General features: G+C 35.8%; 14 protein-coding genes and 2 pseudogenes across 17 annotated transcripts; 6 read left to right on the top strand and 10 right to left on the bottom strand.

Annotated features, from left to right (window-relative positions):
• The first annotated feature begins 6,752 nt into the window (after positions 1 to 6,752).
• Positions 6,753 to 15,168, top strand: LOC133874765 (autophagy-related protein 18f). The gene is made up of 8 exons (XM_062312635.1): positions 6,753 to 7,822; positions 10,441 to 10,905; positions 10,987 to 11,409; positions 11,803 to 12,042; positions 12,133 to 12,942; positions 13,046 to 13,212; positions 13,618 to 13,983; positions 14,922 to 15,168. Exons 1-7 carry the CDS (start codon positions 7,547 to 7,549, stop codon positions 13,979 to 13,981), a joined length of 2,745 nt encoding a protein of 914 aa, XP_062168619.1. The 5' UTR covers positions 6,753 to 7,546; the 3' UTR covers positions 13,982 to 13,983; positions 14,922 to 15,168.
• Positions 15,169 to 16,876: 1,708 nt separating this feature from the next.
• On the bottom strand, positions 16,877 to 24,549 carry LOC133875173 (disease resistance protein At4g27190-like). The gene is made up of 2 exons (XM_062313204.1): positions 24,432 to 24,549; positions 16,877 to 20,307 (listed from the first exon to the last, which is right to left on the bottom strand). The coding sequence occupies exon 2, from the start codon at positions 20,258 to 20,260 to the stop codon at positions 17,324 to 17,326; it is 2,937 nt and encodes a 978-aa protein (XP_062169188.1). The 5' UTR covers positions 20,261 to 20,307; positions 24,432 to 24,549; the 3' UTR covers positions 16,877 to 17,323.
• Positions 24,550 to 27,321: 2,772 nt separating this feature from the next.
• Positions 27,322 to 47,564, bottom strand: LOC133875172 (disease resistance protein At4g27190-like). 3 transcript variants are annotated; one of them, XM_062313203.1, is made up of 3 exons: positions 47,386 to 47,564; positions 27,827 to 30,490; positions 27,473 to 27,612 (listed from the first exon to the last, which is right to left on the bottom strand). In XM_062313203.1, exons 2-3 carry the CDS (start codon positions 30,431 to 30,433, stop codon positions 27,604 to 27,606), a joined length of 2,616 nt encoding a protein of 871 aa, XP_062169187.1. In that variant the 5' UTR covers positions 30,434 to 30,490; positions 47,386 to 47,564; the 3' UTR covers positions 27,473 to 27,603. The 3 variants fall into 3 exon arrangements, with proteins under 3 accessions (XP_062169185.1, XP_062169187.1, XP_062169186.1); XM_062313201.1 differs by lacking the exon at positions 47,386 to 47,564 and adding an exon at positions 32,539 to 32,650 and having other exon boundaries at positions 27,322 to 30,490; XM_062313202.1 differs by lacking the exons at positions 27,473 to 27,612; positions 27,827 to 30,490 and adding an exon at positions 41,122 to 44,293.
• Positions 34,246 to 40,556, top strand: LOC133875037 (autophagy-related protein 18f-like; annotated as a pseudogene).
• LOC133876300 (autophagy-related protein 18f-like) lies at positions 36,538 to 39,371 on the top strand. Its single transcript, XM_062314575.1, has 6 exons — positions 36,538 to 36,783; positions 37,174 to 37,287; positions 37,384 to 37,455; positions 37,499 to 38,311; positions 38,415 to 38,581; positions 39,008 to 39,371. The coding sequence occupies exons 1-6, from the start codon at positions 36,538 to 36,540 to the stop codon at positions 39,369 to 39,371; spliced, it is 1,776 nt and encodes a 591-aa protein (XP_062170559.1).
• A 333-nt stretch (positions 47,565 to 47,897) lies between the features above and the next one.
• On the bottom strand, positions 47,898 to 50,138 carry LOC133876299 (probable disease resistance protein At4g27220). Its single transcript, XM_062314574.1, has 3 exons — positions 49,662 to 50,138; positions 49,084 to 49,211; positions 47,898 to 48,967 (listed from the first exon to the last, which is right to left on the bottom strand). The coding sequence occupies exons 1-3, from the start codon at positions 50,136 to 50,138 to the stop codon at positions 48,205 to 48,207; spliced, it is 1,368 nt and encodes a 455-aa protein (XP_062170558.1). The 3' UTR covers positions 47,898 to 48,204.
• On the bottom strand, positions 50,060 to 55,700 carry LOC133874870 (disease resistance protein At4g27190-like). Its single transcript, XM_062312757.1, has 2 exons — positions 55,554 to 55,700; positions 50,060 to 52,432 (listed from the first exon to the last, which is right to left on the bottom strand). Exon 2 carries the CDS (start codon positions 52,428 to 52,430, stop codon positions 50,202 to 50,204), a length of 2,229 nt encoding a protein of 742 aa, XP_062168741.1. The 5' UTR covers positions 52,431 to 52,432; positions 55,554 to 55,700; the 3' UTR covers positions 50,060 to 50,201.
• Positions 55,701 to 57,147: 1,447 nt separating this feature from the next.
• On the bottom strand, positions 57,148 to 59,290 carry LOC133876298 (disease resistance protein At4g27190-like; annotated as a pseudogene).
• On the bottom strand, positions 58,010 to 60,802 carry LOC133874872 (disease resistance protein At4g27190-like). The gene has a single exon (XM_062312758.1). It carries the CDS (start codon positions 60,698 to 60,700, stop codon positions 59,471 to 59,473), a length of 1,230 nt encoding a protein of 409 aa, XP_062168742.1. The 5' UTR covers positions 60,701 to 60,802; the 3' UTR covers positions 58,010 to 59,470.
• A 6,688-nt stretch (positions 60,803 to 67,490) lies between these two features.
• On the top strand, positions 67,491 to 71,140 carry LOC133874625 (probable galacturonosyltransferase 12). The gene is made up of 6 exons (XM_062312497.1): positions 67,491 to 67,859; positions 68,724 to 68,779; positions 68,901 to 69,056; positions 69,356 to 69,946; positions 70,031 to 70,333; positions 70,628 to 71,140. Exons 1-6 carry the CDS (start codon positions 67,649 to 67,651, stop codon positions 70,910 to 70,912), a joined length of 1,602 nt encoding a protein of 533 aa, XP_062168481.1. The 5' UTR covers positions 67,491 to 67,648; the 3' UTR covers positions 70,913 to 71,140.
• Positions 71,141 to 71,308: 168 nt separating this feature from the next.
• LOC133874626 (uncharacterized) lies at positions 71,309 to 72,595 on the bottom strand. Its single transcript, XM_062312498.1, has one exon. The coding sequence runs from the start codon at positions 72,536 to 72,538 to the stop codon at positions 71,516 to 71,518; it is 1,023 nt and encodes a 340-aa protein (XP_062168482.1). The 5' UTR covers positions 72,539 to 72,595; the 3' UTR covers positions 71,309 to 71,515.
• A 474-nt stretch (positions 72,596 to 73,069) lies between these two features.
• On the bottom strand, positions 73,070 to 77,264 carry LOC133874627 (transcription factor ILR3). The gene is made up of 5 exons (XM_062312500.1): positions 76,895 to 77,264; positions 75,262 to 75,324; positions 74,530 to 74,607; positions 74,255 to 74,417; positions 73,070 to 73,523 (listed from the first exon to the last, which is right to left on the bottom strand). The coding sequence occupies exons 1-5, from the start codon at positions 77,035 to 77,037 to the stop codon at positions 73,257 to 73,259; spliced, it is 714 nt and encodes a 237-aa protein (XP_062168484.1). The 5' UTR covers positions 77,038 to 77,264; the 3' UTR covers positions 73,070 to 73,256.
• A 2,381-nt stretch (positions 77,265 to 79,645) lies between these two features.
• On the top strand, positions 79,646 to 80,843 carry LOC133875949 (photosynthetic NDH subunit of lumenal location 3, chloroplastic). Its single transcript, XM_062314239.1, has 3 exons — positions 79,646 to 79,996; positions 80,120 to 80,406; positions 80,654 to 80,843. The coding sequence occupies exons 1-3, from the start codon at positions 79,720 to 79,722 to the stop codon at positions 80,750 to 80,752; spliced, it is 663 nt and encodes a 220-aa protein (XP_062170223.1). The 5' UTR covers positions 79,646 to 79,719; the 3' UTR covers positions 80,753 to 80,843.
• Positions 80,844 to 81,030: 187 nt separating this feature from the next.
• On the bottom strand, positions 81,031 to 88,059 carry LOC133876004 (kinesin-like protein KIN-14N). The gene is made up of 17 exons (XM_062314301.1): positions 87,877 to 88,059; positions 87,489 to 87,704; positions 87,201 to 87,345; positions 87,014 to 87,123; positions 86,801 to 86,920; positions 86,470 to 86,652; positions 84,662 to 84,871; positions 84,506 to 84,580; positions 84,210 to 84,356; positions 83,998 to 84,139; positions 83,772 to 83,881; positions 83,118 to 83,279; positions 82,831 to 83,015; positions 82,409 to 82,490; positions 82,187 to 82,291; positions 81,988 to 82,092; positions 81,031 to 81,418 (listed from the first exon to the last, which is right to left on the bottom strand). Exons 1-17 carry the CDS (start codon positions 87,949 to 87,951, stop codon positions 81,239 to 81,241), a joined length of 2,352 nt encoding a protein of 783 aa, XP_062170285.1. The 5' UTR covers positions 87,952 to 88,059; the 3' UTR covers positions 81,031 to 81,238.
• Positions 88,060 to 95,338: 7,279 nt separating this feature from the next.
• On the bottom strand, positions 95,339 to 97,236 carry LOC133875742 (21.7 kDa class VI heat shock protein). Its single transcript, XM_062313962.1, has 2 exons — positions 96,727 to 97,236; positions 95,339 to 95,706 (listed from the first exon to the last, which is right to left on the bottom strand). Exons 1-2 carry the CDS (start codon positions 97,031 to 97,033, stop codon positions 95,420 to 95,422), a joined length of 594 nt encoding a protein of 197 aa, XP_062169946.1. The 5' UTR covers positions 97,034 to 97,236; the 3' UTR covers positions 95,339 to 95,419.
• A 2,890-nt stretch (positions 97,237 to 100,126) lies between these two features.
• On the top strand, positions 100,127 to 108,170 carry LOC133874854 (formin-like protein 5). 2 transcript variants are annotated; one of them, XM_062312739.1, is made up of 7 exons: positions 100,127 to 100,886; positions 102,517 to 103,240; positions 103,322 to 104,078; positions 104,167 to 104,369; positions 105,262 to 105,506; positions 106,718 to 107,596; positions 107,769 to 108,170. In XM_062312739.1, exons 1-6 carry the CDS (start codon positions 100,704 to 100,706, stop codon positions 107,567 to 107,569), a joined length of 2,964 nt encoding a protein of 987 aa, XP_062168723.1. In that variant the 5' UTR covers positions 100,127 to 100,703; the 3' UTR covers positions 107,570 to 107,596; positions 107,769 to 108,170. The 2 variants fall into 2 exon arrangements, with proteins under 2 accessions (XP_062168723.1, XP_062168724.1); XM_062312740.1 differs by having other exon boundaries at positions 100,128 to 100,886; positions 105,271 to 105,506.
• The last annotated feature ends 8,343 nt before the right edge of the window (positions 108,171 to 116,513 follow it).

The raw sequence follows: 116,513 nt of genomic DNA, 5'->3' as shown, positions 1-116,513 counted from the left end.
ATGTTGTGCACCCCAGTTGGTGATGTTGCTTAATTGTTGATTTGTGCTCTTTGAGAGTGGTATGCAACTGACGGCTCGAGCTTCTTCATGTGGCATGCTGCCTTAAGGAGAGGTTTCCACCTATTACAATTAGCTAAAAGCAGGTGAGCCGCAACTCAGCATATCCAAAAGTCATATAGATTCACAAAAAATATGTGAATATAAACAACAAGAAAAGTCTAACTCTGCTCTACTAAGAAACAAATTTGACTCAACCTGGGACTTTAAGTACTACTCCTTATACAATTATAATTCCTTATTTGACTCGGAGAATCTTACATCAAGCTCCCCCTTCTACTATTTAAAAGCTAGTTTTGATACTGTAGTGATGATTTCTTTCTTTATCAAATCTGTTGTCATTACCAATGATTAAGGTGAGACATTGTCTGTATGCACTGCTAATTAAGTTAACCTCCATGAATGTGAATCTGGGAGAAGCAAAAGCAGCTCGATCTCTCTCGCGAGCAGTGTTGCACTCATCAGAAATGAGTGTTTGCTGTGCAAAGCCAAGCCAAAAATCACATGCTTTCTGCCACCTCCTGATCTTTCTTTAGCTCGGACCGTTGTATTGTCCCTTTCCTCTTGATCTCTCCCACTTTTTCTTTATATCTCATCGTTCATCTGAAGCTCGCCACTAAAGCCCTATTCATCCCAACACCCGGACAGTCGTGCTCTCTCTCTCTCTCTCCCACTCTTTCTTTATATTGTTCGCTTTTAACTCATCCGAACTGGACTTCTCAAGAGGTCACCCATCTTGGTACTACTCTCACAGAAGCACTCTTAATTGCAAAGTTCTGATAAGTTCATGACTATCACAGCTTTAAAACGCGTTGTGTCAAGAAGGGTGTGTTTATACATATAAGCACATTCCCATTCCCAAGCGATGTGGGACGTCACAATCACCTCCTCTTGGGACCCAGTGTCCCCGCTGGCGACCCTCATTGGATCACCCAATTCTTGGCATCATAGCAAGTGCATGCTGGCGACCCTCATGGGCTTGTGCATGCTCCTCCCATTTTAAGTTGGGTAATGACTCTGATACCATTTGTAACGACTCACCCCCAATGACACAATATTGTCCGCTTTTGGCTCCCCCAAACCAGACTTCCTATGATGTCACCCATCTTGGTACTACTATCGCAGAAACACGCTTAACTGCGGAGATCTAATAGATTCATGGTTATCACGGCTTTAAAACGTGTTGTGTCAAGAAAGGTGCGCTTGTACATATAAGCACATTTACATTCCCATGCGATGTGAGACGTCACACATACACACACACACTCTCTCTCTAGAATAAAGATGCATAAATCGATGTGGGTAAATTTAGGGAGTTGTATCTACATTTTAGATTGAATGGAAGGATAGCTAATCAGACATGAACATTCTAACACTAAGACCACGTTTGGCATGCGGAATAGCCCACTCGAATGGAATGGTCATTCGGCCCATTCCTTTGTTTGTTTGCATACTAAGCCTTGAAATAGCCATTTTTATAATAATAACTATTCCTGAAATTGAGAAATAGTTATTAATATAAAAATTGCGAGGAATGGCTATTCACTGAAAACGGATTTTCCAGGAAATTTATGATTTTCTTTTTCTTTTTCCTGTAAATATAAAATTAAAAAATAAAAATACAAAATACTATATCCATCTAAAGCCACCCAGGCAGAATACCGAAGGTGGTTGTATCACCCTCGATACCAATAAAGGTGACAAAGGCCACCCCCAAGCCACCTTTGGCAACACATGACTACCCCTAGGAGTGAGCAAAAACCCGCGGACCCGCCCCAACCCGCACCCCCCCCCCCCAAAAAAAAAACACGGGTTTTAGTGTTTTTTTTTACGTGCACGGGTTGAAATATGGTATACCCGTAAGGGCGGGGTAGGTTGCGGGTTGGGGTTTTAAAAAATCCCGGGGACCCGCCCCTCCCCGCCCCTACCTGCAGGAAGAAAAAAAAAAACGAAAAAAATTAAAAAACCTTAACCATGCACTACCTCTAGAGTCTTTTTCATTTTTCTCTTCGCTCTTCGTTGAGTTCGTTCAGCATCTCTTATTCATTATTTTCTTATCTTCACCCAAAGAATTGAAAAGAGAAAGCAAAGCAAAGGAAAGGAATGGCTTGCAGTGAGAAGGCTCTAGAACTAGAAGGGCACGTGGCACTGTGGCAGTCACTTGTGAAGTTGGAGTACAGCTGAAAGCCTGGAAAGTGGAAACATGCATTGGTTCAATTTCAAAATAATTAAAACGCACGAGTATTTGGGTATTTAAAAAAGGTGAAAATTGTGCGATTTGAACCAACACAATGGCTTACAACTGTAAGCCATTATTTGTCTCAAGATACCCACGGACCCATCATCTTCTGGCACGTGGACTTCTGGATCCTTCCTCAGCAAGTCAGCATAATCTTCATTCTTCACGGTTTTCATCTCCTTTTCCTTTGTTTTTTCATTATTCTCAACATACTAGTCCTTCTTTCGGCGCCCCAAGGAGATCGAAACCGCTCCGTATCCTTCTTCTCCTTTGCTTCTAATCTCCCAGATCGACTCAGATCTCCTCCGTTTCTCTGACTCATATTGATCTAATTCCAAAACCTGCAAAGCCCGCAAAACCTGCAAAAGCAGAAACCGCCCCGCCCTCCCCCGTGACCCTGTGGCTTTAGTGAACAAAGTTGCAGTCACAGGTGGATTTTCTAAACCCGCAGGGTCGCGGGGCGGGGGCAAAAATGGCGGAAATCCGCCCCCTCCCCTAATGCGTCATTGGGAGTGTTTTGAGGGTGGCCGACCACCCATATAATTTTGATTTGTTTTATTTTGTTTTTAATTATTATTATTTTGATTATTAAATTTGGGTATTTTAAAATTTTTGATCAATTCTAATGAGTGAAAGTTGTCACCAAATTGAAGAAAATGGTCATTACATTCCAACTCTTTATATTCTTAGTAATAATTATTCATATTCTTAAAGGAATGACATTCCAACTCTTTATATTCTTAGTAATAATTATTCATATTCTTAGAGGAATGACGATTGCGTGTACCAAATGTGACCTTAATAATTATTCATCCGAATTTATTTAGTTAACCGATAATTTTTTTTATAAAAATTGATCATACACAAATATTTAATGTTACAGGTATGTGATTTAAAAAAAAAAAATTAATGAGTAAAATGAACGAGATCAATAAAATTGCATTAAAACCACAAAAAGAGTTATTGAAACATATTTGAATTAAATTGCAAGAGAATTAAATGACCTTTTCATCCAAATATAATTTTCTCCATTTCAAGTAAAACAACATTATTTTACGTATTTAACAATAAATATGCTATCACATAATAAATATTTTGACATATTATTTAAAAATTTAAATAATGTGGTAGCATAGACAATTAAATATCATCGAATAAAACGCAATGACAATGAAGCGGCCTACCGACTTGCGAAAAATGCACTATTTCTTAACGAGAAACATGCTATTGTGAAGAAAATTCCCTCGTGTAATTTAAATATTGTATATGTTGAATAATGTAATTAATTGATATATATTACATTATTAAATGGAGAGAAAATCATTGTCCCTCTTTCTTTATCCAATTAAGAGTAAAAAAATACTAAATTCTCGGGATATAAAACGTACATATATCGTCTGCTTGATAATCTTGATGAACAAGAAAACCTGGCTTGAACAGCAAGCCTCGCAAACTCCATCGGAAAGTCAGAAGCCTATTCCTCCACCGAACTCCAAAGAAAACATTACTCAATTTGAACATAAATGTCAAAGGCTGCAAGGAACCCGTTCACCTAACACTTTTTCGTTAAACGAAGTGAGAAAAATCTTCCTCCATCCACCTACAACTGGTGGCTGCTATCAAAAGCTACACATATTTACGACCATGTGGCTCGATAAAAGATCGATTAAATGGTTAAATTTATTCCGTTCTAAAGTTTAGTTTTTAGAGAGAGTAGTTATTTTATATGGTATCAGATGGGAATGAATATATGCTTATATGTATACTCGCACCATTCTTGACACAATGCGTTTTAAAATCATGATAATCATGAACCTATTAGAATTCTGCAGTTAAGCGTGCTTCTGTGAGAGTAGCAGGATAGGTGACCTCTTGAAAAGTCTGATTCAAATGAGCCAAAAAACAGACAATATTGTGTTGTTGGGGTGAGTCGTTATATGTTGTGTCTTATCTATTAAAAGAAAATTTAAGCTCACACGTAAGAAGGAGTGTTAATATAATAAATGATTAAATTTACCCGTTTTATAAACCTAAACTTTAGAAAAAATGCGATTTAGGCCCGTTTGGCAATTCTCTCCCTTCCCCCTTCCCTTATTTTCACTTCTTCCAAACAAATATCAACTTCAAAATATTTTTAATTTTTTTTATTTCTATTTAAATAAAAGACTCACTACAATACAACTTTATTTTTTTTACTTTTTTATATAATTTTTTTCAACTTTATATCACACTAATCACATTTTATTATAAAAAAAAATAGAAAGTCAAATGAGGCCGGCCTTAAAATAATGCTAGAATACCTTTTCGTTAATTCCAATAATAAAGTGGGTTTTAAATGTTTATCTAAATTGGTCTACATCAGCATAATGCTTTGATTCAACAGTACTCTGCCATTTGCTCAGAAGAAGTAAAGCATCGACCAGACTGCCATGAAGATTGAAGGGCAGGACTTTGACGATGTCATTGAACAACAACCTCTTTTAACCATTCACATGGCTCGGCGGGATGTTAATAAATTAGAGGAATAGGTGTTCAAGTTTGATCTTTTCTATTAGATAGAGGGAAGAATAAATAATTCATGAGCTTGGAATTTACTCTTGGTCAAAAACAAAAACATACAAATATAACAAAAATGCCTAGTCAAGACACATGGGTATGCTGCATATATATATATATATATATATGTTAATACGTAATATGAAAAAAAGAAGAAAGGAATATTGATCATGATTTGTTTTGTTTTTTAACGTGTTTTGTAAAGTTATTTTTTCACTTTTTGTGGAGATTTTTGTTTGAGAAATGTTTTACTTCTTTCTCTTATATATATATTGTTTATTTTAGTTTAGGAGATTTGCAAATTTACCATTAAATTTTTAGAACCACAATTAGGTTTTATAAATTTAATAAAAAATTTGCAAAAGAGAGGTGCAAGAAAATGACGCCAAATTCATCTCTTTTAATTTTTGGTTTAAAAAAATATTTTGATGTGACATAAATATAATAAATGTTTTCATACTTTTATGGGTGTTTTGTTTTTAAGTTGTTTTGAGAATATAAAACAAAAATCTTAAGCTTCGATCTTTCTTACGTTCATTATATTTGAGTAAGAGAAATGTTTTTGTTTTGTTTTTTTGTTTTTTTTTTTTGTTTTTTTTTTTTCTATACGGTGTATGTCTACGTCTCACATATTTGATGGTTAATTTGCAAAAAAGATGAACAACAAATATACAAGGGGATGAACTTGTATCATGTCTTTTTAAGTAATGCTATATACCATATCACTATCTCATTAATATGCTACTATGCTGATGTGGCATTATTAATGTAATGACCAAGGGAAAATCATCAGCCACTTCTCCGTTATCACTATAAAAGAACTAATTAATTTAGTTTTTTTTTATTCTTTTTATAATTCCTTATAAAGTCCAGTTTCACTTAATAATTAGGCAATGTGAGATTTAACACTCATGACTATCTTTATAAACTACCCACTCTATTTGGACCACTCATTTTTTCAATATGGAATCGGGGTGTTACGAACTCTCCCTCTTAAACTCTTGACGTATTTGTTATGGCTACTTCATGCAGCTTTTCAGTATCACATGATCCGGCATTACTAGATGACTTTGATACCATTTGTAACTACCCAAGAAAAAACGTTAGACACACCAGCGCTATCACTCTAAAAAGAATCGATAATGCAGATGTGGCTAGCGTTTTTTCTTGAGTTGTTACAATCAATCTATCCTAGATCAGCCATTGTTAATTTTTTTTTCTTAAAAAAACTTAATGGTAGATTGGTAATGCTAGATCACTATCATGAAATAGTTGTGGAGTAAAGATGTAGTATATACATTACTCTAACAATATTTTTGACAAAAAAATCCTAAACCTACAACTTGTCTAAAAACTCTTTAATAATCTCTGACATGTTTATGTCAGTAAATTACAAAAGAATTGTAGACCAATTGTACACGTAACTTTACTCATTTTTTTACACTTAATATTGATTTTGCTTGGTAAGAAAAGTTTTTTTTTTTCCCATCAAATTGTGGTCTTTGAGTATATAAATCCCTTTTTTTATTTTTTTATTTTATTTTATTTTTTATAAGTAGTATATAAATCCTAGTCCTCCACGATAATAACTAACAAACCTTGTAGTTGTAAGCCAGACAGTTTAAAGTATAGTCCTTCAATATCTTCTTTTAAGCACAAGAATACGACGTTACGCATTAATTAACACCCGAGAACTACGGAATCATGTAAATTTATATTTTGGATTAATTGTAAATTTATGTTGGTTTTCTGGGTTTTGGATGGAGTGAGTAGAGAGAGAGAGAGAGAGAGGTGAAAACTGAAAACTGTTTGACAGCGTTGAGACGGGACAAGACGTGCGTAGGGAGGTTTTTTGAGGTTGTTGTTTTTTGTTGTAGGTTCAAGTTCACCTACGAGAGAGAACGAACGAACGAACCTAATTCCTTAAGCAAAAACTTTGACAAAAAGAAAAAGAAAGGAGAAAACTTGAATTAGAGAGAGACAGAGACGTAGACGGATGGTCTTTTTATCTCCCGAAACAAAATACACTCTTATTTCTCTCTTCCATTATCCAAATCCTCCCCCCCTCCCTTTCTCTCTCTATACTGGTTTTCTCTCTCCTCCGATCTCGCACGGTTCTCTGGCGTTTTCTACGCGGTTTTCGGCTCCAAGACCCTAAACATCTTTTCTCCAATCCTGTACCATAATTTGATTTCGCAATCTTTTTTTTTCTTTTCCTTTCCCAATTCAAAAAAAATTCTTTCTTTCTGTTTTTTTTTTTTTTTTTTTGAAGTTTTTTTGATTATTATTTTATTGTGATTAGACACGAAGATTGCTGTTATTGTTTAGGGAACCAAAAAACCATAAAGCTGTAATTTTTTTTTTTGTTATTCTGCTTTGGTTTTGGATTTGTGGGTATTGAAGACAAATCCTTGGAACTTTGTTTTCTCAAAGCGCTTTCAATGTTTTCATTGTTTTTTTTTTAAAATATAGAATTGGAAGTGCAAACGCCACTAGAAATCAAAGCGTTTTTTGTTTTCATTTGTTGGTGTTAGTTGTGTGCTTTTTGGGTGTTTCTGAATTTGGATTGAATGCTTTTGTTTGAGGTGAGAGGAGGAGGAGATGGAGACACTTGTAACCTGAGCTAATGAATTGGGGCTGTTTTTATGTTTCTTGGTTTTGGCTTAGAAGAGAAAAAAGAAACAGCCTGGGGTTATGATTAAGGGCGATATCGAAGAATCAGCGATTTTGGTGTTCTGGGTATTTGCTATTTTGCTCTCTTTGGTTCTTGGAATGAGGAATGATGGCCAGAAACAACAGCAGGGAGGTGTGCCGAGGCCGGGCCGGCCCAACGGCTTTATTCCGAGCTCGTTTCGTGCCATTTCCAGCTACCTGAGGATCGTGTCGTCTGGGGCATCAACGGTGGCGCGGTCAGCGGCATCGGTGGCGTCGTCAATTGTGGATAGGGACGATGATGCCAGCCATGATCAGGTATGAGGTGTGATGGGTTTGTTTGTTTTAATTCAATTACTGTCTATTTAAGAAATATGCGAAACTTTTAGCTTTTCCCAATAGGAATGTTATGTAAAATGGAATCTTTAAGGGAGTTTAAATGTATAAATGTAGCAGATTTTTTTTAGTGTATGTGCAATGAGTGTTTCTATGTTTGTTTGGGATGATTTCATTGCATGCTGCGCCCTTTATGGAGAGAAAACTACTAAATCTTTTAATTGGGGAAGCCATTAAATGAATGCAGGTTTAGTTTCATATTCTGATAGAATATATAAGAGTGGTGGAGAAACAGAGTTGTCCACTGTTTTTGTTTATGGGTATTCCCAACTTGATGCATTACTTTAACCATGGGAATACAAGGCGTTTCTGTCATTGAAAATGAGTTGTGATATGAGTAAGTCTTATCTGTTCTAAGGGTATTGCCGTATTCAAGTGAACCTGTATAAGTTAGTACACTGGATGGGAAAAGTTACAGCTGCAAATGCTTGGGAGATTGATAATTGTGGGTGAAGTTATTTTGCATGAAACTTTATTTGTAGCATTAAGTATGATCCTTTGTCGACCCACTTATTGTGAAGAACGTTAATCTTTCCAAGTGGGTTGTAGTGGATAATATAGTATGTTGGATTGTGTTGGAGGCTTTTCCACGTGTTTTGATGACATAAAAGTTGGCTTTTTTGGGGTTAACTGAAGTTCAGATTAGTTATTGATGACCTGCTATAGCGGCGCGACACTCTTCTTTAATGGTTGAATAGTATAGGAATTGTTGGCCGTGTGGTTTTATAATTGATACACGTGTTTTGGACTCGATACTTGAGGACCCAATGGGTTATTAGCTGTGTAATTTAGGATTTTGTTTGGTGTGTGTGAGGTCATGCTGTGTGTTCTCATGCTGTGGATTTATATTTTACATCAGCTAAGTACTTGCCGGGTTCTTTTCAAGAATTGGTTTGTTTAGCTACGTAAGAGTTAGACGGATTTAGCTTTTACTGGTTGGTCTGACAACTTTTCCCTATATGAGTAAGGAGTTACACTAGCAATGATTATAGCCACGCTCCCTCTTGGCACGGTTGGAAACCATTTGAGTGGTGTCAACAAGAGGGATTCAGTTGTTTGTTAATTGGTTACAGCTGCCATTTTACATTTAATACTTATTCTAGTCTGCATTATGTTGATGTTAGTGTATGTGCTTGCCTTTGAAGCTTTTGTTGTGTTATTATTGAAGGTTAGTTTAAATAGCAAGAAAATAATTCTTGCTGGGTAAAGGAGCATCTAAGAAATCACTAATGAGTTTATTTGAAGCTAAATGTTTTGTTTCACATTTTTTTGGTTTTCAGTGCTGGGATCTTCTGTGTGCTCGGTTTGGTTAATGGGAATTGGGGAATTGAATCAATAAACATTTTGTGTCACATTTCCTGCTTATTATGCGGTTCTTTAAGGTAACATTAACATAGAACATTACCTAAAATTGGGAAAGATAGTTTCTAATCAGTTTGGACCACCATGACTTAGAACTTAATCAGATTGTTTACTTATTTTGCCATTTGATTGATTTTTTTGCAAGAAATGACTTGCATTGAAACACAATCAGCCTTTTAAATGAGGACAGGTACTCATGACTTGCTGCTTGCCTGGAAGTTGAGTGCTATTAAATATGCAGACTTTAACTTCTACAAAGGAAACTTGGTCATCTGTATACTTTTGGTGTACGAGGGCTTTGCTTCTTTTTTTTTTTCCCCAATAAATTATTCTTCATAAAAAAAAGGAAACTTAATTGGTCATGAAGTGCTGGAGTTGCTGTAAAGTATTTATAGAAGGAGATGATCTATGTTGTTCCTATTTGTTCTGATGGAGTCTTCACAAAATAGCTAATAAAAGATCCCGTGGGGGGCAAACTTATATCGTGTTATCATAAATCTAGGGAAAAACAATTATAGAAGCCCATTAATGGAGACTTGTTTAATACAGGACTGGCAAAAAATAATTTGAAATGCTCATGAAAGTGGAACTTATATTGTGTTATCATAAATCGAGGGAAAAACAATTATAGAAGCCCATTAATGGAGATCAACTTGTTTTATACAGTACTGAGAAAAAATAATTTGAAATGCTCATGAAAGTAGTTGTATAAATTACAAGACATTTGCACCTAACTACATAATTACATGAGGTCAGATGTACTTGAATCTGGACATGCAGAGTGTAAGGTGTTATTATGCTATATAATAGGTGTTTTGGTTTTTTTTTTGTTTAAATTTTTTTTAAATTATACTTATGATAAAAAAATGTTTAAATTATGTATAGCTATTTGGTTGGAAATTTTTGGTCTAATATTTATTTCTTATAATTTCACATTGATGGTGGACAATATTGTTCATGATATGGTTGAATGTTATCTTGCAGTGATGTGGAATAGTCATGTGTCTCTAAATTCTTCTTTATTGTCTTTCTCCATTTGTTTATATATTTCAATGAGGTGTTAGTCATGCAGTTTCAATATGAATGACTCCTCCCATAATTGGTTTTTTGGCTTCTTTACAGTAAGAGCTACAAATGAAGCTAACTGGTTTCATATTTTTCATGTAAACAATTTATAGGTGAACTGGGCCGGGTTTGACAAGTTAGAGGATGAGGGAGATGTCATCCGGCAAGTTCTCCTGCTAGCTTACCGGTCTGGTTTCCAGGTTTGGGATGTTGAGGATGCAGATAATGTCCGTGACCTAGTTTCCAGACATGACGGTCCTGTTTCATTTATGCAAATGCTGCCTAAACCAATAGCATCAAAGAGATCGCAAGGCATGTTTGCGGACAGCCACCCACTGCTGGTAGTTTGTGCTGATGGGTCCCTTCCCATAGGTAGTAACATTCAGGATGGTTCAGCCACTTCTTGCAATGGGAGCATCTCAAACGGCCATGATCCAGTGAATGGCAGTTTTTTGCCTACTGCTGTTCGGTTTTATTCCTTGAGATCCGAGTCTTATGTTCACGTGCTAAAGTTCAGATCTGTTGTTTACTCTGTAAGGTGCAGTTCCCGAGTTGTCGCTATTTCTCAATCAGCTCAGGTATATTTGCTCATGTATTTTCTGAGCACCCTTTTCTTCTGCCTAATCGAAGTGTGAATAATTAAATGTAATAAATTGCAGATACACTGCTTTGATGCCACAACATTAGAGAGGGAATATACCATTCTTACAAATCCAATAGTTACGGGGTATCCTGGTTCTGGAGGCATAGGATATGGACCTCTTGCAGTGGGTCCCCGATGGCTTGCTTATAGTGGTAGTCCAGTTGTAGTCTCAAATTCGGGGCGGGTCAGTCCACAACATTTAATGCCTTCTGCAAGCTTTCCTTCAAATGGGAGCTTTGTGGCTCACTATGCAAAAGAATCAAGCAAGCAACTTGCTGTTGGGATTGTGAACCTAGGAGACATGGGGTATAAGAAGCTCTCCAGGTACTGCTCTGAGCTTCTACCTGATGGTAATACTTCACTGCAATCGGGGAATCCTGGCTGGAAAGGCAATGGGACTGTTATTGTCAGTTCAACGGATGCAGAAAATGTTGGAATGGTACATGCTTTTCTCAAGTTCTGTTTTACTTGTTTCTGAAACCACGCTTATATGCCTGCTCCTTTTTTCTCTAATGCCTTACTTTTGTAAGTTTGATCAGAGTTTATATACTTTTACTTTGCTATTGGTTCTTTCTATAGGTCAATGCTTTATATTGCACAATACAAGCTGTATGAGAAATGTCATTATGTTTGACTATCATATGAAGCATTAAAATTTATTTCGAGTCACGAGTTTCATGCTGCTGAGCATGGTAGAAATGTATTTGATGCAAGATCATGCTGTTGTGGTATTTTTTACTAATGAAGTTATTTATGAAGTCATACTGGCTCTATCTTTTTGATATCTCATGTATTTTTCCCTCTTTACCTATTGTTTTCTTTTGTTTATCAGGTCATTGTCAGAGATATTGTCAGCAAACTTGTTATTGCCCAGTTCAGGGCACACAAGAGTCCTATTTCAGCATTATGCTTTGACCCTAGCGGCACCCTTTTAGTTACCGCTTCGGTCCAGGGACACAACATAAATGTTTTCAAAATAATTCCTGGACCCCCCGGAAGCTCTTCTGCTTGTGATACTACTGGTGCATCTTATGTACATCTTTACAGGCTGCAACGTGGTTTCACAAATGCAGTAAGCGTCGGATAATTGTTTCAAGATTCCTTCTTGAATATGTTATTGTTATTATCGAGCACTTATCTGCTTTTTGGGTAATTGTTTCAGGTCATACAGGATATCAGTTTCAGTGACGACAGCAACTGGATTATGATTAGTTCATCAAGGGGGACAAGCCATCTCTTTGCTATAAATCCTCTTGGAGGATCAGTATACTTTCAGTCTGCTGATGCTAATTTTACCACCAAAAATAGTGGTTTGGGCATTATGACTAAGGCAGTGGTTCGTTGGCCACCTAATCAACATAGCCTTTGTGCAGCTGGTCCTCCAGTTACACTTTCCGTTGTTAGCAGAATAAGGAATGGAAATAATGGATGGAGAGGCACTGTAAGTGGTGCTGCAGCTGCTGCAACAGGCAGGATGAGTTCCCTTTCTGGGGCTATCGCTTCATCTTTCCACAATTGTAGAGGCAATGCTTTATATGCGGATTGCCACTCTTCGAAGGCAAAGTATCACCTTTTGGTCTTTTCTCCTTCTGGTTGTATGATACAATATGTGTTGCGAACATTGAATTTTCTAGATCCAACGGTTCTGTTGTCTGGATTAAGCACTGCTCCTGATTCAGCTTCAGAAAGTGATGCAAGATTAGTTGTTGAGGCTATCCAGAAGTGGAATATCTGTCAGAAACAAAACCGAAGAGAGAGAGAAGATAATATTGACATATATGGTGAGAATGGAAATTCAGACAGCAATAAAATATATCCTAAAGGAGTGAAAAAGGGAAATAGCATCTATCCTGAAGCTGGAGGTACATTCATGAAAGCAAAGATCAGTCCTGAGGAGAAACATCATTTATATATATCAGAAGCTGAACTACAGATGCATCAAGCTCGGACTCCGTTGTGGGCAAAACCTGAGGTATATATATATTCTGTTGGAATGAAATATGTGTTTTATGCTAATTATGATGCATTTTCTTTAATATTTGAAATGTCCCTTGTTCTTGTACATTTGCTTGCAGATTTACTTTCAGTCGATGATGGTGGAAGCCACAAAAATGGATGAATCAAATGCTTCTTGGGGAGAAATCGAAATCGAAAGAATTCCAGCTCGCATGATTGAAGCAAGGTCAAAAGGCTTGGTTCCAGCTTTTGACTATCTTCCGATTCCCAAAATCCAACAAACAAGGTGAACTAAGTTTTTGAGTCCATTTATTTTACTTATTTCTGGCGATGCAACTGTTGCTTAAATTACAGTGTTTTCTACCATTATGTTTTTGGATTATGGATATCTGTTTCTTTATTTTATCTTGCTGAAGAACACTATCGTAGATTATATGTTTTGTTTGATGTGCCACTGAGCTGTAGCTTAAATAGTACCACTTCCTCTTATCAGAATGGATGGAGTTCGAGGTTGTGGGTTTAAGATCTAGTGGATAGTCTGGATGGGTTTTGAAATTATCAATCAAATAAAATTATATGTTTTGCTTAATGTGCATGAGTAATGACTCCTACTTTTTCCCCTTGTATATTGTCTTTTTTGTGTACAACAGTGAGGGTCTTATTGTGTTGTATTATTTCCCTTGTCATTCAGGAACCCTGCTCTAGATAGCAATATCAATGGGCAACTTGAGCATCAGAGGTCTGGGCTGTCTGCTAACAGGAGGCTTTCATGTGGGAGCAGCTCTGGCTCTCTTGACTCTATGACTGATGCTGGTGCTCCAGTGGTAGAATTTCACAATGGCGTTGAAGAAACTGAATCGGATGGTTCTCAGATGCCAGTAGAAACTAAGGGCTTTGTATATAATAATGACTGCCCAAAAACAAAGACTCGGCTTGAGATTGTAAATAATAGAGAGAGCTTAAAAATGGAGCCTCAGCTCAAGTTTGTAAATAGTAACAAAACAGGCCTGAAAATGGAGAATCATTTTGAAGATGAAGGTGGTGAGTTTGATTAGAGGTATGTTTCTTTTCTGGTTTAAATAGGTTACTCACACTGAATGAAACAGTAATGTATTTACTCTATTAGTAAGCACTTTAGAAAGTGATTCTATAGTTGTTTGAAACATAAATATGTGTTTGTATGCTATTGGCTATGTTAGCAGTTAGCACAAGAATGCTATTTGCACGCTTTGGTATACACATGCTTTTCACACCTGACCTTTAGATTTACATCTCAAATTAAATCAGAGATCACCTTTTCTAGAATTTCCAAACAGTGATCTCTTTTTATTGTTTCACTCAAGGTCTGTAATTCAGGCGGATGGGAGCTTGTTCTGTAATGACTTAGTATTTAGTTTCTGTCAAATAAACCTCCCATTGTTATAAGACACTGACACTTATTTACTTGATAGGGGTGGGTACACAAAGTGACCCTCCCTGGAGGAACTCTTTTTCTGACTTGGTATATAGTTTCTGTCAAATGAAGCTCGCATGTTATAAGATTCTCGTGCTTATTTATATTGGGACTCTTTCTCCTCACTCTTCTGTTCTTTGTAAGTACTTGAATTTAATTGAACTTCTTCAGTCAGTGACTTCCTGTGCCCATGTTATCTTGTAGGTCACCACTCTGTGGACATTAGGACACTGTAGATGCAGACCTGTTATTGCCTGTGGCAATGCTTATTTTTGGACATAGTTTGGTCTAAATTTGAGGCATAAGCCAAATATATACGTAGTAGATGGCCTTGTTGGCCTGGTCTGGATAGTCCTGTATCTCTCGATCCTTTCTTTTATTTTTGAGCCATTATTTAGGGCCTTTGAGAGATGGGGAGAGGTTAAGAAATCAATCAGCATTTCATGAGTGTAGTGCATTTGCAAATATTTTGTTTTCATTCTACATCCTTTTTGTAATTTTCTTTGGTCATATTTGGATTGATTTACTTTCTTTTTCCTCAGGTGTGCAGGTATTCTTTCATTCTCCTGTGGGGTTCATTAACAGTTTTAATATAGTGGGTGGAAATTTAGAAAATAGTGTGATGCAGAATTGTCAATACTATGCTGTTGGGGTTTCATCTACTGTTGACTTTGTAAATAACAAACTATATATTTTCAATAATCAGTTATGATATGTAAATAATAGATCATGGAATAACTCTTTCTCTCTGTTTCTTTATTCTATTAATTCAAATTTGTTCTACTACTATTGCCATTTTTTTGAGGCAAAATTCTAGAGTTATTGATTGTTGTGGATTCATATTTCGTTTCTGCAATAATTGTTTTATTCGATTTCTTCCCATTCTGACATGGTGTATCAAGGGAAAAAGGTTTGCTGCTTCTTTGGATTTAGGCAAAGTGCAAAAGTTGTCAACAATTGTGTGTTGTTTGATTAACTGCTGGAATATTTAGCAACCATGTATTTGATTCTGCTTGGTGAAGTGCATCCATTTGGATAAATGGTTCTCTGTAGCTATACTTGTGGTAGCTATGGCAGGGTGAAATCATGGAAGAATTTGGTGGACCTTTTTCAAAAATGCTGCTGGAATTCCGAGGAGAGATAACAAATTCGACTGGGTGAAGTTGTTGAAGAGGTTTAGGGACAGCTTTTTAAAGGGGTAGGGGAACTTCTCTTTTCAACCTAAATCCTTCTCTCAAAGTATACTCCTCAAACCCATTTCGAGTAAGCACGCCAGAGTGACTTGACCTAGACTGCATCGGTGATGGGTACCTCAAATTTCCCAAGAAAGAGTGAGAAAACCCACTGCCATTCTCTGAAGCAATCTAATGTAGTATTTGGTCTATGGACAGAATTTGTTCCAACGTAAACTAGAAAAGATTCATATTCTTATTTAATTCTCCAATTGCATAATTTACAGAGGCTCGTGTCAGAAAGCTTATTCACGAGGTGAAACAGTGAAACAAATAACAAAAACTGTGGAAGCTCTAGCAAAAGAAAAGGGCAAACCTCAAAAGGTGAAAAACCAGCTAAACCAAGTCGTGGAAGAACTGAGAATTGTCTCTATTTTATCTATTTTAATTAATGAGTTTTAAAAGTACTATACATCCGATTATCTATTATTTTATTATATTATTTAATTTTTATTTTATTTTAATTCTAAGATATTTTTTCAACGACAAGTCATATTTTTTTTTTGGGATAATTATTTGCTATAAAGTCAGCAAAATTTTTGTTCTCATTTGAGGTGGTTCGCATGAGTGCGACCTAAAAATGATAAACATAATTTTGTCGTATAGACATACATTGAAATACAATTTTTCAGATTCGGAGATATATTACAATATTACTATGACGTAAATGAGTTTTTGTGAGAGAGAGGGGAGGCGAGGGACAGTGAAAGAAAGAAAAAAAGAAAAGAAAAAAAGAGATGCATGTGTGAATATACATCATAAATGCATTTTGTATTTGATTTGCATAATCGGATGAAGGGACTTTTTAGTGAATTAGTTAGTCATTTTAGCCGATAGGTGAAAATGATTAAGCCATTGAGAATGCTCTTACATCTTCTATTCTTTCCTTTTTGATTTTATTGCCACTTGCCACAGTTTATATAAAGATAATTCAGCTCGTTTGCTATTGCTTTGTAGGATTTGATTTTTTTTTTTTTGGTTTTGACTTGAACTTTCATCACTTTTACAATCTCTAAATAGATAAAACTAGCTAAACCAAGTCATGGAAGTCAGCTTTAGATAAACAATTATCATTTGAGAGCCAGATTGTTGAATCTGACACGATAGTAATTGGTAAAGGGTTTGGAACTGAGGATTGCCTCTGCTATGGAACCGTTGCAAACGTACAAAAAAGAATGGGATGAGTTTTAGGCAGACTGTGATAATAAAGAACAAAAGGAAGCTGAAGAGTTGAGAAGAAAATATAAAATTTCGACAATGATGACGTGACAGCCTCAACAAATCCTCTATCTTTATTCTGCAAAGGTTCTCCATCAAGCTGTTGCTCTCAAGTATATGCTTAATATAATAAGCACTTGTACACAAATAATGCAAATAGACAAGCTTACATATACAACAAGAGGAATGCTAGACATTTAAACATTTTTTTTTTTCTTTCAGATTTTGGTTCCAACCTGATGTGTCACAATTTCATGAGATTTATCATTTTGGAAAATATGCCACAATCTCATAGGATTGTGACACATCAGGTTGTAACCAAATTCTAGAAAAAGTGTTAAGATGCAAAGCATTTCTCATACAACAATTCTCGCAAACAAGCCAAACAATAAATTATTGTACAAACACTCATAAAACTAGGTAAAAGACAATATTGAACACCTTAATCACATAGAACTCTCATTCACTCCCTGTTGCCCAGGTTCTAAAATGCCTCAGATTGGACGAAAACAAGGCTGCAGCCTTGATTTGGTTGTGTCATCACGCCACCGCAATGCATTCCACCATCCTGATTCTCCTCTTATTTCTTTTATGTTTTCTGTATTTTGGTCAGTAAGAGGCAGCTTCCTAAGAAGATCGCACTTGGACACATGAACCTGCTCTATCAGCAGCCATGTCTCTTGATCTCGGCAAAGAGTCCTTAATTTGGGAAGGCACTCCAATTCCAATATTCGTAAGTTTGGAACAACAGGATCTTGAGTGATATTTTGCATGGAATAATAAGTAAAGAGCTCATCTAATCTGCGACAGTACCTTACCTTGATTACTTCTAGGTTTGGGAGGGCGTGAATGAAGCCACCACAGGAAAGAAGATATTTCATTTTAGAACACCACTCCACTTGTATTGATTTTAGTCTAAGAAATCTCGGCCCAAGATGGCCAAGCAGTTCTAAAACGCTTTCTCCATAATTCAGGTCTCGGAGATAAAGTTCCTCTAAGTTTGGTAGTACATCATACTGGGCAGCACAACCTCCTTGCCATACACTGCCGCTATAGCTCTCAATAGTAAGAGATTTTAAACCAGCAAAGCAGCCAACACTGTTAATGATCAAGTCTTCTAGCGCATCACTTAGTCCCAAACAATTACTTAACTTGAGAGAACTTGCATTACTCAACAATGGCCCAATCTGTTCTTCCGAAAGAAGATCAAGACTCCTGATGGACACCGCCCTTTTTTCATGTCTAATTGGTAAGAATTCCCCCGTTTTGTCGACCAAAAAGTAGAACTGTCTTAATCTATCTATCCAGGAAAGATCTTCATCGCTGAAGTATGGGATTCTCTCCAATCTGATGTAGAGGACAAGTAATCGATCAAGGCATTTTAGCTCTTCAAAAGATGCCATTTCCTCTCGTACATCTCTCTTCACACTGAAATAGTAACGACTGTGTGTCAGATCCAGAACCTCTAAACAAGACAACCGAGATATAATTCCAGCTTGAATGGTTTGTAGGGAGTGAGTGGAGGATAGGTTCAGTTGCTTCAAGTTGCTCAAGTTTTTCATCCCTCTTGGCAATTCTTTGATACGAGTGGTAGAGAGGTCAAGCACTTGAAGTCTACTAAGCCCTTCCAGTGAGGGTAATTCTTCAAGATGGTGGCAACCCCCTAAAAGAAGAGCACGAAGTTCACCAAGTTGAAGTAGAGAAAGAGGCATTGAGCGGATGCTAGTTTCACTCAAATTCAGGACCTTGAGTGCTTCAAATCCTTGCAGGAATCTCTCAGGAACACTGCCAATAAGACAATTACCTTGTAGTAGCAAAGTGGAGGCCTCTGAACATTGTACCACGCAATCTGGCAGCCTTCTTATCTTGTTATTCATGAACGAAACTCTTTTGGGAGAGTTATCAGATAATTCGACAACAAACATCTCTCTCAAGCCAATCCCTGAACGAACAAGGGATTTACATCCATCCTCAGACGACGACGCAATCCATATAGCAACATCACGAACAACGTCATGCATCTTTACAGTGTCTTCACGGGCACCATCTTCCAACAAACAAGAATCCTTTAGATTTTCAATCAAATCAATTACTCTATTGAATGAATTTTCATAGTTTTCTTGCTCATCTAGCAAACCTTCTGCCAGCCAGCACTGTGCGAGTTCACTTATTTCAATTGAGAAGTCCTCAGGAAACAAGGAGCAATATAGGAAACAATCTTTTATTTTTTTACCTTCTAATGAGTCGTAACTCCACTTCAATGGCTTATAAATCTTGTCCGCAATGTGTGGTGGACAAGATACTGATCTTTGCAATTCATTTAAGGCATGCTTCCACAGTTCGACCTTCGTCTTTTCTCTCATAGCAGCTCCCATGGTGACGAGGGCCAAAGGCAATCCGCAACATTCTCTAACAATTGCTTCTGCAAATGGTCTAATGTGTTCTAAACTAGCCACCTTCCCTGCATTTCTACTAAACAATTGCCAAGATTCTTCATCATTTAAAACAGCCACCTTAACTTGAACATCGGTCATCATGTGCCTACAAACATCCAAAAATCGAGTTGTTAATATGATCTTAGAACCGTTATGATTTTCAGGTTGTGGGACACCCAAATTGTCTAAATCAATTTTCTCCCAGACATCATCTAGAATGAGCAGAAATTTTTTTTCTGCCTCAAGTCTTTGATAGAGTCGATTAGCCAATCTCTCCAGGCTTTCTCCCATTTTTGTTTCCAAATTCAATCTCTCAGCTATTTGTGTCTGGACCTTTTTCACGTCCAAATTCTTGGAAACAGTAACCCATATGACGATGCCAAAAGGCTGCATTGAAGAAATACTCTTGAGCTTATTGTTCAAGTTTCCTACCAAAGTAGTCTTGCCTACTCCTCCCATTCCCCAAATACCGATCCTCCGGACTCCATCATCAGATAATAAAGTCATAGTTTTGGCTAAAGTCTTTGATGCTGTTGTTTGATCTTGAATTATTGGTCCCGGAACGTGCTCCACTGCTCTGGGCATTGAATGATTCACAGCCACAACACCAGAATGTGAACTCCCAGCTTTTAGGAGGTCCTCTATCTCTTTAAGCTTTTTTGCCACCTCTCTGCTTATTCTATACCGTTTACTGCAATTTAAGGACCGTCGAGAAAGCTTTACCGTTTGAATCTGATTGACTTTAAGCATAAGCTTTTCAACCTCCTCAAGCCACTTTGTAACTGGTGGTCTCACTACTTTTCCTTCTTGCTCAGCTGTTTCTGTTTCATTTTTCACTTTATCTTTGACAGCCAAGAGGCCTTTCATCTCCTTTTCCAAAGTGTCAAGGTTTGATTGGAATTTGACAGTGTCCTTGATCATAGAATAGATAGAGCCACAAAGAACCCGGCCAGTTCCTACTACTACTTCACCAACAACTGAAGCCACCATTTCCATTTTGCTATTTGAGATTACACAAGCTTACAAAAGTCACAGCCAAAGAACTATAGAAGAACACAAAGTGTCAGATAAAAAAAAAAGGAATTAATCTTTGAGAAATATTATATTATGTTAATGTATTAATTAAATGATTAAATTTACTATTTTCTATTAGGTTAAACTTTTAAGTTAAGTGATAATTTAACATGGTATCTGAGCCAGAGGTTATGAGTTCGAATCCCGACTCCAAAATTAACCCATGTTTTATTTAAACTAGCTCATAATCCGCGCAATGCACAGGATTATTAATTATAATTCAATTTTGAAACTTAAAAAAAATCTCTATTGCACATAAAACATTGCATGAATATATAAATTAAATAAAATTTTACTATCAAAATAACCATAATTTTAGTTTTAATCCATATAAATTAAAACATTTAAAATATTCTCAGATGTGTAGTTTAAAATGGAAAGAAGTGTAAAGAAAAAACAAGTAGCAAGAGAAAAACCCAGATTTGATTATCAAAGCATTAATAGGAGGATTAATAGTAAGAATTTCTGATATTATTAGTATGATACGTACTATGTTTTTTAATTTTTTAATTTTTTTATTGTGTACCACGTAGGACTTTGTGTACAAAGTGTGTGTAACAAATATTTCTCTAAATTAAAATATCTTAAATCTTTGTTCCCATTGGTGTAGTTTAGAATGAAAATGAGTATGAAGAAAAATAGAAAGAAGAAAACCATGATTTTGATTACCAAAGCATAAAATAGAAAATTAGCATGAATTTTTTTATATTGTTAGTGTGATAATTCTCACCACTTAATGCTATAGTGACTCTTAATGCTATAATGTGAAAAAATCTTTATTTTGGTTTTATGAAGATTTACACCTATGATCTTTTCATTAAAGCACAATAAATTTATTAAAATCATGACAAAACCGGTTTAACCTTTAAAATTTACCGGTTTTTTACTTAAAAGACCGGTTCAGTGTTTAAAAATAATGGGTTCACGCCACATGTCACAATTCTAGGCCAACTCTAAGTTAGAACTCGACTTATATATATACATAAGGAAAAGTTTTTAATTTTAGATTTTTTTTTTTAATTCTCACAACTTAATGCTATAATGACACTTAATATTATAATGCGAAAAAAAATCTTTATTTTGGTCTCATGAAGATTCACATCCATGATCTTTTCATTACAGCACAATAAATTTATTAAAATTATGACAAAACCGGTTCAACATTTAAAATTCATCGGTTTTTACTTAAAAGACCGGTTCAGTGTTTAGAAATTAGTGAGAATTTAATGATAACAAAATTAGATGTTTCTATTCAATGAAAGAGATTTGATTAGGAATATTAAACGCACCGTTTATTTTACTTGAAATACATGGAGCAGTTCAATTTTAATTTTTTTTTTTTTTTTCCAGTTTTCCTTAAAGAAAGAGAGAGAGGTAGAAATTAGTGAGAATTTAATGAAAAAAAAAATTTGACGTTTCTATTCATTTTTTATTCAATATAAGAGAGTTAATTAGTCATATTAAATGCACCGTTTATTTTACTTAAAATACACAGACTTGTTTAGTTTTACTTAAATTATCAGTTTTTTACTCAAATGACCGGTTCAACGTTTAAAAAATATGAATTCATGCCATGTATCCTAATTTTAGGTTAACTCTAAGTTGGAACTTGGCTTATATATATATATATATATATATATATGATATGTTTCATTAAAAAAAAAAAAACAGCATTTCAAATTTAATGCTTAATTAACTCTTTAGTGTTTTAAAAACATTTATATTCCTTTTGTGCACAATAATCAAATAATCAAATAGAAAGAGGTAAAAATTAGTGAGAATTTAATGATAAAAAAAATTTGACGTTTCTATTCATTTTTTATTCAATATAAGAGAGTTAATTAGTCATATTAAATGCACCGTTTATTTTACTTGAAATACATAGACTGGTTTAGTTTTTACTTAAATTATTAGTTTTTTACTCAATTGACCGGTTCAATGTTTAAAAAGTATGGATTCATGCTACATGTCCTAATTCTAGGCCAACTCTAAGTTGGAACTTGGCTTTTATATATATATATATATATATATATATATGATATATGATATGTTTCAATAAAAATAAAATCCATATAATTTTGAACATTAAAAAAAAAAAAAAAGCATTTCAAATTTAATGCTTAAATAACTCTTTAGTGTTTTAAAAACATTTATATTCCTTTTGTGCACAATAATCAAATAATTTTTTTTCCTTTTTTGGCTTTCAAAAGCATAATAACATTTACAAAAAATAAGTGAAAACTGTAAAAATCACATAAAAGAAAAACAAATATCCCATAAAACATTTAAATGAATTAAAACAATAAGACTCTTATTTTTAGTTTAATTCATATAAATTAAAACATGTTAAAATCTTTGTTCCCATAGGTGTAGTTTAGAATGAAAATAAGTACGAAGAAGAAAAATAGCAAGAAGAAAACCATAATTTTGATTATTAAAATATAAAATAGAAAATTAGCAGGAATTTTTTTTAATGTCGATGTAATACCTATTATATTTCAATCCTATATAATTTTGAACATTCGAAAAAGCAAATGAACAAAAAAAAAAAAAAATTCTCATAAACATTCAAATAAAGAATTGCTTAACCACAAATTTCACAAACAAAATGGAAACATATTTAAATTTCAATCAAAAATATAAAAATACCAAAGAGTCCTACTTAAGTCATTAATTGAGAGAGAGATGGGCTACTTGTATCATTAATAGAGAGAGAGAGAAATTAAATAGACCGGTTCAGTACTTAAATGACCGGTTTAGTCACTAAAAAATATGGGTTCATGCCACGTGTCACTATTCTATGCCATTCTAAGGAAGAACTCAGCTTTTATATATATATATATGATATTTCATGGGTTGAAACTCACTATAATTTAACATATTTACTACATGAGTAAATGCGCTATTTTAATTTAATAAATATTTGATTTCATTTTCTTACACATTTTTGTCTATATCTGTATAAGAGATGTATAAATTCATAATTGAATTTAAAAATATGTTTGGTATTATTCTCTTGCACATTTCTTTTTGCAAATACATCAGTAAATCTGTGAGTCCACAGATTTAATAGTTGATTTGTATATCTTTTGTACAGCGATAGACAAGAGAATAGGCTTGGCAATTCGGGTTACCGTGTCAACCCATTTGGTTGCCGTGTCCATCCATCGGGTTAGCGTGTCAAACCGTTTAGCTAATTTGGTAAAAAATATGTCATTATCGCATCATAAATATGTCATAACGGGTCATAAACGTGTCATAAACAGGTTGACGGGTTATAAACGGGTCATTAACGGGTTATAGCCTAAATCCAAACCCTATATATTTGTGTCGTATTCGTATCGGATTCGCGGGTCGTATCAAAATTGCCAAGCCTATAATGAAACCAATTATTTCTCTTGAATCCATGGGATCACATGTGGGTTTCATAAATTCAATGGTAGATTTGCAAAAGAAATGTGCAAGAGAATACCGACATCAAATACATCTCATTTCAATTTAGTCACTCGTTTCTAAATTTTAAATTTAAATCCTTAATAAGTTTTTTCACTTTCCAATCAACTTCTTCCATTTGCTTTCATCCAATTTAATAACGCTTGATAATCCATGTTAATATTTTTGCCACATCACTTTTTAAAAGTAATTTATTTTTAAAAATATTTGGTTTCATTCTTTTTATTGTCTATCTTAATACAAGAGATGTACAAATCTACCATTGAATCTATATAATCACATGTGGGTTCGATGATGGATTTGTAAATGAGATATTTACGAAAATGACACTAAAAACATTAATATATATATATATATATATTTTTAAATATTAATATCTGAAAATTGAATAAATTTTATTTATTTAAAAAAATTGGCTTTGCTTATACATGATCTTATCATCTTAGCTTTCATCAAACTAAAAACTATAAAATCAAACAAAAGATCCCAAATATTCATTTATCCTCTCTAAGCAACGAAGTACAACATCTGATCCGAGCAAAATATGAACAAAACCGAAATCAAGGGAAACCAGAAAGCTATGAACAAAAAGCTCACGAGAAAATCAAACAAAATATAAATCAAGGTGCCGATCGAGTACCTCTTGATATCAGGGGGGGACTGTGTTGGAGCCGATCAGCAGCGAAAGTGGGTCGGTGGAAGAGATGGAGGCAGAGGAAAAAGTGAGAAACCCTAAAGAAAATGAGGGGTTATGGATTGCACGAGCAGGACAGGAGCACATTATTGACATTGGTTTGGGGCCAAATCTGGGTCCCGCAACCTCAGTCAAGTCTTCTAGTCTTCTTTTCCATTTGGCTAAGACGCTTACAAAGGTATTTCCCCAAACATGATTGAACAAATATATTGAAAATCGGCTATTTTTTTTTTTCCTAATTGAAAATCTCCACTGGAAATGGCTGAGGGAGAAGTGAGTGAGATTAAAAGATCCAAGGAGCTAAAGAATAAAGGAAGGTCGGTAATTGGTGACGGTGATCAGGAGGAAAGATCAAATGGAAGAATTGAATTCAAGTTAACGAGATCCTCGATCAATTCTTTGAGCAAATTCTGCATCAAATCTTTAATCAATTCCTTGAAGCAGTTCTGCGTTTAGAATCTATTATAACTCATCAGAGTCTTCCGGTCGATTGGGAGGCGTTAATGAAAGAAGCTCTGTCAAGGCTAGAATGTGATCTCAAGCAATGTGAGGAGGTTCTGGAATGGATAAGAGAGGATATCACACCATTGAAGGCAATGTTTCCATTCGAATTAGAGCTCGAGGATGCGAAGACGACGACGGAAACTCGGAACTTCATGGCGTCTAAGGTACGTGAATTGTGGAGGGGATTACTGTATTCTAGATAGCAATATCAATGGGCAACTTCAGCATCAGAGGTCTGGGCTGTCTGCTAACAGGAGGCTTTCATGTGGAGCAGCTCTGGCTCTCTCGACTCTATGACTGATGCTGGTGCTCCAGTGGTAGAATTTCACAATGGCGTTGAAGAAACTGAATCTGATGGTTCTCAGATGCCAGTAGAAACCAAGGGCTTTGTATATAATAATGACAGCCCAAAAACAAAGACTCGGCTTGAGATTGTAAATAATATAGAGAGCTTAAAAATGGAGTCTCAACTCAAGTCTGTAAATAGTAACAAAACAGGCCTGAAAATGGAGAATCATTTTGAAGACGAAGGGGGTGAGTTTGATTAGAGGTATGCTTCTTTTCTGGTTTAAATAGGTTACTCACACTGAATGAAACAGTTATGTATTTACTCTATTAGGTAGCACTTTAGAAAGTGATACTGTAGTTGTTTGAAACATAAATATTTGTGTTTGTATGCTATTGGCTATGTTAGCACAAGAATGCTATTTGCACGCTTTGGTTTACACATGCTTTTCACACCTGACCTTTAGATTTTCATCTCAAATTAAAACAGAGGCCACCTTTCCTAGAATTTTCAAACAGTAATCTCTTTTTATTGTTTCACTCGAGGTCTGTAATTCAGGTGGATGGGAGGAACTTCTCATGTCAGCTTGTTCTGTAATGACTTAGTATTTAGTTTCTGTCAAATGAAGCTCCCATTGTTATAAGATTCTGATACTTATTTAATTGACAGGGGTGGGTACACAAAGTGGCCCTGCCTTGGAGGAACTCTTTTCCTGACTCAGTATATAGTTTCTGTCAAATTGCAGAATCTGACATTGATGGTAAAGGGTTTTGAACTGAGGATTGCCTCTGCTATGGAACTGTTGCAAACGTACAAAAAAGAACAGGATGAGTGTAAGGCAGGGTGTGATAATAATGCACAAAAAGAAGCTGAAGAGCAGAGAATAAAAGAAGGAATTCCGACGATGATGAGGTGTCAGCCTCAACCGGCCCTTTTATCTTTATTCTACAAAGGTTCTCCATCAAGCTGTTTTCCATCCATCTGTTGCTCAAGTATGTGCTTTAGATAATAAGCACTTGTACACGAATTATTGCAAATAGAAAAAGCTTACATATACAACAATTCTCACAAACAAACCAAACAATAAATTATTGTACACTCGAAAGGCCAAAAAACAATATCGAACACCTTAATCACATAGAACTTTCATTCACTCCCTCTTGCCCAATATTCAACACATATGCTTCTTAACTTTCCAACAAACTTTATGTAAAAAGTTTTTCCTCTGGGAGCAAAAAATTTCCAAAGTTAATGTCATTCCTAAGCATCCAGATATTATAAACCACAGACCCCAAGCTAATTTGCAAATCATTGCTTGAAAAGATTTCCCTCTCAAATCCCTTAAAGCTCTATCCAAAATTATAACGACCAATGAACTACAAAATTAAAAATATGAAGAACCTATAATTTTTTTTTGTCGGCTTAAGAAAAAGAAGAAAAAAGAAAAAAAGAAAAGAAAAGAGAGATTTGAACTGGAGAGGATCCTTTGGCAAGGGGTGATGAAGTAACACAAGAATAATAATAATGACATATTTAAGCAAAGCGTTTAACAAACATAAGCAACAGATCTACATCACATCCAATAAACCCCTGCTTTTTTAACCAACCATGTTCCTTTTCCGGGCAAACAAGACATTTTAACCACCCCCGAAATAGCCAAAAAAAACAAAAGCAGACCTCAAAAATATTAAAATTTACCTTAATCCACACTCCCCCTATTGGTCATATCCCCGTACCTTCGATCCCAAAGCAGCCTCTGTATCTCATCAGCTTGGACTTGATTTGTCCCTTCTTAGAGCATTCACATTGGGTTAGCTGAAACTTACTTTTAGCTAAAATAGATAACATAAATGCTAAAAACACACTCCATTGAATTATCTATCCTAAACCTAAAGTAGAGTTTTGATAGATTTGTGAATAGTGCAACTCTACATGTGGAGTTGCACTATTCACCAATCTATCCATTATTTTATTGTTTCCTACATACAAAAAAGTGAAAAAAGTAAAATGACCAAAAGTAGAAAAGAGATAAAAAGAATAAAAAAAGAGTAAAAAAAGAATATAGAGTTAAGAATAGATAATCAGATGTATGATGCATTTTAAAACCCATTATCTAAACTAGCAAATACGGGTTTTCGTTAGCTATTCTAGATAAAATTTTACACGATCCGTTGTGAATGCTCTTAGGAGGTAAAGCCTTGGCCTCTGGCTCATCGTCAACCTCTGTGACACCTTGAATTGGATGAAAATAAGGCCACAGACTTGATTCGGTTGTGTCAGTATGCCACTTCAATGTGTTCCACCATCGTGATTCTCCTTCTATTTCTTTTATGTTGCCTGCATTTTGGTCAGTAAGAGGCAGCTTTTTAACAAGATTGCACTTGGACACAAGAACCTGCTCTAGAAGGGGACATGTCTCGTCGTCTCGGCAAAGAGTCTTTAATTGAGGAAGGTTCACCAATTTCAATGTTAGTAGTCTTGGAACAACAGCGATATATTGCATGGAATGACGATAACTAAAGAGCTCACCTAACATGGCACAGTGCCGTACCTCGATTACTTCTAGGTTTGGCAGGTCATGAATGAAGTCACCACAGGAAAGAAGATATTTCATTTCAGAACACAGCTGCACTTGTATTAATTTTAGTCTACGAAATCTCAAACCCAGATGGCCAAGCAATTGTGAAATGCTTTCTCCGTATTCCATGTGTACGAGATGAAGTTCCTCTAGGTTTGGTAGTAGATCATACTGGGCAGCACATCCTCCTCCCCATGCACTGCCGCTACAGCTCTGAATAGTAAGAGATTTTAAACTGGCAAAGCAGCCAACTCTGTTAATGACCCAGTCTTCTAGCATATCACTCAGCCCCAAACAACTATCTAAGTTGAAACTTGCATGACTCAACAATGGCCCAATCCGTTCTTCTAAACGAAGATCAACATTGTTGATGGACACAGTCCTTTTTTCATGTCTAGTGGGTAAGAATTTATCCGTTGGGCCAACAGAAAAGTGGAATTGTCTTAATCTATCTATCCAGGAAAGATCTTCGTTGCTGAAATATGGGATTCTCTCAAATTTGATGTAGAGGACACGTAATTGCTCAAGGCATTTTAGCTCTTCAAAACATGCCATTTCCTGTTGTACGTCGCTCTTCACACTGAAATAGTAACGACTGTGCGTCAGATCCAGAACCTCTAAACAAGACAACCGAGATATAATTCCAGCTTGAATGGTTTGTAGGGAGTGAGTGGAGGATAGGTTCAGTTGCTTCAAGGTGCTCAAGTTTTCCATCCCTCTTGGCAATTCTCTGATACGAGTGACAGAGAGGTCAAGCATTTGAAGCCTACTAAGCCCTTCTAGTGAAGGTAATTCTTCAAGATGGGAGCAACCCCCTAAAAGAAGAGCACGAAGTTCACCAAGTTGAAGTAGAGAAAGAGGCATTGAGCGGATGCTGGTTCCACTCATATTCAGGACCCTGAGTGCTTTAAATCCTTGCAAAAATCTCTCTGGAACTCTATCAAGGGGAACATTACCTTGTAGTAGCAATGTGGATGCCTTTGAACATTGTACCACAAAATCTGGCAGTGTTATTATCTTGTTATACATGAATGAAACTCTTTTGAGAGAATTTGATAACTCACCAACTGGCATCATGCTCAAGCCCATCCTTGAACGAACAAGGGAGTTACATCCATCCTCAGACGAAGATGCAATCCATATAGCAACATCACGAACAACGTCATGCATCTTTACAGTGTCCTCACGGGCGCCATTTTCCAACAAACAAGAATCCTTTAGATTTTCAATCAAATCAATTACTCTATTGAATGAATTTTCATAGTTTTCTTGCTCATCTAGCAAACCTTCTGCCAGCCAGCACTGTGCGAGTTCACTTATTGCAATTGAGAAGTCCTCGGGAAACAAAGAGCAATACAGGAAACAATATTTTCTTTTTTCACCTTCTAATGAGTCGTAACTCAACTTCAATGGCTTATAGATCATTTCTGTGATGTGTGATGGACAAGACACTGATCTTTGCAATTCATTTAAGGCATGCTTCCACAGTTCGACCTTCGTCTTTTCTCTCATAGCAGCTCCCATGGTGACGAGGGCCAAAGGCAATCCGCAACATTCTCTAACAATTGCTTCTGCAAATGGTCTAATGTGTTCTGAACTAGCCACCTCCCTTGCATTTCTACTAAACAATTGCCACGATTCTTCATCATTTAAAACATCAACTTTAACTTGAACATCAGTGCTCATGTGCCTACAAACATCGAACGATCGAGTTGTCAATATGATCTTTGAACCCTTATGGTCTTCAGGCTGTGGGATACCCAAACTGTGCAAATCAATTTTCTGCCAGACATCATCTAGAATGAGCAGAAATTTTTCCTCCTTCTTAAGTCTTTCATTAATTCGATTAGCCAATATCTGCATATCTTCTTCCTTTTTTGTTTCCAATTTCAATCTTTGAGCTATTTGTGTCCGGAGTTTTTTCATGTCCAAATTCCGGGAAATAGTAACCCATAAGACGATGCCGAAAGGCTGCATTGAAGTACTCTTGAGTCTATTGTTCAAGGTTCTTACCAATGTAGTCTTGCCCACTCCTCCCATCCCCCAAATACCAATCCTCTGGATTTTATTGTCAAACAATTGCTGCATAGTATCGTCTAAATTTTTTTTTGCTGTTGTTTGATCTTGAATTGAAGGTCCAGCAATAAGCTCCACTGATATGGGTGCTGAATAACCGACAGTCACATCACCAATATAGGAATTTCCAGCTTTTGCAAACCTTTCTATCTCTTTGAGCTTTTTTGCCACTTTCCTCCTTATTCCATACTGCTTGCAGCAATTTGCGGAACGTCTAGAAAGCCTTACTTCTTGAGGAATCTGTTCGACTTTAAGCAGAAGCCCTTCAACCTCCTTAAGCCACTTTGTAACTAGAGGTTTCACTCCTTTTCCTTCTTTCTCAGCTAATTCTGTTTGCCTTTTCAATTCATCTTTGACAGCCAAGAGGCCTTCCTTCTCCTTGTCCAAAATGTCAAGGTTTGATTGGAATTTGACAGTGTAGTTGATCATAGAATAGATAGAGCCACAGAGAAGCCGGCCAGTTGCTACCACTGCTCCACCAACAACCGAAGCCACCACTTCCATGCCTACTGTTTTGCTATGTGAGATGCCACAAGCTCAAAAAAATTCACAGCCAAAGAACTGCATATATAAGAACACAAAGTTTTAGTTAAAAAAAAAAAAAAAAAAAATTCTGGGAATATTATATTTACTCTTTGAGTAAATGCGCCATTTCAATCAAGTCCCTCGTTTCTAAACTTTAAGTTTAAATCCTTAATTTTTTTTTCTCAGAGTTTCAATTAACTCATTTCCTGTACATGTTTTCGTCCAATTTAATAATGCTAGTTAATTCATGTCAACACTTTCGCCATATCATGATACGAACAGATAATCTAGGTTCTTATAAAAAACCTGAATCTCTCGAGTCTCAACATTGTTGATTTTGATTAATTCTTCTATACCCATCATTGATTTCAATCTTTCTTAAATAAAGATTACAATATACTTACATAGACTAGGACTATGCACGGCAAGAAAGACTCTTACATAAAAAGTCGAGTAATTCCACATGTATATTAAGTGTCAATAAAAAAAATGAGGTAACTTTTAAAATCACCAATGGGCGTGTGCTTGGTCAAATAATGATTTTGATCAAATTGTAATTTTAAAAGCCATTTCATTTTTTGATAGAACACTTGATAGACACTTAATATACATGTAGAATTACTCTAAAAAGTCACCCACAACATAGGTTATATTTTCCCTACACTTAAGAACACTACAATGCAAACTGTAGCTTTTCGATGCTTTATTTTAATCAATCAGAGGAATGCTAGAGCTCTTTTTAGTGTTCTTCTGGTGTCCATCTAGAAGGATATAAACGTAATAAAAAAAATTTAAAAATTGCATCCATGTCATTTAGAAGAACATAAATATAATTTTTTTTTTATTATATTTATGTCCTTCCAGATAAACATCATAAGAATACTAGAAAGAACTAATATAACAAAAAAAAATTAAAAAATTACATTCATGACATCCAGAAAGACATAGATGTAATTTATTTTTATTAAATTTATGTAATTTCAGATAGATACCAGAAGAACACTAAAAAAAACTCTGACATCATAAAACTACGAGGTTTTATGATATGATATGGCCATTTTTTGAGCGATGCAATGGCGGCTGTAGGGAGTGGGACGAGAGCTCAGCAGTATCTGGGTTTGGATGAAGAGAAGGGGAAGGGCTTGGTTGGTTTTTGATTTATGCTCAGATTCTGAAATGTATTTCACTCTGTTTGGTTGCTAGGAAAGTGTGGGAAAAGAAAAGAAATGGGAATTTATACATTTTCTTTTCTTCCACTGCTTCAGAAACCCAACCAAATGTTCAAGATTTTTTTGTTTATAAGCTATGAGGCAATCCAATACGCCATAATAATTTCTTTGTTACCCATTGAAGAGATTAGCGATCTTGGAAAGGCAGGGGGTTCCATTCAGGCTGTCGAAGGAGTCTCGTGCTGGTTGAGTATTGGTTATAGAGAGGGCTACAATATTGCAACTCCTATATGGCTATATGGAACTAACCACTACCACACATTAACTCGACAAACCCAATTACCCAAATGAAGACAAACATTACTTTTTTTTTTTTTTTTTTTGAAAAAAAGACAAACAATTACTACTCACAAAGGCAGAGATTTTATTTTTAAATAAGACAAAAATGTCTTTATAAATTTGAAAAAAAAAACTAAAAACAAATTTTAAAAAAAAAATTAAAGAAAAGACGATTTTTTTAAAAAAGAATGAAAATTTAAAAAAGAAAAAGAAAAAGAAACTGTTTTAAAAACAAAATTAAAAAAAAAAACGAAAAAAAAAAATGGAAAGCCAGTTTTTATTTTATTTTTTTTGTTTATTTTTTGATTTTTTGTACAAATTTTTGTTATTTTATATTTTTTAATTTTTTTTTTTTTTAAAAAAAAACATGGTGGCTTTGGTGCTTGCGCCAAGCCAGCATGTAGCTTCGCCCAAATATATATAGGCTTTGCTTATGCGTGATCTTAGCTTTCATCAAACTAAAAACTATAAAGTCAAACATATATGAAGAGAAATCAAGGAAAACCAGAAAGCTATGAACAAAAAGCTCAGGAGGAAATCAAACAAAAAATATATATCAAGGTGCCGATCGAGTACCTCTCGATATCAGGGGGGTGGGGGGGGACTGTGTTGGAGCCGATCAGCAAGCGAGAGTGGGTCGGGTGGAAGAGATGGAGGCAGAGGAAAAAGTGAGAAACCCGGCCTACAGAAAATGAAAAATGTAGACATATGAGATTATGACCAAAGAATGTAATTATGTATAGCCGTATGTGCATGTTCGTTAAGAGATTTACCCACCCCCTTTTTTTTTTTTTGGGTTAAGCCAACTCTTACTTCAGACAATATAAATTAAAGCATGTAGTTACTATTGCTATCCAAAGCACATCTGCCAGTGAAGAATGGTCCAGGAGGATGGACCTTAAAATTCCACTGAGAACAAATATTACGCTTCGTTACTATTATTTTATTATAAAAAAAAAAAAAAGGAGTTTTTTCTTTCCCCTCTCTATCCCCTAGCATAAATAATATTTTTATCTGATTCCTCTATAATTTATTTGAAAGAATATTTAAATAGTATAGAAAATGATAAAGATTACTAGAAACCCATACTTATCTTCCATCTTATTATCATTCGGTTCTAATCCTATTATTGTTATTTATTTATTTATTTTTCTGACCGTGAATAGATAACCCCAAATGTCTCCTTCAATCATTATTGTTGGCCGTGTGGTTTTATAATTGATACACGTGTTTTGGACTCGATACTTGAGGACCCATTGGGTTATTAGCCGTGTAATTTAGGATTTTGTTCGGTGTGTGTGAGGTCATGCTGTGTGTTCTCATCCTGTGGATTTATATTTTACATCAGCTAAGTACTTGCCGGGTCCTTCTCAAGGATTGGTTTGTTTAGCTACGTAAGGCTATCTCCAGCCTTTAATTTAGTCAAAAAGTCCAATTTAATTATTTTTGACTTTTTTTCTTCTTCAACAGATTAGCTACTATAATCATTTTTTTTTCTTAACAATGAACAGTAAATAGTCAACAATGGCTATTCACTGTTCAACACTATAATCTTTTTTTATTAATATTTTCTCAATCTCCCACTCTCCCTCTTCGTCCCTCCCAGTCCTAATGCCCAACGAAATCCTCCGCCCCTCTCGGTCAACACCACTAACCCCTTCCCTCTCCTTCACAGCCGCTGCCATTCTTTCCTCCATTCCCACCAATGTCGTCATTCTCACCCAAGACCTCGCCGATGAGCTTGTCCTCATCGACGCAAAGACCGACAAGCTTCGGGGCGAGACGCTCGACCTCCAGCACGCTATTGCCTTCCTCCCCCACACCAAAATCCATGCCTCCGTCGACTACGCTGTCACTGTCGGATCCGATCTCTGCATCGTCACTGCCGGGGCCCGCCAGATCCTCGACTCGTCCAGGTTTTGGTTCCTCGTCGCAGATCATCTAGACACTCGCCGATCCTCATCGCCGATCCTCATCAGCTCAAGAAATGAGACGGGTTGGGGTTGGGGTTGGGGGAGACCGGAGAGTGAGAGGGAGAAGTGAAAAATAAAAAAATAAAGAAAGAAAAAGATTAAAAAACAATAATTTTAAGAAAATGAAGAGTGGAATAGAGATTATTGTCAGAGTGTTTTTAAGATAGCCAGTGGTTAAAGTAGAAATTTATACTTTTTGAGTAGCTATTTTAACTCCAACTGCTAAAGATGGCCTAAGAGTTAGACGGATTTAGCTTTTGCTGGTTCGTCTGACAACTTTTCCCTATATGAGTAAGGAGTTACACTAGCAATGATTATAGCCACGCTCCCTCTTGGCACCGTTGGAAACCATTTGAGTGGTGTCAACAAGAGGGATTCAGTTGTTTGTTAATTGGTTACAGCTGCCATTTTACATTTAATACTTATTCTAGTCTGCATTATGTTGATGTTAGTGTATGTGCTTGCTTTTGAAGCTTTTGTTGTATTATTATTGAAGGTTAGTTTAAATAGCAAGAAAATAATTCTTGCTGGGTAAAGGAGCATCTAAGAAATCACTAATGAGTTTATTTGAAGCTAAATGTTTTGTTTCACATTTTTTGGTTTTCAGTGCTGGGATAGTCTGTGTGCTCGGTTTGGTTAATGGGAACTGGGGAATTGAATCAATAACAACATTTTGTGTCACATTTCCTGCTTATTATGCCGTTATTTAAGGTATCATTAACATAGAACATTACCTAAAATTGGGAAAGATAGTTTCTAATCAGTTTGGACCACCATTACTTAGAACTTAATCAGATTGTTTACTTATTTTGCCATTTGATTGATTTTTTTGCAAGAAATGACTTGCATTGAAACACAATCAGCCTTTTAAATGAGGACAGGTACTCATGACTTGCTGCTTGCCTGGAAGTTGAGTGCAATTAAATATGCAGACTTCAACTTCTACAAAGGAAACTTGGTCATCTGTATACTTTTGGTGTACGAGGGCTTTGCTTCTTTTTTTTTTTCCCCAATAAATTATTATTCATAAAAAAAAAAAGGAAACTTAATTGGTCATGAAGTGCTGGAGTTGCTGTAAAGTATTTATAGAAGGAGATGATCTATGTTGTTCCTATTTGTTCTGACGGAGAGTCTTCACAAAATAGCTAATAAAAGATCCCGTGGGGGGCAAACTTTTATCGTGTTATCATAAATCGAGGGAAAAACAATTATAGAAGCCCATTAATGGAGACTTGTTTAAAACAGGACTGGCAAAAAATAATTTGAAATGCTCATGAAAGTGGAACTTATATTGTGTTATCATAAATCGAGGGAAAAACAATTATAGATGCCCATTAATGGAGATCAACTTGTTTTATACAGTACTGAGAAAAAATAATTTGAAATGCTCATGAAAGTAGTTCTATAAATTACAAGACATTTGCACCTAACTACATAATTACATGAGGTCAGATGTACTTGAATCTGGACATGCAGAGTGTGAGTAAGGTGTTATTATGCTATATAATAGGTGTTTTGGTTTTTTTTTTTTTTGTTTGTTTAAAAAAATTTTAAATTATACTCATGATAAAAAAATGTTTAAATTATGTATAGCTATTTGGTTGGAAATTTTTGGTCTAATATTTATTTCTTATAATTTCACATTGATGGTGGACAATATTGTTCATGATATGGTTGAATGTTATCTTGCAGTGATGTGGAATAGTCATGCTTCTCTAATTTCTTCTTTATTGTCTTTCTCCATATGTTTATATATTTCGGTGAGGTGTTAGTCATGCGGTTTCAATACGTATGACTCCTCCCATAATTGGTTTTTTGGCTTCTTTACAGTAAGAGCTACAAATGAAGCTAACTGGTTTCATATTTTTCATGTAAACAATTTATAGGTGAACTGGGCCCGGTTTGAAAAGTTAGAGGATGAGGGAGATGTCATCCGGCAAGTTCTCCTGCTAGCTTACCGGTCTGGTTTCCAGGTTTGGGATGTTGAGGATGCAGATAATGTCCGCGACCTAGTTTCCAGACATGACGGTCCTGTTTCATTTATGCAAATGCTGCCTAAACCAATAGCATCAAAGAGATCGCAAGGCATGTTTGCGGACAGCCACCCACTGCTGGTAGTTTGTGCTGATGGGTCCTTTCCCATAGGTAGTAACATTCAGGATGGTTCAGCCACTTCTTGCAATGGGAGCATCTCAAACGGCCATGATCCAGTGAATGGCAGTTTTTTGCCTACTTCTATTCGGTTTTATTCCTTGAGATCTGAGTCTTATGTTCACGTGCTAAAGTTCAGATCAGTTGTTTACTCTGTAAGGTGCAGTTCCCGAGTTGTCGCTATTTCTCAATCAGCTCAGGTATATTTGGTCATGTATTTTCCAAGCACCCTTTTCTTCTGCCTAATCGAAGTGTGAATAATTAAATGTAATAAATTGCAGATACACTGCTTTGATGCCACAACATTAGAGAGGGAATATACCATTCTTACAAATCCAATAGTTACGGGGTATCCTGGTTCTGGAGGCATAGGATATGGACCTCTTGCGGTGGGTCCCCGATGGCTTGCTTATAGTGGTAGTCCAGTTGTAGTCTCAAATCACAACATTTAATGCCTTCTGCAAGCTTTCCTGGTTTTCCTTCAAATGGGAGCTTTGTGGCTCACTATGCGAAAGAATCAAGCAAGCAACTTGCTGTTGGGATTGTGAACCTAGGAGACATGGGGTATAAGAAGCTCTCCAGGTACTGCTCTGAGCTTCTACCTGATGGTAATACTTCACTGCAATCGGGGAATCCTGGCTGGAAACGCAATGGGACTTTTATTGTCAATTCAAAGGATGCAGAAAATGTTGGAATGGTACATGCTTTTCTCAAGTTCTCTTTTACTTGTTGCTGAAACCACACTTATATGCCTGCTCCTTTTTTCTCTTATGCCTTACTTTTGTAAGTTTGGTCAGAGTTTATATACTTTTACTTTGCTATTGCTTCTTGCTATAGGTCAATGCATTATCTTGCACAATACAAGCTGTACGAGAAATGTCATTATGTTTGACTATCATATGAAGCATTAAAATTTATTTTGAGTCACGAGTTTCATGCTACTGAGCATGGTAGAAATGTATTCGATGCAAGATCATGCTGTTGTGGTATTTACTAATGAAGTTATTTATGAAGTCATACTGGCTCTATCTTTTTGATATCTCATGTATTTTTCCCTCTTTACCTATTGTTTTCTTTTGTTTATCAGGTCATTGTCAGAGATATTGTCAGCAAACTTGTGATTTTCCAGTTCCGGCCACACAAGAGTCCTATTTCAGCATTATGCTTTGACCCTAGCGGCACCCTTTTAGTTACCGCTTCGGTCCAGACACAACATAAATGTTTTCAAAATAATGCCTGGACCCCCCGGAAGCTCTTCTGCTTGTGACACTGGTGCATCTTATGTACATCTTTACAGGCTGCAACGTGGTTTCACAAATGCAGTAAGTGTCGGATAATTGTTTCAAGATTCCTTCTTGAATATGTTATTGTTATTATTGAGCACTTATCTGCTTTTTGGGTAATTGTTTCAGGTCATACAGGATAGCAGTTTCAGTGACGACAGCAACTGGATTATGATTAGTTCATCAAGGCGGACAAGCCATCTCTTTGGTATAAATCCTCTTGGAGGATCAGTAAACTTTCAGTCTGCTGATGCTAATTTTACCACAAAAAATAGTGGTTTGGGCATTATGACTAAGGCAGTGGTTCGTTGGCCACCTAATCAACAGAGCCTTTGTGCAGCTGGTCATCCAGTTACACTTTCCGTTGTTAGCAGAATAAGGAATGGAAATAATGGATGGAGAGGCACTGTAAGTGGTGCTGCAGCTGCTGCAACAGGCAGGAGGATGAGTTCCCTTTCTGGGGCTATCGCTTCATCTTTCCCCAATTGTAGAGGCAATGCTTTATATGCGGATTGCCACTCTTCGAAGGCAAAGTATCACCTTTTGGTCTTTTCTCCTTCTGGTTGTATGATACAATATGTGTTGCGAACATCGACTTTTCTAGATCCAACGGTTCTGGTGTCTGGATTAAGCACCGCTCCTGATTCAGCTTCAGAAAGTGATGCAAGATTAGTTGTTGAGGCTATCGAGAAGTGGAATATCTGTCAGAAACAAAACCGAAGAGAGAGAGAAGATAATATTGACATATATGGTGAGAATGGAAATTCAGACAGCAATAAAATATATCCTAGAGGAGTGAAAAAGGGAAATAGCATCTATCCTGAAGCTGGAGGTACATTCATGAAAGCAAAGATCAGTCCTGAGGAGAAACATCATTTATATATATCAGAAGCTGAACTACAGATGCATCAAGCTCGGACTCCGTTGTGGGCAAAACCTGAGGTATATATATGTTCTGTTGGAATGAAATATGTGTTTTATGCTAATTATGATGCATTTTCTTTGATACTTGAAATGTCCCTTGTTCTTGTTCATTTGCTTGCAGATTTACTTTCAGTCGATGATGGTGGAAGCCACAAAAATGGATGAAACAAATGCTTCTTGGGGAGAAATCGAAATCGAAAGAATTCCAGCTCGCATGATTGAAGCAAGGTCAAAAGGCTTGGTTCCAGTTTTTGACAATCTTTCGATTCCCAAAATCCAACAAACAAGGTGAACTAAGTTTTTGAGTCCATTTATTTTACTTATTTCTGGCGATGCAACTGTTGCTTAAATAACAGTATTTTCTGCCATTATGTTTTTGGATTATGGATATCTGTTTCTTTATTTTATCTTACTGAAGAACACTATCGTAGATAAAGCTTGAGATCTGTTGATTATATGCTTTGTTTGATGTGCCACTGAGCTGTAGCTGAAATAGTACCACTTCCTCTTATCAGAATGGATGGAGTTCGAGGTTTGTGGGTTTAAGATCTAGTGGATAGTCTGGATGGGTTTGCAACTCATCAATCAAATAAAATTATATGTTTTGCTTAATGTGCGTCAGTAATGACTCCTACTTTTTCCACTTGTATATTGTCTTCTTTGTGTATAACAGTGAGGGTCTTATTGTGTAGTACTATTTCACTCGTCATTCAGGAACCCTGCTCTAGATAGCAATATCAATGGGAAACTTCAGCATCAGAGGTCTGGGCTGTCTGCTAACAGGAGGCTCTCTTTTGGGAGCAGCTCTGGCTCTCTTGACTCTATGACTGATGCTGGTGCTCCAGTGGTAGAATTTCACAATGGCGTTGAAGAAACTGAATCGGATGGTTCTCAGATGCCAGTAGAAACCAAGGGCTTTGTATATAATAATGACAGCCCAAAAACAAAGACTCGGCTTGAGATTGTAAATAATAGAGAGAGCTTAAAAATGGAGCCTCAACTCAAGTTTGTAAATTGTAACAAAACAGGCCCGAAAATGGAGAATCATTTTGAAGACGAAGGTGGTGAGTTTGATTAGAGGTATGTTTCTTTACTGGTTTAAATCGGTTACTCACACTGAATGAAACAGTTATGTATTTACTCTATTAGTAAGCACTTTAGAAAGTGATACTTTAGCTGTTTGAAACATAAATATTTGTGTTTGTATGCTATTGGCTATGTTAGTACAAGAATGCTATTTGCACACTTTGGTATACACATGCTTTTCACACTTGACCTTTAGATTTTCATCTCAAATTAAAACAGAGATCACCTTTCCTAGAATTTCCAAACAGTGATCTCTTTTTATTGTGTCACTCAAGGTCTGTAATTCAGGCGGATGGGAGGATTTCTCATGTCAGCTTGTTCTGTAATGACTTAGTATTTAGTTTCTGCCAAATGAAGCTCTCATTGTTAAGACACTGACACTTATTTACCTGACAGGGGTGGGTATACATAGTAGCCTTACCTTGGAGGAACTCTTTTTTCTGACTCAGTATATAGTTACTGTCAAATGAAGCTCGCATGTTATAAGATTCTCGTGCTTATTTATATTGGGACTCTTTTTCTCCTCACTGTTCTGTTCTTTGTAAGTACTTGAATTTAATTGAACTTCTTCATGCAGTGACTTCCTGTGCCATGTTATCTTGTTGGTCACCACTCTGTGGACATTAGGACACTGTAGATGCAGACTTGTTATTGCCTGTGGCAATGCTTATTTTTGGACATAGTTTGGTCTGAATTTGAGGCATAAGCCAAATATATACGTAGTAGATGGCCTTGTCGGCCTGGATTGTCCTGTATCTCTTGATCCTTTTATTTTTGAGCCATTATTTAGGGCCTTTGAGAGATGGGGAGAGGTTAAGAAACCAATCAGCATTTCATGAGTGTAGTGCATTTGCAAATATTTTGTTTTCATTCTAGATCCTTTTTGTAATTTTCTTTGGTCATATTTGGATTAATGTCCTTTCTTTTTCCTCAGGTGTGTAGGTATTCTTTCATTCTCCTGTGGGGTTCATTAACAGTTTTAATATAGTGGGTGGAAATTTAGAAAATAGTGTGATGCAGAATTGTCAATACTATGCTGTTGGGGTTTCATCTACTGTTGACTTTGTAAATAACAAACTATATATTTTCAATAATCAGTTATGATATGTAAATAATAGATCATGTAATAACTCTTTCTCACTGTTTCTTTATTCTATTAATTCAAATTTGTTCTACTACAACTCTTGCCATTTTGTTGAGACAAAATGCCAGAGTAATTGATTGTTGTGGATTCATATTTCGTTTCTGCAATAATTGTTTTTGTCGATTTCTTCCCGTTCTGACATGGTGTATCAAGGGAAAAAGGTTTGCTGCTACTTGGATTTAGGCAAAGTGCAAAAGTAGTCATCAATTGTGCAAAAGTATCAATTGTTTGATTAACTGCTGGAATATTTAGCAAGCATTTATTTGATTCTACTTGGTGAACTGCATCCATTTGGATGAATGGTTCTTTGTAGCTGTACTTGTGATAGCTATGGCAGGGTGAAATCCTTCTCTTTGAACCGTTTGCTTAAGATTAGTTTTTGACGCCGTTTAAGGGGTAGGGGAACATCTCTTTTCAACCTAAATCCATCTCTGAAAGTGTACTCCTTAAACCCATTTCGACCAACGCAGCTTCTCCTTCCTGGGTACCTCAAATTTTGCAAGAGTGAATGAGAAAACCCACCGCCATTCTCTGAAGCAATCTAATGTAGTATTTGGTCTATGGACAGAATTTGTTCCAACCTAAACTCGAAAAGATTGATATTCTTATTTAATTCTCCAAATTCATAATTTACAGAGGCTTGTGTGTTAGAAAGCTTATTCACGAGGTGAAACTAATAACAGAAACTGTGGATGCTCTAGCAAAAGAAAAGGACGAACTTCAAAAGGTGAAAAACCAGCTAAACCAAGTCATGGAAGAACTCCAGATTGCTTTAGATTGGCTTTTGCTTATACATGATATTAGCTATGCCTCAAATTGGATGAAAATAAAATAAGGCTGCAGACTTGATTTGGTTGTGTCATCACGCCACTGCAATGCGTTCCACCATCCTGATTCTCCTCTTATTTCTTTCATGTTTTCTGCATTTTGGTCAGTAAGAGGCAGCTTCCTAAGAAGATTGCACTCGGACACATAAACTTGCTCTATAAGCAGCCATGTCTCTTGATCTCGGCAAAGAGTCCTTAATTTGGGAAGGCGCTCCAATTCCAATATCCGTAGGTTTGGAACAACAGGATCTGGATGGATATTTTGCATGGAATAATAAGTAAAGAGCTCACCTAATCTAGGACAGTACCGTACCTTGATTACTTCTAGGTTTGGCAGGGCGTGAATGAAGCCACCGCAGGAAAGAAGATATTTCATTTTATAACACTGCTGCACTTGTATTAATTTTAGTCTACGAAATCTCAGACCCAGATGGCCAAGCAGTTGTGAAATGCTTTCTCCGTAATTCAGGTCTAGGAGATAAAGTTCCTCTAGGTTTGGTAGTAGATCATACTGGGCAGCACATCCTCCTTGCCATACACTGCCGCTATGGCTCTCAATAGTAAGAGATTTTAAACCAGCAAAGCAGCCAACACTGTTAATGATCATGTCTTCTAGCGCATCACTTAGTCCTAAACAATTACTTAAGTTGAGAGAACTTGCATGACTGAACAATGGCCCAATTCGTTCTTCTAAACAAAGATCAAGACACCGGAGAGACACCGCCCTTTTTTCATGTCTAGTTGCTAGGAAGTTCCCCATTGGGCCAATCGAAAAGTGCAATTGTCTTAATCTATCTATCCAGGAATGTTCTTCGTCGCTGAGATATGGGATTCTCTCCAATCTGATATAGACAGCAAGTAATCGCTCATGGCATTTTAGCTCTTCAAAACATGCCATTTCTTTTTGTGCATCTCTCTTCACACTAAAACAGTAACCACTCTGCGTCAGATCTAGAACCTCTAAACAAGACAACCGAGATATAATTCCAGCTTGAATGGTTTTTAGGCAGTAAGTGCGAGATAGGTTCAGTTGCTTCAAGTTGCTCAAGTTTTCCATCCCTCTTGGCAATTCTCTAATACGAGTGGCAGAGAGGTCAAGCACTTGAAGTCTACTAAGCCCTTCCAATGGGGGTAACTCTTCTAGAAAGAAGCAACCCCCTAAAAGAAGAGCACGTAGTTCACCAAGTTGAAGTAGAGAAGGAGGCAATGAGTGGATGGGGGTTCCACTCATATTGAGGATCCTGAGTGCTTCAAATCCTTGCAAGAATCTCTCAGGAACTCTATCAAGGAGAAGATTACCTTGTAGTAGCAAAGTGGAGGCCTCTGAACATTGTACCACGCAATCTGGCAGCCTTCTTATCTTGTTATTCATGAACGAAACTCTTTTGGGAGAATATGATAACTTGTCAACTGACATCTCGCTCAAGCCAATCCCTGAATGAACAAGGGATTTACATCCATCTTCAGACGACGCAATCCATATAGCAACATCACGAACAACGTCATGCATCTTTACAGTGTCCTCACGAGCACCTTCTTCCAACAAACAAGAATCCTTCAGATTTTCAATCAAAACAATTACTCTATTGAATGAATCCTCATAGTTTTCTTCCTCAACTAGCAAACCTTCTGCGAGCCAGCACTGTGCGAGTTCACTTATTGCAATCGAGAAATCCTCGGGAAACAAAGAGCAATATAGGTAACAGTATTTTATTTTTTCATCTTCTAATGAGTCATAACTCCACTTCAATGGATTATAGATCTTATACTCGATGTGTGGTGGACAAGACACTGGTCTTTGCAATTCATTTAAGGCATGCTTCCACTGTTCGACCTTTGTCTTTTTTCTCATAGCAGCTCCCATGGTGACGAGGGCCAAAGGCAATCCGCCACATTCTCTAACAATTTCTTTTGCAATTGGTCCAATGTGTTCCAAACTAACCACATTCCCTGCATTTTCACTAAACAATCGCCAAGCTTCGTCATCATTTAAAACTTCCACTCTAACTTCAACATCGGTCATCATGTCCCTACAAACATCCAAAGATCGAGATGTCAATATGATCTTAGAACCATTATGATTTTCAGGTTGTGGGACACCCAACTTGTCTAAATCAATTTTCTCCCAGACATCATCTAGAATGAGCAGAAATTTTTCTTCCTTCTCAAGTCTTTGATAAAGTCGAATAGCCAATCTCTCCAGGCTTTCTCCCATTTTTGTTTCCAAATTCATTCTCTCAGCTATTTGTGTCTGGACCTTTTTCATGTCCAAATTCTTGGAAACAGTAACCCATATGACGATGCCAAAAGGCTGCATTGAAGAAATACTCTTGAGCTTATTGTTCAAGTTTCTTACCAAAGTAGTCTTGCCTACTCCTCCCATTCCCCAAATACCGATCCTCTGGACTCCATCATCAGATAACAAAGTCATAATTTTGTCTAAAGTCTTTGATGCTGTTGTTTGATCTTGAATTGTTGGTCCAGGAATGTGCTCCACTGCTCTGGGTATTGAATGATTCACAGCCACAACACCAGAATGTGAACTCCCAGCTCTTAGGAGGTCTTCTATCTCTTTGAGTTTTTTTGCCACTTCTCTGCTTATTCTATACCGTTTACTGCAATTTAAGGACCGTCGAGAAAGCTTTACCGTTTGAATCTGATTGACTTTAAGCATAAGCTTTTCAACCTCCTCAAGCCACTTTGTAACTGGTGGTCTCAATACTTTTCCTTCTTGCTCAGCTATTTCTGTTTCATTTTTCACTTTATCTTTCACAGCCAAGAGGCCTTTCATCTCCTTTTTCAAAGTGTCAAGGTTTGATTGGAATTTGACTGTGTCCTTGATCATAGAATAAATAGAGCCACAAAGAACCCGGCCAGTTGCTACTACTACTCCACCAACAACCGAAGTCACCACTTCCATTTTGCTATGTGAGATTACACAAGCTTACAAAAGTCACAGCCAAAGAACCGGTGAAGAACACAAAGTGTTAGATAAAAAGAAAAAAAGAAATAATCTTTGAAAAATATTATATTTTGTTAAAGTATTAATTAAATGATTAAATTTATTATTTTCTATCATGTTAAACTTTTAAGTTAATTGATAATTTAACATGGTATCTGAGTCAGAGGTTATGAGTTCGAATCCTGACTCCACAATTAATTCCCGTTTAATTTAAATATTTTACATGTTGGAACTCATTATAATTTAACATATTTTACGTGCTTGATAAATATTTGGTTTCATTTTCTTACACATTTATTGTCCATCTCAGTACAAGGGATGTATAAATCCCTAATTGAATCTAAAGATGTGTTTGGTGGATTAAATCTGTGGGTCCACAAATTTAATAATAGATTTGTACATCTTTTGTACAGAAATAAACAAGAGAATGAAACCAATTATTTATCTTGAATCCATGGGACCACATGTGGGTTTCATAGATTCAATGATAGATTTGCAAAAGAGATGTACAAGAGAATACTGACATCAAACACTTCTCATTTAACTGTAGTCACTCGTTTCTAAATTTTAAATTTAAATCCCTAATAAGTTTTTTCACGAGTTTTAATCAACTACTTTCATGTGGTTTCGTCCAATTTAATAACGCTTGTTAATCCACGTCAATATTTTTGCCACATCACTTTTTAAAAGTAATTTATTTTTAAAAATATTTGGTTTCGTTCTTTTTAGGGAAAAGTATACATAATCCCCTCAAACTATCACCTCATTATCAATGTCCCCCCCAAACTACCAATTGTGTCAATGTCCCCCCCTAAACTACCAAAAACTGTCAATGTCCCCCTAATGACAAAAATACCCTTCATAAAATTATTAAAATAAAATAAAAACTAAAAAAATATTTTAAAAAATATAAAATAACAAAAATTTATACAAAAAAAAAATTAAAAATTAAAAACTGTTTTTTTTTTTTTGTTAAAACAAATTATTTTTGTAAGTTTCAGTTATTTTTTCGTTTGGTTTTTTTTTTTAAAAAAAAAATCATTCTTTTTCGTTTTTTTAATTTAATAAAAAACTGGTTTTTCCTTTTTCTTTTTCGTTTGTTTTTTTTTTTTTAAAAAAAAACTTTCTTTTTCGTTTTTTATTTAATTTGTTTTTTAAAAAATAATTTTTTAGTTTTAGTTTTTTTTTTTTCGAATTTATAAGGACATTTTTGTCTTATTCAAAAAAGTTTAGGGTTATTTTTGTCTTTTTGTTGGTATTAGGGGGGACATTGACATTTTTTAGTAGTTTGAGAGGGGAAATTGACACAATTGGTAGTTTATGTGGTACATTGATAATTGAGTGGTAGTTTGAGGGGGATATGTGTACTTTTCCAAATTTTTTTTTAACACATATATAATCCGAGTTCTAACTTAAAAACGTAATATAATATGTATCACACTAACAATATCAAAGATTCTTACTATTAATCATACTATTAATGTTTTGATAATCAGAATCTAGGTTTTTTTTCTTGCTACTTTTTCCTCTTTACACTTTTTTCCATTTTAAACTACACATCTAAGAATATTTTAAATGTTTTAATTTATATAGATTAAAACTAAAATTATAGTTCTTTTGATAGTAAAATTATCTCATTTCAATTTAGTCACTTGTTCCTAAATTTTAAATTTAAATCCTTAATAAGTTTTTTCACGAGTTTCAATCAACTTCTTCCCTATGCTTTCTCGTATGATAATAACGCTCGTTAATCCATGTCAATATTTTTGCCATATCACTTTTTAAAAGCAATTTATTTTTAGAAGTATTTGGTTTCATTCTCTTTATTGTCTATCTCCGTATAAGAGATGTGCAAATCAACCATTAAATCTATGGGATTACATGTGAGTTCACAGATTCAATGGTAAATTTGTAAAAGAGATATTTAAAGAATCACACCAAAAACATAATTTTTTTAATTTTTTTAATTTTTTTAATTTTTTTAATTTTTTTAAAATATTAATGACAATTGAATAAAATAAATATTTTATTTAAAAAAAATTGGCTTTGCTTATACGGGTGCTTCTTCTATACGGTCATAGCAGAAAATAATGGGTTTATGCCCACCAATAATCAGTCCATACGTCAGCTAAAACCAAAAAGATTGAAATATTGCTGAAGAACCCCACGACCTGCACCGTCAAGTAAGAAAAACCCGTCCGCACAACCATTGCACTGCCCAGGCCGGACCACTAACAACAGAGAGAGATCCGGCGAGGGAAAGAAAGATCCGGCGCTCTCGACCTCGACCCAACCCCGACCTCCTGTGACAGAGAGATCTGGCCGGCGTGCGTGGGTTTCCAGCCAGATCTCTCTTTCTCTCACCTCGACCCAAACCCGACCACCTACGACAAAGAGATATCCGGCTGATGTGCGTGGGTTTCCGGCCGGATCTCTCTTTCTCTCACCCCAACCACCTACGACAGAGAGAGATCCGGCGACACGTACGTGGGTTTTCGACCGTATCTATTTTTCTCTCACCCTGACCACTTGCGACAGAGAGGCCGGATCTCCCTTTCTCTCACCCGACCCAACCCCGACCACCTGCGACAAAGAGAGATCCGACAGGTGTGCGTGGGTTTCTGGCCAGATCTCTTTTTCTCTCACCCCAACCCAACCCAGACCATCTGCGACAGAGAGAGGTCCGGCTGGTGTGCTCATTTTTCTGGCCGAATCTCATTTTAGCATACGTTGAAGAAATCCAGCAGGTGTTTTGATTCTATTTGATTTTTTTTGTTCCAGGCTTACGTGTCAACTTCTTATTGGAAGGCAAAATGCCTAGTTTGTGCCATGACCGGATTGAAGTTATTCCCTTGCTTATACATGATCTTAGCTTTCATCAAACTAAAAACTATAACATCAAACACAAGATCCAAAATATTCATTAATCCTCTCTAAGCAGTAAGCAACGAAATACAACATCTGATCCGAACAAAATTCGAACAAAATCGAAATCAAGGAAAACTAGAAAGCTATGAACAAAAGCTCACGAGAAAATAAAAAAAAAATAAGTATCAAGGTGCCGATCGAGTACCTCTTGATATCAGGGGGGGACTGTGTTGGAGCCGATCAGCAGGCCGAGTGTGTCGGTGGAAGAGATGGAGCAGAGGAAAAAGTGAGAAACCCTAAAGAAAATGAAGGGTTATGTATTGCACGAGCAGGACAGGAGCACATTTATTGAGTTTGGTTTGGGGCCATATCTGGGTCCCGAAACCTCAGCCAAGTCTTCTAGACTTCTTATCCATTTGGCTAAGACGCTTATAAAGGTATTTCCCCAAACATGATTGAACAAATATATCGAAAACGGGCTTTTTTTTTTCCTAATTGAATAGCCATTAATTGGCTATGTTAACTTGTAGTTTCATTGTCTTTTAAGTTTTAGTTCTGTCACTCATGACATTTACAATGCACAGATTTTGCTTTGGTTGTGGGATTTTTTTTTTACTACAGAGGACCCCCAAATATATTAACTGAGAAGATTGCACAGTTGAATTCTGCCACAGATGAGGTTTCCATGTTTTTATTTGTTCAGATTAACTGAGGCTTCCAAATTACAAGGACAGGAAGATGAATAGGATGGTTCTAATCCAAAACATTTGCACCAAGATATATACCAGAAAAGCTGAGGAAAATGAAAATATAGAGAAAATTATACACAATTTGCTTTCCTGTCTTTTCAAGCTTTTGATAAAAGACTTGAGCAGATATTTAACTTGCACAACAAGATAAATGAGTTGTATGAATCGTCTTCCAGAGGCTCTGAGATGCACTTCTCTTGGCCTCAGAAGGATGAAAATAGAAGGCTCCAGACTTGATTTAGCTCTGTTTGCATGCCACCCCAATGCCTCCACCATTATGATTCTTCTCTGATTTCGTCTATGGTATCTGCAGTTTCGTTAGTACCAAACAGCCTTGTTGTAAGACGATTGCACTTGATGACAGTAAACTGCTCTAGATGTGGTGCCGTCTCGTGCCTGTAAAGAGTCTTTAATTTGGGAAGGTACTTCAATTCCAATATCCGCAGGCTTGGAACAACAGGATCTGGAGCGATAAATTGGATGGAATGATAACTAAAGAGCTCATCTAACTTGTCACAAAAGCTTACCTTGATTACTTGTAGGTTTGGCAAAGTGTGAATGTGGTAACCACAGGAGAGAAGATGTTTCATTTGGGAACATCGAGTCACTTCAATTAATTTTAGTCTAAGAAATCTCAGCCCAAGATGGCCAACTAGTTCTGAAATGCTTTCTAGGTAAGTCAGGTCTTGGAGATAAAGTTCCTCTAAATTTGGTAGTAGGTCAAAGTGGGCTGTACATCCTCCTCCTGGCCGTAAACTGCTGTTAGAGCTTGCAATAGTAAGTGATTTTAGACCAGCAAAGCAGCCAACACTGTTAATTACCAGGTCTTCTAGCAATTCATTCAGTCCATGAAAATGATTTAAGATGAGAGAACTTGCATCACTCAACAATAACCCAATCCATTCTCCCGAAAGATTAAGACCACTGTTAGTCACCCTCCTTTCTTCATGTCTAGTTGGTAATGAGTTTGCTGTTGGGCCAATGAAAAATTGGAATTTTCTTAGTCTATTTATCTTCCCGTGTATGAGGGTTGCGCCCCTCCGCACTTATTTTTTATAAATTGCAATTATTTATAAAAAAATATATATATATATATCCAGTAAAGATCTTCAGAGCTGAGACATGGAATCCTCTCCAATCTGATAGACTCTCACTGTGGCTTCGATACTTGAACTCCATAATATATTCTAACAGGGCATACTACTTTGAGTTGAATTTGGTGGACCTTTTTCCAGAGTACTGCTGGGAAGTCCAAGGAGAGATTAAAATCGATGAGGAAAAGCTGTTCTTAAAGCAAGAATTTCATTTACGAAATAAGTGTAGAGTACGATGAGGATCATCTTTATTATGCAAAGGTTCTCTCCATCAACCTGTTGCTCAGGCATATGCTTTATATAACAAGCACTTGTACACAAATTAGTGGAAATAGAAAAGCTTACATATACAACAATTCTGACAATCAAGCCAAACAATAAATTATTATACGCACACTCAAAGGTAAAGAACAATATTGAACACCTCAATCACACAACTCTCATTTCACTCCATCTTGCCCAGGTTCTAAAATGCCTCAAATTGGATCAAAATAAGGCCGCAGAGTTGATTCGGTTGTGTTAGCATGCCACTTCAATGTGTTCCACCAATGTGACGGTCCTTTTATTTCTTTTATGTTTTCTGCATTTTTGTCATTAAGAGGCAGCTTCCTAACAAGATTGCACATGGAAACATGAACCTGCTCTAGAAGCGGCCATGTCTCTTCATCTCGGCAAAGAGTCCTTAATTGGGGAAGCCATTCCAATTTCAATTGCCGTAGGCTTGGAACAACAGGATCTGAAGCGATATATTGCATGGAATTATAACTAAAGAGCTCAACCAACCTGTCACAAGACCGTACCTTCATTATTTCTAGGTTTGGCAGGGCTGTGTAAATGAAGTAACTGTAACCACAGGGAAGAAGATATTTCATTTCAGAACAATACTCCACTTCTATTAATTTTAGTCTAAGAAATCTCAGCCCAAGTTGGCCAAGCAGTTCTGAAATGCTTTCTACATAATTCAGGTCTCGGAGATAAAGTTCCTCTAGGTTTGGTAGTAGATCATAGTGGGAAGCACATCCACCTTGCCATACACTGCCGCTACAGCTCTCAATAGTAAGAGATTTTAAACCAGCAAAGCTGCCAGCACTGTTAATGACCAAGTCTTCTAGCATATCACTCAGTCCCAAACAATTATCTAAGTTGATAGAACTTGCATGACTCAACAATGGCCCAATTCATTCTTCTAAAGAAAGATCAAGACACCTGATAGACACTACCCTTTTTTCATGTCTAGTTGGTAAGAATTTCCCCATTGGGCCAATCGAAAAGTGCAATTGTCTTAATCTATCTATCCAGGAAAGATCTTCGTCGCTGAAATATGGGATTCTCTCCAATCTGATGTAGAGGACAAGTAATCGATCAAGGCATTTTAGCTCTTCAAAACATGCCATTTCCTCTTGTACATCTCTCTTCACACCGAAACAATAAGCACTCGGTGTCATATCCAGAACCTCTAAACAAGACAACCAAGATATAACTCCAGCTTGAATGGTTTTTAGGTAGTCAGTTTGGGATAGGTTCAGTTGCTTCAAGTTGCACAAGTTTTCCGTCCCTCTCGGCAATTCTCTGATACGAGTGGCAGAGAGGTCAAGCACTTGAAGTCTACTAAGCCCTTCCAGCGGGGGTAATTCTTTGAGATTGTAGCAACCCCCTAAAAGAAGAGCACGAAGTTCACCAAGTTGAAGTAGAGAAAGAGGCATTGAGTGGATGCGGGTTCTACTCATATTCAGGACTCTAAGTGCTTCAAATCCTTGCAGAAATCTCTCAGGAACTCTGTCAAGGGGATGATTACCTTGTAGTAGCAAAGTGGAGGCCTCTGAACATTGTACTACACAATCTGGCAGCCTTATTATCTTGTTATTCATGAACGAAACTCTTTTGAGAGAATATGATAACTTGTCAACTGACATTTCGCTCAAGCCAATCCCTGAATGAACAAGGGATTTACATCCATCTTCAGACGACGCAATCCATATAGCAACATCACGAACAACGTCATGCATCTTTACAGTGTCCTCACGAGCACCTTCTTCCAACAAACAAGAATCCTTCAGATTTTCAATCAAAACAATTACTCTATTGAATGAATCCTCATAGTTTTCTTCTTCAACTAGCAAACCTTCTGCAAGCCAGCACTGTGCGAGTTCACTTATTGCAATTGAGAAGTCCTCGGGAAACAAAGAGCAATACAGGTAACAAAATTTTATATTTTCATCTTCTAATGAGTCGTAACTCCACTTCAATGGATTATAGATCTTATACTCGATGTGTGGTGGACAAGACACTGGTCTTTGCAATTCATTTAAGGCATGCTTCCACTGCTCGACCTTTCTCTTTTTTCTCATAGCAGCTCCCATGGTGACGAGGGCCAAAGGCAATCCACCACATTCTCTAACAATTTCTTTTGCAATTGGTCCAATGTGTTCCAAACTAACCACATTCCCTGCATTTTTACTAAACAATTGCCAAGCTTCGTCATCATTTAAAACTTCCACTCTAACTTCAACATCGGTCATCATGTCCCTACAAACATCCAAAGATCGAGATGTTAATATGATCTTAGAACCCTTATGAACTTCAGGTTGTGGGACACCCAAACTGTCCAAATCAATTTTCTTCCAAACATCATCTAGAATGAGTAGAAATTTTTCTTCTTCCTCCAGTCTTTGATAAAGTCGAATAGCCATTCGGTCTAGGCTCTCTTCCATTTTTGCCCTCAAATTCAATCTTTGAGCTATTTGTGTCTGGACCCTTTTCATGTCCAAGTTCTTGGAAACGGTAACCCATATGACGATGCCAAAAGGCTGAATTGAAGAAATACTCTTGAGTTTATTGTTCAAGTTTCTTACCAACGTAGTCTTGCCTACCCCACCCATACCCCAAATACCGACCCTACGGGCTTCATCATCAGACAATAAAGTCATAGTTTTGGCTAAATTCTTTGATGAAGTTGTTTGATCTTGAATTGTTGGTCCAGGAATGTGCTCCACTGCTCTGGGCATTGAATGATTCCCAACCACAACACCAGAATGTGAACTCCCAGCTTTTAGGAGGTCTTCTATCTCTTTGAGCTTTTTTGCCACTTCTCTGCTTATTCTATACCGTTTACTGCAATTCAAGGACCGTCGAGAAAGCTTTACCGTTTGAATCTGATTGACTTTAAGCATAAGCTTTTCAACCTCCTCAAGCCACTTTGTAACTGGTGCTTTTCCTTCTTGCGCAGCTATTTCTGTTTCATTTTTCACTTTATCTTTGACAGCCAAGAGGCCTTTCATCTCCTTGTCCAAAATGTCAAGGTTTGATTGGAATTTGACAATGTCCTTGATCATAGAATAGATAGAGCCACAGAGAACCCGGCCAGTTGCTACCACTGCTTCACCAACAACCGAAGCCACCACTTCCATGCCTACCATTTTGCCATGTGAGATTACACAAGCTTACAAAATTCACAGCCAAAGAACTACCGAAGTACACAAAGTGTTATTTAAAAAAAAGGAATTAATCTTTGAGAAATATTATCTTTTGTTAAAGCATTAATTAAATAATTAAATTTATCATTTTCTATCTTGTTAAGTGATAATCATATATATATATATATATATATATATATATATATATAAGCCGAGTTCCAATTAGAGTTGGCCTAGAATTAGGACATGTGACATGAACCCATACTTTTTAAACATTAAACCGGTCATTTAAGTAAAAAATCGGAAATTTAAGTAAAACTAAACCGGTCCATGTATTTCAAATAAAATAAACGGTACATTTAATATGACTAATTAATTTTCTTATATTGAATAAAAAATGAATAGAAACATCAAATTTTTTTTGTCATTAAATTCTCACTAATTTCTATCTCTTTCTCTTCCTTTAAGTAAAACTGGAAAAAAAAAAAAAAAAAAAAAAAAAAAAAAAGAAGAAAAAAAAGAAAGAAAAAAAGAAGTAAAACTGAATTACACCATGTATTTCAAGTGAAATAAACGGTGCGTTTAATATTCCTAATTAACTCTCTTCCGTTGAATAGAAAACGAATAGAAACATCTAATTTTGTTGTCATTAAATTCTCACTAATTTCTACATCTCTCTCTTCTTTTAAGTAAAATCTTTTATTCAAACACCGCTTCCCCTCCTACTAAATGTCCATTACAAACTAAACCTCAAACAGTCAAACGTCAGCTTTTTTTCTTTAGGAAATGTCAAAAGTCACTCCAATATCTCTCGCTTTTTCAAATAAATATATAGAGAAGTAATGGTTTGTGGCTATGCAAAACTACAATGTTAGTTGCATTACCGGAGAATGGTGCTCAAAGCAAACAAAGCAAAGTTTTTGCCATTGTTGGAACCTTTTTGTTTGTAATACTGCTTTAGCCTTTGTTTTTTTAGTTTGCCTTTCAAGTTTGCCGGGGCTGTGTTCAATAGAATTATATATAAAATGTTTGTTTATATTTTTTTTATGTGCTTCTGTTTTTCCGATTCGATTTTCTATCATTATTTTTGCATTAATAATTTATATAGTATTTTTTATTTATGTTGAAAAAATAGTTTCTTTTATGCTATATATAAAAAGGATGGTTGGAATAAAAAATATCTATTTGATCGGAGTTTCTTCCTATACCTATAAATTTCATTGGAACTGGAAAAAGTATATAAAAAAAAATAGTTATTTTCTATTATATTAGTGGTTATCATTTTACAATTTTTTTTTTTTTTTTTTTACTTTATTTTCTATGATTTTGTTCTTTCTTTACATTTTTTTTTGTCCCTATTTCCTAATTTATATTATTTTTTTGTTCAAATTGTTTTTTTTTTCCTTTTCTAAATTTTACATTGAACTCAAGGAAACCATGGAGAGTGAGAGTTTACATTAATTGTTATTTTGGGTACGAAATATAACAATTTTTTAGTTTACATTGTTCATTAAATTGTTTTTTATTTTTTATTTTTCTTTTCCTTTATAATGCACATTGTTAATGTGCTTAATTGATAAACAATATTAATTTTCAAGGTTTCATATGAACCGGAAAAGTATACAGAAAAGAAAACTCTATTCTATTCTATTAGTATTTTTCATTTTTCCTTTTTTGTCTATATTTTCTATGTTTCTCTTATTTCGTTTCCTCTTTTTCTTTTTTCCTTATTTTTTGATGTAATTAATATATTATTTTTCATTCAAATTGCTTATTTTATTTTTTGTAAATTTTACATTAAATTCAAGAAAATGATGGTGAGAGAAAGTTTCCGATAATTGTTTTTAGAACGGGGTATAATGATTTTTTAGTTTATACTGTTTATTGAGTAGTTTTTTTATTACTTTGTATAATATAGAAGAAAATAACACTATTATATTATATTAGTATTTTTCATTTTTCATTTTTCATTTTTTGTCTATATTTTCTATGCTTCTCTTCTTCCGTTTCCTCTTTTTATCATTTTTTTTTTAAATTAAATTATAATGAAGAATCCCGCGCATAGTGCGAGTTACGAGCTAGTTTAATATAGTATTTGAGCCAGAGGTTATAAATTCGAATCCTGACTACACGATTAACCTCCGTTTCATTTAAATATTTCACGTGTTGGAACTCACTATAATTTAATATATTTACTCCCTCAGTAAATGCGCTATTTCAATTTGATGAATATTTGATTTCATTTTCTTACACATTTCTTGTCCATCTCCGTACAAGAGATGTATAAATTCATAATTGAATCTAAAGATGTGTTTGATGTCATTATCTTACACATCTTTTATACAGAGATGAACAAAAGAATGAAACCAATCATTTATCTTGAATCCATAGAATCACATGTGGGTTTCACAGATTCAATGATGAATTTGTAAAATAGTTGTGTAATAGAATACTGACATCAAACACATCTCATTTCAATTTAGTCACTCGTTTCTAAATTTTAAATTTCAATCCTTAATAAGTTTTTTCACGAGTTTCAATCAACTCCTTCCCTGTGCTTTCGTCTAATTTAATAACGCTCGTTAATTCATGTCAATATTTTTGCCACATCACTTTTTAAAAGTAATTTATTTTTAAAAATATTTGGTTTCATTCTCTTTATTGTCTATTTCCGTACAAATGATGTGCAAATTTACCATTAAATCTATGGGGCCACATGTGTGTTGAATATGAACACATATTCAACGGTAGATTTGGAAAAGAGATATTTAAGATAATGACACCGAAACATCAATTTTTTTTATTTTATTTTAATTTTATTAAAAAATTAAAATCTGAAAATTGAATAAAATAATTTTTTTTTAAAAAAAAGAAAAAAAGAAAAAAAAGAAAAAAAAAGGGTTCGCTTACACATGATCTTAGCTTTCATCAAACTAAAAACTATAAAATCAAACATAAGATTCAAAATATTCATTTATCTTCTCTAAGCAACCAAATAGAACATCAGATGCGAACAAAATATGAACAAAACCGAAATCAAGAAAAACCAGAAAACTATGAACAAAAGCTCACGAGAAAATCAAACAAAATATATATATCAAGGTGTCGATCGAGTACCTCTTGATATCAGGGGGGATCGTGGTGGTACCGATAGTTGGCTGGTGGAAGAGATGTAGGCAGAGGAGAAAGTGAGAAACCCTAAAGAAAATGAAGGTTATATATATATTATTTCCATTTCTTAACTTGGTTTTGGGCCATATCTGGGTCCCGCCACCTCGATCTAATCTTCTAGTCTTCTTTTCGATTTTTGGCTAAACTAAACATGATTGAACAAATATAACGAAAATGCCCCGGCCTTCGTCATTCTTGCAGGAATTGGGGAATTTAATCAATAGCAACATTTTGTGTCACATTTCCTGCTTATTATGCTGTACTGATTTGGGTGGTAAGAATTCTAACCTGATTTTTTTTCTTTAAGGTAAATTTCAAGTTGAACATAGATAAATTTTAGTTTATCTATGCTGTACTGATTATAATAAATTCCACAACCCAAAATTGGGAATTATAGTTTCTAATCAGTTTGGACTGCCATGATTTAGACCTTAATCATTTTTTATTTATTTTTAATTATTTTGCCATAGAAATTGAAGTTAAGTGGAAATAAATATTCAGACTTCAAACTTTTACAAAGGAAACTTGGTCACCTCTATACTAAATAAAAAAAGGATGCCACCTGATATATTTTGCTTTTCACAGATATGCAAGGCACTAGCTGGAGCTGACAGAAAAGGTCTGATGAGGAAGTTGCCAAAATTCATGTATGATGAGGAAAAGGCTTTGGAGGTGAGAAGTTGTTCCTGCATTTATAATCCTTAAAAGTGCTCATTGTGTTTGTCCTCATGTTTGGTAAAGTGTTTGAATCTAAGTTATAGAAATTAGAAAGGGACTACTCTTTGTTTACGAAGAAAAGAAACATTATGGTTGTCCCTCTTAGAATTCTAGGCTGTTAGGCATCACAAGGGGAAGAGCCATCTAGGCTTGAAATGCCATGATTATCTAGTATAGGTAAGCTCTTATAATTTGTAGCTTAGATGAATCAAAACCTTCAAGAAGATGAAACACTATATAAATTGGGGGAAATGGCATTTATTATAAAGAAAGGCTTTTTTTTTTATCAAAAAGCAATTCTGATGTCACATCAGAATTGCTTTTTTATTAAAAAAAACCTATTTTAATAAAAAGGGGGGCAAGGGGACGGTAACCCGTCCCCTGCCAATCAGCCCTCATAAATTGGTTATGTTAACTCAGTTTGAATTTGTAATGTTAACATTATGGTTTTCCCTAATTGAATAGCCATTAATTGGCTATGTTAACTTGTAATTTCATTGTCTTTTAACTCCAGTCCATATTGTTTTAGTTCTGTCACTCATGACATTTACAATACACAGATAATGCTTTGGTTGTGGGATTTTTTTTACTACAGAGGACCCCCAATATATTAACTGAGAAGATTGCACAGTTGAATTCTGCTACAAATGAGGTTTCCATGTTTGTAATTGTTCAGATTAACTGCAGCATTTTCTTTGTCTGCATTTAGTGTCTTTAGCAGAAGCCAACGAATGCTAGAAGAGGATGATATGATATAGCGAAAATTATACACAATTTGCTTTCTTGTCTTTTCAAGCTTGTGATAAAAGAATTGAGCAGATATTTAACTTGCACAACAAGATAATTGAGTTGTATGAATCGTCTTCCAGAGGCTCTGAGATGCACTTCTCTTGGCCTCAGAAGGATGAAAATAGAAGGCTCCAGACTTGATTTAGTTCTGTCAGCATGCCACCCCAATGCCTCCACCATTATGATTCTTCTCTGATTTCATCTATGGTATCTGCAGTTTCGTTAGTACGAAACAGCATTGTTGTAAGACGATTGCACTTGATGACAGTAAAATGCTCTAGATGCGGTGCCGTCTCGTGCCTGTAAAGAGTCTTTAATTTGGGAAGGTACTTCAATTCCAATATCCGCAGGCTTGGAACAACAGGATCTGGAGCAATAAATTGGATGGAATGATAACTAAAGAGCTCATCTAACTTGTCACAAAAGCTTACCTTGATTACTTGTAGGTTTGGCATAGTGTGAATGTGGTAACCACAGGAGAGGAGATGTTTCATTTGGGAACACCGAGTCACTTCAATTAATTTTAGTCTAAGAAATCTCAGCCCAAGATGGCCAACTAGTTCTGAAATGCTTTCTAGGTAAGTAAGGTCTTGGAGATAAAGTTCCTCTAAATTTGGTAGTAGGTTAAAGTGGGTTGTACATCCTCCTCCTGGCCGTAAACTGCTGTTAGAGCTTGCAATAGTAAGTGATTTTAGACCAGCAAAGCAGCCAACGCTGTTAATTACCAGGTCTTCTAGCATCTCATTCAGTCCATGACAATGATTTAAGATGAGAGAACTTGCATTACTCAACAACCACCCAATCCATTCTCCCGAAAGATTAAGACCACTTGTAACGACCCACCCCCAATGACACAATATTGTCCGCTTTTGGCTCCCCAAACCAGACTTCCCAGGAGATCACCCATCCTAGGATTACTCTCGCAGAAGCACGCTTAACTGCGGAGTTCTGATAGGTTCATAACCATCACAGCTTTAAAACGCGTTGTGTCATAAATGGTGCATTTATACATATAAGCACATCCTCATTCACAGGCGATGTGGGACGTCGCAATCACCCCATCTTTGGACCCAGCGTCCCCGCTGGCGTCCCTCATGGGGCTTGTGCACGCTCCCACCATCTCAGGCTGGGCAATGGCTCTGATACCATTTGTAACGACTCACCCCTAATGACACAATATTGTCCGCTTTAGCTCCCCGAACCAGACTTCCCAGGAGGTCACCCATCCTGGGATTACTCTCGCAGAAGCACGCTTAACTGCGAAGTTTTGATAGGTTCATAACCATCACGGCTTTAAAACGCGTTGTGTCATAAATGATGCATTTATACATATAAGCACATCCTCATTCCCAGGCGATGTGAGACGTCACACCACTGATAGTCACCCTCCTTTCGTCATGTCTAGTTGGTAAGGAGTTTGCTATTGGGCCAATGAAAACTTGGAATTTCCTTAATCTATTTATCCAGGAAAGATCTTCAAAGCTGAGACATGGAATCCTCTCCAATCTGATAGATAAGACAAGTAGCTGCCCAAGGTATCCGAGCTCTTCAAAAGAAGCATGTTCCTCTTCTATCTCTCCCTTCACACTCAAATGATAACCATTGAGTGTCATATCCAAAACCTCTAAACAAGACAACTGAGATATAATTCCAGCTTGAATGGTTTTTAAGTAGTGTGTGCGGGATAGGTTCAGTTGTTTCAAGTTGCTCAAGTTTTCCATCCCTCTTGGCAATTCTCTAATACGAGTGGCTGAGAGGTCAAGCACTTGAAGTCTACTAAGCCCTTCCAATGGGGGTAACTCTTCAAGATCGAAGCAACCCCCTAAAAGAAGAGCACGAAGTTCACCAAGTTGAAGTAGAGGAAGAGGCAATGAGTGGATGCGGGTTCCACTCATATTGAGGATCCTGAGTGCTTCAAATCCTTGCAAGAATCTCTCAGGAACTCTATCAAGGGAAGGATTACCTTGTAGTAGCAAAGTGGAGGCCTCTGAACATTGTACCACACAATCTGGAAGCCTTATTATCTTGTTATTCATGAATGAAACTCTTTTGGGAGAATTTGATAACTCGACAACCGAAATATCGCTCAAGCCAATCCCTGAACGAACAAGGGATTTACATCCATCCACAGACGACAACGCAATCCATATAGCAACATCACGAACAACGTCATGCATTTTTACTGTGTCCTTGCAGGCACCATCTTCCAACAAACAAGAGTCCTTCAGATTTTCAATCAAAGCAATTCCTCTATTGATTGAATCCTCATAGTTTTCTTGTTCATCTATCAAACCTTCTACGACCCAGTATTGTACTAGTTCACTTATTTCAATTGAGAAGTCCTCAGGAAACAAAGATCAGTAGAGGAAACAAGGTTTTATGTTTTTACCTTCTAATGAGTCGTAACTCCACTTCAAAGGCTTATAGAGCTTATCCTCGACACCTCCTGTACAAGGCACTGACCTTTGCAACTCGTTTAAGGCATGCTTCCACAGCTCGACTATTGTCTTTCCTCTCATAGCAGTTCCCATGGTGATGATGGCCAAAGGCAATCCACAACATCTTTTAGCAATTGCTTCTGCAAATGGTCTGATATATTCAGAAGTAACCACATTCCCTGCATTTCTGCTAAACAATTGCCAAGCTTCTTCATCATTTAAAACATCCACTTTAATTTGATCATCCGTCATCATGTCCCTACAAACATCCAAAAATCGAGATGTTAATATGATCTTAGAACCTTTATGAACTTCAGGTTGTGGGACACCCAAACTGTCCAAATCAATTTTCTCCCAAACATCATCTAGAATGAGTAGAAATTTTTCTTCCTCCTCGAGTCTTTGATAAAGTCGAATAGCCATTCGCTCTAGGCTTTCTTCCATTTTCGCCTCCAAATTCAATCTTTGAGCTATTTGTGTCTGGACCTTTTTCATGTCCAAATTCTTGGAAACAGTAACCCATATGACGATGCCAAAAGGCTGCATTGAAGAAATATTCTTGAGCTTATTGTTCAAGTTTCTTACCAAAGTAGTCTTGCCCACTCCCCCCATTCCCCAAATACCGATCCTCCGGACTCCATCATCAGATAATAAAGTCATAGTTTTGGCTAAAGTTTTTGATGATGTTGTTTGATCTTGAATTGTTGGTCCAGGAACGTGCTCCACTACTCTGGGAATTGAATGATTGACAGCCACAGCACCAGAATGTGAACTCCCATCTTTTAAGAGCCTTTCTATTTCTTTGAGCTTTTCTGCCACTTCTCTGCTTATTCTATACCGTTTACTGAAATTTAAGGACCGTCGAGAAAGCTTTACTGCTTGAATCTGGTTGACTTTAAGCTGAAGCTCTTCAACGTCCTTAAGCCATTCTATGACTTGAGTTCTCATTACTTTTCCTTCTTTCCTGGCTAATTCCGTTTCATTTTTTACTCCTTCTCCTAGGGCCAGCAGGGGTTTCATCTCCTTTTCCAAAACATCAAGGTTTGATTGGAATTTCAGAGTGTTCTTTATCTTGGGATAGATAGAGCCACATAGAAGCCGGCCAGTTTCTGTCAGTACTGAGCCAATAATCGAAACCACCACTTCCATGCCAGACAATTTGCTATCTGAGATGCCTGAAACTTTAAAAACATTCACAGCCAAAGAACTGTAGAAGAACAAAATGATCTAAAGAAAAAATCTTAGAAATCCATTATGGGGACTTTTCATTATGTCATTTAATGTGAATCATTCTGACCCGGTCAAATTATTGCATTAGCACATTTTCTAATGGAGAAGATTACCGAACGCCACTCTCACATGCTTAGAAATTTCCAGGCTGTTAAATGTCTAACTTGGTCTGGGGACATATCTGGGTCACGCAACCTTAATTTCTTCTTTTCCACTTGGCTTAGCCGCCCACGAAGTTGTTTGACCAAACACAATTCTACAAGAATAATTATATATAAATACTCAACTTTTTTATACTCATTTCCACACTTTCTAAGAGACTTTTAAATCTACCATTAAATTTGTCACAGATCTTTATTGGATTTAATGGTGATCTTAAAAGCCACTTAAAAAAGTGAAAAAAAAAAAATGAATGTAGAGACGTGAGAGAGTATGTAACTTAAAGTTAAAAGCCACTTAAAGTTACTCGTTGAACAAATATAAAGAAAACGTACTTGACCAATTTTCTCACAACACGCCTTGGCTGGCAATGCTACTTGCGCTATAATTGCAATTAAAAAGGAAGTCATTGTCAGTAGGGATTGAAATCCGGTGCAATATCTCAAGTATTTTAATGCGTGCAAATAGCTCTGATCTAAACCATTCATTTAAAATAAACGGTTGGAATCGCGACAACTTATAGGAGAGAGAGAAAATGTGACTTGTAAGCCAAGCCACAAAAGTCATTGTGAAGATTCAGCCACTACGGTTGAATCCATCGATTAAATCCATGTTTGGGTTACCCATCATAATTAAATCCATCGATTTCTTTCGTAATTATCTAACAATGTACGTGCATAAATGAATTGTCAATTTGTGCAAGATTTATTGCGTGCTTTAGATCGGTAACGTTGAAAATCAATTCATGTTGTCGGTAAACTGTACGTTCTGATCATCACGAGTCACGACTTGACTCTGTGAAAATTAAGTTCAACTTTTATTTGATTGTACAAGAGATCGAAACATGAAATTAAGAACATACTTAACAAAGATAATTAAGGGTACACGGAAATGATTTTTTGGGAATAAGAATTATCAAATTTCTTAACATATCCTTACTTACAAAATAGTATAACTTTCCTCTCAGTCAGCGCAGCCTCAACTACATTTCCGGTTGTGGCCACCGATTGGCAAGCCGGGAGGAGTTGTTGCACCGTCCCCATAGCCCTTTAGAGTTTTGGTTAGAGGTTGTCCGCCGCCCATGAAAATATCAATTAGAATAAAAATGACAAATGATTTTTCAAAAATATTATTTTTAAAGCTATTTATTTCATTTTTGGGTGTCATTGAAGTTGGCCGAATCGCCATTTTAGTCATTGTGATGATTCAGCCACCTTAAACTTACCTTTGGGATAGCCAAACCACTCTCTTTGGGCACCTCAAATTGGCTATTCAAAGTGGCCGAACCACCTTATTTGGCTACATGGGTGATTTGACCACCCTATAAATGCTAGTTTGGGTGTAGCCGAACAACCTAATGACCAAAGCGAGTGGTTCGCTACTTGGTTGTTCGGTCACCTCTAATGGCCACCCTGTTGGCTTGGACACCACTTTCTTTGAACTTGTCAGTCACCTTTTACATACTAGGATTAAGAATATGAGTCATTAAGAATGAATGGAAAAAGAGTGTTAGAAAAAGAAAACTTCTTAAAATACAGGGAAAACTTAATTTATATAATTCATGATTTTTCATCATTTTTTAAAAATGGTACTTAAATTTTGACCAACACATAAATTCTAGCATTTTTTTTTTCTTTTTCCCTAAAAGAAATAATGGTATTTTGGAAATTTCGACAAGATTTAACAGAAAATTCTAACAGAGGGTTGAAATTGAAAAAAATTGAAAGATTGATACTCTAAATTGACTCTTTTTAAAGTTTGTGTATCTTTTTTCAAAAGTGATGTAAGATTAAAGGTTATAAGTGAAATTCTTCCTAAAATATAATTATTAGAGAAAAAAATATTTAAATGGAACATTGAAACTAGATTAGCTAAATGATGAATCTGACATAGGTAGTTTACGTACTTTGAAAAGGAAGTGGATTGGCTAAAATGATGAGTTACATATAGGTACTTTGAAAAAGGGAATAACTAAAAAAACAAAAAAATTGTGAATGCTCAACTAATAAAAAATGAACTGAAGTGTTCAAACCAAGAACAAGGGGCTTGACAAAGGCCATAGATACGTAGGGAGGTCCATATACGTGGATATCCATATCATTATTTGTAATATTCATGCTCACAAAATGTGGATACCACATTTAGATATCCGCATTCGTATTATTTTTTTATCATCTGTATCCAACATAAAATGTGGATACAATCCAACATAAAATATATATATATATATATATATATATATATATATATATATATATATATATATATATATATATATATATATATATATTAGTACAAATTTATAACATAAAAAACATAAATTGTCTAAACATTACACATTCAGAAGGGAAATATATATAAAGATATATATATATATATATATATATATATATATATATATATAAACAAAAAAAATTAGATATTAAAGGTATGCGGATATGGTTATTATCCGAATCTACATGCCTTAAAATTGCTATTCGCATTTACTATCCGCCCACATGTACACTCCAAATAGATAGCGTCGACAAAAAGGGGTAGGATGATTGGCATCATCAAAACAGGGTTGTTGAATGCAAACTTTTTTTTTACATCAAGTTGACGAATAAGCCAATGTCTTGCAATGTGAACAAAAAAAGCAATGGGAATGGTAGTTGGCTTTAACAACCGAATTAAATGTGTAAGCAAAATCATACCTAGTTAACAACTTTGTTGATTGATCAAGCCCTTTGCTACATGGGATTATATTAGCTAGGCCCAATTTTCGGGGTGTTACATATTGGGCTTTGCTTATAGCTTCAATCTCATTCAACAAATTTGCATTACCTGAATCCTCATTAATTTTCTTCCCAGTCGACAACATCTTTTTCCACAAAAACACAAAATTTAAAAAAAAAAAAAAAAAAAAAAAACCTGGCCATAACTCTAAATTCATCAAAACAATAAAAAAAAAAATTCTAAATCATATCAAAATTCAAACGTAGTAGCTAAGTCTCCCTTGGATTCGAATACAAATTTGCAGTCCAAATGACAAAAATATTGTTAATAAAAACTTAAAAAAAAAAGTAATGAAAGAATACATTTTCAATTTTTAATAGTTTAGAGAGACATTGATATAATCTTTAGTTTGGAAATATTACAAATTGAGTGTTAGTTTGAAGGAGTATGTGTATTTTTTTAAAATAATAAAAATAAAATGCATACTTTATAGAGGTTTATATGTATAAAAAAATGGGTAAATGTATAATAAATTTCTGAGTTGGAGCACGATTTGAAATAGGTTCCTCACTTTCTAAAAATCAATATTTACTCCTTTAGTTTTTCACGGATTTGAAATCAGTCATTCCGTGATTTTTCTGTCAATTTTTCGCAACTTCTGTTAGTGCCACATTAGTCATTTCGCCGCATCACCTTAAAATATTATTTTTTTATTATTATATTATAAATTTAAAAACTTCAAATTTATTTTTTTATTTTTTTTATTTTTTATAAAAATGAAAATGGGAATTTGGGGATGGCTGCGGGGTGAAATGGATCTAGGGGTGGCCCGAAAGCCACCCCGTAGGTGGCGTCGGCCACCTCTGCGAGCCACCCCCCTCTCAGTGGCAGTCACCCCAAACCCTCATTTTCATTTTTTTTTTTTTTAAAAAAAAGTTTTTAAATTTATAATATAATAAAAAAATAATATTTCAAGATAATGTGGTAAAAAAGCTGACATGACACTAATAGAAGTTGTGAAAGTGGACGAAAAAATCACGAAATGATTGATTTCAAATCCGCTAAAAACTGAAAGAGTAAATATTAATTTTTAGAAAGTAAATGACCAATTTCAAATTGCGTTCCAACTCAAGAATTTATTATACATTTACAATAAAGAAATAACCATCATCGATCTCTTTAAAAAAAAAAAAAAAAACCAATCATCTAAGCCATTAAAAGAGACGTCGGAGACGAAGTACAAATTTTCACGGTCAAAAGCAAATAGTGGTATTCTCTTCCTACTAAAAGTAGAGGTCTAGGTTCAATTATAATGTCGTTTCTGAGCACAACAAAAAGGCACCATGCATAACGAGCAATTACAAGTAAAAGTAACCATTTGTGTTCGTGTGTTAGATTTTAGATCATGATAATATATGAGTATAAGATTATATAAATTAATTTTAATTTGACCAATTTAATTAAATAGATCAGACTCTTAACTCACTAATTTTATATCGAATGCACTAATCGTATCTAAAACTATCAGCCTAAACCCCAACGAATACAAGAATGCACAGTTAGAGCATTACGTGGACCTGGATTCGTAGGATATATATATATATATAAAATTGATGATGTCTATATATATAATTGATGATGTCATCATTTCCGAGTTTGGAATTAGGTCCCAGCGACATAAAAAATTAAATATTCCAATAATGTAGTTAACTCAGGTTAAGTGGAAGTGACTCGCGTGACAATTGTCACATTCACTGCCTCTTTTGTCTTCTTGCCTTTCCCATACATCCTCCTAACACCACCAATTCAACTAATCAAAGATTATAACCACTAAACACAACTTTGCTAACACTAAAAGCAAAAGCTTAATTGGGTCTAATCCGAATCCAGTTCGGTCGGGTCTTTTGAGGTGACCCATTACTTTTGGTTCAGGTGGGATTGTAATGGTCACAATGAAATCATGGGGAAATTTAAACTGATCAAAACCAAGCCAGATCGATTGTGACAAGCTAGGGCAGAAATTTTAATTTTCTTTTTTTAGGTTGGAAGCAGCTATCCGAAACCCACCCGATTTTAGCATCAAACAGTCACCCAAATCAGCCCTAGCTAGTCAAGTGCAGATATGCTGTGCCTGTCTCAGTTTTGATTTCCATCCATCACACGTGGCTTCAACATACTCTACTCTACCTTGTTTGTTCTAATCCTAACCTTTTTCCTTAATAGTGAATTCCCAATTTCCAATATGCCTACGTGGACCAGTCAGTATTAGACTATAAAGACACCACAGCTTCATCTGCCTTTATCAAAAGGGTGAAAGTTTACTACTAGCCAAAAAAACCCACCAAATTTCTTTTAACTTGGGTTGGAGGGACTTTTTTGTAATTCAATCTATAAAATCATCATGAATTTTTTGAGCCTGTCAGAATAATTAAGCATGTAATTTTTTAATAGCATTAACAGAACAGTAAGAAATTCTATTATAAAGCATGTGATAATACGTGATTCTTGCATGATAAGAAGTAAAGACCGAATTGAAAAAATATATATATATTGATTGACTTGATGGGACATAGTACGGTTTGACAAATGTTTTTACCTTTGATTTCATTTCTCTAAAAAAAAAATAAAAAAAATTTAACATTATTTCAAAACTTTTACCAAACAACTTTTTTTACTTTTCTCTCGCAAAAAATTCAAATCTCATTTCACCTTTAATTATATTACATCAATAACTTCTTATTTCTATTCAAACAAAAAAAATCACAACAAAACTCTTTACCAAACAAACCCGCTTCTAGTCCCAACTAATACACTCTCATGCTGTGAACTTCATGAGGCGATCGAAAATTAACACTAAAATGTGAGCATAAAAACAATATTATTATGTTAAATAAACACGCAATGGAAAATAAAATATTTTAGAGTTACTTCTAACCATCTTTGCTCAAGCGTATCAAAGCTTCTGAAACAAGAACTTGGAAATAACAATACAATAAGAAGTATCTTCTGAGTTATGCCTAGTGAATGCTTTACTGATCGATTGAATACACATTCTTTATATTTATAAGCTAGTTCAGGGACCTTTAAATTAGAATTCGTCATAATTCTTTCTCCCATCAAAGAATAAATAACGAATTAAATTGATATCAAATCAATTCGCAAATTAAAGCTATTCAATTAGATAATTCCATACACCACACTATATATGCAATTTATTAATAAATATAATAAATCATATATACATGTGGCATATATAGGCCCATATATAGAAGATAAAATCGTACATAAAACTCTAAAAAAAAAAAAATTGCCCTTTATTAATTATTAGTGACAAATCTACCCTTAGAAGTAGCCAAAACCTCCTTGAATTAAATTGCCTTCATTTATTTAGAGAAAAATGGAAGTAGAGAGGTTCCTGTATTTTCACTCCAACAACCAAAGCCCCAACCCACGCCAAAGAGAGAGATTCAGTCATTTTCCATGTAGAAGCCCCGTTGTGTCAAAGTTCAAAGTCTCTGTATATATGTTGAAAAAGCTTCATGTGGTGGCAAAGCCAAGCAAACACCAAACAACCCCATCCCATATATATTTATTTTTATTTTTATTTTTTCCCTCCCTCAACTTCCCTCCTTCAAGATCAAGCCAAACTCAAACCCACAAAACAAAGACACATGCAACCTCTTCTCAAGTTCTCAGTCCCATGTCTCTTTCTCTTTAACAACCCTTGCACCTCCAACATAATAAACAAGTACCCAAAGCCTTGACATCTCTCGCCCCAATGCTAAGCAAGGTTAGGTAACAGACAGCAACCTTAAACGTTCATCAAATTCTCCCTTTTACACCATAACCCATCACAAGGGCTTCTCGCAATTCAACTCCCGGCCTCCTTCTCTGGGTGATTTGCCAAATGAAATAAAAAAACTTTTGACTCGATCTTCGATATATCTTCTGGTGTGTGTGTGTGTGTGTGTATTTTTCTTGCTTTTTCACAAAATGCAGCTTTACATATCGCCCAGTTTGAGGCACATAACAGTGTTTCCGGGGAAGGGTTTTAAGGAGTTCATCAAAGTCAAGGTTGGGTCGAGACGGGTTTCGTATCGGATGCTTTTCTATTCGCTTCTGTTCTTCACATTTCTTCTCCGATTCGTCTTCGTGTTGACAGCTGTGGACACCATTGATGGAGAAAGGAAGTGCTCTACCATAGGTACGTACGTACGTTCGTTCGTACGTGCATTATTCTAAGCCTTTCTTTTTCTGATCAAGACTGTGTGTAAAAAATTCGATTTCCAATAAATAATTTTTAAGAACATATTATTATTATGCATATTTATTAGCTAGGATCTCTAATATTAATGTTGGTTTATCTAATTGATATATTATTGAAAACATTATCTACAGGATGGCCAACTTTCGAGGTTTGATGCAGAAGTATGTCTATAATATTCTGCATGCGTAGAAAACATTGTAAAAACTGACATTAAGGATTTAAATAATTTATAGTCATCCGTAAATTAAAGATATAAAATGGGATGAGTATCAAAAACATTTGAAATTGAGTTCAAAATTGTTATCTATATATATATATCCTTTGCAATAAAATATGATCAATAAACGTACATACGTTCTTACCCAAGAAATTAAAATTGATAGGGAACCTTTTTTCCTTCCTATGGATGCTATTACTATATAACAATGTTAGAGCATCTCCAACAATTATAGCCAAAGTAGCTATTGAAAAAATACAACATAACTCTCTATTTTAGTTACTGTTTTTTGATAATAATAAAAAAACTCTTTGTAATAATAAAAAATAATTAGCAAGAGTGAAAGGAAGAGAAAAATAATAATAAAAAAACTCTTTGTAGTGTAAATAGTGAATAGTAAATAGGTAGAAGAGTGCTATCCAGGGAAAAAAAAAAAAAAAAATCTATTTTGCATATTCTGCTAGAGACGAAAAATGGCTCAAAATTTTACTATTATGAACTACTTGCCTAATTATGTTGGAGATGATCTCATATTTAATAATTTTAGTTACTAATGCATGTAATTATACTATGTTTTATGGTAGGTTGCCTGGGAAAAAGATTAGGACCAAGTCTTTTGGGAAGAAGGCTCGACTCAAATGTAATCTCTGAACCCCACCCCCTACTTTTGGTTTATAATTGTTCGATTTTTTCAATAGAATATGATCATGCTAAATTGCTAATTTTGTTTATTAATTGAAAATAATTTTGGTGCGTGGAAGGTCCCAGAAGTGATATACCAGGTACTAGAAGAGCCCATTAGCAAAGATGAATTACAAGGAAGATCTGATGTTCCTCAGACTTTAGAAGATTTTATGGCTGAGATTAAGAAAAGCAAATCAGACGCAAAGACCTTTGCTATCAAGCTTAGAGAGATGGTACCACCTTCTTCTTTTTTTTCTTTTTTTAAATCTCTTTAATTTAAAAATAAGCATTTTTTTACCGCCAGTTAATCTTATTATAACTCTTTAGAAACTAACGTGATAGTTTATATGAGTGTCACGTGACATGATATGAACGATAAAAGTAAGCAAAAAAAAATTGAAAAAATTTAGTCGCTTAAGTTTTCAAGCATATATATATATATATATATTGTGCCTAGTGTTTCATCAATTTATAAGTAATTGTAGTAAGAGATCAAAGTCAAAGGTAGCGACTAAAATTTCAAAATGATCAGGTTACTCTTCTTGAACAAAGAACACGAACAGCCAAAATCCAAGAATATTTATACCGCCATGTAGCATCGAGCAGCATACCGAAGCAGCTCCACTGCCTTGCGCTAAAGCTAGCCAATGAGCACTCCACCAATGCAGCTGCCCGTCTCCAGCTACCTTCTGCTGAACTTGTCCCTGCCCTCGTCGACAGCTCCTACTTCCACTTTGTCCTGGCCTCCGACAACGTGCTTGCTGCCTCCGTCGTTGCATCGTCGCTTGTCCGCAACTCGTTGCGCCCCCAGAAGGTTGTCCTTCATATAATCACGGATAGGAAGACTTACTCTCCAATGCAGGCATGGTTCTCACTGCACCCTTTATCGCCTGCTATAATTGAAGTCAAGGCCTTGCACCATTTCGATTGGTTTGCAAAGGGGAAGGTGCCGGTTTTGGAGGCAATGGAGAAAGATCAACGTGTCCGGGAGCATTTTAGAGGCGGGTCGTCGGCCATAGTGGCAAATAATACTGAGAAGCCTCAAGTCATTGCAGCGAAGTTACAAGCATTGAGTCCTAAATATAATTCTATGATGAATCACATCAGAATTCATCTACCAGAGGTAGAAGAAAAAGAAAAGAAAGAAACTGCTCGAAAAGAAAATTAATTTTTTGGATTAAGCTGAGTTATTTTCCTCTTTTTGCAGTTGTTCCCCAGCCTAAACAAGGTGGTCTTCCTGGATGACGACATTGTGGTTCAAACAGATCTTTCGCCTCTATGGGACATTGATATGAATGGCAATGTCAATGGAGCAGTGGAAACGTGCACGGGAGAAGATAAATTTGTTATGTCAAAGCGGCTTAAGAGCTATTTGAACTTCTCCCATCCTTTGATATCAAAGAATTTCGATCCCAATGAATGTGCATGGGCTTATGGCATGAACATTTTTGATCTAGAGGAATGGAGGAAGACCAACATAAGCCTTGCATACCACTACTGGCTTGCACAGGTACATCTCCATCATATCCTGCCCAAGAAGAATGATATCAATTAGATTTCCACCCATTTTCTATTTGTGAATTTGAAGCTCGTTTGATAATGCTTTTTAAGATTGCCTTTTGCTTTTTAGCAAAAAAGCAAAAGCATTAACAAACGACTAAACATATAAAACTATATATTTTCAACTTATGTTACATCGCAACCAAAAAAACAGAAAGCACCTTCCAAAAAGCATTAACAAACGAGCCTGTCAAACAATTACATTTTAAGCGATCCCTGTTTTATTTTGTTTTCCTCTATGCAGAACTTGAAATCGGACCTGAGTTTGTGGCAGCTAGGGACATTACCTCCAGGACTAATAGCTTTCCATGGTCATGTCCATGTTATTGATCCCTTCTGGCACATGCTGGGGCTGGGTTACCAGGACAATACGAGCTTTGCTGATGCTGAGAATGCTGGTGTCATCCATTTTAATGGCAGAGCCAAGCCTTGGCTGGAGATAGCATTCCCAAAACTTAGGCCATTGTGGGCTAAGTATGTGAACTTTTCCGATAAATTCATCAAGAGCTGTCATATTAGGGCATCTTAAGCTGGGTTTTGAGAAGGTGTTGATCATATTGATAAAAGATAACCATTTGTATATGAAAAATGAAAATGAGAGAGAGAGAGAGAGAGAGAGAGAAAGAGTTCGCAAATTCAAGGCCTTGAAAACTGAATGAGAGACGTAACAGCATCAGCCTGCTCTTTTTCTTGACTCTCATTTGTTGGTTGAAGCTCCCTTATTAATTCATTCTATCTTAATTTTTTCATTTGAGTACTGGAAATTTGTGTTTATACATTGTATCCGAGATGCAAGACCTCCTCTTTTTCTTCTTCTTCTTCTTTTTTTTTAACTTCCACTGAGAGAAAGACGTCCTCAAGAGCAATCAGAACATAAAAGGAAGGAAAATGGGTCGCTAAATAACTCAATCAAAGACACTCTTCAGAGGCAAAAGACACTGATTACTAAAAAATATGATCCCACAACTCTATTCTCAAAAAGCCAATCCAAGTTTTGTCAGATAACAAGGAGAGGATTCGATATAGCACATACTTAAAAACACATCCGGAGTACAACTGCATCCATTCAGGCAATTCAGCAAACAGCTTCTCAAGGGTCTCCATTCATAAATCATAATCAAATCTCAGTAGTTTAACTTACTTTTTTTCCGGTCATATTTGACACGAAATCCCTCAAGAACTTGGCAGACTTCGTAATAGGTGAATTGACTGCCATCAAATTATACAGCACATTCTCAACTTCGGCGATCGATGGCCGCGTCTTGAACCTGGAGATCACTTTCAATCCTCCTCCTTCTTCTTCAACAAGAACAGCCCATCTCTCACCGCTCACAACCCCATCTCTTACACACTTGAAAATCACTCCCTTCCTCCTGCTCAAAACCCCTCTAACCTCCAACCCCATGAACGAATAAATCACTTCAAACGATCCCACGAAGCCACCCAGTTCACCAAAATCGCTCTCCTCCTCAAACGTCCATTTGGGGTTGAAAATCACCACAGGCTTTGGATACAAACTGTCAGTAACGGCTTTTATGACTGTCAACTGTGAAGTCTCTGGCGCCAAAAAGATTGCCACCTCAGCGGAGTTCAAAATTCTGGTGTCACCATTGGTAACCACCGAAGAAATGTCCATATGCTCAATATGGGTAGACGACCAGGCTTCCATAGCAGCTTCTCTTGAGGTAAGGTTAGGCCATAGGAATAGCACCTTGACAGGAGAGCCTTTTCTCTTAATGGGTAAGTCTTGGAAGACATCGGACGCGAGCTGGGACAGCGATGCAGGTGAGTCGTCGATGACCGGAATTTCAACTCGGAACCTGGGCTGCTTTAGTTTCTTGAGTTTTCCGACGAGCTTTGGGTTGTTGAGGGGCTTTTCTAAGGTGGATGAAAGGCAGGTTTTGGCCTGGAGTACGGCTTCTTCTTTGGAGGTGGGTGGGGTGGAAGAGGATATGGAGGACTGGATGGATATGGGTTTGTAGGGCAGAATTGGAGGATAGAATGAGACATGGGAATGGGAGTGGTGTTGGTGGAGGCGGCGTTGGTTTGAATAGAATGGGAGATGTGAGAAGTGGGTTTTGGAGAGTGGAAATGAAATTGATGGCTTTGCAGTTTTAAGGGTTTGGAGATGGATTTTCGGAAGATTGGAAGCCATTTTGAGCTCTGATTTGAGCAGAAAAGCCTGGTGGCTCGACAAGAAAGGAGAACTCCAAAATTCCTATGCAGATAAGATTTCTGATCATTCTATGGCCAATATCCATCTTTGTATGACCAGTAATGGGCTGAATTTTTTTGGAAATTAACAGGGTTAGAATTAGAGATCTGATCGAATTAAGGGTATCATGTATAACTTTACATCCATGCATCAACCCAATTTGAACACTACATGCAACAGGAAAGATAACAATTTTTCACACGCCCATAAATTTGATACAAACTCTACACACGAATGTCGTGAAATAAGATTGAAACAACCCAATTCGAACCCAACATGCGACAGTCGAGGTAACAAATTTTCACACGACCTATAAATTCGATACGAACTCAATACGAAATTAGTGAAGATTAAAAAGTCCGATCCCTTTAATTAAATGCATCAAGTTATAATTAGTGAATTACGATTGCAATGATGCCTAAAGGAAAACTCAAAAGGCACACTATCATGAAGGCTACATCAAAACAGAGCTTGCTAGACAAACTTATTGGCATTTACATGCGAACACCAGCATCAATTCATAGAAGTACTTTGGATAGCAAATGAAGTTACCCATCAAATCCAGTTACAACTTAGAGGACTCCAGCAAAAACTAATAGACAATGACAATGAATACGCGTCTTTGGGTCTTCAAACCCAATCATTGTAGGCTGCCAAGTTAAGCAACGGGCGGGCGGAGGACATGATCCTGTGAGGTATCCACTGCAGCAGGTGGCATAAACTGCCACATTGCAACCCCTGGGTAACCAATGAAAGGCACCAATTTGTTGCCGGGGGCCTGGCCCTGCGCAGCAAATGCAGCAGGGATTGCGGGAGGGGCAGGCAAGAAGCCAGGTTGTGCATTCATGGCTTTCAATTGCTGCTCCAACTTCTCTTTCTCCGCCTTTAACCTCTGCTTCTCGTCACGAAGCTCATTCTTCTCAGCCTACACAAGGTATAAAAGATGTCTAATGTAACCGGCTTTAACATGTCTACAGGTTTCCTTCACAATCTTCTAGTCATCCAAATTTTCATTTAAAAGAAATATGAAAAAGTACACATACCCCCTCAAACTACTACTCCATTGTTAATGTTCCCCAAACTACTAATTGCGTCAATCTCATTCTAAATTACCAAAAAAATGTCAATGTCTCCCTAATAACAAAAATACCTTCCATAAAATTTTAAAAAAAAAATTCCTAAAATTCTAACAGAAAACTATTAAAAAAAATCTAAAAAAAAAAAAAAAAACCAAAAATAAAATAAAAAAACAAGACAATTAATTTTTGTTTTTTATTTTTTAATTTTTGTTCTTTCTAAAAACTGAAAAAATAAAGAGCTTTTTTTTAAAAAAAAAAAAAGAAAAAGAAAAAGGGAAAAAACCAAGGCGATCATTTTATTTCTACTTTAATTGTTTTATTTTGTTTTGTTTTTTAATTTTAAAACAATTAATTTTGTTTTTATTTTTTTTTCCCGAAATTATAAGGATATTTTTGTCTTATTGAAATTTTTTTAAGGTTATTTGTCTTTTTGTTGGCCTTGAAGGGGACATTGACATTGTTTTGGTAGTTTAGAGGGGAGATTGACACAATTGGTAGTTTGGGGGTACATTGACAATGTGGTGATAGTTTGATAAGAATATGTGTACTTTTCCCAAAGAAATAAAAACAAACTCACCTTCAACTCTTTAATCTTCTCCTGGAGACTTGAATTTGAATCCTTCAACTTCTGGGCTTCACCCCGTAACTGAGTCACCATTCGGACAGCGTCAAGCAATACGGCAGCCTTGTCTGTTTTTGGAGGCCTTCCAGGCTCCAGAATAGAGCCCAATTCCACAAACCTAATCATGATAAAACATAAAAAGATGCATGCCAGATTGATTCAGAGTGAGTGAGAGATGAACATGCATGCAAGAGAGAGAGAGGAGAGGAGAATAGAAAGCAGGAGAATACTTGTCATTAAGTCTATCCCTTCGCAACTTCTCCCGAGAAGCTTTGGAACTAGACGCACAGCACAATTCAGGTCTACCCCTGCAAATGGAGATACACGAGTGAAATAACATAAGATCCTATAACATACTCATTGGCTGTATTCGACTTTTTGAAAACTAATTTGGTCCATGTTTGGACCTATTTTATTTTTGAGTATATTGGATGCACAAAGCTTCTTCTTCTTCTTCTTTTTGAGATACTGTGATCAATTTCAAGGACATTGTTTGGTCAAAACTATAATCTGGGCTACCAATTGATAAATCATCTTCATTGAAACACTTGGAATGATGCCTAAAACATATATCAGTCACATTATGACCTCATTTGCAACACTAACTGTATGATATTAGCAGCTTGTGACAATGTGAGTAAGCATGCTTGTGATTAATTGACCTCAAGATGACTTTTCATTTAATTACTCAGATTCTGCTTTTGTAAAGCTAAGCATTCATTTATTCCATGAAAATTACTAGCCAAAAGAATCGAATCCATGAAAATAGTTGCTTAAAATATTCTGATAGTACACAAATATAAGGAAACATAGTCATAAAGCCCTTATGAAGAATTTATTCATCAAAAATAAATAAATAAAGCCCTTATCAAGAACTGGTGAACACAGTTTTTTGAGTAGTAAAGAATCATGTTCCTTTTGTTAAACTGAAGAGAGGAGAGAAGAAGAAATTGTTTGTTTACCTCTTCTTTGAGCCACAGTCCTTGCCACCATCTGAATCCCCCAATGATCCATCAATTTCCACACTAAGAAACAGATCATATCATCACACAAGAACAAAAGGAAGTCAGAAATCACACAGACGCAAACCCAAACCAATACAGCCTCTCATTACAAGTATAAACAAATTGATTCTTACTCATTAATCAAATGCTTTAACATGACTTTTCATACGATATAAAAAACAGCCCCTTTATAACAATCTCTTCCTTGGTTTTTTTTTTTTTTTTTTGATAAGTTTGTTTTTTCGCCACAAAGGGGAGGGGAGAATGCGAGATTCAAACTAGTAACCTTAATGAGGTATGGTCCCCAGCCGATTGAACTATCCCTTGAGCTTCCTCAATATCAATCTTAACAATAACAAAGAGATTTATCATGAAAACATTTCACCTTTATTTCTGTTGAACAAGTTATTGTAGCTTCCAATAAATTCAGGTTAAAACAACATGATCTCAACAAAAGGATTAACCATAGCCTCCAAAACTTTGCTCAATAATTTTTTCCCCCTAACCAGCCACTGATACTTTGTAGCAAAAACTTTTCCTCCTAACATGATAAATGCTCTTGCGATAAGTTGAATGTTAAATGAAGCCCCTGAATATTCTACAAACAATCATGTGTGGGTTTGATCCTAGGTTCAAAGTTCAGATCACATATGAGCGCTCTATGCTGCATTCGCACAGAGAAAGGGCTGGAGTGGCTTATATGGGTAGAATCCTTTAGTCATTATGATGTCAAATAGCATCTAACTATTTAGGAACACCCAAAAAAAAAAAAAAAGCAACATAGTCCCACATTCTGCTATTGGTTGGAATGAACCTGTTAAACTAACCCATAGGTATACTTATAGTTTATGGTATAGAATGAAAATAAAGTACAATAAAGCAAATTTTATCTAAACACATACCAAAAGAATTCCAGAAAATAGTAAATGACTTGCCAATCCACAATTGTTAGAATATTAATTAAATAATTAAATTTACCATTTCTTATCGGCATAAGCTTTTGGAGTAAGTTGTGATTTGACATAATATCAAAGGAGAGGTCTTGATTCCATCCATCCGACTCCAGGGTTCACCCCGTTTCAATTAAAATATTCCACATGTTGTCTGATCATGCACGTGAGCGAGAGTGTTGGAATATTAACTAAATAACTTAGTTTTCCTATCCGTTTAAACTTTTAGAAGGTGGTTATTACCTGCCTCAAATCAATAATGCATCAACATATCCAAAGCCAAAAAGTTCAAGCTGAACTACACATTTATGAGCCCAAAAATACCAACAAAAAAAAAAAACTAATTTTCTCTCATAATTATCAAACTCTCAATCATGTCACGTACACAAACCAAAATTAGATAAAATACGTCACAAACCCATACAGATTACGAATCTTGTTATCACCCATCAACTTTGAATACAAATTCCAACACAAGAACCAAACAAAAATAGCAAATTAAACACAATATGAAGCCAGAGAACAAAACTCAAACGAAGAAAAAAAGTGCATAAAAAAGCCCTAAATTGCTCAGACGGGTGCACTATTCAATCAAACAAAAGTCAAAAAACCTAATTGCTAGATGTCAAAGACCTTAGTACCTAACATTCGAAGACCCATTCACGCCCTGCACGGACCAGCTGAATCCCACCGCGTTGGGAGCAGAGAAATTCCCTTCCGGGACAGGGATATCATCGATCACGCCGTAATCGTAGAGCCAATTGGTGTTTTCGGGTGAGACCATCGTCGGTGATTGTTGGGTTCGCCGGAAAAGTGGAGCTTTCCGGCGGGGATTCAGTTAATCCCGGGAAACAAACACGGGGAAAAGAGGAGGATGCGGATGAGGGCGTTTGTGCACAGAGAAAAGGGAAGAAATAGAAAGGGGATGTTTTTTTTCTCGGGAAAAGGGAATCTGAGTGAGGTCAAGGTGCTTGGGAAATGGGTGGAGGTTGATTGGTGGCTGATGCTGTTGGGACTCGTCATCGTTCACTGAATATCTTCTTGGGTTTGGGCTTCAAAGCCCTGTTAGCCATACACTGGGCCTCTGCTCTGTTTTTGTCCTGAGACAGCATAAGACACTACCAATATGTCTCTGTTTCGGGGGCTGGCAATACCCGTCGCGGGTCGGGTTTGGTTGACTCGCTTGACCGGTTAAGGCTCAACTCAAACATAACTGGTTTAATTAAATGAGTCATACTTTTAATTCTGACATGACCCGTGAGTAACCTGATACAATCTGTTTGACTCGTTTAATAAACAGGATATAAACGAGTCGACTCGTTTGACGTGTTTAGGCTCAAAAGAGATCTATTTAACCTATTTGACATAATTCAACACGACATGTTTCGACCCAAACACGACGCGTTAAACCCGTTGTAAGGTTGTTGAGAAAGATATTATAACTTTTATTATAAGTCTTTTATAAACAAATATAATAGTTTATGTAATACTTATTAAGTCAACCACCAAACAATTAAGAAGCCATGATTCATGATCTAATAAATAATTTGATTAGTCAGTGATGAACGTAATAAATGTTATTTAGCCACATGAATTTGTAAGAGGGATTTGCAGGGTATATTTATCATTTTTTGTGGCATGAGGGGGCATTGTTACCTCAATTGATAGATTGAGGTAAATATTATAAAAATTGAAAGATTAAAGAGGAGATTACAAATAGGGTAATAATTAAAAAGAATAAATTAACGCAGTTTTCCCTTGATGCTCTTCTTGCTATAACATGGTCTACAAATCAATTGAGATTTCTTTCATCGTAATTGCTTGAGACAAACAACCAAAATTGGCCTTTCAAAAAAATTAAAAAATAGGATTGGGATAACGCTAGAATAGGACATGCTATTTTTTTTTTTTTATTATTATTTTTTTTTTTTTTTGAATAAGTAAGCATTTCATATCAAAACAAACAAGCTACAAGCAAATGTCTAACAAGACTAACCAAAGCAACAGAGCCCATAGAAAAACACTTTGCAACAAATAGAGACGGGTCACAAACAAAAAAAAAAAGCACTACAATCAAATTAGGACCGAGCCAGCTATATTCCATATATGGCAAAGAGAAGCATTTTCTCTAGAGTTGGTAAACTTGCCCTTCCCTAAAATTCGAGTAAGGACCTCCCAAAAGATCAAGCGGAGAATCTACTCCTCCGTTTTTGGCCGACCTTGAAACTTAATTTCATTCCTAGCTTGCCAAAGGTGATAAACAAGAGAGCTAAGAATCAATCTTCATAAATCAGCAGCATGTTCTTGGATCTCCACTTACTACAAGCTTCTTCCATCACACTCTACCAGTCAAGCTGAGTAAGAAGAAAGCAGCGTTGCAGACAAGCTTTCCAGATCCGGGAACTCAAACTACATTGGAAAAAAAGGTGATCACAACTCTCAATGTTATGCCTACAAAACAGACACCGTGTCTCTCCCTGAAAACCCCAAGCCGCAAGCCTTGCACCAGTGGAAAATAGGACATGCTATGTAATAGGAAATGCAATGAGAGACATCACTAGTTAAAAGCTGACAATTTTTTATACGGTTTACGAACTCAACACAAAATATATGGTTTAGTAAAATTGAATTTGGGTCAAATTGGGCCGACTCGGTTAGACAAGATTAAAAAAGTTGGTCAATTTTGGATCAACCGTTTAACCCATAGGTGACCCGCATAAATTAAAACCTCAAAGTTTAAGACCAAAGAAAAATAAATAAATTATCCTAAGTCTTATCCCCATTTGTAAAGATATAACTTTGGTAGTGTAATTTATTTTTATTTTCATGTTCTTGCTCAATAATTGAGAATTTTGTTAATTGAACATGTTGTTCGGGTCGGGCCGGGCCGGGCCGGATCAACCAAACACGACCTATTTATTAAATGAGTTATACGGGTAGAGTCGTATCATCCACTCATTTAAATGAGTCGGATCAACCAATCACAACCTATGTACCAAATGAGGCTTTAATTAAATTGGTCAAGTTCGTGTTTACAATATAGTCTTATACACATATTTCGATACGACCCAAACCCAACACTTGAACGCAAATTGCCCCCTAATTAGAATTTTAGGATATTATTTTGATTTCTTTAATTTAATTAGAGGGAAATTATCACCATGTAAAAGGTGTTGATTTCGTCTCCTTTTTTTTTTTGTCTTCCAGATCTAATGTTCTTGTCTGTCAGACTTTTTGGACTGAATTAAGATTGCAATTGGGCCGATTGGTATTGAACCCATCTGAAAATAGCAGAACTTGAAGATAAATATTTGTTTATTGGCAAAATGACCAAACTGTCCTCGATAAGGATATCCTCTTCCGGTGGTCAGTAGTAGCCAGCAGTTTCCAAACGGATATAACCGAAAATGCCAAGTCTCATTGTTTCAGCTACTCAACACTGCCATTCTCACTCAAATCCCCTACAATGGCTCGTTTGGCAGACATAAATGGAGTCTCCAAAACTCTACCAGCCCTTCCAAAACTTCCCAACCTTCAAAGGGTCCCAAAGAGAGTGAAAATAGTTGGGCTTCTGGGCAAGAAAACAGAGGATCTTCAAGAACACCCATTACAAATCACAAGAAGATTAGCAGTAGGCCTTGCCTCCATAGCTCTTACAGCAAATTCTACCAACGGGATATCTCTGGCAAAGGATAATGGGTTCTGGATCGATGGCCCTTTACCTGTGCCTCCTGTCTATAACAGTAAGCTTTCTCATTTCAAATTTTGCAGTGTTGCTTCACTAGAAAATGCTCAGAATATATGTTTCCAACTGCAGCCATGCTTCTTCTCTGCTTGCTAGCTTCCTGACTGCTCTTTTGTTACAGATATTGCGAATGAGAAGACGGGTACTCGTTCTTTTTTGAAGAAAGGAATCTATATGGCAAATATTGGAATCAAAGGTAGTGCATACAGGCTGAGGAAGTATGCATTTGATCTAACAGCAATGACAGATTTGGTAGGGCAAGATACATTAAACTATGTCAGGAGGTATCTACGGCTCAAGTCCACCTTTATTTACTATGATTTCGACAAAGTGATCTCAGCCGCACCAGTAAACGAAAAGCAACCCCTGACTGATCTGGCTAATAGATTGTTCGACAGCTTCGAAAAGGTAAATTAATTCACATAAAAGTTGTGGTAATCAATTGAAAAATGCTATTGAGTAGACTATTATATGACTGCAATATAATTTTAATAGCTGATTTTTGCTACTACATTATTTCAGTTATATGGTAATTGTATAACATTATATAATGACTGGTTTTTACTGTCTACTAAATAACATTACTCTAATCAATTTTAACTTCAATCTCTACAAACTAAAGCTGCTTAAGAATTGTAAAACCATGTGTTGACAGCTTGAAGACGCTGCAAAGAAGAAAAATCTGCCTCAGACAGAATCTTGTTATCGGGACACAACAATTTTACTCCAAGAGGTCATGGAAAGATTTGCTTAATCTGCATCATCTGCTGGTCTGGTTTAAACAAAACCAATGTACTCAATTTCGAAGTATTATAAAACAAATTAGGTTACACATTGCTATACAATTAATTTTCAAATTTCTCTTAAAATGACAAGACAGTAAAGTTAGCATGTTTCTTAGCTTTTATTTTGGCTTCATAGTCAGTTACTTTAAAAGACAATTGAAAAAGCTACATCTCTACAGGTGCGCAAAATTCAATATTGCAGGGAATTATAATATGCTTGGGCTATTGTTTGCCTCAAGAAAAAAGGGAGAAGAAAGAAAAATTTTCATATATTGAATATTATCAAATATCAGAAAGATATTCTTTGATTAATACGAACTCAATACTTTTTTTTTTTGCTATACAACATATTAACCTACGTTAGAATCACTCATTTCAAATTTTGATACGAGTAATAGAGATACAGAAGACTTGGTTGCCTCAAGAAGGAAAGGAATAATTAATCTATCAAAAGATCAGCCATAGCTTAAGCGTGAATCTGAAGGTCGTGTGTTAGTTTGACGCCGCGGAATCCCAATCTCACAAGCGTTTACCCGGGCTGCGAAACGGAGTGAGCAAAGTGACTCACCCACTGAGGAAGGATCAGGAGAGACGTTCACAAACATCAGCGTCTTTGAGTCCCCACCTAAACAAGGCTGGTTAAACAGTGATTTTAAAAGATTAGAAGATCTCAATTGATCATATCCAACAAGATAAGTAACCAGAAAAGAGTACTGAGGAACCATAATCTGTTCCTTTGCTTCTACTTTTTTTGTTTCAACATATTTGCTCAACCAAAATCTATCCACCTATATTGGGTCCAAAAGAGTGTCATTAAAACAAAGGTTGGAGTTCATCTTTCCAAGACAGATTATATTGGTTTCTAAAATCTTTTGCACAACGAAATTGCTAAATCAGGTGAGTAATTAAATTCCAACTTTCATCTCAACCTACAACTTGGACTTGAATCATAAAAACCAACTAGTGATTCCCATTCAGTGACTCTAAATGTGATAATGAAGACAGAAATGTTGCCATATCTTGAAAGAAGTGAAATCAATTTTGTAAATAGAAGCAACACTAAATGGCAGAGGCTTTTTTATTTTTCTATAAAATGAAGCGAGACACAAGAGACACTATAGGTTCATCCATAGTGAAGCTAGGAAATTAAAGACGACCCTAAAATTGAAACTAGATAATCTTTGTAAATCTCTAAATAACTTACCTGAAGAAGATAAGTAAGCTTTGAGTTCCTAAAGGGTATGTGGTCTTCCTTCTTTGCTAATGCAAGTATAACATCACTCAGGGATGATAAACTTTTATTAATGGCCTGTTACAATTGCAAAAGAGAAACGTTTGATTATTGAAACTACTTAATGAAAAACATAAAAGATATAGAGATCAGATTAGTTTGGCTAAACTACTTGGGTTTCTTTCAATCGGTCCCCGGTTGATCCACTCTTAGAAAGACGCTCACTCCCAGCAAGATCAATAAGATTCAAAACTCCTTGTACTTCTTGTTCGGTGCTCTAGTACATAGATAGAAATTAAGAAAAATAAGTTTCAATAATACAACATCCAAGAAAAAGCAGAGAGGAGCTGAAACATACTAGAGGAGGCTACAAGAAGCAAGTAAATGTTTGTACCTCATTAACACCAAATATTCGTAGCGTGAAAACAAAGTGACTTCGTGATGATTGCTCATTCATCTGGGTCTTGCCTACAGACCTAAAAGTATAAAAGTAAAATATTTATAATAATAAATCCTTTAATCAAAGTATAGTGAACTGGGGACAAATAAAGGGAAAGAAAACTGAAACATAATGAAAAATATTGTTGGTGGTGGTTTACATGTATCATATAAACAACTTTTACTTTGTGAAATTGGATCACATCTAAATGCAAAAAACTATAAATGGATCCATATACAAACGTACAAATGGAGCAAAGCATAGAACATTACAAGTAAAATTAAATAATTATCCCATGAGACAAAAAGGAATTTTTTAAACAGAAAAATATTGCATGACTCAAATCAAGCTCAAAATATGCATGTTCTAATCTTTACCTGCTCTGTGCAGCCTGATCTAAGAGAAACGAGACCTCTTTAGCACTGCGGACATCCACAATTGTAAGATCAGAGACGTGTGCATTTCCATTTGCATCGTGTTTAATTGCATATTGCTTTCCAGCAACACCGGGTGTTGATAACAAGTCACGAATTGTTTCATTATATATTTCCAACATAGATACCTACAGGTGTTTGAAGAAGTCAAATTTTCGATAATCATGCATAAAACTACATCCATGTATTCAGAAGATGAAAACTAACAAAAGAAACATATTCTTATTCACCTGCATTTCATATCTCCAACCTTGAGGTTGAAGAGACTGCCTAGTTTGAAATATTTGTTCTAGTGAGCGGGGTATTAAACCCTTTTGCTCAGGATGTCCTGGCCTACCCATCATAGTATAAGTTTTACCAGAACCTGTTTGACCATAGGCGAAAATGCAAACCTGAAAAAGGAAAGCACCATCATTTCTTAAGGCAAATATGATGCTAGTTATGTATAGTGTATAGAATACTAGCAAATACATTGAAATGCAAAGCAATATGCATGTTTGGCAAAATTCTATCAAGGATCAATCATATCAACTAATAACGTTTTTTTTAATAAGCATATCAACTAATAAAGTTCCAATTACAAGACCCACTTATCAATAAGTAAAATTCTGTAAGCATATAGAACTATTATGAGGTTCAAATATTTTTTAGCAACTGTGCTTTCACAAAGTTCTGATCATACACAAATACACACATACAAACACACATGCAAGCACACACATATATGTACATTACTGTTGAGAACCCTGATGCCTATCCCCAGATGATTAACAAACACAATCTTCAAAAGAAAATCAGTTCATAAAATAAAACTAAATCTACTATTTTGGATAAATACAAAATTTACTTTAGCAGAAAATAAGATTTGGAGCTTAATGAATCACCTTATAACCGTCCAGAGCACTTTGTACAAGTTGTGAGATTTCTACAAAAACATCATCCTGTGTTGCTTCAGGCATGAAAACTTGGTCAAATGTGAAAGCATGCTTCTGCCCTGGTTACAATATATACTTATGTAAGTTCTTAGTTTTCAAGACCCACTTCGAATATTAATCGATATCAAACAGAAAATAAACTTATTGTCCAATATTTTTGCTCCAAGAAATTTACCGCTTTGCACTACATCAATTCCCCGTCCAAGAGTCTCTATGGATGTCGGATAAGAGAAAACCTTTCCTTCCATGCTAATACCACCATCATCAGGCAAAAGAGGTCGCACTCTACAGAATACTCGAATATTCCCTTTAAGTTCCTATATCATAAGATAGTTTAGCAAGGTATACATATTTGCTGCTAATAGAAGATTGTGGGATAAGAACTACCAAGATGGTATTATGTAATTTTTTGCGTAGCATCTCTCCTTCCACAAGTTTGAATTCTGCATCTGCCAGGCGATTTTGTAACTCATTTATAAGTTTCTTTTGCCCTTCAAATTCAGTTCGTGTCTCGAGTGCAGATGAATCATAAAGCTGCAAAAAGAGCATATTTTATTATAATTATAAATCTGCTAATATGACCTAATGATTCATGCCTAAAATCTAAGAAACAAATGGTACATACACCTAATATAATAAATATCCCCATGCAATACTAATTTTGCTTGACTTCATATCATTACCTGCAATTTCTCCTCTGCAGTTGCTAGCTGGTTCTGCAGTATCCTTATCTTGTTATTTTGCAAAGAACAGGTTGCCTGTAAAAGAAACCCAACATCTCAAAAGCTTTTCATTTTAATGGTAAAGCGATAACATGTAAAGAAAACAAAGAAATTAACCTCTAGTTCATTTGTTTTTATTATCAGGTGGTCCAACTCAGCAACATATTTTTCAGTAGACTCTTTATGTTTCACCACATCAGTTGTTAGAGTCTGCACTAGTGGCTGCAAACGATCACGATCATCTCTCACTTGATGTAGCTCTGCCCGAAGAAAAGCAGCTTCGTTCACCAAAGCATCCTTTTGCTTTATAGCCTCATCTTGAGAAGCCTAACAACATGAAATTCAATTCATAAGAGATAAAATATGAAATCAATAATAAAAAGAAAGGGTAGAATAAAAAGAAAAGAGATGTTCCACTTTTCAACCTAAAACTATTGAGACAAATTGCTACATTTATTTTACACCCCATTGTCCAAAACAATCTACCAAATTTTATTGGAAAATGTCCCTCTATACATTTGTTGTATTTATAAACAACCTCAATCAGAACACAACAAACATAACATCCAAACGTTTTCATAAATTTTCCTAAAGCAAGCTTGAATAAGACCATGTTAGTGTTTGTTAGGATTAAAGTTGGCAAATTCAATGTTAAAACTAATTTGGTTGTAAGTCTAAGTTGAGTTCTTAAGTTGGAAGTTCAAAACTTGGTGAAAATTGAAGATCAAAAGTTGTCAATCAAAACACAGTTCAAAGGAGTTCAAACGAGGTTTCAATGCATCTCAAGAACTGAGCTCCTGAGAGACTTGGTCGAAATGGCAGTCGAACATGATTTGAATGGAGGAGTTCAAGTGCTTAAAGTTCAAGCTCCTAAGAGGATCAGTCACAAGGGTGGTCTCACCAGGTTCAAACGAGGTTGAATAACTAAGCTTTACAAAATAACTCTTAGAGCCCCGATCACAAGCCTAGTTGAAGATAGTTCAAACGGAAGTGTTTCACAAGGACCCACAAATCCATCCAGTTGCAATCCTGTTCGCGATGGTCATTGAGGTAGATCCGAGACACCAGGTCACAACGACGATCAAACCCCGTTCAAACATCACATCGATAAAATTGTGAAACCCTAGCTACTAGCACGCTTCATATTTCAATAGACCCTAACGCCATTATTTTTTGTTCTTGGAGAGAGCTTCTATATCCCTATGCCTTCATTCCTAAACTTCATTAAACCACACATGACAAACTTTAGGCCACCAGAGTTTTGGATTGCAGAAGAAGCTTGATAGAATAATAGCCAGAGTTTTGGAGCTATTGCGATAGAAGACGAACGAGTCGTTTATTGGGGTACAAATCGGGTTTAACTACAAAGGTTTTGTAAGTATAAAATGTATGTAATTTGATTCTTCAAAAGGTTTCCACTTCGTCATCAAAATTGTTGTGTTTTATTTCTTTATTGCTTTATTAAATTTTGGTAAGAATCTTTGTGGTTGTGATTATTGGGAAAATAACTATTCACACCCTCTAGCTGTTTTTTGGGGCCATTGGGCAAATTTCGGTGTTGGTATATTTATGATTTTGATGTACGTTGTTGGTGTACTTTCTAACAACTTGAACTTTTGGGACAGATGATTGGAGCCTAATTGTCCATGAAGTTTTTAAAAAATTTGAACATGTACACCATATCAGCAATGTTAAGTTACTTCTTTCACTAGAAGAAAACACCATTTCCTTTATTACACAATTGTTAGTCTAAGTTCTTTAACAATCTTATAACATATCAACTATTCCCGATTTTGCAGATGGAGTAAAAGTTGGATAACCAATGCACTTTAACAAGTACAAAAGTTAAAATATAATTCATCAATACGCCATAAGGTAAATATCTGATGCAATGGGAAATGGTCCACAGGAAAATAAAAACTCACTCTGGACATAGTAAGTTGACCCCTTAACATGCTGAGGCTTTCAACTATAGTAGCCTTCTCTTTCTCTACATGCTTAAGCTCGTTTTCAACTGTAGAAAGGTCCGTATGAAGTTTACCATTGTACTGCTGTAAGCTTGTGTTGTAATCCTGTAGTCGCTTGTACATATCATTAAGTGACGATATCTGCAGAATTCAAGAAACCCACACACAAACAGTTTTTAGAGTACTTCTATAATAATTTTTTTTGATAAGTAAACTTCTATAATAATAACTAGAAAGAAGAGCGACATTGGACAAAGTCAGCGAGTTTGAATTTCAGTTTTAGCTTTACCTTCTGATTAGAACTTAAAAGCTCTCGTTGAGCTTTGGCAAGCTCTTCGGACAGAGAAGCTTGAGACCTCTCAAAATTAAGTCTAGCCTCTTTCTCTTTTGCAAGAGAATCCACAGCATCCTGATTGAGATTCAAAACATTGTGAAATTCATAACTAGCAATCATTCAAACAATGGCTTCATGGAAAAACTAAATTTTGACTCTCCTTCTTACCAACTTATCCGTCTCTTCCTTTGTAAACTTCTCTTGTAAAGAAGCGTAGTTCTTTCTTAGCTCCATGATAATTGAATTCAGCTCTTCTTCCTTGTTTTTCATTTGTCCCTCTAAAATCAAGCAAATATATTTACAACACTAATCAAGTTTATTTAGAAATCAGTGAAATAAAAGAAATCAATCATACCCGTTTCATTGCATTTCTGCTCGGCCGACTCCAACATGTTCAGCAACTTCTCTTGCTCAAATAAGTAGCTTCCCTCAAGCTCTTGGAACCATTTGACGCATAACTTAAGCCTCTTGATGTACTCAACCATATTATCACATCTTTCCTAGAAATCCAACAATTTTAAAAACAAAAATTTGATACAACAAGGTTCAAAATCCAATTCCTATTCAATAAAACCAAATAATACTAAAAAAATAAAAAATTCTTTCAACTCAATAACCTCAAAATACTCAAAAACCCACTAACCTTAAGATTGAACCTGTCCTTCCTTTTTGGTTTCTCATTCAACAACGCTTCAACATCCTCTCGAGTAAACTCAATCCCTCCACACTCCGAGCCCGCATTGCTCGCCGGAGCGCTATTCGGGCAGAGATCTTGCCCGCCATTTACCACCGAAAACGCTTGCCTGCTCCTACCATTGTTTGCCGTCCCAACCATTTTCTCATCACCAATACACTTTCTCTAAAACCCCACAAAAAAGAATTCACCAAAAAAACAAACTAAGAATGCAAAATCTAACCAAAAAGAAATAAAAACAAAAGCAACCTATTAATCACAAATAGATTATGCTTGAAACCTAGGTTTTGGAATCTGAAGAACTATAAGGTGTAAAAAAGAGTATACGAAAGCTTACACTCGAAGGGTTTGTGGCTGTACTTGTGAGGTTGTGGTTGGGAAATGGAGGCTTGTTTTGGTTCTTGGTGGCCATTTTGAAGCACAAAGCTCAATGAGAGAGATAGAGAGAGAGAGAGGTTCAGAGTGGGGCCATGAATTGCAATGAAAGCTAACAGCGGATCAGAGCCGTTGCTTGAACGAGCAGGAAGATGGGTGATCTAATATTAATGCCAATAAAAAAATTGAAAGAAAAGGCAAGGGTTGAATCTTTATATCCAGAAGAGGATAGATTGGGCGCCTGGTAATCGTTCGATTTCATTTCAATGACATTGGGATTTGAATTTTTTTGAACCTAGATCGAGCGGTACCACGTGATAGATTCGTTAAAATAATGTAATTCCTAAACCACCCTTATGCTATTCATTTTTCTTTTTTCCTTTTTCTTTTTTCTTTTTTTGGGTAAGAATATTCATATTTTTTCAGCTGCATTGTTTTTTTTCTTTTTTTCTTATGTGGCAATTCAAAAATAATATTTTCCTTTATTTGATTATTATACATAGAGCTAATTAATTAAAATGTATCAATCACAACCCAATCTTTTACAACCTCTAACCAAACTGCATTATCATTTTCATGTGGAAGGAATTATATACGACACAAATGATTATGCAATAAATATTAATATAAGAATGGATAGTATTACTCTTCTCACCTATTTAGTACCAGTTGATATATCGTGTTTTAAGTGTCTTTCTATGTCAGTCCCTTAAAAAGAGTAACGTTGTATACTACTCGGATCTCACCTCTTATTCTACTGGGATGATGTAACAATGTCTATCAATCTTTAGATCAACCCATGTTAAAAATAAAAATAAAATCCAAGGGTTGTGGGGTGGGGATGGGATGACCGGATGAGAAGTGTAGTATACAACATTTCTCTTTAAAAAAAAAAATCTTGAAAGCCACTTAAAATACGTAACGTCAACCAATATGAAATGGGTGTGAAGAGTATAATTATTTTATAGAAGAAAAAAAAATTAAAAATGAGAAAATTTGGCGACCAATGATAAGAGAGAAGAAAATAATAATTGTTTGATTACATCAAACTTAAACAACTATAGTAGAGAGACTTGTTTTGTGAAAAAGAGTTTATGTTGAAAGTTGAGGTATCTAGAAGCCATCATCTTTACCATTTGATTGGATGAGGCTTAATTATTGTTTGGTGGGAAAGGGCGAAGAGGGGTTGGTTCAGCATCATTTGTCTAACACTTTTAATTGCAATCCTCTAATTCTTGCTTCACAAAATGAATAATTTGAACATAGATATTGTATCGGGGCTTTGACAATTTTATAGGAAAACTAATTGGTGTGCAGTGAGGAAAGCCAAAACCTTTTATGACATTCGAAATTACACCCCATAAAGCACGTTTTAAAAGCCGTACGCATGAGTAGAACAACATTGTTGCACCCCAACAATAGAGATGTCTGTCTCAAACATGTCTTAAAATTTGTTATTGTAATCTCTGACTATATAGCTCAATTTGTTGTAAGTACGGCTTATTAAAAAGAAAAGAGTGATATATAACCTAATTGATCAATGCCTAACATTAATGTCACCAATTAATTAAATGCCTTCATTAAAAAGACTAACAAAGCTAAGATTTCCCACCAGCTGCTTAGTGTTAAAGAATTGTGCCCTCTTGCTTTAGATGGGAGCCAAGAATTCTTCACCTTTATTAGCCCATAAAACTTTTCTACCTCACTCTTGGTGAGGTAACAAACTTTGAAAAGAAAGCAAAAATATCCATTTCCCATGGTTGAGTTTGTTGGTATTTCTATTCAATTCTTGGTACCCATCAGCTGCAATCTAGCAGTCTTTTTCTCTAATCCTTTTTGGAAGCTTCTTCTTTACCCATGCTCAAATATTAATTGACTTCTCCCCTCTCTCTCAAAGAGTTTATGCTAAACTTGTTGAGCTAATACTTCCCACTAAAAAGCTGATTATCTGATCAGCAATGGAGCCTTCTTTACCAAACAGATAGAATAAAGACCATAATTCTTTCTTTCTTAGCCTGCCTTTTTGATAGCTCTTGATCCAAAACTGCTCAAAGAAAATAGAATGTCGGTAGAAATGACAAAAACATCAGACAAATAGATAAGATCAGATAGTGGCATTTGCCTTACTGCAATGCCAAGCAAAGTAGTGCTTGTTTATGATTTTTTCGTAAAGATGATGAAAGTTTCCATGTACCACAAGCCGGTCGTGCCCTTGTCTTTCATGTCTTTGGATGGATCGGAGGCAAATAAAAATATGGAAGAACTTCGCTTACCATTTCTCATCTTTCGTCACTTTCGTAATTATAACCTCAAACTTTAAAATGTGTCAATTTATGCTCTCCATCTTTTAATTTCAATCATTCAGTCCAAATTCAACCTTAAATCCTAACAGAAAAAGGTGAAATTTCCAAAATACTACTAATTATTTTTAAAAGAAATGAAAAAATGAAACCCAATTTGTGCTCCACCGTGGGATACCTCCATGACCCATGTCGGGTGAGACTTTTTTTTAAAAAAATAATTTTTAATTATTAAATCAATGTATTTTTGTAATTTTATAAACATTTTAGGAATATAAGAAACATTTTACACACCAACCGTTTGATTTAACATTGAATTTGGACGGAATTGTTAAAATTATATATTAAAAAAAATGAAAAATAAATAACTTAAATTGACACTTTTTAAAGTTTGAGGATATGATTACAAAACTGATGAAATATTCATGGCCGTAAGTAAAGTTTTTCCCAATAATATAGATAACAACAAATTAATATATATATGTTAAAAAAAATTAATATATAGTTAGGTATATTGAGTACGTCGTAATAACGTAAGTTGTTAGTTTTGTTCTGAATATAAATATTGATAGTCAATAAGTCAGCTAAAATCAATGTCATCCTGCAACTACTAATATCGTCAGAAAAATAAAATATATAATTAAAAAAAAAAATCAAATTATAAATCCTCATGCTTTCTGTTGGTTTCATTGCAGAAGAGTTGTAAGTTAATGTCATGATTCATGAAGTTCATCAGCTAGTGTAGGTGGACCTAATCAACTAAAGTAGTCTAGTTCATTTATTTGGCTGTCCCACATCGCACGTATTTTAATTAGTCTTTATTGAAGCAATTTTATTGATGGTGGGACTGGCGGTGTGTCACATGTAAACTAGAGAAAATGGCCGTAGGAAATTTCCGTCCTCGATTGACCGGGGACTCTTCTAAGACACTCTGATACTTAAGTCAAAATATTATTTGAGAAAATTGTATGAAGAAGTTTAGAGTTAGACAACGTATTTGATCCTGTTAAGAGTGATCATCTAAGTATTGGGCTTATGCAGTTATATTCCAAATAGTTAAGTGTTTGAGTGAGTCTGCGTGTAATTTATATTCCCAACTGTAACCCTTAATTCTCATGGCCGACTTGCCCAACTCGTTTAACAAATAACTCAAAACACAATAATTACGAGTCACTAGCTCATGCCTAGAACAATGTTTTGCTTGTTTTTCACTCTTCCCAAAAGGATTATATATAGGTCATGTTTATTAACGAATATATTCTCTCTTTTCAAATTAAAAATATATTAACAAACAACTCAAAACATATTTAAAATATAAAAATAAGTAAATAAATAAATAAAAATAAAAATTCCACCTTTATCATAACAATCTTTTAAACGAAAAACTTTTCCCCTTTCCCCTTTGTAGTTGCTTAGGAAAAAAGAAAGGGAAATGAGCTTCTTTCAAGATATTTTCTCCAAGAACTTGAGGCTTGGGGCCACTTTTACAGATTTGAAGTACATGAGATGGCACATCATCTTGCATTACTAGTAGCACATATGTCAGTGTTTTAATAAGTTAGAAAATATTATTGTGGTGATCGATCATCAGATAATTGTTGTGTTTTGTGGGTGCAACTGGTTGACAAGGCATGAAAGAGTACTGGTAGTCATGTTTGGCATTTATTTCCCTTGTGTTGTCACTTTCAACTCGATGAATCTTAGCTTAATGGGATCCCAAAAGCTATAGGCTCGGCACATGGCACTATTTCAGCGGTGGAATCTATTGCTTTTGAGAGCAACTGGCCAGCATGGCCTGCAGCCTGCAGGATATCGAACAAAAAAATATATATTTTACAGGGCATGCACTTTGCTACATTCATGTAAATCATACTGGGGCAGCTATGGTTGTTGCTAATTACTTCTAATCGTGAATTATGGGTTTGCCCGTTATAGGTAAGTGAGCAATTAATTAATGTGAATATCCATCCATAGGAGGATGTTCAAATACCCCTCATTACATGAGGACAGCTTTTATATATATTGGAAATATCAATCATTTGAATTTTGATGTCTCTCTATATTTGCAATTTAATTATGAGAAAGTAGAAGAAGATAAAGCCAAAAGGAAAAGAAAATAACATCTACTTTGGCATTTGATTAATTAAGTCCAATTAGTTGACTTGGTGGGGGTTTGTTGAACCATACAATGTAGAGCCATGACTCAACGATTTTAAACTAATTATATATCCTTATCATTTAGACCAATACAAGTTTCATAATTCATTATATATCATTGTTATCCATCTATTTACAACTTCATTTATAATTAATAGCATTGTGACATCAGTCGAGTGGAATAAGAGTCGGGATGAAGATGTATTATATAAAATTTCTAATCTTTTTTTTTAAAAAAAAAAATAGAAATTGCAAATGGAAGTACAAGGTATGATGAACCGTTACTAAAACAAACTTGCAACATTAATGCTACATACTAGACAAACATTTCACGTACAAAACTAACGTGACAAGTTCAAGTAGTCATTGAATCATCCCTTGTGAAATAATGACTATTCGACATTGCCACATCAACTTTATAAGATATTTATGTAGCATAACTCAACTTGCCATTGTATTTTAATTAGATGGGTCGGGCTAAGCAGCCAACAATCTATTAAAAGTTAGGAAAAAAATCAATACTACAATTAAAAAACGAAAGATGTATAGCCCATGAATAATAACTTGAGTTGAGCTTGCTGTGATGACGTGTTTTAAGGGATGATCACGCCATAATAAGTGTGGCCATCCCACACTTAATCATCTCGATGGAAGGTAATAACTTTTATGGAAGTTAGAGAAAAAACAATGCAACTCTTGCTGTCTTGCATGATGGTCTATGTATTAGGGGGTTGGAGGGCGAATTTATTTCTTTATGTGACATTCATTCTCTTTGCTTTCCTGCAGAATTTTTACCCTCACATGATTTATAATTTATTGTTCCAAACACTTGCATTCAATTTTCTACATAGTTCCTTCATTGTCATCAAAGCAAGGCTATGGAGGAAGACAGAGAAAAGAACAGAGTCTGAGATTGTTCTGCAACATTAGCTTCAACAAAAATGGCTTTTTATAATCTTCATCAATCGACAGCCAAACCAGAGGAAAAGCCTTTAACAATCACTGTGGGTGGGTTTGAAATATATTGAGAACGTAGAGAACTTGAGGACAATGTGTATACTGGAAGAAAAATATTTGAAAGATTTCCTCTATTCCATTGACAAAAACAAAGAGTTTTTCTTCAGAGAAAACTCTCACTAAAACAAAGGAAATTTCTTCTCCTCTAGGCTTTGAGAGTGTCAAGGAGTCATTCCCAGAAAAGAGACTGATTTTCGGACCTTTGGAAGAATGAGAAAGTTGCTCTGGTTTCAGAAATCTCGAGGAAGATGACAATTGTTGGTCTGTTTGTTAAAAAAAGACACGGTTTTGACCAACAACCCAACATCAGAGGGGGGGCGCGTGTAGGGGAGCAAAACAACGTCGTTTCCCGTCCTGTGCAAGCTCATTTGATCAGCACCAGAACAAATGACGTCGTTTCGGCGCAAGCCTGAAATGACGCCGTTCTATGGACCTTGGATGCAGCCTGCAAGAAACGACGTGACGTCTTTTGGAGTGAAACTTCAAAATGCGGGTAGCAAGCGGAATCCCATCTCTACCAGGCCCAAAGTAGAGGTTAACCGACCGAAAGTCAGTCCTGCAGGCCCAAGCCCAAGACCGAACCCAGGCCAAGCATACCTGGCCCAATCAAAGGTCGGCAGGTGAAGTCATGACCCTTGGATTGACTCGGAAACTCGACCCCGCCCGGCCCAACCCTTTAAGAGGAAAGTTACAAAATTAGTTTGATGCAATTTAAAATTAAGGTGAATTAATTAATAATTTTTGAAACAGCAAATGTCATACTGTCAAATTGCTGGAAATTTGAATATTAGAACTTAGGTTTTATTGACCACCCATTATTTTAGAACTTGGGTTTTATGGCACATATCACAATAATTTTTGGGTATGTGGTAGCCTCAGATACTAGAAATAATTTAGTTTAGGTCTCGTTGGATTTCAATGGAAAAAAAAATGTGGAAAACCTTGAGAGAAGCAAATTTAGAAAGTAAGCAAAACACGTTTCAAAGTCACTACCTCTCACAAGTTGTCACATATAATCCCTAAATGCCATTTAAGAGGGTATCATAGGGATGAATGGCATGTAGTAAGGATTTATGAACCCTAGATTTGTAGGTCACAAGCATAATTCATGCATAACCATTAAATGCATCATAGTCCTTTATTGCTTTATTTACTAGTGTATATTAAATTACTTTGTTGTCACATGCAATGGTTTATGCTTAATGAAACGTTTTTTTTTAAAAAAAAAAAAAAAAATTAAAATCGAAAATGTATTTTAGTAGAAAAAAAATTGCCCTTATCAAATTATTATTATTTTTTAAAAAAAAGAAAAAAAGAAATGAGGATGTGGGAGATCATGTCATATGGTTCATACCTATTTTTGACCAAGCGTTTTTGCATTCAATTGAGAATATTTTCTATTTCTGCATTTAGTTATTTGTCTTAGTAGACCTTATATTTTTTTTTTGTTTATCTTTATGTAAGAGTTGTGCAAATTCATCATTAAATTTGTTAAACCAAAATGTGGGTCCTATAGATTCAATGATGAATTTACTAAAAAAATATGAAAAAGAATAACACTAAATACATCTATATTAGAATAAGACACATTTTGTAAAAGAGGACGGGAAGAACCTAACCTGTTGTTGCTTATTCTTGCAATAATTACTACTACTAATACAGGAAATGGTTGATTGATACTAGATGAATATAGTGTGTTTTCACCAAAAAATTTAGGTAAAACCCACCTTTAAAAATCGATTTACAGTAAGAGGGTGTCCAAGAGCTTATATACACATGGTTAAGATTATATTTAAACCATATGAAACACTTAAGGATCGTAATCTACACACCACACTCTGCAACGTCCACGGTGACCAACTCTATCGAATACTGACCTAATAATAACCATTTTCTTTTAATAGTTCCAGTTCCAGTTTCACTCATCTATCAGTATATACAGTCGTACAGTTTATGTCATGTATATATCTTGATTGCATAGAAAGATTGTTAAACATGCAGTTTCAGGAGTTTGCTTTTACTCATCCTAATTTACACAGAATCTTTACTGGCCACATCATTTCCTTGAGAAGTATCGCCATCTAAAAGGCTCTTGGGAATTCTAATTTCTAGGAGTATATCATTATTCAGAGATGCCTCCATTCTCCTCCAATCTGCATCTTCTGGCAGTTCAAGCCTGCGAACATACCCATATTCCCACCACTGCCCACTTCTCCAGTCCTTTGTCTTGGACTGATCTCTTTGCTGCTGCCTCCATTGCCCACTAATTTCCACAACCTTCCCTTTTTCAACAACCACTTGAACATTATTCCCAACTCCTGTAATTCACATTCATATAACTAGAGAGTGTCACCGCACTAATTCATTTCACCACCATTGTTAAACTAGTTTTCTTTTTCTAAATCAAACCTATGGAGTTTTGGCCGCATCCCCAACTCATGTAAATGGATCATGAGTAAGCACAAAAAAGTAATGTTATTTAGTAGACTATTATATAAGTACTTGTCATATAATTTTGATAACGTAATCATGAAAATCAACCATTTTAAACCAGTATTTGTAATAAAAAAAAAAATAAAAAAAAATTGTGGAACTTCACTTATTCTCCCAAATTAAGTATAAGCGATTGTGCAATCACAACTTCAAAACTTAAAAAATTTCAAGGTTGGTATCCCATGTTTTAACCCCTTTTACTTTCACCATTTTTTCTTAAAATGTCTAAATGCCCTAATTATATATATATGTATATATTTGAAAAAAAAAAATTTTAAAAATGCTCTGGCCAAAGCCGTGAGTCCCCAAATTTTTTATTTAGTTTTTTAAATTTTTACTCTGTTATATATATATATAAAGACGTTTTGGGCATTTATAAAAAGTTGAAATTTTGGATACTGACATTAAAAGTTTCTAAACTTCGAGATTATAATTGCAAAATTGCTTATGCTTCTAGGGATGTAAGTGAATTTTTTTAAAGAAAAAGAAAACTAAATAGCTAATTTTTACTATCACATTATCCTAATCGTACAAGTTTTGTATAACATCCTACTACATAGCATTACTTGTAATCGTATTATCTTCTCATTTTATAAACTGGAACCCAGAATTAATATTTAAAATCTTTACATACTAGGGTCCCCTTGTTCCAGAAGATTTACCTTTCGAGTTAAGGACTAGTGCCTCTACTCCTTAGGTTTATATGTTGCAGTCAGTCTGACAACTTGATAGTTGGGTTTATCCTTGGTTCATGAACATTAGAATTTAGAATCGGATTTAGTTTAGAAATTAAATAACCGAATTAACCAGATGATAATGAACAGAACAGTACTTGGGTTTCTTACCTGGTAGTTCTGCTTTTAGTACATACTCCTGATCTGTCTGAGACCAATCAACGGTGCTTTGGCCGGAGCTCCGGAGATTAGATAACAAGATATCAGACTCAAACTCCCATAAAGGGAAAGCATCTGAAGGATCAAAGAATTTTCCGAACAAGAGTGGACTGAAAAGTGACCCTTCATTGAAAACCTTATGCTCTGCTGGACTACCCTTGGTGAGGAATCTCTTGAAGACCTCTTCTCCTAATGAGACACACCATTTCTGTTGAGCATGGTCTCCTGTGTGAACTTCCAGCTGTCTACGACTAGCCATTGATGAAGAAGAGGTCGATAATCCGAAAAAAGTATGAGAATTAATTTGGTGGAGATCGAGGAGAGAGTTGAGGCTGTTCTCCTCTTATAGTCTAAAGGAAGCCTTTCGGAAAAAGGAAGTGGACAAATTCCATGGCAGGAATACTTTAGAGGACTGTAAAGCTATTAGGAATATTTCTTTTGATCTACAGAGATTGCTCTTTTTGTGAGAAGAAGTACTTGTGGCTGTGGTGGGTAGATTAGGCATGCAAAGATGCCATGATGTACGTGGGCGACCCATGACAAATGATTTTTGTCTAGCATGTAGCATGTGGCAAAATGGAACTTTTGCACCAAGCAACCAATTCCACCATGAGACTCACATATAATCGTTCATGTAGAATCTCTAGAATTCTCTGCATCCGTGTTAAGCCCTCCAAACAAATTTTCGGGGAAAGTATATTTATATACGCTCTTCTAATTATCACGTAATTTATAATGTTTTCCCAAATTTTTACGAACAGACCAAACATATTGAGGTTGGTTGTCACTTTATCCGTCATCATCTTCTTCAAAGTTCACTACAGCTTCATTTAGGCAAGCCTTCATTCCATTACGTTCCATGATTAGCTTGCGAATTTCCTCACATAGTTAGATCCCACATTGGTACGTTATTGGTGTGTGAATCTGTATTATTAGCCTATATATATAGGCCTGTCATGTACAGTATTATGTGTGATTCAATATACAATCATATTTTCAACAAAAGCAATGTCACCTCTCAAACTACCATCAAATTGCGATGTAACTATTTTGTCCAAAAAAGAAGAAGAAGATAAAAATACCCTTATAATTCAAAGAAAGAAAAACACATTTTTATTTTTTATTTTTATCATAATAAATAAATTTTCAAATTCTATTTACCATTGATGTGTCTTTTTTATTATTATTATTATTATTATTATTTCTTTTTAATTAAGGGTAGATAGAGCATATCAACTTAAGAAATGAAAGATGTACGCAAGATGAACCCCAGAATGCAAAGAAACATGCGTTTCTCTTCGTCTAAACTTTCGGTACATGATCATAATCTATAACACATTAAAAGTCGTTCAAGTTGCCACATTTAAATGGAGTTTATGTATCTAAAAATTGCTTTTTCAGGAGCACAACATAAGAATCATCCTGTGATTTGTATTTCCTTTCCAATGCAATTGTAAAGTTAAAGGGAATGAAAAGGATTAACAACTACTCTATGATGCAAAGCCGTGTGAAATGAACCTTTTAAATGTTCTTTCTGGGTGCCTGTTGCACCTCCTGTTGCACATTCTCTCTATTTAAATACTTACTTTTTCAATCAAAGTGTTTTTTAGTGCCAATAATTTTATTTGACCAAACAGCCATTGGACCTTTATGCAGCAATGCAATGCATATGGTATTGGCATCTGTAGACTGTAGGACTACTTTTTCAGTTTTTCCAAAAGCAGGATTAGTATATGCTTAACAAAGTTGTTGCTTCATTTGTTAATTTTAGAATAGCTATCCCGATTCCCTCACATCGGCTTTAATTTTAGAGGACAAACGGCCAATTCTAACTCTTCTTCTTCTTCTTCTTCTTCTTCTTCCTTCTTTTTTCTTATTTTTTTTTTTTAAAAAAAAAAAAAAAGAAAAAAGAAAAAGAAAAACATACTGTATGGATTTAAATATATGGGTAAAATTACAAATTGGGTTTAATTTGGAGCCTCATTTTGAAGCTAGGCCCATCGGCCTCTAAATAATGTATAGTACATGATGCAAGTTGCAGCAAGGCCCATTTTGAAGCCTAGTAGCAAATTTTTTAAAATATCCCTATATTTATTTTTTTAAAAAAATTTATAAAAATGTTCAAAGATTCATTCATGGGTATTTTTGTAAATTACGTTAAATTTTAACCAACACCTAAATCTTATCATTTTTTTTTCTAAAAAAAAATGAAAGGTATTTTGTGAATTTTGACAGGATTTAACGAAAAATTTTAAAAGATGACTGAGATTGAAACTTTCTAAAAAATGGATTCCCTAAATTGAGACGTTTTAAAGTTTAGGTACCTTCTTTCAAAATGGATAAAAGTTTGAAAGGGATGAAAGTTCAGAAGTTATAAATAAAGCTTTCCTTAATTTTTTTGCACTATTCAGGTTACTTACAAGAACACAAAAAGCTCAATTGCATACAACTCTTCCAAATTTTACTCAAAATAAAAACAAGAATATTGACAAATAATTTAAACACAAAAGACTGTAGGTATGCTAATAACAAACGGACCCATGATTTTTTAAAATCAAATTCAATCATTTTAAGACGTCTTTTGATTTGTTATTAGCATTGTAGGTATGTTTGTTAATGTGTTTTGAATGACGTTTTTAACTTAATAAAAAACATATTTTAATATGACATAAAGATAAAAAAAGTATTTTGTGTTTTAATTCATTTGTTAATTATTTGTCTTAAAAACAAAAAACATATACACAAACAAACATGACCATTGTAGTTGTTACACACTTACACTCCCTCTATGGCTCGATCCTAAATTAAGAGTTCTATTTTTCTTTTTGCAACATCCCGAAATACATGTTAACTTTCTAAAATGAGAAAATTCTTTTTTTTTTTTTTTTTTCGATTTTTCTTATTATTGTCACGCCTTCTCAAATAGCAAACAAGATTTTTATATTAGGAAGCAGAATAATGTTATACGTCATCCTTTTGTATTTCATATCTAAAATTAACGTGACTATTAATATTATTATCAAATCAAAATTTACTATTATAAGAAAACATGTCATTTATTTTGTATAGAAATGATTATCAATTATTGTAGCATTAAAGTGATTTCAAATTATATTTCATAAATCTTCCACGTATCACATGCCGACATGCGAAAAGGAGGTCCAATTTCCGGCCACGTAAAAAAAGGGAATCCAATTTCCGGCCGGGTAAAAAAAGGGAAACCGATTTGCATGTACTTTCCAAAAGCTACTACGCAATGAATGAGAAGTGAAAGTTTCCAAAATAAAAAATCCAAAAAAGTTTGAATAAAAACAAAAATAGAAATAGTATAGTCCCGCTTGTATTCCATTGGCAGCTTGCATACGAAACCCCTGAGGATAATTAACCTTTGACGACATTTTCTAGTCAACACGTTAATGCTTGTACATAGATTTCACAGTTAATTTTCTTGGATCTGGTCTGAATCAAACACCCATTTTGAAGACTTCACATAGAGAGCCATTGGTTTTGCATTAACATTTGGAATTTTGGGGCCTTTTCTGTGGAAAATAAAGAAGGAAGCTTTGATTTGAATGGCTCTGTTTGAGCTGCTTTTGAGCTTTTCATGATTAATTTCTTGGTGAGCCTCTATTGGGTGCGATTTTGATGCTATATTTTGGCGGTTTTGGGGAATAAAGAGTTCTGAGTTTTGTTTTGTTCTTTGAGTTTGATTCCGAATTTCAGATTTTGCTGGGAAATTCTTGGTGGGTATCTCAGGATTTGGATTTACATGTTGCCATGTTGGTGATTGGGATATTATAGGAGGTTTCTTGGAAAAATCGAATTGGGTCGGTGGCATATGGTGAAAAATCGAAGGTTTTGGATAAGAAGCTCTTTTAGGGTTTTGCTTGTAAGAGGTTTTTAGGCATTGATGAAATGAGAAGGATAGTATGCGTTTGTTTGGAATGACAATTCAACAGCGAATGGGTTTCATAAAGACAGGTTCTTTCATTGTTTTGGTAATCTTGCTTTGCACCTTGGCAGCAGTAAGTTCAGAAGAGAGGAACAATGGTGAAGAAGTGTTTCTCAGGCAATTAGTTGAGCCGGCGTCTGGGGAGATAGATGAAGACATGGTGAGAGACTATAACTTTTTTGTTTTAGTGTATATTTTTTTTCCCTTGCGTTAATTGTCTTAGGGGATTATTCTCCTAAATGACATTTTGTATGCAATATTTCATATTAAATGGCTAGATGATTTTTCTTTTTTACGTTTTTATTTGCAGCACAACTATAACACAGTTTTATGCTCTTATTGTATGATAATGACGGTGAAAACTATCATTTGGAAAAAAAATTGACACGGTAGTGCCAATGGTAGTTCCAGTAATCAGTTCAAGAATGTAACATCTTAGTTTCTCGATGACCAGTGTAGACTATGTGCCAGTGCAAGGGAATAAGTTTTTCATTTGAAGCATTCTTGACTCTAGACTGTTGTACTGTTAAATAAATTCTGGAATGATTTGTTTTGAAGTAACATATTTTGATGTCAAAAGTGGTAATTTCCATGCTGTATTTAAGTAACTTGTTCACTATAGTGTTAAAATTTTATCTCTTGATTATATGTGCTAAATCTGCTGTTTTTGAAAAAAGGATCGGAACACAAAACAAAAAAATTATATGAAAATACGGTTTAGAACTTCTTCTTGGTTTTTATTCATAAGTTCAACTCTCAACGGCTTTCGTATTAAGATGTGTGTTTGTGAGTGAGTGAAAGTGGAAATATGATACAGTTTACCAATTCTGGATAGGATATGAACATTACTGAGATTATAGGAGACCTGCTTCATTTCTTAACATGTGATTGTGATAAATGCTCCAAGCTTATGGCAATTCTGCATTGATATAATGGGTATGCTTCACAACTACAGAAATATTATTTGGGAGCAAAATTATCATGCTCCCCCCACCCTGCCACGTGCCCGCCTGCATACTTTTGGGCTGTACTCTCTACTTTTTTCTTTTCCTTTTCTCCCTTTTGCTTTGAAGTGAGGAGGTGGGGTTCACAGTGTTGCTTTTGTAGTTAGGGTTTGCAATATATATGATCACCCTTTCAGCTGTCTTGGATTTGCAATTAGCAACAATTATTTTGAATTAGTTAAGTGGTCACTGCTAAAAATTGGGAATGGGTGGATGGAGAGTATCAGATATGTTAGTCAATATTTAAAGGCGTGGGAAATAAAATTTATTTTCTGGTACCATAACATTCCTATCATCTGTGTTGCATACATTCAGACATTTAAATTTTATTGGGAAACATGCACTTCTTGACGTTAACATCTCCTTTTATTATTTGATCCTGCATTTGTTCTCAATATTTGTCCCTTTATTTTGTCTAACTTCCCTTTTTGGATGTCCTATATTGCTTGTTACTTTGAAAAGTTAAAAATATTTATTAACATTTGCACTCATATTTAAGAGGGAAGGGAGTTCGTAAGTTCGAATTGATGAAGAAGTTTTGGAGGGTTGTTTTGATAACCTATAATACAGTAATGGCATGTAAATGGAAAAAATGATTTTCCTAAAAATGTATTCTCATAGGTGGACAAAAGAGGGGGAGGGAGATGGAGTGCTTTATGTGTATCATTTTTCAAAGCTTACCTGAAGTCTCAAGTATGCCCTTTATTGGATTTTAAGACAACCAACCAAGCACACTATGGTGCTTAAGAATGAATAGGTGAATTTATTGACATTCTCCTCCTGCAGGCAGAGCTATTATGGATCAGTTGCAGGCAAGATTTGATCCATTTGAAGGAAGCTGTTGAGGATCTTGACTTATACTTACTGGTGGAAACATCAAGTATTGCCAATGAAGTCAATTCAAATTTCCGGTCATTAGCAAAGGAAAACATTCAGAAAATAATTAGTGTCCTGCATCCCCAGTTGAAAAAAACCCTTGTAGATTGTTTAAGAAAGAATAATATTCTGTCTCATATCTCTGGAGAAGAAGGTGGCTCCAAGATTTGGTATGCCAAGTATTCTGACTCCCTATATCCCAGGCCTGGTGCTCCTAGAAGGCATTTGGTTGCAGAAACACCAACCCCAGCCCCTGCATTTGGACCACTTATTTCCAGTCCACCATCATCTCCTGATCCAGCACCATCTCCTGCCACAGTACCTTCCAGTCCTCCAGAGTTTAATCCTCAGCACCCTGTTATGTCTCCACAAGAGCCCTTTTTTCTGCCATTGCAACCTGCAGCTAATGAAGCTGCTTCTGCAAGTCCTGATACTAATTCACATGTTAAGGAAAATAAGAAAAGCAATAGCCATAAATCTGTTGTTATTGCCGTTGCTGTAACTGCATCAGTGACATTTGTAGTTGTAGCACTGCTCTTTTTATGCTGCAGTAAGGTTTGTAGGAAGGGCTCTGGGCTTAGACGAAATGATGAGAGGCCCCTTCTTGGCATGAGCTTCAGCGAATTCTCTGTTGGTATATATTACTACATGACTTGTTATCCTAATCTAATTATTCAACACAATTTTGAAATTATTTCTGTCGTTGATCTTTCAGGTTCTTCACAAAAGCCTTTTGCTTCTGGAAATTCAATAAAAGAAGAGAAGCTTGGGCACTACACATCTGGTAATAACTCAAGTCAGCACAAAAAGGGCTCATCTTTGGATGGAAATTTCCACATTGAGTCTGTTATTCCACACAGTTCATTGCATGAAACCTCATCAGTAGGAGCTGCTGGTGGTGTTGCCAAATTCTCACCTGAATCAGTTGATCCATCAAGCAATGTGAATGGACATATACCGCCTCTTCCTCTAAAGCCTCCACCTGGAAGGTTGCGGAGCACCACTTCTGTACTGCTTCCTCTGAAGCCTCCTCCTGGCAGGGCAGATCCTCTTCCTCCTGAACCACCTTCTTCCTTTAGGCCTCCTCCCCGCAAGGCTGGTCCTCCTCCACCTCCTGTGCCACCTCCCTCCCTGAAACCTTCATCTAGTGGTGCAGGCCCTCGCCCTCCTGGACCACCACCACCACCACCACCTGTACCTCCAGGCGCCAAAACCGGTTCTCGCCCGCCACCACCTCCAAAGAGTGGTGTTCCTCCCCCTCGGCCACCTCAACCTACTGCCTTAAGCTCAAAGGTGCCTCGGCCACCTCTGGGATCAAAACATTCATCAAATGCTACATCTAGTGAGGAAGCTGGTTTGGAGGGTGAAGCTGATGCTCCTAAAGCGAAGCTGAAGCCATTTTTCTGGGATAAGGTTCTAGCTAGCCCTGATCAATCAATGGTTTGGCATCAGATTAAATCAGGATCATTCCAGTAAGTAGCGAACTTCTTTCTTTTTGACATATTTGCAATGAATGATTACTGATCATTAGCTGCTGAACAATTTATCTCTACTTTACAGGTTCAATGAGGAGATGATTGAAACGCTGTTTGGTTATAATACTGTTGATAAAAACAAAAATGAACACAAGAAGGAGTCTTCTTCACAAGATCCTTCACCGCAGTATGTTCAGATCATTGATTCAAAAAAAGCGCAAAATCTATCAATTCTTCTTCGGGCATTGAACGTGTCAACAGAAGAAATTTGTGATGCACTAAATGAAGGTAACTTATTTCTCCTTTTCATTATATATATATATATATATTTTTTTTTTTAAAGATTACTATTCTAGAAGGAAACACGTGACTAGTCATTCTTAGATGATATTATGTGGAGATAGTATCACTACATAAATTTTAGCCAGATTTAGTGTTCTTAACCAAGTTTGTTTTTGTTTTTTATTCATTGTTTCCCACTCTACTTTTTACTTGCAATACTTGTTGCTTGGGCAGCATGTTATCTGAGGCTGCTTTCTAAATTTTAGGGAACTGTCATCCTTGTGTATGATTCTATTCATTGAATATGTCTGAGCAGTAGTGTGTATGCTGTGTGAGTTTTCAGAAAGGAGTTAGTCCCTTTTACTTTTCTACATTCCACATTTATCTGGGGGTATACATGCCTTTTATATCGTTGGGGGTTTCATGTGGGTTTTGGATGTTGTGGGTATGTAGTTTCTTGTGGGTTTTTTTATGGGCTAGCTGAGTCACTCCTGTGTATACTTCCTGTGTACTTAGGGGTGCCTTACGCTTTTTTATCTTACTTATCAAAAAAGTTATTATAATTCAAATTATATGATACACAGCATTCCCACACCCAATTCTTTATATATATTCTATCAAGACAAATGAATCCTAGGTAAAGAGGCCCATCCTCCCCCCCCCCCCCCCCCCGGGGAAGAAAAAAGACCACTAAAGCTGTCAAAGTAGGTATTTGATGTCCTGAAATAAGTTGGTACGTATTCTGTACTTTCATTGACTGTCAACCAAAGCACATAAATTATGATGTACAAGAAGAACTTGTTGTCTGTGAGGTCAAGAAAAAGAACTACTTTTAAAATGAATCTGCCTGTATTCTTTGGGTTTCAATGCATCATAAGCATATTCTAACCTATCTTAGTTGAAGCAGGAAATGAACTTCCATCCGAACTTCTTCAAACTTTGTTGAAGATGGCACCAACCGCAGAAGAAGAACTGAAGCTTAGGCTTTTCAGTGGTGAACTTGCTCAACTTGGACCTGCTGAGCGCTTCCTAAAAGCCTTGGTCAATATCCCATTCGCTTTTAAACGATTGGAAGCATTGCTTTTCATGTGTACCCTTCCGGAGGATGCTACCATCGTTAAAGAGTCCTTTGCAACCTTAGAGGTGTGATACTGAATCTCTCTGAATTGCATCGCTTGGTGTATTTCATGTCCCACTAGATATAGCTCTTTCTCAGGAACATTTATGAAACAAGTTGGAAAATTTGAAACAGAAATAATTAACTACCTAAATTTGCTTATGGAATTTTGAAATGCATACTGCTGAGCTTGACTTGAGTTGGGGGAGGAGAAGAGCAAAGCTGACTTGGGGTTGCTTGGCTCCAGGACCCCATAATGAAAATTTTCTACTTGGTAACAAATTGTGGAGTTTCAAATTTTAATGTGCCCTTTGGAATCCAAAGTCTTGCATTTTCATCAATCTGCTTGCCCTTCTAATGAGACTTGCATGACCTGAAACTACTAATAATTGTTAGCTGAAATAGTTGAAGAGAGGACAAGATGTTCGCAAATGGTTCAATTCTGCTTCCAACAATCCCACTTATGGACACACCTTTCTGAAATGGGCCAGTTCTTCAATTTGGACCTAAGAAATAGAACTGCTGGACATATTGAAGCAAAGGGTTTTGATATGTGTTTGTTATATTTTTTCATACTCTATATCTTTGGACGGTGGCTTTTCTGTCACCTCTGTCGCTTAGTTTTGTCTATTTCTTTGCTCGTTTTTCTTTTCCTAGTTAGGTGTTTCCTTTTGTATACTCCCGGTGTACTTTGGAGTGCCTTACGAATCAAAAAAAATATTTAATTTCGGAAATGATGCCAACACCATTCAAAGGCTGCCCCTGATGTCTTATATGGTTACTTTTTCGAAATATGATGCATTTCCAGTTGTGCAAGGGCTCCTATACACACCTATCAAAGTTTGCACCCACTCCTGGTACTTGCATTCCGTAACTATATTCTATGGTCTAGTGAAGGGGTTTCCATATTTGTTTATTGACTATAAGATTGACAGATAAATGGTGATTATGATAATAGAGGAATAGTTTAGATGGAAGGATTGGCATTGCTAGAAATGCTGGAGGTTACTATGATCCTAAGTAGTTAATATGTGCGTTTATGCTCGCATGATTGCAAGGATATATTCATTTATGCATGTGTAGTATGACTGTCAGTTGAAATGCAAATAGCTTCTTGATGTTCAGACCATCAGTTCTGCTTCTGCACATGACATCATCAAAAAGTACTTTTTGTTTCATGTTTATTGAATTCTTCACTTGATAACCTCTAATTATTGTGGATCTTCTCATATACCAGGTTGCTTGTAAGGAACTCAGAAACAGCCGGCTGTTCCTCAAACTTCTAGAAGCTGTTCTTAAAACTGGAAATCGCATGAACGATGGAACTTTCCGTGGTGGTGCACAAGCATTCAAACTTGACACACTTTTGAAGTTGTCAGATGTAAAAGGAAAAGATGGCAAGACCACACTCTTGAATTTTGTTGTTCAAGAGATAATCCGCTCTGAAGGTGTGAGAGCTGCCCGTGCAGCTAAAGAAAGCCGGAGTTCCTCCAGCATCAAATCAGATGATCTGCTCGAGGAAACTTCCCATGACACAGAAGAGCACTACCGCAGCCTAGGTCTTCAGGTGGTTTCCGGTTTGGGCAATGAACTTGAGAATGTCAAGAAAGCAGCAAATATTGATACGGACAGCTTAACAGGAACTGTTGCAAAACTTGGCCATCAGCTGATTGAAGCCCGCGACTTCCTGAACTCAGACATGAAGAGTATAGGGGAAGATGGTGGATTCCACCAAACACTGAAAAGTTTTGTGGAGAATGCTGAGATTGATGTCACGTATCTCCTGGAGGAAGAAAAGAAAATCATGGCTTTGGTGAAGAGCACTGGTGATTACTTTCATGGGAAAGCAGGGAAGGACGAGGGTTTACGCTTGTTTGTCATAGTAAGGGATTTCTTGATAATGTTGGATAAGGCATGTAAACAGGTGAGAGACACACCAAAGAGGCCAGCAAAGACACAGATAAAAGAGGCTCCTACAGTGGCGGCTTCATCTGATACCCGCCAGTCTCCTGATCTCTATCAGCGGCTTTTTCCAGCAATTACAGATCGACGGATAGATAATTCTAGTTCAGATGATGAGAGTCCATAAGATATCTTTTTTTGATAGATATAAGAGGTACTACATTTTTGTGTCCTTGCCAAGCAATTTTTTGTACCTTTCCATGCATTATATGCAAAATTCTAGACTTCTAACAAAATGTAGGCAGTGGAAGTTGGGTTTCTCCTGTTTTTTTTTTTTTTTTTAGTAATTACTATTGGAAGTGGTTTTCTGTCTTTGATTAATACAGGTGGCTCTTATTGGCAGTTCTAAACTTCCACAGATATGTCCTCTTGATCCTATTATAGGTGCATGTAGGGCTGATAACAACATCCTAGAAAGGATCAGAGTAGAGGTGCTGTCTGGCGCATGGCCTTTGCAATTTGCAAGGAGAAGTTTCACTGTAACAGACGCCAGACTGAATACAAACATCAGTGGTACAGTTACCTTCATGTCATTGGAGGAGCCATCGGGAATAGATTCATGGCTCACCATTGTTTTGCCTTAAAGCAGCCCCCCTTTGTGCATTAATGGTAGTTAGAGTAAATGTTTTCTTCTACATTATTTGTTTAATTTATAGTTATTTGTTTTGTTGATAATTTTGATGAGTTCTTATACATTATTTTTTAATTATTTAATATTTAGAGTTGCTCCTCTAGCGGTCATGAAAAGGAAGTTTTGATTTTTTTTAGAGTAATCTGTAATTTTTTTATCAGATGTCACCGGGCTTTTACAAACTTTTGTTTTCGTCTTTTGTTTTAAGGAAAACTTCACTTACAAACTTTAAAAAGTATCAATTTAATATATTTATCTTTTAATTTTTTTCAGTTTCAACATTTCGTTAGAATTTTTTTAACTCTTGTAAAAAATTTTAAAATACCCACCCTTTTTTTTAGGGAAAAAAAAAATTGCAGGGATTTATTTGTTGGTCAAAATTGAACGAAATTTATAAAAATACACATGCCTGAATTTTTTAAAATTTTGATTTTTTTTTTTTTTTTTTTTTTTTTTTTTAAAAAAAAACAATCAAACACGTGTATTTTAAAAATTTTGATAGGATTTAACGGAAAATTTTGACGGGTGGTTGAAATTGAAAAAAAAAAAAATTGAAAAATGAATACCTTAAATTAACACTTTTTAAAGTTTGAGGTTATGATTGTAAAAGTGATAAAAAAAAATAAGGGGTTGTAAGTGAAGTTCTCCCTTTGTTATACATTTTTAAAACAAAAATATTAACAAACAAAAAATCAAATATATAACACTCTTGAGAATGCAAAAACAACTTTTATCTTTATATCACGTCAAAACATATTTTCAAACTAGAACTCCTCAAAACATATTAAAAGATTGATACTTTAAATTGACATTTTTTAAAGATTGAAATCATAAATCATAATTGTAAAAATGGTAAAAGATAAGGAGTTGTATGTGATGTTTTTCCTTTGTTTTATGTTTTTAAAACAAAAACATTAACAAAAAATTTAAATATATAATACTCTTGAGAATGAAAAAATAGTTTTATCTTTATATCACATCAAAACACATTTTCAAACCATAAATAAAAAAACACTCCTCAAAACATATTAACAAACAGAGCAAAAGTTTTTATTACAAATGCTTAGTTTGGTAAAACACTCATTTTAATTAGTCATGTCAAGCTCTTCAACTCTAGCACAATCCGTTTAACTAAGTGGGTGACACAACATGACAACTCATATAACTTGTTTAATAAACATATCTTGTTGGGTTGCCACGAACACAACTATGTTTCAACTTGTTTAATATAAATGGGTTTATTTGACACAAATTTATGATCTGACCTGCTCAACACAATTTCATATCTTATAAGCATAAATTATATTAATTATACGCATTCAAAACTGGATTCTTGACAAAATCAATTTAATATTAATAGATTTCCATAACCATAATTAAATTATACGGGTACACAAATTTGATTCATTTATTAGTCATGTATATCAAGGTGGATCATTTTGATCAAAACCATATTTTAGTGAATTTTAACTCTTTAATTTTGTATTTATATTCTTATCTAGATTAAAAAGTACTGTCAAAAAATTGTCATTCCAATCTAATGGGGTGTAGTGTATATATATATATATATATATATATATAGCATTTCACTTCTAGATAAAGCCCTCTCTCTCTCTCTGAGTGCAAAATGGCTGAACGAAGTAAAAGATCTGAAAGAAGAAGACGACGACAATACATAAGTGACGACGAAGAAGACGACGAAACAAAGGTGACCAAAAGACGAAGACGATACATATGTGATGACGAAGAAGACGACGAAACAGAGGTGACCACTCCTCCACCATCTTCTGCTGGGGAAGCTTCTACTGCAAGAAACTCCGCGATGAGGCCGCCTTCGGCAACGCGAGCTAAATTTCCCACCAAGATAAAGATCATTAAACAAGTAAATCGTCGTCCCTTTCTTTCCATGGTGCTTGATGAATTAAAAGAAGCAGAGCTCAAATCTTCGGCAACGCAAGCTAAACTACTACTTCCCCCAAAGAAAAGGATTAATCTTCGTAGAAATGAGAAAAATATGGAGTATGAGGTTGAGAATCCAAGAAATTACGAACCGAATAAAGAAGAAACTCCACGACATGCTGCTTCGGAATCTATCCACTCACGGAAACTAGCTGCCCGACATTCTCAAGAAAACTGCAGAGGAGAAGAGGATGAAAGAATGGTGGTTTACCCGATTAGCTGGGGAACATGCTTCAAGAAGCGGAAGTTAGTAGGTCGAATCCCCTGCCTTTCTCCTCTCCTTGGGGCCTATTACTTCCCCCCAAAAAAGAAAGAAGGGTGGTCAGTACTCCTCTACAGTCTTCGGCCGGGAAAGCATGTACTGCAACAATGAATCCACCCGCTGCTTCGCAAGAGAGTGGTTCCTCTCGACAGGTTGCTTGATGAAAAAGCAGACATTTCTTCGGCAACGCCAGCTAAACGTCCCGCCAAGTTTAACTTCAAGTTTAAGATTCCAATCAACAAGAAAAAAATGGAGGATAAGGTTGATGGACATAGTGGTGGTGAAGATGAGAATCCAAGAAATAAACCGAATGAATCAGTTACCCCAAGAGGGTTTTGAATCCAAGAAATGAACCGAATTCTGAGGGATTTGAGTCCAAGAAATGAACCGAATGAATCTTTCATCCAGAGGGCTTTCACAGATGTTGATACTGTGATTGGACTCTTGAATGGCATTATTGACTACTACACAAGAAATGGGATGTACCCATTTCATGATTTCATCAAGAATTGGCTTCAAGTCGATATTCCTGAAGAGCATCAACTTGATGAAGGAAGTGGCAGAATTTTTACTGGATGAATTCATGAAGTCATCATCACGTCTACTTTATTTAGTATGGCTGACAGTGACAGACATTCTTGCAGTGATGGTATATGCTTTGTTTTGTGGTCTTCTAAATGTACATGGTGACTGACTCGATTCAGCTTCGGGTATAAAATCACTTGTTCTGGAGCTTCTTCTTCCAATACAAAATGCTCAAGCTTTACTGCGCTCAACTTTTGCATGTCCTTCCATTCTTATACAAAATCTACAAAATCTTCTTCAGCTTTTCCTCTCTATCAATCTTTGAAGATTCTAATCTAATCATTAGTAGCATAGTTTTTCCTTCTCCTCCTTGAATATAAAATAGCAAGAATCAGATAAGAGTAAGGGAGGATCTATAAGATCTTCCATGGATCTTTGCATCTTCTGCATTCCTCTCAGGATTGCTGCTGGCTGTAGGCCGAGAGGTTGCACTTTGAAAATTCCTGGGGGGCATTGGCGCCACGTCTTGTATTGGATCCCCTGTTTTTCTGCTCAATACGTACGTAAGGCTAGTTGGTAGGGCTCGTCAGTAAATCGAGTCTTGTTAACGAACGCTCCCTTTCAGAAACTTGGCTGCGTATGCTCGGATTTGAGACGACCCATTTAATTAAATATGTTGATAAAAATAAGATGATTTATATAACTTGTTTAATAAACATATTATATATATATATATTTTTTTTTGAGTAACATATTATATATATTGGATTGACACGAACATAACTCATTTCAACCTGTTTTAACTTATTTAAAATAAATGTGTTGAATTGACACAAAAACATGATATGAGATGCTTATCGATCACTAAATTCACGACAAAACCAATTTGATAATTGATATCCATGACCATAATTAATAATCAATTTGTAATTTTATTATACGGGTCGACACAAATTTGCTTCATTTATAAATTGTGTCTAACATGGTAAACTTTTTCTAATGATACACCATCAACGACACAATATTGTTCACTTTTGAGTTTTTCGAATCAAACTTTTTGTCGCTAAATTAAACCTACTTTCTCCTAGGGTCTTCATTATCGGTAAATTACTATTCTCTCTCTAAAAGATGATCAGAATCATTACAATCTTACCTCCTTAAAAAAATATTTCGTCTTCGAAATTCGGTAAACAAAACTACACTAGTAACTAAGGAATGTACCTGAGGTGTCTGAGTCGTACTCAGGCCTATCCACATCGCTTAGCACATCAGCTGGTTTGTAAAAGAATCCCTCCTCCTCCAAGTCGTAATAAATGTTCGAGTCTTCCTATGGATCAGGTTCCTCTTCTGACACCTTTTTCGAACCTTCTTCAAGGCTAAAGTGGAAGCAGCATGTACTTTCTTCATCAATGTCATCATCATCTAAGACTTCTATTTGCCTCCTCCAGAATGAGACTTCAGTCTCATTCCTAAAGGCAAGCGGGGTAGAGAGAATTACGTCTTGAGTTTGGCACTTTCTATTTACTATATCTCTCAGCTTCTTAACCAATGTTTCCAACGCTTGACATGTTTGAGACATAAGATCGTGTGCATTGGTCCGTCTGACAACCATCCTGGCGTCGTCACTACACGTATTAACACAATAGTCATGTAAGAATTTCGTTTAATCCACATATTTTTTTTATTCGCAACCCAATAAATTTTATTGTATTCAAAACAAAATTTTAGTTACATCAAATTCATGATTTAGTTGTCAATTAAACAAGTGTGGCTATCTATCCCGCATGACCTCTTCCAATTCCCAAGAAACTTCTTCCACGGAGTGATTATTCCATAAGATCTTCACTAATGAAATGCTCTTGTTTCTCAAGACTTGCTATTTTCTATCCATCACTTTGATTGGTGTTTGTTCGTAGGTCATGTTGGGGTGAATCTCGAGGGGTTTGTTGTCCAAGATGTGAGTCGAATCCGAGACGTACTTCCTCAACATTGATATATGAAACACGTTGTGAATTCTAGCTAGGTTCGGTGATAATGCTAATCGGTATGCTACCATTCCAACTTTCTCAAGGATTTCAAATGGGCCAACGAATCTAGGACTTAACTTTCCTTTCCTCCCAAACCACATCACTCCTTTCATAGGAGCAATCTTGAGGAAAACTTTTGACCCAATTTCGAACTCCAATTCTCGTCGTATCGCATTGGCATAGTTTTTTTGACGACTCTATGCTGTTGACAATCGTTGTTTGATCACCAATATTTTCTTGCACGTGTCTTGGATAATTTCTAGCCCCAATAGTTTCCGTTCTCCTACTTCTTCCCATGAGGGTTGCAACGAAGACGCTGAGTCCTAAGAGAGGGTGATTATGATGTCTCACATCACCTGTGTATGAAAATGAGTATGTGCTTATATGTATATTCGCATCATTTTTGACAAAACGCATTTTAAAGCCATGATGACCATAAACCTATCAAAATTCTGTAGTTAAGCGTGCTTCTACGAGAGTAGTGCTAGGATGGGTGACCTCCAGAGAAGTCTGGTTCGGGGGAGTCAAAAGGAGACAATATTGTGTCGTTTGGGGGTAGGTCGTTACATTTTTAACCTATTACACTAAGGCTCCGTTTGTTTCAACGTAGAAAAGGTTTAACCTATTTTTCAGTGTTTGGTAAAACTGACAATCTTGGTCAAACGAAAAACCAAGAAAGTGTAAAATGATTTCATTTTTTTATTTCCATAAACCATTTTTCGACTTAGAGTTTTTTCTTCTCGTACGACACACCCTCTCGCAGTTTATTCTCCTTCGTCGGCTGCCACCAGCCACCGAAGGTCATTGATTTTCTATACGAGTCAAACACTAAAAAATATTTTGAAATCATTTTTTAAAAATATAACATTTTTTAACAGAAAATATATTACTTCGAAACAGAGGCTAAATTATAAGTCTATAATTTTGTGTTGTGTAGTTCACAAGTCTGTCAGACATTGCCATATAAACGTAACTCTCTTTTCTGAGTTTTCTCTCTTCTCTGTGAATGCAAAATGTCTGAACAGAGTAAAAGATCTCCAATCCAAGAAGACGTAATGGCGCGGGAGGAAGAAAGAGGACAACAACTAGAGGCTCTGAATCTCCAAGAAGAAGACGACGGAACAAAGGAGACCACTCCTCTGCCATCTTCAGCTGGGGAAGCTTCTATTGCAAGAAACTCCGCGATGAGGCCGCCTGCTGCTTCGCAAGCTGCTCGTCCCTTCCATGCCAGCTTGCCTGATCTTCCTCCGCCTTCGGCAACGCTAGCTAAACGTATAAAAACCTTGGCACGGATAAAAATCTTTCGGGACAAGGAGAAAACGACGGAGGATAGGATTGATTATCATCCAAGAAATGAACCGAATGAAAAAGAAACTCTGCCACCTTGTTCTGAGAAAACGTCCCTTGCTGCTTCGAAATCTGGCCCCTCATCATGGAAGAAATTGAAAGAAAAATGCAGAGGAGAAGAGAATAAAAGAAAGGCGGTGACTCCTCTACAGTACTCTTCTGCCTGGAAAGATTCTACTGCAAGAAACTCCGCAATGAATGGTCATCGTCCCTTTCTTCTCAGGTTGCTTGATGATGAAGAATTATTAGACGCTACTTGTCCCCCCAAGAAAAGGAATTGTTTTCGTATAAATGATGAAGAATTACGTGAAGACGAGAATCCAAGAAATGAACTGAATGATTCTTATATCGACAGGATTTTGACAGATGTTGATACACAGATCGGCTTCTTGAATGGCATTATTGACTACTACTCAACAAATGGGAGATACCCATTTCATGATCTCAATGCTTTAGATGATTTCATCGATAATTGGCTTCAAGTCGATCTTCCTGAAGATGAGGAATTAATTGATTTAGTTAGAAAGCTGAGGACGAAATACTTGAGGACTATGGCAAGTAAGGGTGCGACTGGGGATTTTGCAGATCCTCGCGATCAAATGGCATTCAATTTGGGGAATAAGATATGGGGTGCTGGAAGTAATGATGAATATTGGAAGGGTCTGAAATTGATGGATTTTGACAGCAGCTCAAGTACTTGATGAAGGAAGTGGATGAATTGAAGTCGTCGTCGTCGTCATCATCACCGGGTTATATGTTTTTTTTTTTTCCGGTCAAGAATTAGATGGTACGTGCGTGTTCAGTATTTCTTTCCTATTTTGGAAACCCATTACTGTATTTTGTTTTGGGGTCTTCTAAATGTACATGGTGATCGAGTGACTTGATTCAGGTTTGACTATAAAATGACTTTGTTCTGGAGCTTCTTCTTCCATGCAAAATGCTCTGCAGCTTTACTGCGCGCGCTCAAGTTGTGCATGTCCTTTCATTCTTGTACGAAACTACAAAATCTTCTTCAACTTTTTCTCTCTATCAATCATTGAAGATTCTGTTCGCGATGATTTACTCTGCTTCCACTCTTAACTGATTTAACTGATTCCTGGGTGTATGAGGTGTTTACGGATAGGAATGCTAGAATTTCTTCTTGTGTCTTTTGGTGTCCATTTGAAAGGACATAAATGTAATAAAAAAAAATTAAAAAATTGCATCCATATCATCCAGAAAGACATAGATGCAATTTTTTTTATTACATTTATGTCCTTCGAGATGGACACCAGAAGAACACTAGAAGGAACTTTAGCATTTCTCATTCACGCAGGACACTTCAACTCCGATTGTAATTATGACGCATTTTTCCAAGGAAACTGGAAATCGTATGCAAGGGTGTTTGAACTTTGAAAAAGATAGTGAGTAGTAAGAAAAACAGGAAATTCATTCGTCCTGATGATAATATTAACCTTCTTGGGTATGTAGGTTGTGTCAAGCATATTCTCTACTCTCTTTTCTTTGGCAGCTGGGGTCGGCCCTAAGGAATGGAGAGGGTAGATTCAAGCTACTAACTTCCGCTTATTAGACATGGTTCTAAGACGATCTATTAGGTTTTAGTATATTCTCTTTTCTCCCTAAACTTCTTCGTATATCAAATGTTCAAATGCAGATACAAGCATAACCTTGTCATATCTTTTTATCTTCATTACTTCTTCGTAAAGGTGATCTGCATCGACTGGACCGTTTTGAGAGCTTTAAATGCTGCTGCAACCTCTTTGAACTGTCCAGATGTCTGACTATAAGTATCTTCACTAATCAATATCGTAGGGCCAGTTGCAGTTAAATTAGACTAGCAATGCTCAACCGGGTGTTGCATCTCTTCCTCAGTTTAAGCCATTAAAAAAATCATGGTGGAACCACGTTATCACTAGTCTTTAGGTGCATATATAATATGCCATAAAACAAAAATAACAAACAAGGAAGATACATACATAATGTTGTAAAATTTGGTAATTAAAGATAAGATGAGAATAACAATTCATTACTTGGACGAAAATCTCAGTGAACTTACATCAAAGCTTAAAATTCTCTAAACCTAGAATACAATACCCTCAATATACATTGTGATTGTTATATACACAGTAAAGCAGTATTTTATGCCAACAAATTATAGACTAAACGTGCTAACAATGCTCCCTGACCCAGCAGCACAAACCATGTTCAAAATCTGCAAAGTCTTACCAAGCAGACCACAAAATTGCAGCATAAAACGAACATGTGGGACTTTTCTGAGTATGTAGTACACTATTACATACCATATCTTCTGCTGATAACA

The sequence above is a fragment of the Alnus glutinosa genome, chromosome 8 (genome assembly GCF_958979055.1).
Source record: "Alnus glutinosa chromosome 8, dhAlnGlut1.1, whole genome shotgun sequence".
Lineage (NCBI taxonomy): Eukaryota > Viridiplantae > Streptophyta > Magnoliopsida > Fagales > Betulaceae > Alnus > Alnus glutinosa.
This window is presented reverse-complemented; position numbering and strand designations above follow the sequence as displayed.

What these genes read in the sequence shown, in the direction of transcription:
- LOC133874765 (XM_062312635.1), top strand. Translation starts at nt 7,547, where the DNA reads ATGATTAAGGGCGATATCGAAGAATCAGCGATTTTGGTGTTCTGGGTA. An exon ending in ATGCAGAAAATGTTGGAATG is followed by an intron (nt 11,410 to 11,802) that starts GTACATGCTTTT and finishes TTTGTTTATCAG; the next exon opens with GTCATTGTCAGAGATATTGT. An exon ending in CGTTGTGGGCAAAACCTGAG is followed by an intron (nt 12,943 to 13,045) that starts GTATATATATAT and finishes ATTTGCTTGCAG; the next exon opens with ATTTACTTTCAGTCGATGAT.
- LOC133875173 (XM_062313204.1), bottom strand. Translation starts at nt 20,260, where the DNA reads ATGGAAATGGTGGCTTCAGTTGTTGGTGAAGTAGTAGTAGGAACTGGC.
- LOC133875172 (XM_062313201.1), bottom strand. Translation starts at nt 30,433, where the DNA reads ATGGAAGTGGTGGCTTCGGTTGTTGGTGGAGCAGTGGTAGCAACTGGC.
- LOC133876300 (XM_062314575.1), top strand. Translation starts at nt 36,538, where the DNA reads ATGCCTTCTGCAAGCTTTCCTGGTTTTCCTTCAAATGGGAGCTTTGTG. An exon ending in CCCTTTTAGTTACCGCTTCG is followed by an intron (nt 37,288 to 37,383) that starts GTCCAGACACAA and finishes ACATCTTTACAG; the next exon opens with GCTGCAACGTGGTTTCACAA. An exon ending in CCCAAAATCCAACAAACAAG is followed by an intron (nt 38,582 to 39,007) that starts GTGAACTAAGTT and finishes CTCGTCATTCAG; the next exon opens with GAACCCTGCTCTAGATAGCA.
- LOC133876299 (XM_062314574.1), bottom strand. Translation starts at nt 50,138, where the DNA reads ATGCTAGAAGACTTGGTCATTAACAGTGCTGGCAGCTTTGCTGGTTTA. An exon ending in CATGGCCGCTTCTAGAGCAG is followed by an intron (nt 49,212 to 49,661) that starts GTTCATGTTTCC and finishes CTTTAAGAACAG; the next exon opens with CTTTTCCTCATCGATTTTAA. An exon ending in GTTCAAGTATCGAAGCCACA is followed by an intron (nt 48,968 to 49,083) that starts GTGAGAGTCTAT and finishes ATAAGTGCGGAG; the next exon opens with GGGCGCAACCCTCATACACG.
- LOC133874870 (XM_062312757.1), bottom strand. Translation starts at nt 52,430, where the DNA reads ATGGAAGTGGTGGCTTCGGTTGTTGGTGAAGCAGTGGTAGCAACTGGC.
- LOC133874872 (XM_062312758.1), bottom strand. Translation starts at nt 60,700, where the DNA reads ATGGAAGTGGTGGTTTCGATTATTGGCTCAGTACTGACAGAAACTGGC.
- LOC133874625 (XM_062312497.1), top strand. Translation starts at nt 67,649, where the DNA reads ATGCAGCTTTACATATCGCCCAGTTTGAGGCACATAACAGTGTTTCCG. An exon ending in GAAGAAGGCTCGACTCAAAT is followed by an intron (nt 68,780 to 68,900) that starts GTAATCTCTGAA and finishes GGTGCGTGGAAG; the next exon opens with GTCCCAGAAGTGATATACCA. An exon ending in ACCACTACTGGCTTGCACAG is followed by an intron (nt 70,334 to 70,627) that starts GTACATCTCCAT and finishes TCCTCTATGCAG; the next exon opens with AACTTGAAATCGGACCTGAG.
- LOC133874626 (XM_062312498.1), bottom strand. Translation starts at nt 72,538, where the DNA reads ATGGCTTCCAATCTTCCGAAAATCCATCTCCAAACCCTTAAAACTGCA.
- LOC133874627 (XM_062312500.1), bottom strand. Translation starts at nt 77,037, where the DNA reads ATGGTCTCACCCGAAAACACCAATTGGCTCTACGATTACGGCGTGATC. An exon ending in GACTGTGGCTCAAAGAAGAG is followed by an intron (nt 74,608 to 75,261) that starts GTAAACAAACAA and finishes CTCCATTTGCAG; the next exon opens with GGGTAGACCTGAATTGTGCT. An exon ending in AGGGATAGACTTAATGACAA is followed by an intron (nt 74,418 to 74,529) that starts GTATTCTCCTGC and finishes TATCATGATTAG; the next exon opens with GTTTGTGGAATTGGGCTCTA.
- LOC133875949 (XM_062314239.1), top strand. Translation starts at nt 79,720, where the DNA reads ATGGCTCGTTTGGCAGACATAAATGGAGTCTCCAAAACTCTACCAGCC. An exon ending in TGTGCCTCCTGTCTATAACA is followed by an intron (nt 79,997 to 80,119) that starts GTAAGCTTTCTC and finishes CTTTTGTTACAG; the next exon opens with ATATTGCGAATGAGAAGACG. An exon ending in TGTTCGACAGCTTCGAAAAG is followed by an intron (nt 80,407 to 80,653) that starts GTAAATTAATTC and finishes ATGTGTTGACAG; the next exon opens with CTTGAAGACGCTGCAAAGAA.
- LOC133876004 (XM_062314301.1), bottom strand. Translation starts at nt 87,951, where the DNA reads ATGGCCACCAAGAACCAAAACAAGCCTCCATTTCCCAACCACAACCTC. An exon ending in GTTGGAGATATGAAATGCAG is followed by an intron (nt 83,016 to 83,117) that starts GTGAATAAGAAT and finishes AAACACCTGTAG; the next exon opens with GTATCTATGTTGGAAATATA. An exon ending in ACCGATTGAAAGAAACCCAA is followed by an intron (nt 82,093 to 82,186) that starts GTAGTTTAGCCA and finishes CAATTGTAACAG; the next exon opens with GCCATTAATAAAAGTTTATC.
- LOC133875742 (XM_062313962.1), bottom strand. Translation starts at nt 97,033, where the DNA reads ATGGCTAGTCGTAGACAGCTGGAAGTTCACACAGGAGACCATGCTCAA. An exon ending in ACTAAAAGCAGAACTACCAG is followed by an intron (nt 95,707 to 96,726) that starts GTAAGAAACCCA and finishes TGTGAATTACAG; the next exon opens with GAGTTGGGAATAATGTTCAA.
- LOC133874854 (XM_062312739.1), top strand. Translation starts at nt 100,704, where the DNA reads ATGCGTTTGTTTGGAATGACAATTCAACAGCGAATGGGTTTCATAAAG. An exon ending in CTTCAGCGAATTCTCTGTTG is followed by an intron (nt 103,241 to 103,321) that starts GTATATATTACT and finishes TTGATCTTTCAG; the next exon opens with GTTCTTCACAAAAGCCTTTT. An exon ending in TTGTGATGCACTAAATGAAG is followed by an intron (nt 104,370 to 105,261) that starts GTAACTTATTTC and finishes AACCTATCTTAG; the next exon opens with TTGAAGCAGGAAATGAACTT.